Here is a 144,179-nt window from a genome sequence, read left to right as displayed (position 1 = left end):
CCCATTCCGTACTTTTCACTCGTAAGCTTTGATTTTTCTACAGCTTCGGTGTACGAAGCGACTCCAAAAGCCCGGAGGGTACGGGAGAGGAACGAACGTTTAGCTATAGATTTATTCTAAAAATAGACGGAGCCAAGAGAGAGAGCGAGAGAGTATATTGAATTTGCGAGATTCTCGCTGCTCCCCTGAAACTCTCTTCCACTCGTTTGGTCTACTTTTCTCATTTTATGGCTTCCAGAAACACACACACATATATATATATAGGTACATACACCCACGTGTAAGTATCCTTGGCCATCGCATTGTACCTAAAGATAGTGAAATATCACCCACTCTTTGGAATTTATTAATCTCAATAACTTGACCACCAACACCCATGTAAAACTAAGAAAAAGGAAGAAAAAAAAGAAAAAAAACGCACCACATGGGGAGGGAGAGAGAAGCTGTGCAAGTACACCTCGTGCCCAAGACAGAGAGAGGGGCGCGCTTGACCTTGTTACTTCCGCGGATTCATGAATTTTATCGCGAGCGAGCATCCATACGTGGGTATATAATATCCCTTCTTATTTGTCGATCCCATGCGGGGGAGTGCCATTACGTGCGCTGTTTGCGCCTAACCCCAGCTCCAGGACGATCCACTTAACGTGCGAATTATAATTAAGATTCAGATAAATCGAAAGCGTATACGGGGCACGTTGGCGCATTATACGGGGCTTTCGTGCTTTACTTTTACGCGCGTCGAGTTTCAGGAATTAATTTGTTTCCACATAAATCTCGGGAAGCTACGAGGAAGTTAGTTCCCTTTTGCACTTGGGGTGGCTGTATTTGTACGTAACATCGTTTGAAATCTTTCAGGTGCGCATTAGTGAGTGTACACCCCCTTTTTTCGGACTGCGTGTGCGTGCGTTCGTGACTATTTTTTTTATTATTATGATTAAGTTATTGTTTTTGTATCTTATTACCTGATACATTTGCACGTTTTTATAGGGCACGTTTGCTTTTTCATGCATTTTGTTCGTGGATTTGCAAGTACGTGTGACAAATACTCAACTATACGCGTAATAAACGGGAATTTTTTGTTTCAAGAGTAGTCGGTTAATCGATTCATTAGAATTACTAACTTTTGTGATATTTATGTAAAATTCAGAGCTCATTTATATTACAAATATCATATTATCAAGTTACAAAGATGGGGTTTTTATTTTGATGAAAAATTTTTAGTTTACCCTTACATTATGAGCAAACCAACAACGTAAATTTTTTATGTGCAATAAACAACCTATATCAATGAAATTTAAATTTTTTTATGAATTTTCAAAACATTAAAGCTTCATTTACAATTAAAGTTATGGTGAAAATTCTCAAAGCGTTGTTGTGTGCGCAGTGCAAACGAACAGAAGTTATTTGAAATACTTATCACCCAATATAGTATAATAAAAATGTGCAGAATCCTTAATTGCATTCAACATTGCACGTCTCTCGTACGCTAGGGATGACTGAAAAAAGACGAAGAAAAAAAAAAAAAAAAATTAATTTTATAAATTCAAGAAACGTACGAAACACCGGTCGCGGATCGTACGAAGAAAATCGTCAAGAGAGAGAGAGATGCCTCTCCAACGGAACACTGTCAGCTGCAGGTATACACGCACTTTCCAATCGCCATTCGTTCACCCACACACGACATACGTACAAAGAACCCACTTACCCATGATGATGGTAATGACGACGACGATGATGATGATCCGGTGTACGGTGCACTATTTTTTTTTTTTTTTTCCTTTCTTACGACTTTCACCCCAGCCCACGTGTACCATATACATGTATACATACAGGAGAAGCGCACCGCTCACAAGAGAGAGAGAGAGACACGTATACGAGCATCGGGTATACGTGCATAATATGTTATACACTGTCGCAGGCCGCGCTCACGTTGATTTATGGTTTTGGTAGCTTCCGTCCTCCGCTGCTATGCTTGGCACACACAATATCTCGACTCTCGGCTTCTTCGTGAAAATTCCGTTCTTCGAACGGATCTCCTCTACACTCGTGTGCATTCATCATACATAGGTACCAACGTGCGTCGTAGTATGCTCTTCGATTGCGAAACTGTGCGCGTGTATATATATATCCATGCGGGACTGAGTGTCACTGCAGACGATGTATACATATAGGTATTGGCGAGCATGACGGCGTCATCACCGGGATGGCCCCGTGAGAGAGTCCCAACTCTCTTTTCCTTTGCCAGTGCATGCACATAATATACGTGTATACGTAGGCAAAAGAATGCCCCTAAAATCTACCGCGGCTGGTTGTCGTGCGTATACACTCGACGCGATCGGCTTTCGGTTGATCAAAGGTTGAGCACTCTGTTGCTTTTACTGTTGAATTTTACGTTGATTAACAATAACATCGAAAACCGTTGCATGCGCATTCGATCCGATCGAGGAGTTGGCCACTTTTGCGAGAGCCCGTCTTACCAAACACGGCTTACTCTACTGAAATCCGGGCTAGCTCGATATAGGTATGGCAAAACAACCAAAACACGAAGAACTAAGAAAGCTTTATCAAATTTTTGCATTTGCTTTACCTTTCTTACCCTTTTAAGAGTATATTGATACCTAATCCCACGTCAATCTTGACCCATTTTGGATGTGTCTCGTTTTTTTTCGCCCCTGCATGTCTTTAGCGTATCTCAGCGACTTCGAAGTACCTCTTATACGTGAGAACCTCGATCGCTGTTACAATTTATCGGCGAATTTGCCAACCAAGCTGATTATAAATTATCCTTGTCTTGGAGAAAATCTAAAATCGGCAGACATGAATCGGGTGCTAACTTTCCCTCGACTACACGTGGTTTATTCAACAGTAGGGATTTCACCACACGGACAATAAAAATATACGCATACGCGCACAAGTGCAGTCCAACCTTGCTGGGGACGGTGAGATACACTCCAAAGTGTATACATCTCCTCCGTTCCCCAAACGGTCAATAGAAGCCGCTAATCGAAAATTCAGCGCGCGTCGACCGTCGGGGATCGGCGAAAAAGTGTCGGTGTGAAAAAAGGAGAAAAAAAAATACATCCACAATTACAGTGCGCCAGTACATAACAAGCGCGTGCAATTGCGCACTTTGGGTTTTCGCGGCTAATGGAGATCGGTACAGGCAAAGATCGCGGGGGAGAAACGGACACATAAGCATGAGCTGGCCAGAAAAGCGCCGCGACCGTGACACATAAAAGAAAGAAAGAAAAAACAACAACAACAACCAAGAAGAAGAAGAAGAAGCGGCATGTCGTGCAATCGAGAGCTAGTTTGGATGTACATATATATATATAAATATACATATGTCTGTGTGTGTAGGTATGTACTTGTGAGCCACCGAGAGCCATAGTAGCGTTGAATTCTATTGTTCCGTATACGTTATCTGGGCCACGCTCCACTACATCTGACAATCCGCAGAGCGTATAGGTTTAATACCTGTACACGCGTATGGATGAAAAAGGCGCTAGAGCGACACATTCATACACTTATCCAGATGTGGCTGCGATATTTTGTGTCATTTGCTCATCAAGTGTACCTTTCCCTTTTGACGTCAGTTACCTATAGGTAATATACGTACTGAGGTACGTTTTCTCTGTCTTTTTTTTAATTTTTTTTTTATCGTATTTCACCTGCTAATACTCAACACGATCGAACACTTAGTCCACTTATTCTCATTACAATATTTTCCTCTCGAATCATCTATATTTCTCTTTTCCCCAATTGCATGGTTTTACGACTCATCATGCCTGAATTGACGGATTTTCTACTTTCAGAAATTTTTTTAAGTCAATCGCAGTTATAAATCAATGTCTCTCCCTACAATAAAAAGAAGAAAAAAAAAGTTTGTCGTGACTTCCTTTCAAATGAGCTCTAGAATATGGTGATCGTGACGATTCAAGTAGAAAATTCATCTCTCGACCGAAGCAGCTGTTCGCACACGTGCGGAAAAAATATCGTCACTCCGTGAAATGTGTTCTTAGGTGCATGTTTATCGTAATCTCCTTGAGGGGGAAAAAAAAAGAAAAAAAAAAAAAAAGAAGACGATGCGCACTAATTGTCAAGCGTAGCGTCATACAATTAGTTTTAAAGACTAGAGCAAAACAAATTTCCTCTTATCGTCCGTAATTGTCGGAGGAGATAACATGGTAAAATAAACGACAAAAGACGTAAATCGACGAGTTTAGCTGTGAAGAAGGGAACACAACCAAGAAGCAATTATGCAATCTTTGGGTAATACCACGAGGAGGAAACGAGGCGTCAATTTTGAGCTCTAAAAGTGCGGTTTGGCGCGAACAACGATGGGTCCCACGTGTTGGAAAATCAAATGTGTATTTAATATTGATGCTCACCGGAGCGTATCACGTAGTAGAAAATAATCGAGGATGTTATAATTTGTATTGAAGTATACGAGATTCTTTTTTTGTCCATGTACCTCACCCTAACTATATGTCTTCCAATTTGTCTTTTACTTCCCAACATATTATAAAACCCCCATGTCTTTGTCCATGTGGACTAACGCCTCGGATTTAGATGTCAAAACCAAGAGCCATGAATTTTTTTCACCATGAAATTAGCGCACCCCCCGACCAAAACGATGAAAGGTAAAAATGTCACTGTGTCAAGTGCACACATTTGCATTCACAAGTAGGTACTTTTTATTTATTTTTTTTTCCATCCCATTGCACTTTTGGATAATCAATTACATCACAAGCTACATCTCATCAGGATTATTGTTCTCAATGATGTGAACTATAAAGATTTTTTCTTCCATCGCCAGAACTAATAGTTACGAGGAGCCAGCAATTTTTCACTCCGCATTGCAGAGTATCGTCGCGTCGTCGAAGGTGCAAGTGGTATGCAATAGACGAGGTCGTAAAAACGTACTCCAGAAACAACAATAACAACGAACCACCAGCAAAGAGGGAGGAGAGAGAAACTTTTCTTCCCAACAGTTAGACTATACGCCCTACTGTTTGAATTTAAATTGAAAGAATCTCATGCAGAATTCCTTTGGGATAACGATGATAATCCACATGTGCTTTGGAGTTGTGAGTAATGAAAGTGGAGAAACTAAAAAGGAAGGCTTTGGAGGAACAGAAAGAAGAAAGAGAAGACTCCGAGGGGCATATCCACAAGCCAGTCCGCCCCCGAAGAGGCTTGCATTCATATATACATATGTGCCGCGCGTGGGAGGTATAAGATCCGCTGCAGAGGAGTCAGTTCTATACACATCGCCTGCACAACGTCGGCAGGAGCAGCCCAAACGCGTCACGGTATCGACCACTTCCGCTGGATGGACGCACTGCAGCAGCCCCGCAAAGCTCACATCTCTCTCTCTCCTCCTCGTGTGCATGTATATACACGGATATCACATGTATACACGTACCTGCCCGGCTGCCTCTGCGCACTCGGCTACTCTATTTACTGCACTGTACGTTTTAGGTGTACCCCTGTCCTACAGTCGATAGAACGCGACTCCCTCCTCCGTTTTTTTTTTTTTTTTTTTTCTTTTTTTTTTTTTTTTTTTTTTTCTTTTAAATTATTACTACGGTTTCGATGTGGGGTATGGAGAGGGTAGTTTCTCATTATTTTTCGTACCCTTTTTTTTTCGTTGTAGTCGATTCGCCTGGATGAAGGTTTTCAGAGGAGGGTTTTAGGATTTTGGGACAATAAAACCTCATTTTTTTTTTTTTTTTTTTGGCGAAAATCCTATATTTTCGTCCTTTTCCGGAAGCATCGGTGCATTGCGACTAGATAAAAAAAAGCATCAACGTGTCTGCTTAAGTAACACGAGTAACAGTAATAAATAAAAATCTTCGCAAGGTGCTCGCTTATTTCACAAATTTTTTTTTCCTTTTTTTTTCTTTTCAATCCAACAACAAGCGAGACACGTTCTGGCGAAAATGTTTGCATTCGTCGCACGAGCAAGTTGTATGTATCTCTTTTCTTACGTAGCAGTAAAGATCAACACCACGTACTTTTTCGCTCACCTTTCGCGCCATCCGTCACTCTCGAATTTTCCTCTACCTCATCTCCCCCCCCTTCGCTTCCAGATTTATCCTCTTTTATCACCTCACGTCTACATATACATACATACATACACATACGCGCATCAATCTTGTTTCTCGTGCTCGAAAGAAAAAAAGAAAAAAAAAAAAAAAAAAAACGAAGGCCTTATACGCAGGGACAACAATCCGTGGGTATGTTGAAATAAACAATGATTCGCATAAAAGAGATTTCAAACGCAGACATGAGGATTTTTCTTTACAAAAAGGCTCACGTACGCCCGATCGATACTCCTTTTTCTTCCATCGTCGCACCACAATCGCCCTCCCCCCCCCTCCATCATTAGACACAATACCTTCGAGAACAATCATAATCACCTGTGTACAGCGAACCGATCGGCCGCAGTAGTTCATGGCTCGGAAAAAAAAAACTAAGCCCATACCACCATCAGAGTGAGCAAGTGTGTGTGTGTGTGTGTCTGCGTAACCCGCAGCCGGACACGCACGCTCGCAACGCAGATGTGCTCACGGCAGGTGCATATTAATGAGAGCTAGCTTTTGTGCGTGTGTCTTTACGCGTAGGTACAATGCAGCTCCGAGATAAATCTATGGAAGAGAGTTCGGAGACTTTTTTACTGATCGGCTACGCAAGTGGAGACAATAAGCACATCCCTCTCCTTTGTAATGGTCATAGATTCGAATTGATGAAAAAAATGCGCCAATGATGAGTACCTTCTACAGATTTGCCATCGCTCGCTCTCTTTGTAAGATTTTGCCGCTTCGGCATTCGGATTTTTTTTTTTTTTTTTTTTTTTTTATCTCACTGTATTAAAAATTTACTACTCTCATTAAAACTAAAAATGTTCTAACTAAAAAAAAAAAAAAAAAAAAAAAAAACGCTATGATAGCACCCCCATTTCGTCATCTTTCTATCAAAGTAAGATAGAGAGTTGGAGTTAGAATTATGTACGCGGTATTCGTATTTGGACTCAGGCACCCTACATAAACGATAAAATTGTTGAAAACGAGAAAAAGAAAAAGGAAAAGAACACTGATAAGAATGTTAAAAAAGTGAGTAACGAGAGAAAAGTCCCCAACCATTTGACTGGCGCCACAGCGTTAGGTACGTACAAGTAGGTACAGACTAGTAACAGCAGACGTCCATCGGGCGAAGATAGAGGAGGATCTCGGTCGCGGGAGGTCGCAAGCATGCAGTGCACACTACGAGCGCCCACATTATATATGTATACTAGTAACGTACCAACCCACCACGTGCCGCGTCACGTACACGCGAGAAAATGACGAGAGAGATTAAAGATTAAAGATTAAAGATTAAATTTATTTAAGGCTAAGGACTCAGGGTCCTTAATAGCCTAAGCATTATACAAGGCTCAAAATATGAGCAGTCTACTTCTGCTTGCAAGCACTAAACATATATAACTAAGTACAGTCAGCTTAGTGTAATTATAGCTTCTTCAAAACAAAAAATAAAATGTAATATAATAGAAAAATGTATAAGCTAATTAAACCAAAGATTAATAATTATACTAGCTAAAGAGAAAAATAAAGTCAAAGTAATAACTGCAAGTAAAAGGTGTCGATTCATAGCACTTATGATCACTGAGTCACTTAAAAATAAAGATAAAGTCAGTTTGAGAGGCGAGGATCCAGTCGCTTGAAGTGTGCAAAAAGCTCTCCATAAAACGAGCTGGAAGCATATTTAGCTCGCATAATAGAAGGGACTTCATTCCACAGCTTAGCCGCTCCCACAGTAAAACTGCTTCTAAACAATTCAGTACGAGCTTCGGTACGAATTCGGTGCGATCAGGCTTGTAGCGAAAAATCTCACCAAGGTAAGAGGGAGCACCAGTTCGTAGAATGGAGGCTAGAAGGCAGATTACCATGTAGTTAATCCGAGTTAATCCTACCCTCAAGACTTAGAATGGAATATTTCTTGTAGACTGGAGTTATGTGTTCCCATTTTAGTGTACCCTCAATAAAGCGCAGAGCAGCATTCTTACATCGCTCAAGCTTTAGTTTCATTTAAGCAGAAAGTTCCAAGAAGAGGGTGGAGCAATAGTCAAGAGAGAGAGAGAGATATTTGAATACAATCGGACGCGCGGTTTTCCAGTTGGCAGCCAGGAGAGTTTCTATCGACTACCATATACTTATACACTTACGAGCCCGGCCAAGCGTCTCGGTCGTCGAATCACCGCATTATACCAACGGACTGAGATTGCTCGCGCGTCTCTTCGGCTCCTCTTGCACACGCGCGTACACGATCGATTCGACTCCACGGCGAGCGTGAAGATTTTTCCATTAATACTAAATGACCGTGCCCCTTTCTTCCCTCGAGCCGATCGATCGACCCCACGCCTTTTTCCCACCCGATTGTTGGGCGCTCTGTATAATATACTCTCGTTGGTTGTTTCTTTAACACTAGCTCCGGTGCAACTGTTACGCAACGCGCGACACTCCAGGTAAAGACGCACTCGGGAGACCTCCCCAGGACGCGAGGGACCTGCGAACCCACGATAAAATAAAGTCCTCGAATTGAAATTCCGCGTGGAAATCGAACGAGTCCCTCTGCTTCGAGAGAAAGGAACGAGAGGAGACAGCTCTGATCTTAATCACTCCCCGAGCCATTGATCGACTCCGTTGTTGTCCCCTCGATGTGGCACCCACGCAGCAGTGATGGCTATGGATAAAGGAAACAAAAAAAAAATAGGGGGACGAGAGGAAAGAGGAGGTTCTTGATTCACGGGCGAGAGGCCGCACGTAAGTATCAAGAGAGAGAGAGAGAGAGAGAGAGATTGGGGAGTCAGGTCAGGCGCAGCGCTGAATTCTTATGCTAATGCGAGAAAGGCGCTCTTACTTGGCTGTGCGAGAGAGCTGCGCCAGTAATGGAGGAGGATACAATGCGACGACGCTGGCGTCTCTGATGTCTACATCCCATCCCTTTGTAGTGGGTGAGAGAGGAAGAGATCGTTCGTACGTCGCCTCTGTATGGGTACAAAAGCTTTTTTTGTCGTTGCTGCCGTCCCCGGGAGCTTTCCATCCTCTTGTCGTCATCGAAGCTGTTGGGATACTCTTTTTGGCCTCTGATTATAAATGTAATCCGTGGCGTACACCACATCTTCCCTGCTTATTTCTTCTTCTCTCTCTCTTTTTGGCAATAATAGACACGCACGCGCGTGCACGACTGTAGTGTGTGTGTGTGTGTGTGTGTGTAGAGAATCTTGTCCGTGTGCATGCTAGGCTCGCTCGCCTCGAGGCTTTCGAGAAGGCAATAGGCGTGGCTTATTGATTTTCTGCCGCTGCTGCGGAGTTTGCTCGCTCGTATAGTACCTCTCCTCACTGCAGAGATGTTGCGTCTGTACGTATACTTATACTGTAGTAGCTCGAGGTTGTTCAGTTTATTTCTTCTCGGTTGGCTCCTCCTCCGTCCAAATGGTAACGATTTTCCTTTGATTTTCTAGCTCCCAAAACAAAAACAAAAAAGGTTGTTGTTCACGAGGGAAGGGGTTTTATGCTGCTCCCAATCCAGTTCAGTCGTGTAGAGATGGAAGTGATTTACGGCGGAAAATAAATATAACGCAAATATGCAATAAAAATATTTACAATATATTTACAGTGCTTAAATTATGAAAATGTGCTCAAGTGAAGGCAAGCGGAGAGAAGCTTTCTCTGCCGCCGCGGCGCGCTAACTAACTTACTATGCTCGCAGAGCAATATTTATAGAGACAAAAGTTAAAGTAGAAATTCTAGTACATTGATAAATAAAGGTACAAGAGTAAAGGTAAAACGGTCTCTTGGGCATTGCAAATGTGCGCGATGATAAAGGCGTATGATCGGAAAATTACTTCAACTTTAATACAAGAATAACAAACGTGACGCAATTTGAATTTAGAAAAGGTTTGTCGGCAAATATTCAGGTACAAAACTGAACAGTTGTAAAAAAGCTTGGATAAGTCTTTACGTGCTCGGGATATCGGACATTTAAGCTAATTTTTGATATATCCGATGAAAACTATAAATTACTCTGGATGATAAATTACGCTGTGATTTTGGGGCCGTTGAACATGACTTTAAAGTTCAAATTGCTCAATGACATCACAATCCTCTTACGTTTATTCTTTGTACGAGGACTTATTATTTTCAAGCCAAAAATCAGGATTATAAAATTACCACTTATGAACTCGGTTCGCCTATATATAGGAATAAACGAGGAAAAAAGTACAAAAATTGTGACGCGTGTGGAGTAATTTCAGCTTTCGATTCGTGCTCATTAACCGAAAAAACATAAACAGTTTAAATAAATTCTAAATGCTGTTATGTATGTGTTCTAAAAGAGAAAGACGTTTTTTTTAGTCCAACTAAATCACGCTACAGTTTACTGTTCATCGTACACTTCTTCTTGAGAGGAGTGAAAAAGCCTTCCCGTAAGTTTGAAGCTGTTTTATATAGGCACCCCCAAATCACATGTCCACCGGAATATTTTGCATCTCGGGGTACGTCAGACGTCAATGATCCTAATCACCACGAGACCTACATGTACGTCCAACAGTGGGGGAACACTCAAAGGCCTCCTCTTTCTCCAGGAGGTGCTTGGAATTCGCGCCGCGTGCGTCTACGGTATTTTTCGAATGCTCGTCCGGGGCCAAGAAGAAGAGGATGCATCAGGGAGGCGAGACGAGAGAAGGAGAGGGGCGATCTTTCTCTCTCACATGTATCGGTGACACAAAAAGGGGAATTTTCGCTCTTTTCTGGGTTGTGTGTGCCACGAAAAGTGCCGCATCGGAACGTATAGAGACAACCTCTTTTGGCTCGCGGCTCCGGCCACGTTTTCTGCTGCGCTTCCCAAAACAAAAGGGAGACTGTCGTTGCTTTTTCTTCCCTCCATCCCTATAACGCAGACTTTATGCCATTGCCGCTCAACACTCGAGAAAAAAAAAAGGTACTGCAGAGCTTTTTCGACGGACCCCCTGCTCTCTTTCGAAGAAATTTCCAACTGTGGTTTTTATTTTCACTCGCCATGTATCATTGCAATCAACATAAACAACATATAATCACAAAGAACATTTGAATTTGTCCAAGCAAGACAAACAGAAGGGGGGGGGGGAAAGATCGAGCGCTCTCTGCTCGAAAATACGACAATCAAGAGAATAATGAAGAGGTACGGTCAAGCGCACGTAATTCAGCCATCACGAGCCATGGCGTAATCTCACGCGTGCGCTGGCACGTATACGTATACGGATGGATTTACAAGTACTAGAGGCAAGGCCATCGCGAGACTCCTCGCACATCTGCGCGGATGGATGGAATTAAATGGTCACGGTCCAGCTGCCGACTGAGCTACCGTGGCAAGGTAATGTGAGCGCGCGTTGGATTCATCACGGTCCAGGAAGCGCGAAGCCCACGCGACGCCGCTTATTATCTGAGGCTACGTCATAAGAGCTCGTAATGCTGCTTCGTGCGTTTGATTGAAGTATTTAGGTGTACAGAGGAGCACACGTGAAACCCGAAGGACGTACACAAGCGTGCGGTTGTTGTTTTTTTTCATCCTTCGTTTGTACCTGCTTGTCGTGACGATATAAGTGTGCTCCGATGATGACGATGCCCGGAAACGCAGTTTCTTTTTAACTTGCGATTATCAAATGCGTTAGTTTATTGAAATGCATTGTATTTTGTTTCCATTTGTGGATTTAATGATTATTTGTTTGTTTCCAGTTTCGCACTAGTACATCTGAGGTATTTGAAAGGACCCCATTTAAGATTTTTGTTTGTTTGTTTTGTTCCCTTTTTTTTTTTCACAGCCAAATAGACTTACAGGACGAAGGAAAATGTGTTTTCATTTTTGTTGCAATGACCTCAACACATTAATTGTTTTCTTTTACTCGTCTATTTTTTTTAGATTAGAGTCGTTATTTAAAAAAAAATTTAATTCACCTCACCTCATTTCGCAAGAGGCACCATACAACGGTGATGGCTTTGACGACGAGGACATCCGAAAAAGGTGCATTCAGTTCAAGTACAAAGTTCCTTTGCATATGGTGTAATGGCGTGCTGTGGGTGTATTTTTTCTTAATGTACGAAACGGAGAGCAAACCGTGGAGTATAAGCACGGGCGCCGCATCATTCACGTGCACAACGAGAAAACCAAGGGGAAAAGAGCGCGGAGTCGTGATTCGAGTACGGCTTCGTCCATTAAAAGAATGCACGCACTCGTTTGATTGTGCACGGGTGTGTATACGAGGATATATTATAATATGCACTCGAGTACCGTAAAGCTTGCCAGTGAGGCAAATAAACCTACCCAAATTGCTTGGTCTCTCTTTGCTTCGCAAAACCTCCCGACTGACTAAAGTTACGACAACAAGGTTCCACGAGATTCAACGAGGGACCAAAGTTACGTTAGTTTTTATGATTTTGCAAAACAACTGCCGAGCATATCAATTGGGCGCACATAAGTATAGTAATGATTTTCCAAGTGTCCCTATGAGTATACAGTAAAAGGTACCCATTGGTATCTCGATCGGTGCATCCTCGGGAGTGTGACACTATTTCATCGGTCACCATGAGACATTTTCAATTCAATGGGCGTATGGGCAGAGTTGCACACCTCAACAGCTATGCGTACACTCATGATCATCATCCGATGGCGCACGTGCGCTTTCTCCTTTTGAAATTTGCCACCGAGTGCATCGCCGGTCACTACAATTTTTTCTCTGGCAGCGTCCGGGCTATTAATTTTTCCGAGCACATATGCGTTCCTTTGGCCCACTTTGGCGATCCATCGGCACCTCTCCTCGCCCATCCGAGAAGGGAAAAGTCGGCATGTGACGCTAAATCATACATCTCTGATCCATGTCACTCGTGCCCACACGCGTAAGGACACTTTAAAAGTTTAAATTGCTGTACGTGAGGATATTCGCAAATTCTCGTACGCATCGAGAAAAGTGCGTTGCATTAATTCAAGAGTGTGCAGTAGGATGGCTTACGAAGAAAAGGTTTTACGAAACCTTGAAGTCAATTTCTTTTCTTTTTTCAATCGTGTATAAAAATAATCTGTGGATTTTACGTAAATTACATATAAAGATCGTTGACGTGAAAAAGAAGTCATCATCGGGAAATCCAAATCTCAATGAGCCATTATATAAAGCAAAAATTTTTTATCATGACATAATTCCAAAAGGTCCCCCAAGTTGCAAAGAAAAACTCTAGTATATACTGCACTGTAAAGTTCATTTAGAGTAGTGTAAAATAAATTTTTTTGGTCCTGTAAATGTGACCCTTACAACAGTGTAAAAAGTGATTGATCGAGTAACTTTTCAGACCTGTATTATGATATAACTAATGTATAATCAGGATTGTGAAAAATATATATTCTCTTTATTATTTTCAAATTAGACGTAAAAATATTTTTTTGAATGGGGCTAGTTGAGATTATATTAATGTGTGACATGCATGTGCCATCAGTTTTATACACTAACAATAACAACGCTACCAAGTGATTGTATTTAATTTTCCATGACAGTAAGTCCAGCGTGCATTGTACGCATCCTCATTTTGCACATCTAACATAAAAATGTTAGAAAATGAGCCAAAAAATTACATTTAGCATAATATATTCATACAAAAATATGTTGCCTTTTACGAGACATTCTTGACCAATGACTTTGATAGAATGAAAAAATAAAACAACAAGAGGACATCTTCATCGCAAACAAGAGAGAGATAATTTCGTGGAGCAGGGCAAAGAGGAGATATGGCTAAGGTGCAGGGCGTCGTGGATCTGAGTCGGTGCGTGTCTGCATGCGGAGAGTATAATATGTACACGAGGAACGGCGACCCTCTCGCTGCCGCCGCGACTTCCGTGTCTCGTGTATTTATATGGGCGAATACACCCGTACCTGATATTCTCGGCGCATTGCGTCTCTTTGGCTTTAACAAATGCCTCACGTGGAAAGCATCAGACGACCCACCTACCGCTTCTCCCCCTTCATATATGCGTGCCGATTTGCATTGCGCAAACTATATCTATACTATCACTGCCGCTTCGTTGAACAGATGTCAAGGTAATCTTCTTGATTTGTTCGTTAATGTTAAAAGCAATCCTTTTGGTACTGAACTGCGAAAAATTCCTACACGCAAAAAACAACTAGTTGTCTGTGACTGAAGACTATAAAAATATACTAAATTGCTATAAATCTTGCCAGTCCATCTTAACCTCAAGCTTTGAAAATTCAATATTCTACAATCGTACAACTTAAACGTTAAGACGTAAGCTTTGAAGAGGTAACCTTATCGTAGGCGAAAGGATTTCAAAAAGGATTGCAATTTTTGTCACGCGAGGTAAAGGGTTCCAATTAAAAAAATGACGAACAAGAAGAACTTTGTTAACATACATTGTCATCATAGTCAATGCTAAAGTATTTCGAGATTTGATTGAAACTATGATAAAACTAGAAAAATCTGAATAGTTTGAATTGTCAGAGAAGTATAGAGAATTTTCTAGGACATTACAAAGTTCACCACCATGTAAACTTGTTGCAACTTGTTGCAGACACGCATATTTCCGAAAATTGGGATTATACATATTTGGTGAGTTAAGAGACACCTTTTCTCACTTTATGTTAAGACTGCTGCCCTAACAACTTTGTCGATTACATCCAGGAAAACGTGTTTCTCGATGATTATTAAAAAAAAATGATGAGCGAGAAAGCCGACACGGACAGTGATGTAACACATACAGGATGTAAAAGTCTTGAACCCAGATTTATTGTTTGTTTCATATGTTACTTCATCAATTCATTTAACTTGTAAAGTGACAAGTCGCGCGCAGCACTACTGTTGAGAAGAGAGTAAAAATGTGCAAAGCCTCCGAGCTTTCTCAATCAATCGAGTCCTCCATTGTATATACGATCGCGAGAGAGAGAAATGGTACAGGTACTGTGTAGAGGCTATTTATCCTTTCCACCGCTACAGCAGGAACACGAGTAGAAGCTAGGCACGTTGACCACATAACACATTCGAGTCACGCCCTCGCCGTGGCACAAGCACGTAACATAATCTATTCTCGGGAGAGTTGCTTTTTTTTTGCCTCCACGGGCAGACGGGTATCGCGCGTCTCCGGAGCTTGTAGGTCACCCATCTTTACTGCGCTTGGCTTTGGAAAACATTCGGAGTCTGTCCTCTTGGAATTACACTGGAGTTACAGCTCCACCCAACAGCTACCCATTGTTCAGTATCACCACCAAGGTGAGTATTTCGGCAATGAAGATTCGTTTCGCCACATCCGAACACCTGAATAATCCGTCCTTTATGATCGAGCGTATACTACCTGCTCGGCTCATCAAGTCGGACATCAAAAAATGTCCAGCAGCACACGTCCTGTCCATATACTCTGCCTATAATATTCAACGCGGGCGATACGATCTCGTATTGAATTCCCCCTCCGGTTTGTCGCTCCATTCTTGCGGGCCGTCGCAACCGGTAAATATATAAGCCGCATCTTTGAACCCGAGGTCCTCCCGACGGCGGCTCTCTCTCTCTCGGCCTTATTTGGCCCTGTCGATGTATAGCGAGCCCTGACACTATGCCCGATGCATTCGAATGATCCACTATGTCCAGCCAGGTTGTATATCGGTATACACGCAGAACCGGGCATCTCTCTCAGTCCGTCATCGGCCTCTGCCGATTCATGAGTATATTATCTTGCTGACGGCTGGCTGCGTCGTTGGGGGCTTTTGGAGCTGTTGATAGGCTATCCACGTAGGAAGTGGGCTTTTCCGAGAAGTATTACGAAAATCCAATGGATTTATGAGTCATAAAAAAAAAGAATCAATGTCCCGTCTATACTGTGCATTTTTTTTTTCGTATCGTTTTGTTTATCCATACAAGGTAGCGGACTTGAGATGTTGCAAAGGATTAATATTGCCTACGAGGCCTCACGCGAAAGGTATAGGTTTAGGTAAGTGCAAGGTGCAAGTGGACGTTAGATATACAAGGTGGATGAAACAAAATGGGATGTAGAGATGAAAAGGGAGAATAATTTTACTGAGCTCCAAAGAAAAAAAAACTGAAAGTCCGTGGTTAAAGATAGGCTTGAAAAATGGAATGTTAGCTCTGGTTTTAGTTTCTTTTGGTTGTTTTACAAAATCTATTTAATTTTTTAGCCTACCACATAATATTTCATCCATATGTTTATCGATATCTTTGATAGATTTGTACTCAAATTTGTTAGCGGGAACGGATAATATCCTTCAACGTAATCATTGATGACCTGTTTGATTGGCTCAAGTAATATTTTTACGAATAAAGTAGATTTACCATTTAGTGACATTCTTTTGGCGTATACATGTTTGTATTAAACGTAACGTGACGATAAACTACACCGACATTTACGTGAGTAATTTCAATCTCCTTTAATTCAAATGTTTCGCGTAAAAAAAAAAAAAAATAAAAGGCCCCTAATGGCAGTAATATATATATTTACACAATCACTGCGCAATTAAAACAATTTAAGCCCAAGCGTTTGAGGAGTCATCGCAGAAAGTAAGTAGATGGGGACTAATGGGATGGGAAACCGGAAGCAATGTACCGTGAAATGTGCCTCGAGAGAAAGACAGCAAGAAAGAAAGAGCTGCGATCGAGCGTGGAATCGAGCGAGAGAGAGAGAGAGAGCGTACACTCGCGTAAGTGTATACGCATCTTATAAAAGATGCGGCGCACGATCCAGGCACGAAATTTTGGATTCTATTAGCGGAGAAATTATAACGGATTGACGGCTGTTGGTGGTGCTGCTGCATGTCCGGGAGGTGAATTTCTCTTGAATCGTAAGTACAAAAGATACTTTAAGAAGTGCAGGCACAAGAGCGCTGATGCAAGAAAAATTCAAAGTAGTTTTTTTGTTGTTGCTTCGATTGATGTTTTGGTACATGGAAAGTTAAAGATAGTTGTTCGTTTCTTTTTTTGATACTCAAAGTGCGTTAAAAGGACCGATTGATGGAAGTTTCGTAGCGAAGGATTTTTCTAATAAATTTTTCATTCGAATCGTTGATGGTTTAGAGATGGCAAAAAGTAATCTCTTACAATGGTAACTGCCGAGTAGCCTCATCTATCGTACATAGAAGAAAACGAGCAAGTACATACTTGCCATTTTGCGATGCTTCAAAGATCACCCCGTTGATACTTTAAACTGCTTACCATCAGATGGTAAAACAGAAACTGCAGCATTCAAATTTCAATTAACGTATGGCCCGATTCACGGAATTTCCTACTATTTCCATGTAAAAGAGGTGAAACAACGAACATAATACAGTTACTTGAATAAAAAACTAATCTTTATTTCAACACTTACAGTATCACATCCGTTCGGCGCACACACACACCCACACATTCTTTATAAAACAAAATGTTCAACAATGTGTCTATTAGGTGGTAAATCGTCGCGTAACAAGTGCCCGCGCGTAGATATTTCCATACCAATTGAATACGAAAATCGTTTCGTCTCACTGGAATGTAAAGTTAAACTAATACTATGTACAATCTTTCAATATTCGCTATGTTTTCGAGCGTCCTGGAGTACAATACTTTGGTTCGAAACCGTCAAAGGAGCAGCTCTATACAAAGACGCAAACAGACGAGAAAAAGTGGTTCAAGGAAACCTAAAAAAATTAAGCTGCATCTCAAGTGAAAAGGAAGAGGCAGCAATAAAAGTAAAACGACGACTCATCCCTTCCTTAGTCAACGCCAGTTCTACAACTTGGCAACAGAACTCTCCAGCTTGTTGAGCTCCTTCAGAATAGCCTCCGGCATGTCCTGGCCGACTTGCGAGTCAAAGTACTCCCTGAGCTCGGTGACCTCCTTCTGCCAGAACTCCCTGGGCAGGCTGAACAGCTCTTGCAGGTCGATTTTCTCGCTGAGACCCTCGAGGTTCAGAGATTCGGGTTTCGGCAGGTAGCCGATGGGTGACTCAACCGCCACGTCCTCTCCGTCGATTCTTCGCAGAATCCAGTCAAGAACCCGCGAGTTCTCCCCGAATCCTGGCCAAAGGAAGCCATTTGGACCTTTGCGGAACCAATTGACGTGGAATACGGCCGGCAGCTGGGCATTGGGAACCCTCGACATGCTCAACCAGTGGATCAGATAGTCGCCAAAGTTGTAGCCAAAGAAAGGTCGCATCGCGAACGGGTCGTTCATTACTACCTTGCCCTGGAATCGGAATAATCAAGTCATCGTTGCCACAACGAGTTCCACCGATTAAATTAATCGTACCCACCTTGTGCTCGGCAGCGGCAGTGGCCTCGGATCTCATGGAAGCTCCGATAAAAACACCGTGCTGCCAGTCACGCGCCTGGTAGATCAGAGGCACACCCGTGGGCCGTCTACCGCCAAATAGAATGGCGTCGATTGGCACACCTTGGGGGTCCTCCCAGGCGGGATCGATGATGGGGCATTGGCTAGCCGGGGTGCAGAAACGGGAGTTTGGATGGGCCGCGGGTGTCTTGGAGCCACGCTGCCAAGCCTTACCGTGCCAGTCTGTTATCTGTGGAATTAGAATTAGAATGAGCCACAATGGCATTGCAACGGATTTGAAAATTACGCGAGTGACCCACCTGGATGTTGTCGGGTACCTCCTTCTCCATGCCTTCCCAAAAGACCCCACCGTCGCTCGTTTTGGCCACGTTGGTGAATATGGTGTTTCGAAAGATGGTGGCCATGGCGTTGGGATTGGTGGCCGAGCTAGTGCCGGGCGCCACTCCGAAGAAGCCGTTTTCCGGATTGATAGCCCTGAGCTTGCCGTGGCCATCAAAACGCATCCAGGCAATGTCATCGCCGACGCACTCGACCTTGTAGCCCGGCAGGCTCGGCTTCATCATTGCGAGATTCGTCTTGCCGCAGGCGCTCGGAAATGCCGCGGCGATGTAGCGCTTTTTGCCCTCAGGATTCGTCACTCCGAGGATCTGAGTGTCGACCCGACATTCGCTTAGACACGGTTCTTTAGTCATCACCCCCCACCCAACCCTATCCACAGTGCTCCTTCTTTAAGGGCCAGCCGGACTTTCATGGTCGTTTCTTTTTCTTTTTTTTTTTTTTTTTTTTTTTTTTTGTTTTTTTTCTGATCCCATGAAGGGTCCGGCAAACCACCTACCAGCATGTGCTCGGCGAGCCAGCCCTCGTCACGGGCGATGGTAGAGCCGATCCTAAGCGCGAAGCACTTCTTCCCGAGTAGCGAGTTGCCCCCGTAGCCACTGCCGTATGAGACGATCTCGTTCCTCGCGGGTCGGTGGAGTATGATCGTGCGCTCGGGGTCGCAAGGCCAGGTCGCGTTGTCACTGCCGTTGCCGGTCGACGCGCCCACCGAGTGGAGGCACTTGACAAAGTCAGCCCTGTCGAGGGCACGGAGGGCGTTCTCGCCCATGCGGGTCATTATGCGCATCGAGCACACGACGTAGGCCGAGTCGGTGATTTCGATACCGATCTTCGACAGGGCCGAGCCCACTGGACCCATACTGAAGGGGATCACGTACATCGTGCGACCTATCGGACCAAAGAAGGGTTTGAGGGACTTTTTTTTTCACTTTTTCTGATTGTCATATCCTTGATTGTCCCTGTACCTTTCATGCAGTTGGGGAAGCGCTCCAGAATGGCACTGTCCATATCCTGGGGGGAGATCCAGTTGCCCAGGGTGCCCTTGACTCCCGTTCGAGGTGTCGGGACGGCCTCTCTTCTGTTGGGGGTGCAGATGAAGGTTTTGCTCTCAACGCGAGCTACGTCGGCCGGATTCGTTCTGGCCCACCAGCTGAAGTTAAACGAGGGAAAATTATTATTCATTATTGAAACAGTATTTGCATTCCAGATAATAACGTCATCGTATTTTTTACATTTATTGAATGTTTTTTTTATACGTCTGGGGGGTAAAGCGTGTCACACGTTACGAAACCACACACGTATTTTCGCCCACATCACAAATTGCATGAATGTACCGATTAATAGGGTACGGTTACCCAAATATCAAGAATGTATTATTTTATAATACGAGTTTGATTGTTCCAGGTGAATAAGTCATTGTGTTGGAAAAATTAATATTTCATTAATATGTCATTCGAGGATTTGAAATTCTATTGCGTGCCAGATCTCAAAAATAAATGCGCCAAATAGGCGTTCGAAAGGACTTTAATATATACACCGTGACAAAATCTGCAAAAAATCGTACCACGTAAACGGATGGAAAAAAAAATTTTTTTTTTTCAGTTCAAGCTACAGATATTTAAAAAAAATAAATAAGTAGTGTTTCAAATTGAGGTATTAATTTATACGGATACTTGAACACGAAAGAGATGTAAAGTCCGTGTTTGGTAGACTACTGCATGGGGTAAAATTTCACGATGTCACGATGAAAATGAAAAATAGTATAGAAAGAAATGCAATACCCACCAGTTGTCATACTTGGGCAGAGGTTGTATGGTGCCCTTGTTCTCAAGCAGCTTGAGCAGTTGCTTGTTCTCCAAGTCGCTGCCATCGCACACGTAGACGTCGTCGGGCCGACAGAGCCTAACAGCCTCTTCGATGAAAGCTCGGACTTTCGGGGCGAGGGGCGCGTTCAGGCGACTAATGACCGGCGTGTCAGCGATCCGATCGTAGGTATCGTACTTGCTGTTGGGGCTGGTTTTCGCGGCTTGGGTCACCATCAGCTTGGCGACTCTGGAACAAAAATCACGATCGGAGTTGGTCGAGTGCCGTATACGACTTTCGCTTGAGACAGCTATTTGGGGACTGAGGTGGTTACGTTTTTTTTTTCTAACGAGGGTAGGGGCTGCTTTGCCGGGGCTTCATTTGGATCCTTTTATGCTGAGGTGATACCTTGCGGTCGATGTATTGGGTGCATTGGTGTGGTCACTTGGTTAATCAAACGTGACAATTGTAGGAGTGATAAGGAAAAGAGGAATTACCGAAAGGGAAGGTGTGTGAGTTTGAATTATTCTGCTGGTATGAAAGCTCCAGCGAGCGCCATCGGGGTGGAAAGGGCAATGCAGTTGAATGATGATTGAGCGTCGCTTGGCTTGAACTTGACATTGGCTGCATTGCAGAAAATCAGCTTGAGAAGCTTACCAAGTAGACAAAAGCCCTTGTAGTCAAGTGTTTTTTTTTTTTTTTTTTTTTTTTTTCGTAAATATTGTGAAAGTAATTCGTGAGCTTTGGTAATTTGCCATTTTGAAATTTAATACCGATTACGTATGAAAATGTCCAATTTAGTAAAAATTTCAAATAATCGAGTGGAACAAGGCTCTTGTAAAACTGGATTGATGTTGTGTCAAGCATACAAAGAGGTTTCGATTGAAAATGTATCTTGGAGCACTTTCGTCATCGTATTTTAATGAGCTATAATAAAGGAACGTACATTTACTAGTGCTTACGAAATTTTTATTAACTACCATCATAAACTAGCTTTTCTAGATATTTTTTTTCTTTTTAACCAAGGAAAAATCCTAAAAAATAGAATTTTTTAAATTTATTTTCAAATATTAAATGGTAATACGAGTGAAATAGGTATGTGAATAAAAATTTTAACTGTTAAATTTAAAAAATATAATACGAGCTTGCGGAATGGGTCACAAATAATAGCAGAAATACCAACAAAAATCACGTAATAGCAATGAAAAAAAAAAAAAAAATTCTATACGATTGGGCCATCAATATTGTTAAACATGTATGTTCCATTGTATAATATCTTTGGCAAAAATTTGTTAAAATCATTTTAGGAGAACACAGAAATATATTAACACATAACTCCTCAAGTCTTAAATGACATTGAATTCGTTGCAGGTGAGAAAGAACCAATGTTACTTCACACTGATTGACAAAGCCTCAAGACAAAAGATACTTATACAGGTGCAAGTCTAATACGGCTTCTGAATGATTCATAGCTGGTAATGTAAGTTGACGTTCGAGTGTTTCTAAAGTAAATTGATTGTTTCCTTGAACAGTAACAAACAAAAAAATGAAACAAAAAAATAGTCTGCAGTTAAAAAAAAAAAAATTTCCAGAACACCAAACCAAAAATCGAATCTTCGATCGCGACGATAGTGCAACCTGAAATGTTTGATACGAACACGTGTATCGCTATCTCGAGGTAAAGTCCCCAAAGTATAGAATCAGCCGTTAAAAAAAAAAAAAAAAAAAAAAAACATGGGTACAAAGTACAAGATAGATAAGATTTTTCCTTTCATCGGCAATGTAACACGATAATCATCGTCACCACAATGTACCACAGCGCTCAAACGGCGTTCCACATACTCCGAACGCTAGTAGATTACATCATCCGGGATTAATGTCACAAGAGCGAAAAGATCGAGCCCCTCTCGTTCAAGTTCTCTGTCGCCGTTTAAAAACAAGTTCCCCTTTTTGTACGTGCGCATGCTTCGAGAGAGGAGAAAATATATGTACATGTCTTGCTCTCAGGTTGAGGACCACTGACTTTGCAGTGGAAAAACTCGTTGTGTCTCTTTTTTATTTCATTTCGGGGTATCGATTGCACTGTTTCTCTAATCTCCCTTCCCCTAGCCTCCTAAAAAATCGAGGTGCAAATGTGGGTTATACTGCCGAGGATAGAAAGCGGGTGTGTCGAAAGCTCGCGACCCGGAAAAATCGAGTCGGTAACGCAAGACGTCGATCGACGCGAGTTGAGCGCGATTTTCGTTCAAACAGCTGATGCAACAGGGCACTCGATTTAGCTCAATCGGACGTCGTTTTGTTCGATGCACCGATGCACGTGTTGTTCTGGGCTCTCTCCCTCTCTGTACGAGCACACCAACCGTATGTGATTTGATAAAATTTTTATCAATGCCGAGCTCCAAAAATTCCTACATCCAATCGAACGAGGGACAAATGGGAAAACAAAAAAAAAAACAAAAAATCGAGGGTAAAGAAAGACCACTTACCGGGGGTAATGAGACTCGATGGTGATCGGCATCCTGTCTGCGTTTCTAGCTCCAAGAGTTCTCCACTTGAAAAGGCCAAAGTCCCTTTTGCCAAGGTAGCAACAGGCCTGCGAAGCTTTGGTCTCAAGTCTGTATCCACCGATCCTGATGCTGATGCCCGATCCTCCCTTCGACGCGGCGAAGGACCTCTTGGTCGCCTGGCTCCACGGGGACACTCCTCTCGAGCTCAGCCAATTCGCAGTCGAGGATCGGAGCAACCCTGTTTCTATCCATCGGATCGTTGACATGTTGCTCGATGGCGGCCAGAGCAGCTCCTTTTATACCCACGAGGAGACAAGTCGGTGACGAGATTTTGGCCCCCTATGGACAACGGTCGAGCGGCCTTTTGGGGCGGGGACTCGCGGGAGAAGGGATAAGCCGCTTTGTTGTTCTACCGCTGCTGCCGATCTCCGACTTCCGGGAGTTGATTGTTGACGAGTCTCGAGCTAGACTCCTGATACGAGGCTTTGTCGACTAGTGGTGGTGGTCGCTGATAGGGTGGGGATGCTGGATGAGAAAGCCAAGAGAGGAAAAGACAGTGGCAAGAGCAGGCCTAGAAATAGTCCTGTTAGGGGTCGCGTGTGGCTCACAAATCGGCAAGACGTCGCGGTGGATGCTCGGCTTCTCTTCTCGGTCACTTCCTCTAACCGAGACTTTTCTTCTATAGCTTGCACTGGTATACTTTTGTCTCTTGGATGATTATACTGTTTCTTTTTTATTTTTTTTTTTTATTTTTTTTTTTTTACAGTTGACACGGCGAGCGAAGGGTTGGAGATCGAAAAGTGTATTAGCAACTCGTCCGGTGGCGCGCGATGCTTTTATACGTGGCAGCCGGTTCGCGATTTCTCTCTCTCGGCGTCTCTCGTCTCGCTCGGGCTCGAGAGCGATTTGCCCGTCCATTATTTTTCGACAACGCCGACGACGATGCACGAATCGACTCTCGGCTCGCCGCCCCGCTCTGGGCCCGCTATCTCTCTCCGCGCAAAACAACGAGATGACGACGATCGGCGGGAGGGATCGGCTGGCTGGCTTATTTGCGCTATAAATGTCCCTGCGTTTGCCTGCAACCGGTCGCAGTTAAAAAGAGGGGGGAGAGAGCAATCAATTTTTCAGCTGTGTCGCTATCATGTCTTTGCGAGAGATTGATCAAGAGCTGTACACGTGTGTGTGCGTCGAGCTCTCGGTGATTTTAGGGGGCAAGAGAGAGAGAGAGAGAGAGAGAGAAAAAAATTTGTTGACAGCACGTGTTATCAGCTACGCGTGTATTTGAGAGATTATTATATTTCCTTGTTGACGGCGTCGCCGTGATCTATCGGTTGTGCGTGTATTTGATGGATTGCTGTGTTTTTCAACTTTAGCTTTTTTTGGAAATTTTAGAGGGAAAAAAAAAAAGTACCATCACGTACGTAGTTGAAATGACTAAAAATAATTGAAATGAAAGCATGATTCCAAGTGCACGTTTAATTATGGTTTTTCCTTGAGATGAGGATTAAAATAAAAAAGTTTACTCAATTGATTCTTATACAATCCATTGCTGGTAACTCCATCTTCTATATTTTTATAACGAGATTCAGCAAAAATTGCAGTTCAAACTCTATTTCTACATCGAACATGTGCGCTCCAAACGGCATATCTCCGAGAGGAATGAAGCTGCAACTCGTTGATCAGAATTTTTCGAGCCCAGAGTTCGCCGTAGCACCAACAGCTGGTCGTTATCGTCGTCTGTAGCTGATACAGCTGTTGTGTCTTTTTCCCTCAACTATCAGCTGATATGAACTGAAACGGAATTTTTTATTTTCACCACCCCATTTTAACGAGTGCTTGGCTAACTAGCAAATCATATACATATAAATACATTCGATAGTTGGAATTTATTTTCTAGGCGCTTTCTTTTTAACTTCAGACGTTGACTGCCCCTTTGGTGTAGGAGACACTGTGGAGTTCACGTCTGATGCGCACAAAGAGCCCCTGGGGACCCTTTTTCATAGGCCTAGAGCTTGCCCCGGATGACGGAAACTACTGTTGAGATTTTTGGATTTCCCAAATAACAGAGACATGTTAATGGTAAATATTTTGATGACGAATTCTCAAAGATAATGGACGTTTTGCCCGAGATGGAGTTTACACCCACTCTACTGACAATTCCGAGCTGTATTTTACGCTTTGAAATTGAAATGAAACAACACTTTTACAAGAATGGCACTAATAGGGTTCTGTGATATTTTTTCCTAATGTGGAGTCATATAATTTTGTTAATTAAATTCTGTGTATGGCTACTTGAGATGAAATCGTTATTTATAAAACTTTTCAGATTTTCATTGATTCAATTAACCATGTATGGATTAACTAAAAAATGTCCATTGAAGCTCTGCGGAGTAAAACAAGCGTCTACTCTTCTTCAATCCAATGCGTTATTTTTTTATTTTTTCGTACCACATTGTTATTAATATTCAATCAATCCGTATATACATTTTGAGTTTGATACAAGATATAGAGCAGTTTACAGCTTTGATCGCTTGGGTTGAGTTCAAGTCTACTTGGGGGACGGGGGGCTTGCGACAAGGATAACAATAACATTGATTACATAAAATCACTACCACTTTTCTCTCTCATTGTAAAAACCTCAACCTTCCAAATGTCCACTCATCTTTTGAATTATTGTTTTAATTATCTTTGCTTGAAGAAAACATTGCCTCTCTCTCTCTCGTTGTTGCTCAATAATAGTGGACTTATCATTACGACGAGAGTAGTTGATTCTCACTCGAACGATATAAGCCAGTTTACGGTTTTTTTTTTTTTGAAATTCTAGACTTCTTTATAATCTTTGAAAACATTTCGAAGTAATATCTTGTTAGTAACATTCATTAAAATTATTTACCTTTCCTACACCTTCGAGTATTTATGAATCTCGTCCATGTGTGCCCATCATTTTTATTATTTGTCATAAGTACAGCCCATGGTAATAAATAATTTAATCAATACGGTGATCACTGTCGTTGAAAAGTATTTGTCTAATGGCAACTGTACTAAGCCTACGTGTATACTTGAATAGGTATGCATCGATTTGAAGTAAAACACGAACTACGTGCATTGTGTCTGACTTTTTTTTTTATTCCGATGGAAATTTTCATCTTGTGGAGATTACATAAAGTGTGAGGAGTTTAGATGCAATCATGTATTGGTAGATTTGTGTGTAACGGCTTTTTCAAACAAAAGTCAGAACAATGAGTTTTTTTTTCGATCTTGGAGCACATGTTCGAGCGATAAAAAAAAAGAAATACGTAAGCGAACGAAGAAATTTATCGCAAAAAGTTGATACGCTCGTGAGATACTTCGGAATTTTATTTTTTAGATAATTTTTCAAGTAGCTGAATAAATTAGGTCAATCCGATGATTTTCATAATGTACCATCTAAAAATCCGAGATGACCTGTAAGTCTAATTTCTTTTGAATAAAATCACCGTTGTCTCTTACACCTACACCTTTGACATTGTCCGTTAGCTCACGCAACTATTTTTCATACTTCTAAATGCGCTCAATTACTCGTCAGTGGGAAAGTATGTGGTGTTGTGGGCGTATATATATTGTTTGGACGTGATTTTCAAAGGATTGATATACTTTGAGAAAATTCACTACACAATGACGAATCGATAGTCTATGCAATTTTTATCGAGGTTGCTAGGTAATCGACTACTTATTTTTATTGTATGGCTTAACGTTAGTTCTTGCTTTAAACTTTATTTCCTTGTTTTGAATTATTTTCTAAAGCAATTCACGTAATATACGTTACTAAGTGTATGAGAAAGTACGAGTGTTTTATAAAATCATGATGTTTTATATTTATCATTTATCTATTACATGCAGGGCCGGCTTTAAAAGATATGAGGCCCCCCAAATAATGTTTGACACTCCCTTAAGGAGTTTGTATCTTTTTTAATAGAAGATCAACCTCCATAAATATTGTAATAAGTTTTTTTTATCATATACTAGAGATATTGGATGCTTTTCATATGTTCATTTGATAAGTACTTTTTTTATTTATAAATAGTGACTGTTTCATCACTAATTTTTTTTCGACTCGTAGTACGACTATATTATGTTGCTATAAAAATAAAGTGTAACGCACATTCTACAGTTATACCTAACCGTCATTTATACATGTTATATTTTACTTTTCGTCCAAACCAAGGATAATTTAATGACATTACTAGTTGACTTTATCATGGAAACAAAAATTGGTTCTTAGTTTTGTTTCCTCTATTTTTATATCCCTTTTAATTTTTAGGATCTATTTTTAATTCATACACATGCGCAAATACATTTTTGTATTTTTAATCTTTTTTAATTTTAAGTCAGCATTGATCACTTTTTCTTACTTTTGTATTTATTTCTTAATTTGATAATTTCACTGTTTCTACTGTTTTTAATTTTAGATCTAATATCTGATGTTTTATCTTTATTTTCCTACTTTATATGGCCATTAATCTGCTTGTGACTCCACTTCTGTATTCGTAGTTTGTTTTTCCGTCTAAATGTACCTTCTTCCTTTTTCTATGTTTCCATCTCTGAGTTCCTGCATCTTTTCATTCGTCTTGGTGTTGACACCGCTCCTTTATTGCATCTCTTATCTGCGAGCAGCGTGGGTACCTCGGGCCCGGTACATTCCATTTCTAATCTCTTGCTTTTCTGTCACTCTCTTTCGTCTCTACTCCCCGACCTCCAAAGACCAGAAGTATACGGGCGCATAGCTATGCTGTCGTACGTAACACATTCAGACATTTTGACAATGTTCATTACTTATTCTTGCAAGAAACCAAATTCAGAATGATTTCATGAATATGACGTTAACGGAGATAAAGACATCACAGTGGTAGTTGGGGCTTACAATCCGTTCGAAAGTGTAAACATCGTGTGATCCCCTACTGTTTAATTAAAAAAATCTCGAATAAGTTTTTTTTTTTTACTGTGGATGTGTTTGCAACTTGTTTCGTAAAGTTTGAGTAAAAATTATTTGTATAATGATGCAATACAGCTAATTGACACAGTCAGTTGCAAGAAAATTTCAGCTCAAGTAGGTACAAGGTTGGCGTTGGTTAAAATTTATAAAACACAAATTTCTATTTCTCCGACATAAAGTTCAAGAATAGACTTTTTAAAGGATTTTGAAATTTTGTTATTTCTATCACCTATTATAAAAAAAAAAAAAATAATAATATTAAATTGTTTACAGGACGCAAAGCAAAAATTTCCACTTTTGATAGCAGTGATTTTTCGATGCCTTGTATGGTAAGGTCTTGACCGGAGATCGGAACTGAACCGTCGTAAAGCTATGCTTGTGCATGTATATGTTATGCTTGATAAGTATAAATAAAAAGCAACAACGAGCAGTGGTCAAAACATTGCGGGGGTTCTAACGTGGAGGGGCTACGTTGATAGCGATTTTGAAATGTCGTGGCGCAACGAAGTAACGTGAGATAACTTTACGATTGACGAAATGTGACGTTAACGAGCATGTACTAGAATAAAAAGTAGTGTAAATATATTTATCTCGGATATTTTATTCGATAAATATCCAGCTTTCAAGTGTTTTTCGTTTGAAAACTCTGTGGAAAGTTTTTTACGAGATAACTATGATGACGATGTGTCTAAGTTTTTACCAAAAAAGTGGTTGACCTTCTGTAACTATTATCATATTTCCATAAGTAATCAAAACCATTATTATTACTAAGAAAATTTTTTGGAAAGATTTCACTTAAAGATTTTTATTAACTTTTTAGAATAGTAAGACCCACAGCAATACAAGCATGTCATATATATTTATACTGCCCCAACCTTACGGTACGAATTAATCAACATCTGGACTGTTTTATCTCGGAATAAAAAAATTTTTTAAAAACTAAAAAAATGAAGACAAAACATAGGATAAACTAGCTATCTATTAGTCTTAAATAACAGAATATTTCAAATTCTATTATTGCACTACGATCATCAACATTTTTACACTTTGCACTTGAACAACAAAATATTAAAGAACGATGTCATGGGTTGGCCATCGAATATTCATGCCTACAGCCAGTATGTATTTCGGGCGTTTTGGTTTGATTACCTTTTTATTCTTTGTGATTTAATCTTCAGAAAATCTGATGCAACATTGCTAAACAATCAATTCACCGCCAAAAATAAAACGGTGCTTACGTATCATTGAAATCGAGAGCACATTATGTCACATACACACGCTTTAATTTTGCGGTTCGTCCACGACGTATCATAATTTTTGGCTCCCTGACAACCATTATTTTCCATTACTAGTATAACGTTACGGAAGCTACTAGTTTTTTATTAGCTTAGCCAATAAAAGTACAGCACAGCATCTTACTATTTTGTTTTTTTTTTCCAGAGTAGCTAACGAGTTCGTAGATCATACGTACGTATCATGGACATAAAAAATATGTTCACACGTGACAATCAAGGAAAGGCAAAAAAGTCTGTTATGTTATCTTCTGTAATTGATGTGTGTTCTGGCAATACTTACGAAAGATACTATTTGTATAGTTGTTGTACAAATATAAGAAAACGAGTTGGAGAGAAAAACAAGTAGGCAGGAGAGGGAGATGAGAGGTTTTTTTTTATTTCTCTGCACAGTTATTTGAAGCAGCACGTGTGAGTGGACGGGCCCCCAGAGGACGTCATCGTTATATCACAGCCAATCCTCTTATCGACGTCACTCTTGCCCGAGGGGTATTTCGTCAGCTAAATGCTTCGAATACTTTATCGTACGTGCCAAGAAATGGTGTTTTTCAACTTCTCTTCTTAAAAATTTATGTGCTTACTACAGAAATTTTATCATATCGGGTTTGATTAAACGTATTTTTTTTTTTTTTTGCCATGGTTTAATCATACTACAGGTTGTTGCATTAAAAGAGATATTTCAAATGAAAAACGTTATATTATTAATAGGTGTTTACTCTAGGGCTTGAAATCTTTGTTCTTGATTTTTTTTATCGAAATACGTGCATATTCAATACTGTGATTGACTATTTAATACATCATATTCATCGTTCCATTGAAAATCATTTTTTCACTTGCATCATACACTTGGTTTTTAACAAGTCTTTTATGAGTATATGTTCTATAAAATACTGTTAAAATTTTCTTGATATTGAATATTGACAGAATTTTTAGCACAATATTGTAATATTTATAACATGTATACTAATCGTAAAAAATTTGTGTTCATTGATGTAAAACTAGATGTTAACTGATACAATTTCTTTTGAACATTAATTAAAATTATGAATTATGAATTTCATCGAAGTAAGGTAATCAAAGACTATTTATTAAAATAATAATGGCAATGATAATAACAAACGAAAAATGATTTTTACAGACCCTCAATATTTAAAGTTTTTTTTTTTTTTTTTTTTTTTATAAATAACAAAACTCATCGAGAAACACAAAGATAGTGTGATTAATAATACATATACCTCGTGCAGTTGATACCACTGAAGATGTAATATATCATTCATTTGAAAATACGTGACTGGCAAAATATCACACTTGTTAAAGCTGAAGTCGATGTTATCATGTTCAATAAACGTACTCAGAGCAATAGAATCGATAAAAAAGCTTATTCTCAAGTCATGAAATATTGTTTGAAGATGTTAAAATTGTCGTATTCATACCTACGTAAAAGATATACTGAACCATCTTGAAATTAGAGGTTTTTACATGAAAATATTTCAAAAATTGCTCAATAAGATTTCTTAAACTCGTTTTGAAACCATATGTTCATTTATATAATTACAACTTATTAAAATTAATTAATAATTAAATTTTTCTTTTTGAATAAAGTCACAAGCTATGCCATCTGCTACGTAATGCGTGAAGTTACTTGGACTAGCGAAGACAGAAATCTACTATGCCGGAGGCAAAAGTTAAGTCGGTATATTTATTTATAGTCTTTGATAAATCGTTACCACGGCATTCCATTCGCTAATGCTCAAACAGTTGAATAAGTGCCATTTACATAATTTATTTTTAAAAATAACCGGCTCGTGCGAGAGATATTCACCTCAAACTTGTTTTTCTGTCATTTCTTGTCATGTAAATTTGGTACAAGTGTTCATTATACAAGTATTTCAAAATCAGTAGCTGTGTTTTTATCGGTCATGTTCATAAATATACAAACGATTCATTTTCTACACCAAATCACTTTGGTAAATTTTTATTTGAAACCCAATCGATCCACCTTATCTTGGTGCCTCTAAAATTTTTATTTGCGTTTTAACTACAACTTTGTTAATTAAATTCAATAATTATTTTTTCACTCGTTATATACACCATGACAGTTAAATTGATCATTTGAGAGGCGAAAGCTTTGATTTACCTTTCTTTTTAAATATCAAAAATATAAATGTAAATTTTTTCTTGATGAAATTCCAAAAGCCAATGTTGTTCGTCAATGCAATTGTTGTATTCTTTAAATAAATAATTTTTGGGTGAACTTAAAACATTTCCTACTCACGGACAAAGCCCGTTTGTTTATTTTTATAAAACGCAGTGGAACACTCGCTTATACCAAAATAAACAAAAACAAAATTTATCATGTAGCGCACAGCTGTTCTACCTCATTACTCAAAAAAGCTCTATGCCCGGTTTTTGTGTATTCAAGTTGAAAAAAAAAAAAAAAAAAAAAAAATCCATCTAGCCATCACTGCAGTTTTACTTAGCGTACCAATCCATTACTGCTCAATCAAAACTCTGTGGCAGCACGTATAAAAAAACTCGCAAAAGGTCTATAAGTAAGCCCCATCGCGCGCGAGTTACCGATGCAAGGAGCTGATCTGCGTCTCTAATTGCATTGTACGATCACTGCCTCTACCGTAAACGTTCGACTGAACGATCCCTCGGCCTTGTCCAGACAAGCATATTGCACTTTACCACTTTGCTCTCGTTGCTGAAAGGAAAAAAGGCATTAGAAAAAAAAAAAAAAAAAAAAAAACTCCACTCTACCACAAGAATAGGAGGAGGAGGAGGTGGAGGCGCATAAGGACAAAGCCGTCCGCATACGCGCGCGTGTATACGTATACGTACATTATGCAGCAAAAGCCGAAGAACGCTCCGAACGACATTGACGGCCCTGACCGAAGAGGGAGAGAGAGAGACCTTACCCGCGTGCACACACACTTATCCATTGCTAACGCTACAGCTGATCTAAGCTGTACAACAGGATCTCCCGTCCTGCTCTGGCTTGCGCGCGAAATTCGCCTCTATAGCGAATGGATATCTTTCTCGTTCCTCCGTGCGCATCGACAGTCCGTGTTTATACCACACCAACGCTGTATTAATATATATTCGTGTGAAACTGCAATGGTAAAGGATGGAGAAGCAGCCTTTCTCTCTCGTGCATCAGCTGTTCGAAGCGAAAGCAATAAAAGGCGTTGGTTGTTTTGCACAGGCGCGGCTCGCACACCGATCCCACATACGTATAGGTACAAACGCGCACAAGCTTTCGCAAAAGCCTTTTTTTCCCTCTCGCTCTTTCCGACGACAGAGATGGAGAGGAGCTACAGCTGCTTTGTGTGTACGATTCAGCAGTGCGCAGCTGCGTAAGTACAACATGTGGTGGGCTTCGGCTCGACTCGCAACCGAGCAGCTGATCGATAGTCGAACGGCCGAAGCGCGAGCTTTACAGAGCTTTCGGGGGGAAGCTTTGATTTTCGTTGAATTCCTCTGGATAATTTTCTATAGAGCTTTTTCACAATTCGAAAAAAAATGCCAATGACCGATCGTTCTGCCAATTTTTCGTTTTATAATTTTACTTGCGGTTGGAATAGGTGATCGGAGCGCGAAAACTCTACCGATCGAGCTTTTTCTCGATGCTCACTTCATTTCCTCCACATGCGTTAGCTCGAATCAGTAAAAACATTACTCGTACCAACGAAAGGATTGATCAGACCTGTAAAGTGCAAAGATCGGTAAAGCGAGCACATACCGATCTTCCGCAAAAATCGACCCGATTCAAGGCCGTTTTCTCCAGTTTTTTTGTTTTGTTTTTGTTTTAAAAGGTAAAAAAGCGCTCAGATCATCGAAGCTTTGTTCACTGATTCGGCTTTTCGGACGCCCGCGCGCGCGCACGATATTCGAGATAATCATGGCCGCCACTTCCTCGGGTGTCCGCGTAGCGCGCGCGCGTTCTGCCTCTTCCTTTTGTACGAAACCAAGCAAGCACCAACACTCGCAAAAGCGACTCTCTGCTTCTTCTTCTTTCATCCGATCTGGCATATACCCATCGAAGAGACACGTATACACGGCCGATCGGCCCGACAAGCGAGTGCGCGCTAAAGCTTTTTGAAAGAGCGCGAGAGAGACGGACGGTCTCTTTTTTCTCCCCCTCCTGTTGCCGCTTCAACCCGCACCACCACAACCACACATCCGCAGTCAACAGCGAGCAAGAAGTTTTGCTCGCGCTCGGCAGCACCAGCGGCGCCGTCGCTTTTTTGCGCGTCAAGTGCGAGCAGCGGAGGCTGTTGCCGAGCGTCCTGCAACCAGGAGAACCGCGCGTCGAGGGAGGATGCCCGCGGTCTGAGTCTCGAGCGGGCGTTCAAAACCGAGCGCTAATCTTCGACGAGTGACACATCCCGAGTGACGTGCTGCAGTGGCGACAATCAACATCGCGCTCCCCCTTTTGTGACACTTGGAACGCGAGTCGAAAAGAGCGATAAAACCACGAAAGTAATCATTGACGTTTCGCTGGCGTTGAAGTGGTGTGTGTGTGTGTGTGTGTCCCGTCTCGTCGTCGATTATTGCGTTTGTTTTAGGCCACCCCGTCCCGCTCGCTCACCCCCCAAACCACTCCTGTCGGGCAGCTGATTTAAACCGCATGACACTGGCTGTTGGCCTGTCGGAGGAGAAGCGCGCGAGAATGCGAAGAATCGTGGAATAAAAAAATAAAGACTTTACAAAGTGGAAAACGGAGAGCCAACATTAGTGCGCAATTCGAAGAGGTGAAGGAGGAGGAGGAGACGACGACGACGCAGCAGAGAATCATATACAACGGACGGACGCTCTCTTGGAGAGTGTGGTGACGGCAGACAAAGAGAGAGAGAGAGAGAGATACAAACAAACAGCGCAGTTGTTCCCTCTCCGCTCGTCTCCCTGTCTCTGTTGTTCTCCTCCCGCTGCAGCTGACCGTACTGCTCCGAAACGACGATTTTTCTCTCGGCGCGCAGTACATACCCAACAATCTATCCACCTATACACACTTGTGCACCCACTTGACGAGTGCGCGTATATTAAACCAAAGACGAGTTCAGCTGATGCAACGTCAATGAAGCCAGTTGATAGTTGTTGGTTGACGGCTAGCTCGTCGAGTAAACGGACAATTTTTGTTGTCGACAAATAATTGTCAAGGGCGGGGGAGGGCCCGGTAGGTTATGGCCAGTAGGTACACTGGTTGAGGCTTGTGCAGTGCGTCGCTCGACTTCCGTATACAATAATACACACACGTACCTGAGACAGGGAGGAGGAAGTGCGCGAGTTACGGCGTTCTGCTGCCTACAATAAACAAAGGAAGAAAAACAGAGAGAGAGAGAGAGAGGGTGGAAAATCAAAGCGGATACATAGGGCGGCAGAGGCTTCGGAGGGGCTGCAGCCAGGGAGAAGGAGCCTGTCTTTCCTGTCTGTATAGGATGCTGGAGCTCGAGGTAGTGCCCGAACGGTCTCTCGGCTGCGACCAGTGGGAATTTATTTTAGGCAAGTGACCAAGTTACGATGCTCCTCCGTTCCTCCTTTATGTGCAGTATATATACTATACACGCGCGTTTCTGTTGTCTCCGTCCGTAAACACTTGATCGCTCGACGCGCCCACACACGCGTATCGTTTGCGCCGTTAAACCGACGTTCTCTCGATTTTTCTTTTCATTTTTCCATCCATTTGTTTTTGTAACCCTCTGTCGTGTCGTATAATCGACAAGTGTCCATCGTATTTGGGGTGTCTCGAGGGTTGTACGTCGAAATCGAAGGGGTAGCCTTTGTCTTTTCAAAAATGTCAAAGGTGGGGAATCCTCGGGTAGAGCGTAGAACGGTGATGTGTACGTGTGGGAGTGGAAAGGGAAATACGCGCACGACAGCGTTCGTGTGTGAACGTGGATGAGGATTGAGGAGTACAAGGAGTGGGAGAGAGACGGGGAGAGGTTTATTTTGACAATTCGCGTGTAAACAAAGCCTGACGTCGGTGTAGCTGTAAAATGTGCGCAGCGGTTATTATGTAATTTTTCCTCTCTTGTCGTTGTTATTATTATTATTATTTTTTTTTTCCATCGATTTTATTGCAATTGGCAATCTTCAATTTTTTGATGGAATTTATAATTTTTTATGAAAAGATGGGATATAAAAGAAAAACGTTTCTCGGATGCGAGGCAGTGAAAGAGACAGGAGAGCTTGTTGTTGGAAAGTCGGGATAAACGATGTTGGGTCAACGAAAACTTGAACGTGAAACTAACATGACAATTAGATGTGATAACAACAAAAAATAATTGATTTTTTTTTGTCATTAATTAATAACGTGATTAATTTTTCTTTGTAAATAAATAACAATATGTTTTTGCTCGTGGGTTTCAGAAAAGATAGCATTGTCGTAAGAAATTATCTTTTAATTAAAATAAATTGCGCGCAATCGGTTATCAATTTTATTTATCTATGCTATAGTAAGTATTAACTTAGTAAAGTATAAAGAGCCCATTAAATCAGTCACCGTAACATACGCTTTTTATATTGTGTGAAAGCGATTCTTTTATTTTATCGTGACTCGTGTCATTACTGTTCGACCCCATCACTATCGAAGATAAATAAAAAATGTGCATTCTTAGACATATTGTGATTATTAATGTTTTTTTTTTTTTTTTTTTTTTCACAGGAATGCATTTTTCCCAGGCTGTATCAATAATACAGTCACAAGTGGGCATTATTAGAGGTGTACAAGTTCTTTACAGTGATACAGTAAGTAAAAGCCGATCATTTGATTGGGTTAACAATTTTTTTCAATCACAGCATGTATATTTCTTATGTATGTTGAAAAAAAGTAATAAATAAACAAATAAATAAGATCCTTATTATTTAAAACAATTTTACCAAAATTAGCAAATCAACGAAAGATCTTTAAATTGTATTTTTTATTACTCACAAAGTTTAAAGTAGCTTTCCGTTTATTACCTTCCATAAAAGTTTATTATGAACTGGTATAAAATTACAGTCGGAAGTTTGATGAAATAAAGAGTCTCACAAAAAATACAATCGTCAGTTTTGTTCAACAACGTCGGTTAAGACTCTGTTGTTTTTTTTGTCCACAGAATCCATTAGAAGTAGATCTAGTAATCAATTTGCCTCAAGATGGAGTACGGCTGATATTTGATCCGGTCGTCCAAAGGCTTAAAATAATTGAAGTGTACAACATGAAGATGGTCAAGCTGAAATATTGCAGTATAACTTTCAACTCTCCAGAAACCTTGCCGTCTATCGAGCAGATCGAGCACTCATTTGGAGCCACGCATCCTGGCGTCTATGACAGTGACAAACAAGTTGGTTGATAATGACGGAAATATTTTTGTTTTGTTTTTATACTAAATTTATACTGAAAACCAAACGTGAATCAATACGTACCATTTGTTTTGGCAGGTTTTTGTGTTGAATTTTCGAGGCTTGTCGTTTTATTTCCCCATCGACTCAAAGTTCCAGCCCGGCTACGCGCACGGCTTGGGCTCACTTCAATTTCCCAATGGAACTTCCCCTCTCGTGGCCAAAACGGCCATCTACATGGGAAACATGGCTGCGGGAGGCTCCAACAGTGAAATGCACTGTTTGAAAACTTCGCCTCCACCTTTGCCTCTGGTAATTATTTTTTTTTGCTTTTTGTATTAAAATATACAAGAATATTAATTCGGATTCTGTTGTTTTAGGTTTGCTACCACAATAATATTTATCTGGAAAAGGCCGAAGTTTTACGGGATAAGGCAAGAACCAGAGGCTTAAAATTACACCTATTCACCGAAGGTAGCTCAACAAATCGAGTGGTACTCGAACCCAAAAGACACAATCTCACGAAAGAAGTAAGTATGACGTTTATCGCAGTAAAAGTTCAATTAAGTAAAATTAAGAATTAAGAATTAAGTAATTGTCTCACTGCCTTTACAAATCAAAAGTAGAAAGTACACGTGTACATTAGTTGTTATATTTATTCAAAGACATACAATGGTTTTTATGTATAAATTGATGTAGATTCACGTTTTGTGTGTCGAAATGTCGATAGAGATATTTTGAAAAATAGTTAATTGCACAAAAGATGAATGTATTAACAATTGTTTCTCAAAGGTATGGTTTGGCGATACCTGCGAAGACGTTCTTAGTGCTCTGGGGGCGCCATCACGTGTCTTCTTTAAAGCCGAGGACAAGATGAGGATTCACAGCCCTCACGCTCACAAAAGAGATAAAATCAGGCGGTCAGACTTCTTTTTCAACTATTTCACTTTGGGTTTGGTAAGTTATTTTTTTTTCCCCCTTTTTTTGATTTAAAGATGTTCCTATGATTCTTGTGCTTATCAGATTGTTAAATCAATTACAGGATATCCTTTTCGATGCAAAAACTCAATGTGTCAAAAAATTCGTTCTACACACAAATTATCCTGGTCACTATAATTTCAACATATATCATCGTTGTGAATTCTCTCTCACCTTGCCATTAGAGACTAATAATACAGCAGAGTCCGGAAATCTCATTGATGTTTCTCCTTCCCCAGTAACCGTAAGTATTTTTTTTTTTTTTACTAAATGTAATAACGATAAGTATTAGTATAACAATAAAACTAACAATAATTGTAATCGGAACAACAATAAAAGTTACAGAAACGATAATAATTGTAATGATAATTATAAATTCTAAGTGATGATGACAAGGTGATCTAAAAGATGACAAGACTAACAATTACTTAATTCACCGCCTAAAATACATTATTGATTCGTAATTAAATATTTTTCATAATTAAGAATTTAAATCGTATCAGAAACTTTTAATCATGAACGAAAGTATTATTTTAAAATGATTCTTCGATTACAATCGTATTTTATAATGGAAATTCAAAGTGATCAGTGATCCGTTGGGGGCGAAATGTAAGAAAATAAATAAATACAAGTAAAGTGTATTTAAATTTTCTGCGTTGATTTATTGATGCGCAACGTTTCGCTGACAATATGCGTCAGCCTCATCAGGCGCAGATACGCGAGAATTCGTAAGTTTGGTTGACTTACTCGTCACCTGTCGTGCAGTCGACAGCACGACAGGTGACGAGTAAGTCAACCAAACTTACGAATTCTCGCGTATCTGCGCCTGATGAGGCTGACGCATATTGTCAGCGAAACGTTGCGCATCAATAAATCAACGCAGAAAATTTAAATACACTTTACTTGTATTTATTTATTTTCTTACATTTCGCCCCCAACGGATCACTGATCACTTTGAATTTCCAAATTCACCGGAGGGCACCGATATATACTAGCAAATCGTATTTTATAATCTTGGCAAATTATTGTTATTCATGTATTATACAAGTAAAACTCTATCTGTATGTTATCATTCAAAAATTATTTGATCAATAATGTGCGGGAAGACTTAGAAATTTTTTGACGCAATATGAATCTTGATATATGCGTTGTTGAAAGATTTAATTTTTTTGATAGTGAGATAAGGTTTGTCCACGTAAATAGTAAACATTTTTTATTTGCAATAGAAAAATTTAACTACTAATTACGTATTTTATTTTTAGTTAAAAAGTTTTTATCGACAACTTTCAAAACTTGTGATTACATTAATTTTTGCTATTACAAATTAGACGTATAATTTTTAATCAAAGTTTTTAATCCCAAATTACAATCATAATTTTAAAATTTTATGTGGAGTGTGCTAATAATAATGTAAAATAGTTATCATGTGTTACGTGAGTTATTTAAAAAAGCTTATATTTTAAAAAGCTTATGTATAGAAATATTTATGTTATCGAATTATAAAACTGTTATGGTGATTTGTGATTAAAATTTCTTGAATAACTGTTTTTTAAATTATTTTTATACTTTTATTAAATATTCTTTACTGCTATTTTTGAATTTTTGAATATAAACATATTTTATAAATTGTATATGGCTGTAGGCATATCGTACATTACATGGCTTTTAGTTATCTGATTTATATACATTTATATTTATTACTTAAAAAAATTGTATCTTTTACCTACAATCGGTCGAGTGGTTTTCAATAGAAGGAAATAGTCGGTATGTTTCATTTCCAATGGAAAAAAAAAAAAAAAAAAAAAAAAAAATGGTAAAATAAAATATTATTGTTTGTTAGCGTGTTCATGTGTTGACAAAATTTTTTTTCGTAATTTTTTAATTTGTAGTGCGTGTAAAAAAAAAATGTTCAACTGTATTGATTGATCACACATTATCTGCTACATCACAGTATCACACTAATTACAGCGAGATATACCTATAGACTAGTCAAATCACTATTTCAAATGTTGATTACTTAGTAATTTCGATATTTTAAAAATTATTTTTATCAAGGATTCGTGGGAATTTTTTTATCAAAATTTTTATTATAGTCATAAAAGTTAAATTGGTTCAGCTATCATTTAGGATTTACTGAAAATTAGAATAAATTTTAATTTAATTTAATAAATTAAGTATAAAAACATTTATCTCGTAAATAATTTCGTATACTTACTTTACCCAAGTTTGGTACTGTCTATGTATTACTGTCTACGTCTTTTCATAAAAAATTTTTTTTTTCCCTTTAACATTTAGTTGCTTCAAAAAATATGGTTAAGATAATTTTACATTTTATTTAAATGAATGATTTTCTGTGACAATATTTAATGAAAATTTTTTTATGTTATACCATCAAGTTTTTATAGATAAATTAAAAATTACATCAATTTAAAAAACAAAAGATCGTTGTATCTAAAAATAAATGTAAGAAAGTCTAGTATAAATAAAAAGCAGATACAAAATTATACTTCTTCACTACTATAAGAAAAGAAAAGCAAAACTTTTTAATTGGATGAATTAATCTTGTTAAGAGAGTCTAAATTATGAATAAAAAGTGCAATTGAAAAAATTTTTAATTGCAAATCTCAAACGTAAAAGGTGATTATAATTTGAAAATAAATTATATTTGGGATAGCTAGTGAAAAACGGTGAGTCAAAAAATACAAAAAAAAATCGACAAATATTCTTGAAATAGAAAATATAGTTTTTAGTTATTAATAACTAAATAAATAAATAAAAATAAAGACCTATAATTACAGAAAAATATAGCAATTATTTAATAATTACATCAATGTTAATATAGGATAGCTATGGTGGTATTAAAAAAACCTTAACGTCCGTAAATTTAGATGAATATATATGCAAATAACTATGAAATCCATGAACTATGGTAATAAATTTATTGATAACTTTTCTTTAAAATTAGTTAACTGCCTACACGAAATGGGATCACGTAAGCGAACAGCTGAAGGCCAGTCCACGTCCAGTGGTGCTGAACCGTGCCTCCTCGACCAATACGACAAATCCGTTTGGTTGTACCTTCTGCTACGGGATTCGCGACGCGATCGTAGAAGTTATGGCCAACCAACACATTGCGAGCGTCACATTATACACAACGGCCGCGTGACCCTGGTAAAATCGGTTGGAGCGCATCAGCTGAAGGACACAATGATTGCAGATTTTGCATGTCAAAAAGAAAAAAAAAAAAAAAAAAAAAAAGAAATACTCTGTAATAAGGGTTTGGATTATTAGGTGTACCAACAAGCATCCGCTGTTTGAGTAAGGCCAGATGATCCCTGGGAAGATGGTGGCCCTCCCTGTCGTTTGGGAAGCGCAAAAAAAATTTTAATTCATGAATTGATACAATGAATAAAGAATAGTGTACATTGACAGCACGCTGTATATATTTTGTTTTAAGGATATGAAGGAAACAAAAATATTGAAAAACATAAAAACAAGGAAAACTGCGTGGGCTGTAAGAAAGGTGACGGATTAGGTGGACGCTCCGATGGCAGGTGCGTTCGGAACTGTCCGTTTTTAAAAGAAAAAATAAATGTTGAAGACATTATTATGTTTTGAAATGATGAGATGATACCGATAAAAAAGAAAAGGAAAAAAAAGATGAGAAAGCGAAGCAATGAAAAAAAAATAAAAAATAAAAAAATAAAAAATAAAAAATGCATACTTTTTAAAGTGTCATAGTAGATATATCATGGTTGTAATGTATGTCTAAATTGACTACTGTATTGATTTTTAAACGAAAACTGATCACGTGAACTCACAAAATATTGGGAACTTGTAAGTATTAAAAAATTAACACGAAGTTTTATACTTTTTCTTGCATACAACCATTTTTTTGAGTTTTGTTAGTTGATTTTTAAGCATAAATATTTATTTTTAATAAAATTTATTTTAAAGTTAAATAATCAAAAAAATATTGTTAATCAATGAGTTAATTCAAATATACTACATAAGCACTAAGTAATTTTTATAAAACTATAAATAAACATTAAACATATGTCTATCATTATTTAATAAATGTAATGTCTAGTGAGTACTTACAGATTTCTCTTTAAACTTTATTAATAAGGATAAAGGAAATGTTGTAGGATTAATGCTATCAGGTGCTATAATTAAAAAAAAAAAATAAAACTAAACACAATTGGAAATTTTAATAAAGAATATTACGATTTTGTTCATAGTAATACACACCCAATATTTTTTGAGTATCTGTGTTGAGTAACGAAATGTTATGATCTCGACAAAAATTCTTACCAAGCAAAGTTAAAGCTCGTTAACATTCGACTTTCATATTAATCCTTATGAACAAAGAAACTTGTTTACAAAAATAGATCTTTGTCTTTTGGAATAAAACAGTGGCAAGACCCATAGAAAGTAATAAATATAACAAATTTTTACAGAAGTGAAAGGACAATGAGGCGTTAATCATTGTAACTATGAATTTTGGTAAACGATAATCATTCATAAATAATATTGATTCTAATTAAATTTCGAGCTAAATGACGCTTATCGGCAATATTATTGAAAAGGTGGTCAGTAAGAAAAGTTACATTTCAGGACAGACGAAGTTTTAATCGTTAGTGATACTTAGATTATTTTTCTTTTTTAAGTCTGGTAATACAAAATTAAGAAGCATATTCGATATCATAGTTATCAACACGTGAGTGCCACTTTGACTCGTAAGTTTTGAACAGAAAACTTACAATAATCAAAAAATCGTGGAAAGAGTGAAAATATTTTTATATGAAATAAAAAGTCGAATCTTTTTTTAAGTTACTCTTCATAGCCGTGATATGAATGTAATACTAAGTGATAAAAAAAAGAGTCAGTGCGAAATTCAAGTAATTTTCAGGATGCAACGAAAAGCACCCTATGCAAGAGCACGAGCAACGCGTGACTTATTTTGTGATAACATCGAAACATGCCAGTCAAAGTTGTGCTCACCAAACGTAAAGCAGAAACACTTTACAAACAAAAAGCATAGTTGAAAGAATGAAAAAAAAGTTAATACAAAAGCAAATAAGTTATAGAGCGAGAGAAAATAAGTAAAAAAAATCTACTGTGTACGTCATCACATAGTTGAGTTAGAGAAATAGCAGTGAAGTAAATTCGACGAGACAATAATATATTTCTCGCAATTAAAGATACAGGAGTGCTCAGTGTTAAGCTTGGAATCGCGTGCGGACGCACACACATATTGTATATCAAAGATTTTTCAAAGTTTTCGTGATATTACAAGCGACAGTATATCCACTTACTTATAGAAAAATGTATAAACTCAGTCTAGTTTTTCTCTATATTGCCTAGTGATTCCCATGTACTTGATGGAGTCAAAGTTCATTCGTAGAATTTGTAATGTTTAGTGTTGAGAAAATCTATTAATACTAATTTTTATTATTAAATTATCTATTTACGTTGTCTCACGTTCAAACTCTAGTAATGACTTTTTTGTCTGCTTGTGCTTATCATGTAACTTTTAAGTTTATTTTTTGAGTATATGATTCCTTCTTAACGCTGTAACACACATGTACATTTCACTATATTTAATTACCTTCTAATGAAATAAATGAAGAAAAAAAAAAAATCTCGGATTTAACAAGGTAGTATATACTGTGTATTCATCAACTTACAAGGAAATCTATGTATATGCTAAAATTATAATTACATTAACAAAAAAAAAAGAAAAAAAATATGTAAAAGAATGAAAAATCCTTTTTATAAAAGGTAGCGAAAAAAATATTATTTTTAAGAGACATTCTATTAATTTCACCAAAACTTAGATAAATAAAAACATTTTTAGTTTTTATTAGCTAACCGATTTAATGTGGTGAGAAAAAACGAAAAAAAGGGGTTGCTTCTGTTCATACGTATGATGTTAAATTAGTTTTCGTTGAGCTAAGCAATAATTTTGAAAGTCAGATGAGAATAAAATTAACGCATCGACTTACATAATAAAAAAATCAATTTCGTAGCCATGCATTGTGTAATGTCTATTACAAAAGCACTACTTTCTGGAGTCAACATGCTAATTATAGAATATTTAGTTATAAAAAGTAAAATTTAAGTCAAAAGTGACGATGTCAATGAATAAGCGGAATATGTGATGTACATATCATAGCTGGTTGTACTCACTGTTTCTTGCTAGCAATCCGACTTTTGCCAAAAATTCAATTGCGTTGATTATTATAGGTCTGCTTCCCTTCCTTTTTTTAAAGGCATGGTTGAATGATTTTTTTCACGTTATGTCATAGTAGTTAATGTCAGGCATACATCTGAATTTTTTTTTATGATTTCTTCAAAATTATTGTTAAGTTCAGTTTGGAATAATGATATCACCTAAGCTTTACAAAGAAACGTTTTTATAATACATGTAAATTTTTATAAATTATTTTTTTACGCGTCTAAATCGTGTTTCAATTCATTGTAAAATACGTCAACACTGTAAAGTTGATTAAGCTATGGTATCCATAGAAAGAAAAAAACAGTTAACTAATAACAGGAGATACAAAACTAACAATGTGTATAGTTATAAATTTGTAACAATAAGTATTAAGTGAGACCCAGCATCAAAAAATCGTTTCACCATAGCCTTTGAATGTAATTCACTCTCAGTGACTCCTAATAACAATTGTAACGATAATGATGATAACAATTATTCTAATTGTTTCATACTGATCTCTCATAATCCATTTAATTTATTGTTCAAGCTCTTTAATTTTTTCAAATACTTTGATGCAGTAGGGAAAAACCTGTACATATCCCAAGTGTAGCTAAGACAAAAAAAACAGAACGATCTATTACAATTAATAGAGATGATTGGTAAATTAAATTTAAAAAGGGCATAATGCGAAGTAATATTAATATTAATATTTCAAGAATGAAATCACATGTACTAGGAAATTAGAAAAATCGGAATAAAATGTGACTTGTAAAGCATAACGCGTTTTCTTAAACATCAAAAAAATTGTACATAATTATTATACTGTTTTAGCATAATGAAACTTGAAACTTTTTCTCCTAGTGTGAAAGAAAGCAGAGAAAAAAATAGTATGAATAAATAACAAACTTGAATAATGGCAATTATTAAAGTGTGCAATGTTACGTGAAAAAAAGACACCTATTTAAAAATGATTTTACATTAAAATCAATTATATTTTGTTGTTCTATGTTTATTTTTTGAAAGTTTTTGTACCGACGTTCACATTGTTATATTATATACGCACATTATGTGTAGCGTATTCTTTATGCGTTTGTATTATATGATTGTATTAGAAAAAAAAAACCGATTTTTGTTTAAACGGACGAGAACCTGTGTATCACATCAGTAGTGGAAACATCTGCCCATGTACTCATTCATATTTCTGTTACAACACTATAGAAAAATCATTAACATTTGATGTAAGTGTAAAAAAGCGTTGCTATTTGTCAGTAAATTATTTATCATTTGCAGATATCAAATTTATTATGTTCTAATCGACTTTTTTTGTAAATGGTAGGCAGTGATCGATTGTTCGATTGGAAATTATACTATGTGTTTTCCTTTTGACAAAATGAATAAAATTGAGCTACGTTTATAGTTTTTACACAAATTGTTTTAAATTATTGATTTCTTTGTTTAATTGAAAACTATTACTCTCGTAAAGTGATATTTTTATACTTAAAAAAAAACAACATATTTTTCAAGGAAACCTCTGAAAAGTAAAAGACAAATTCGATTATGTTATATGAATTTTTAATCCATTTTCCATAGTAGGTTTTCTTTCATGTTTTTGTAAAAAATTTAGCTAAATTTTTGATCATGTCGATGTACTACTATGTCAGGAGTTTTTTTTTTATATAAGACTTGATTTAAAGATATGAAATTAAATTCATAGTAGGTATGTACATTGATCTTCACAGTATCGCAGAAATAAATTTAATACTTATGTAACATAATTTTATTATTCCACCGGTCTTTAAAGTTGTGGAGGAATCGTTAATCTGCAATGTTGTGATTGGTGACATATTAAATTTAGAATCTTATTTATTTTGCTGTATTTTAGTCAGTGCTTTAAAAAAATAATATTAGTTAAAATTCACCATTGTACTGATTCAAAAATAATTAATTTTAACAGTTACATTCGTGAATATTTACTGATGTAGTAACTAAATTTAGGTGAGTTTTCACCGAGGGTCTATGCACTCTTAAAGTCATTGAAAAATACTGCAAAAGTCACGAACAAATTTTTAAGTCATTATTATCATCATCCCAAATTTCTAATGGATTCATCGTCCAATGGAAAAAGAGTGCTTTGATATTTTTTCATTGTAATTCAGACGTGGCTGTAAAATTTAACGTTTTCCACGTGCATATAAAGATAAGGAAGGTGAGAAATTAAAAAGGCAGTTGCAGAGCGAGGAAATATTGTCAAGAGACTGTAGATGCGCGAAATTTCTTGTGCTCTTCGGGGAAAATTTGAGGGCTGGAAAATTATCGGCCTATGAACAGCAGTCCCATAATTTATACTATCAGCTGCAGTAAAATTCCACGAGTGAAAATTTTAACGTGAGCTGCGAACTTTATGTCGTCTATTGTTTTAGTTCACCGGTAAGTGAAGAGTGCACACATACGTTGTTGTTGCTACCTTTTGTTATGCGAGTCTCTGTAAGTTATATGGTAGAGAAATATTTCTAATTTTCCGTATTGTACAGTAAAAAAATGCTTCAACTCTTCTGCTTGATAAAATGTCCTTTAATTATATTTACATAAATAGTCGATTCAACTATACTTTCAAAAATTGTATTTATTAAAATTCACACCGTACTTCTGCAACTTATGATAAAGCCATTCGTTGAATATACTTTAATTTTCTAATTAAGCATACAAACATATTTATTCGAATGGATGCTGATTTAATTATCGCATGTTCGAATGCAATATTCAATGAAAGCTTGTATTCACACTACAGCTTTACAGACACTAAACCGAATTAATTATTTTATTCAAGTACTCGTTCATTATTAATACTTACTCTTCATAATTGCATACTGTACTGCAAGCAATAAAATACAAATTAGGACAATAAATTTTGGATAGCAGTAAGATAACAATTAAAAAATACTCCTTTTCTTGTGAGAACTTGGAACAAAAGTGAGTTGTTTGCTGCGGTAATGAAGAAAAAATACTATCTAGCTCTACAAATGGTCCGGCTGAGGTGCACGAGAGTTTATAATTGCTGCATGCACTTTTTCCTCACGCGATTGTTTGTTCGAAGATTGGCTCAGTTTGTCTTCATTATTTAATTATTGTTCTTTGTAAAACGCAGTATTTTTTAAATCTTATAATCATTTTGGTATTACTTGTTGTAAACGCCACGTACATCTCACCTAAATAATTGGCTGACCTAATTATAAGTCAAATCAAACTTTAATGTATTATTTCAGCTTATAGATAAACCTATAAGTATAAAATTTCAATCTCGATGTGTCTAAAGAGAAAAAGAGCTGATATGTACTAGCAGTTTCAATTACAGCCGGAAAATAGCGCAAATTTTTCGCTACCTTGCATCCAGTGCTACACTATCCGTTTCCATTTGCTAACTGCTTTTTTCATCCTACCCATCCATCTGTCTGTCTGTCCATTTACTCTCCCATTTATTTTTTTCTCAACTTCCCACACAAAAGCGCACTGTACGCTTTTTTTCAAGAATAAAGATGGTAGATGTACAGAGCGAAGCTTATTTTGATTTAAACATTTGCTTAGTGAAGAAGTATGACAAGTGCTTATATATATATATATATATATATATATATATATATATATATATATGTCTTCTCTGACTATTCTGTTGTAGTTCTACTTGAAGTACCTATAAATAAACATTAAAGAGCAGCTATGCACGTAAAATATAATTTAACTATTTTTAATAAAAATTACAATGTATAGGTACAACTCGTACAAAATTAAGAAAAAAAATCTCTTTAATTTTTTTTCAGAGTTTGTTTGTTAAATATAATTTTAAAATAATTTTTATGCAGTAACATTAGCTTACCTTTTCTTTGTGAAAAAAAACTTTTCTGTATTAAATATTGGCAACATAAAATAATACTACTATCGAATATTATATTTTAAATCCAACTAAGCGTTCATTGGATTTAATGATTACGGTGGTACCATAAAAAATTAAAAGCAATCAATATTTTTTTAACGAAATAGATACATACTGGGTTCTTAAAGTAAGTTAATTAATAAATAAATTAACACATATAGATAAATAATAAATAGAAGATGAATAAATTAATCAACAGTTTAATACTTTATTAATAAAATGAAAAATGAAATTTAACGAATAAGCAGAATAACTTGTGAATAATTGTACAAATTGATAATCAAACGAATGGACAACAAAGTTCAATCGTAATTTTGTAACTGGATTGAGACTTACTGGGAATAATTAAAACAGGTAAAATAACAGTCTGAATCTTGTTTGCATCAAAGAATCTGTATTGTTTTGATCATGTACACGCTTGTTACAACTGTACGTTAATATAATAAATGTTTCTCAAAGGATAATGACATTATTCTAGTCACAGGTTATCTCGAAGGTAATATTGTTTATTGCTACGAGTAGAGTAAATATTAAATGAAAAATGTTGACTGGAGATATGGTAAACATTAGGTTTGAGATAAAAAAATATTAGATGACAATTAATTAATGTATATCGTTATTACCATTTATTGATTTCAACAGTATCTCGGCAATGTCATTCCGAGCTTCTTATTTTTTTGTCACAATTGCACAATACACAACACTTCAGTAGCATAAAATCAAAGTATCACGCATTATTGTTATTATTTTTATCATCAATAATATTATTACATTAGATGCACTTTTTTCTGCTTGGCTGTAGCAATGAGTACCATCATTATCATTTATTTTTTTTGTTCTTGTTGTCATTGGCTGATGCAAATAGTGCAACCAATTATTGCATGAGAAGATTTTTAAGTAATTATAATCATAATTAACTGATGCAAAATACGTTGACATGACAAGTATCGATTTGATTAATCCCTTTTTAAATAACATGCAATAGTCCTTACTCCTATATACACACGCACACGCCCATATATATATAGGTATGCCAGCATAATTTACATACCAGCTTATTTTCATTATAATCTCCATTCTCATAGTTACCGCAAAAATATTCGGTTTAATAACCACTATCAGTTTCATGCATGGAAGTTTAAATTTTTGATAAGTCAAATACTATGCGTATTGATACAAAATGAGCTACATACACGTATTCATAACTTTATTTGATGGATTTTTTTTGGATTGGACATTTAGAGTCTCAAGAAATCTGTAACCTTAGTGATAACTAAATATATAATAATCGAGTTAGTATTTAAAAATCGATATATTTACACATGATTAATGGCCTTTCAAACTTAAAACAATTCGAAGCTAATCTTTGATAATACGAATGAGTCCAATGAGCCAAAGATTTGTTAAAATTTTAAACAAATGTATCCTTTTCGTTTCATCAGATCCACAAATAATATGACGCACTACTCGACTCGATGAAAAAAACTGAGTCAAAGTCTGCTCTGATACGATTTTTATGTCGATCAGTAACTTTATGACCATTTATTTGACGCAGGTCGAAAAATCCATTTTTGTGATCAAACACTACAAGACTCTTCCGTTTTTCCTTTTCTTTTTTTATTCTCTTTTTCATTGTTATTAACTATGGTTTGATGGTGAAATCTGGCGAAAAATCTTTACGAAAGGGAAAAGGAAAGTCGAAAATGGGAAAATAAAAGATGACGAGGTGAAAATAGGTTTTATTTATACACGCCAAACGTACTATGGCATGGTGTATGTTTTGTATACAATACATGTAGTGTGGTGAAAAAAGAAGACAACCAGCAAGATTCGTGGGTCCCAGTGAAATCCTATTGTAGCAGTTTCTTACATACTCATCCCAATCTGTTGCCGACATTTTTTTTTTTTTTTTTTTTAATTCTGTAAGCTTCTGGGAACTAGAAGATTTTTGAAATTCATTAGTTACTTGATCCACTAACCATTTTTTTCTTAACGAATGATTACTTAAAAATTGTTTTCCGTATTCTTTAAATGTCAACGATTCTTTATTGTATGACCCTATGAGTGTGTATAATATAACTACAATACCGCTGTGTTATGTTTTTAATATAAATATATTACACTCTCTGGAAGAATAATTGTTACACTTACAGTAATGCTAATGTCTTTTTCACGTTTGTATCTGTTTCCATCCGAGTACTCTTTAATTTTTGTTTTATTTGTGTGTATTTCCTCTTTCATTATAATTATTATTATTATTTACAATACAATATTTCGAATACAATGATTAAGCCTTCCATCAGGCAGCCGGTCTGTGCACGGAGGATTTCTCTTTTTTTTTTTTTTTTTTTTGCAGTCTGTGTCATTTTATCCCTTTCTGACTGGTAAATTTCATCCATTGCAACAACTTTTTTTCTTTCTTTGCTTCAATTTACGTTTATAAAAAATATAGTGTTGATGCTTGACAGAGTGATTATATCGAACTATTCATGCAAAGCTTTCTGGACTTTTTGAAGTCGCATGTTCGCGGAATTGCAGGAAATCGATTTTACCTCATTCAACGAGTAAAATAGCTAAAAAAAATAGCAAACTTTGGAAACAGTAGTGATTTTTCTCTCTAGTTGATTGCAATATTTGTGTATTGAAAAATAAAAGGCTTGCTTGATTCGTCGCGCGTCAAAAAGCCCATCAGAATGCGCCGCAATTGCACAATTTTCACTCTGTCCTGGTCCTCCGTCGAAAATCAACATCGTGTGTATTTGTTAATCTGAAAATACATTTATATATCTATTTCTCCCTCAATTTTCCGTCTCTTTGACAAATAAGCAATGTTTGCTCGCTTTTGCACACAGTGTATACCTAACTACGCCCAAGTGGCTATGTTTTACGTTTATTTATACATGTTGTATATATTTGCACCTGTCAAAAAGGGATGAAACCCGCGTACAAGCTCACCTCCCCCCTCCTCCTTGAAAAACAAACACGTGTGAATACATAGCCCGTAACTTTCCTCCTCTCAGCTCGCAATAACCCTCAATGTGAAAAAAAAAAAAACAAATGGTAGTGGGTAAAAAGCGAAATTGGTAAAAAAAATTTTGACAGCGTCGCCTCGTAATTGATGATTCGGGCTTTGTTCGCGTGTCATGTGCGTGAGTGTAATATTTTTTTTCCTCCGCTACTGGTATCTTTTCTCGGGTGACTCTCTACTTTTTCCTCCACACTGCTCCTACAGCCGCTAGTTTTATTTCCACGACTCATCGAATCGCGTGACGTAATCTAACGTATGAAAATCACAGGCAATACCATCATCGTCGCGGTATTTTAGCTCGGACAATCGACAGCTCGATCGTTATTGCTACAAGGATCGTGATTTAAAAACTTTTTTTTTTTTTTTTTTTTTTTTTTTTTTTTTTGCAAAGGATATACATTACAGGGCCGTGGAAGTTTCCGAATTGTATCGCGAGCTCTCGAAGCTTTCGCAGTCATTGGTCCCTTGCGATTTCGGAAAGTTGCGTGCACGGCTAAGATGAATGGCACGAAAGTTCGGACCGTGGGTGGAAATGGTAAGTTTTTGCAGAGGTAGGTTTTGATTTGTCGCTTTTTCGAATTCGATGGTACTGAGTTTATCAACTTTTAGCTTGGAAAATACGCTTGTAGTCAACAACAAATGTATCATTGCATTCGCAAGGGTAACTGAGTCCAAAAGGAGGCTAAGTTGGAGGGATATGGATCGAGCGCTCATCGGATTTTACATTGTTTCCATTTTAAATTGTTTTTGCAAAAAACGTCTTTTTATTTCCGTCCCAGAAAACTCGATTTTTTGCAAATTACTTTTTGTGTATCTGCTTTCGGTCGATATACTTTTTTGAATTGGCGTGTGCCGTTATTCCGCCTGAGTGATCATCCATAATGAATAACGAATCGGTGATTTACAACAAAGCGTTAACCAACCACGTGAAATTTAACTCGACTTTACAAAATAGATGCATATAACTGCACAATGGAGAAACACTGTGACATTGGAAATTTCGGTCACTCTTTTTTCTTGTATTTGTTTTTGTCATCTTCACACTTTACAGCTCGATAACACGACAATGAACAATTTCCTTCCAAAAAAAGAGTCAAAGTCTCTTTGTGACTTTGCCGAGCGTGACGCAACGGAAAAGCCCTCCGAGTTTAACCCCGAGACAGCGTCGATAATCGGAGCACGCGTGCACGTACGTATAGAGAGACGCTAAGATTAATAAATTCGATTCGCTGCTGCTGCTGGCGTGTAATTGGATTTTCGTCGCGCTCGAGCTTATATTTATCGCTCGCACGGTCTTTGACGGTGGAGGTGTTAAGCGATTTAGCTGCTGATTAATCGATCAAATTTGAGGGAGGAAAAAGGAGGTGCCACCTGGTGGTGCTAATGCCGCCTGACCCTCGAGTTTGCTATAACAATTTCTCAAACTTGCCTTCGGGACGAGCTTTTTGCACGGGGTGCCGTTACAACCGTTGGTCGGTGTGTCGCGAATGGCTGGTGAACGACATTGGTGTGGTCTTTGGTCGTTTCGAAGGGCTGAAGAAACGGTGGGTGGCGGATCGTATTGTTTTTTTTTTTTTTTTTTCAAAACACATTTCTCAAATAATACAATGTTATTTAGGGAACCGAAAAATATTCGTTGAAGAGAATGAAGCGTCAAACTTAACTTTCATGAATCACCTACGTTGTAAATTCAAGTGTGTCATTAAAATCACGATTTTTTATTTAATGCATCGCAGCAGTATTTTGGAGCGTTTTTAAAGTAACGAAATCAATAGTTAATCATATATTTCATTACAACTATTCAAAAAAGCAATGATTTCTTAAAAACATTAACATAAAGAGACATGTCTGTGATAAATATTCACCGTTCAAAATTAGTTTAAGAATTAAAATAAACTAGTCTACACATGTTTTGTGTGGAATATATTTTTCACAGAATTAGCGTTAAAAATACAAGTATGGTATGTATTTCAATTAAATATACCCATATCTAATACAAAAAGAAATTGTATTAAATACAAATATGTTTTGTAAAATAATACATTTTTTTTTTGTAATGTTGACATACAATTCATTTAATTAAACTCCTTACAAAAATTTGTTAACATTGTGTTCTGGGGACAGCATAATTCAAGTCTTAAAGCATTTCTACATTATTATTAAAAAAAATTTTTTTTTACTTGTAATATTTTATGGGCATTGTTAAATATTTATCAACAGATTGACGATTGACTTAGTTACTTATAAAATTATTAAACTTGGACACAAGTATTTGATGGGTTCTTTAAAAACTTCAAACAAGATTTTGTCTAATTCAATTTTTATTTTGCTAAAAATTTTTTCATTTATCACTGCTCACAAAACAATACTGTAAAAAGTTTTTTTCTAGTAGCTGAGTTAATTACATTTTAGATATTAATTATATATGTTGTAGATAATTTGATAAAATTTTTTTTTCCTACACTAATTTTTTTTCAAATTGTAACGTACTGTTTTTGTTGGAAAAATTTTTGTTAAGGTCTGTGCTATAATAAGTATGATTAAAAAAATTTTTTTATTGATACTTAATGCATTGCATTTTTGCAACAAATTATATTGCAAAAATATGGCAGGTGCTAATTAATAATTAATGCTATGATGTTATTTGTAAGCAAGCTTGTGGAGTTTCCAATAACACTTGAATTTACAGCATCATCATAGTTTCAGAGTAAGTAGAAAAAAAGTGCTACTTAAATTAGATGAAAAAAAGTTCTGTATTTTTAATACAAATAATAATTTTATTTACTACAAAGTATAATTTCCAATAACATTTTTTGATGTTCTTCTAAGTTGAATTCTTTTACAAAAATAATTTTTAACCCATTGAAAGCAATTACTTTAAATGACATTTTAACTTAAAAAAAAAAAAAAAAATTGAAATGAAGATTTAAGAAAAAAAATGTAAAACAAATTATCTTTTGCGTATAAAATGCAGTGTCGTTCATGAATTGGTGTATACGTTTCGAATACGCAAAACCAACGTGCCAGATACACATCTAGACGATAACTAGTAAACGAGTGGACGTGACTGCAAGTTTATTTTCCTCTTCAACACAATAATTTATGGCATGGATTGAAAGGGCAGTGATAAAAATTTCAGTACTCAGTCATTCCGCACGTGCCAGCTCTATGATTTTTCTCGATGAGAAATTTTCACCGACAAGCCTTGCCAAAAGTTCTCGTAAAGCTCTTTGCCTCATTTGAAATGTTATTGCAATATTTTAGTTTGTCTTTTTTTAGATTTGATTAAAAGATTCAAGAGAAACATTATTTTGAGCTGTAACAAATGGTGCTTATAAAAATTGGTAAATGTGTCTGCATTTTCATACAATATTAATTGGGACGAATTTTGTCAATTATATGTTTGATGAGCAATTTTCAATAAATCGGATCAACAAAATTTTTTTATTAAAATATATTGCATGTATTAGTCCATGAACGGAATCATTAATTTTTTCTATATAATAACGACCCAATGTTGTACTGGTATTTTTGCTGTATTTTTTTTCTTTTTTTATCGTCAGTATGATTGCACGCGAAAAGCCAAGAATTGTAATGAAACTTTGCGGCAGTTTCTTTAAGAGCATTTCGAGGAAAAAGAGAGATGATGTTTTTTTATTTCTTATTGGATGCGCTAAAAGTGCAAGCTAATTTTATTAATGCAAGGGGTAAGCTACTCAAGATAAAAACATGGTATAATTTTTCTTGATCCCGTCCGTAGTACTGTGGGCGGTTTCGCGAAAGGTTTAAATAAATTGTGTATCACAAGCTGTTTGGTCAATGATGAAAAAAAATTTAATATTTATTGTAGGAAATATATTACAAAAATATAAGATACTTGATGTTTTTTGGGCGATGGCAGTTGTAGAAATTTTCGCAAAAAATATTTTATTTTTCATCTCAATTTATACTTTCATTAGGAGTTAATGACTGAATTTTTTTATGAATAATTGATTTGAAACAAAAAATCATCCAAAGTCATTCGTCTGTGCAATATTTATGTTTAGGTGTGTTTACTTCTATACTTTGAAAATTTATGTTACGATACTTACGTTGGTAGTTTTAATACATTATGGATTTTAAAGGAGACAATTAGATTAATAAATTCAAAGTCACACCAATACTTTATATTCGTACTTATTATGTAAGTGCATGACAAATTTTTATCAATTTTCAATAACTGCTTGCTTCTGCTTCATGTGATCTCTTACGTCCTTTTCATTCTTAGTACGGAACATAAAATTTATAGCGTTTTGCCAGTTTTATCGAGTTCTTAAATATTATAAACACTTGTTTTAGCAAAATTTTGATAAAAATTTTTTTTTTGAATTGTTGATTACGAATTTGAATTTCCCTAGAAATAAAATATATAAACATTTAATTTTTTATGCTATTGGATTAGAGAATCGGTCGATTTTAAAGTCGCATACAGTCGACTAAGTTTTGAAGATACCGGATAAGGTAAAACTGAAATTTATTGACTCGAATTCCCAGTAATGCATGCAAATCAACCTTCTACTTTCAACTTTAGATATATATAATATGAAAAGTATGAAAGTTTTCCAAATGAAAAATTCGATTTTCGAGTACATACAGGTAAATGCAGTTGAAAATATAAATTGTAAGTTTCTGAAAATCTTTTGAGAGTTGGTTCTTTGATGCAATTTAAAAATTTCTTTGAGCTATCTTCTATTTTTGAGATCCCCTCTTTTATCATTTCAAATTACAATATTATTATCATTGTTTGATCTATTCTAATGCTGAGTTGATAAAATTAATCCCTTGAGTTTACTCGATTTTCTTTGTCATAACGATAACACTGCTAATATTATACTTTTAATGCTTTGGTAATCTTTGCTTTGCTATAATACTCTTCCATTCATTCGAAGATTCTTTTGAAAAATGGCATAGTGACTTTCTTTCCTTCAATGGTATTAAATTTAATTTTTATTCAACGAGCATACAATTTCAACAGCAGCGTGTTTATAAATACGATCACGTGATAAAGCATCGATTGTTGGTATTTATTATAATTTATTACTGTTATTGGTGACTTTCTGTAATTCTGTGATGATACTAAAGAATCAATGCTTAACTGTGCCAACGAACATTTAACTGTTATTTGCTAATCGACTGCGCTCACGTTGAATTTGTACGTCATGCGTCTTACACCCGTATATAATATATATTATATAAATAATGTACATGTAGATGTTTGCAGTTTATTAACCTATTACGTATAGACTAGATAATACTCTATTATGTACATATTTTATGTCTCGCATATAAAGCAGTCGGGAATTGCTAGCCGTACGTTAGACGTAACAGTCTATCATTATTATTATTATGTATCTATACGAGATTTTATTAATTGCGCCTATGGCAAGTTATTTTTAAAATTTTATCTGTGCTTTCATTTTTATGTTCCACATTTTTGGTTTAAATTTTGATAAAAAATTTTTTTGTACAGGATTGGACGGGGCTTACATAAATTACAGATCAAAAATTGCTAGACTTTCTGATTTTTGTAATGATCTACTTTATAATATCAATTAACTCGGTGGATATATTGTGTAGAAGTGAAATTACTTTTCAAAGATAAATTTATTAAAAATAAATGTATAGACAAAGAATTTTTTTTACTATTACTATATCTAACGTAAGTTTTAATTTACACAATAACAACGTAATAAATGCTGAATTTAAACCTAAATGAGTAGTATGCAAACAAATGCGACTACCACCTTTGTATTCGAAAAAAAGCTGATGAAGCCCATTATACGTTATGCATCTATTCGTGAATTCGCATGAAAAATAAACAGCCCATCCCTCTAGACGCACAAATACACTTGTCTGTTTTGTGTCTATGTTTTGTAGACAGTTTTCTATGTATAGCTCGTAAATAAAATAGCAACTGAGTTATTGTTGCAGTCTCGATCCAATATAACGTGACACGATACCATTTCTCGTTAGTGACATTCGAATGAAAAAAAGATCATAAACTTCTTGAAAGTCAATATACAGTGGAAAAGTTTTTATACATTTTGAAGTGTTTGTAACGTCTACAGCTTTCGCTAAATTTTTTTTTCTATCTTTCACGTTTGGGCTTTTTTTGAACTTTGTGTTCCGTATATTGTTGAATAATAAACACGCACCTGACTTACATGTAAACTATATTTTTTTTCTTTTTTTGGTTAAGCTCATGTAATTTTTTTTTAAATTTATGTCACGGGCTTTCTTTCTCAGTTTTTCTATATCAATCATAAGAATTTTTAAATCGACTACTGTCAACGTACAAAAAGTTTAATGTAAAAAATTGTGTAAATTCAAACGTGGTCGTCATTAATTGGTTATTATGTATTAATATTATTTTGTTTTCGTAAAAATGTATCTTGTCAATTATTACTTCGCTCTCTTCTGGTGACAAGAACTTTCTTTTCACAATCATACTCTCTAATAAATAACTTTTGAAACACTTTATAGTATGCTAATTTTTACAATAAAATAGCGCATAAAAGAAAGAGCCACTTGAATTTTGTTTTCGCATAATGATTTCCATCTTTTTATTATCTTCATTGTTTTATTCAAGTTTTATAATTATTGTTACTTTGTGGCCATTTCTGCTTTTTGCTACGATTTGAACGTACACATAAATCGATTAACTATATTAAAATTTTTCAAAGAGTATATATCTATTATTAAAATTTTTTTTTTCACAAGCGCAAATATATTACGTTGGATCGGAAGTGCTAAGAACAAAGCGGCTCTAACGTATTTTTAAAAGCACCTTTCAACTTAACTAATCAGAGTATTTTCCGTACCACATCCATCTTAATTTGTTCGTAATTGGTACGCTCGTCCCTGTGTGGATCTTTCGGCAATTTTCATAAGTTATGTTTATTTTTACGGTGGAATAGGGTTGCTGGAAGAACATACTAAGAGGTTGTTCAAAGTAGTTTTTAAAAAAAATTATATTAGTACCCTATGTATACTTTAGAATTGTACACAATTCTATGCTTTATAGAAATAAATGGCATTAATGAAAAAAAAAGTAAATAAATAAATAAATAAAAAGAAAAATAGTTCTTGAATAGTGTTAAAACAACTAGTTCTATTTATCATTGTATTTCAACGTTAATAAATAAAGAGAATATCATGAAACCGCAAATCTAGCATAAACATTTAAATTCTCAATAAAACTACTTTATATTCGTGATAGCGATTAACCATTACGTAAGATGGATTATACGTGCGTGCGGTTGGTAAATAAATTTGAACGAAACTTTTCTCATTCTGAATGGAGAAAAATCAACACAGAGCGAGTACCAACAACTTTTTTAGATGTATATTTTTCCAACTCGACGAGGTTTTCCTTTTCTTTTTTCCTCGTGTAAACATACGCTTGAAAGTTTGGATGATATATACTTAGGTAGGAAGATCGCGGCGTAGAATCGATTCTATAATTTTATCCACGTTAGGTAATGGAAAAAATTGTGTGATAAGTTTTACCGATTTATCGCAAAACCGATCGCAAAAATAGAGCTATATGTCGTTAAAAAAAAAAAAAAAAAAAAAAAAAAGGAGGTATCAAAATACAATCTCAGTGTATGGATATGATTTTTGTAAAAAAAGTATTTGTGCGTAGATGCGCAAAATTATAACTAAGGTACTGAGTAAGTATAATCGAAGCTGCGAAATGAATCAACCATGTTTTTTTATAAAAAATACTTTTTTTTTTTACCAGTCAATAAACCAAAAGTTCTGTTTATCAAAAATATATCTTGAAATGGAAAAACTTCGGGAAAAGTATACAACGGGGACGCATAAAATCTTCGTACATGTACATTATATGTAAATTCATGTCTTCTATGTTTTTAAAAATTTGTAATTTAAATTCCATCGCGTTACGGCGGACAGCAGAAAAATAAATCATTCTTACAAAATCGATTCCACCGAGCACGTCTGCACGACAACTAAGAATCCCGTGAACTCATACACACACGCGCACGCACACACACACACACTCATGCACAATGTCGGGGGAAAAACACGGCTATGTAATACGGTAAAGATAAAAATAACGTACATCGTCGCTGATTTACATAAAACTCGTTCGTCCTGATTTTAACTCTCATCTCGTACGTAGTAATCGTAATAGTTACAATAAAGAACAGCGACAGCGACGAGAGCAAGAGGCGAGATAAAGGAATACGAGATCAAATCAGCCGGGGATTTTTCGAGAAACCCCAGGCATCACCCACGTAACGACAATCAGTCTTGGAATTTTTTGCGTTTTTTCTTTTTTTTTTTTTCTTTTTTTTTTCATACGTTTACATTGCAACATGTTGTATGTATCCTTTTTTTTACGATTAAAATCCTTAAAATAAAATTATTATTTGCATTGTTACTGTATCCTCTTCTTGTTCCTCTCCACCCGTTTTCTACAACACGTGCAGGTTCTCGCAGCTTTTGGACTTGCTGTCGCGCGCCCAGACCTTGCCCAGCAAACTTCGCACCTTCAAGCTCGCGCTCGTCCTGCTGCCCCTGTACTTCTTCGGCGAGTTGTTTTCCGAGCACGAGCCGATTGGCGACCGGCTACGGTTGCGACGCGATCGTCGCCGGATTATGTCCCGGCAACGCTCCGGATTCTCGAGCTTTAATCGAATTTGGCTGAGGAGGCCGACGAGCAGCTCGTCCACGTTGTGGTTTATGCTGACCGCGGTCTCGATGAATTTGCAGTCGTAGTTTATCGCCATCTGTTTTCCCTCTGTAACAGATTTTCATTTCGTTGGGACAAAGGTAGATACCAGTTTTGGCCGAAGTTTGTATGATTTTGTTGTGACAGCTGGTTGCATTTATTAGTGCGCGTATGGTTTGTGTTTCAAATACTGTGTAGGTATACAGTGAAGGAAAAGGGAAATTATTGAAATTTGAAGGTTGGACTGTGCACGATGAGGTCAACTCGAGTAAAAGTAAAGTATGTGGACGCAAACTGTGTGTAACTATCGTAAAGTGTGGCCTCCAACTTCGGAATTTTTTTTTTTTTCAACTGTAGCGAATGGTATGGATGGCTAGAGATGTATGAACGTGACTACGTGTTCAAGGTAATTTGTAAAAAGTTTTGTATGGCCTATTTTGCGTTGATGAGAAATCGACAGTTGCGAGTAAAATAATATTTGAGGATTGTTCCAACTACTTTGCACATGTCATTGGAAAACTGATCAATAATCCATTTATATTACCACAAAATATGTACATGCGCACATGTCTCTTTTCCTAATTGGGTTGATAATTTTTGTTCCTAATTTCAAGTTTCTATGGCATATTTTTCATCTCTCACCCTCCATATCTATGTGTATTTTTCTGACCCCGTATTTCTATGTCTTCTGGCTATGTCTTATATCTCTTTATTTCTCTTAGTCTTAGCTAGTATGTCTTGCCCTCTGTGCTTTTATTCCTATGTCTTTCGTAGTTTACATGTCATCTACGTCTCAAGCTTCATTTTCTTATCTCTGTCTTGTACTTTTGAGCTCGTTTTCTCTATTTTCAAGAAAATTACTCTTCATTGATGTCTTCCCAATTTTTTTAAGCATCTTTATCTTTATATGACAAAAATATTATTTTTTTGTATTCGCAATTTTACATTTATCGATGAGTTTTGTTGAATTTCTTTATGAATATAGTGTTTTGCCCTATCAGATTATTGTGTAAAACTATGGATCTCTGCACCTCTGCATTGCTATACGTATGTAGTTGATGCACGGGTACTATCTGAAATTGGCATTTTTCTGTCTTTATGTTTCCCTCATGTCTGATTTTATTGTCATTGTGAAACACATTTTTGTGATATGATCGTCTTTATATTTCTATTTTGTATTTATATTATGCAGCAAAGGGGTACATTACGGTACGTGCTAAGGCACATCGATCATGGGTTAATGAAAAATCACATAGCTATTAGACTTTTTAATTACCAAAAAGATTTTAAAACCCGAATGGACATATAGTATGGACAGTAATGTACATGGGAGCACATATGTTTGGTAGATTGTTAATTCACTAGAGTATAAAATTCATAACTTTTTTTTGATTACGATGGAAAATCATTAAAAAAAAAAAAAAAATGATCAGTAACAATTTCGTCCATCCTTAGAAATTTATTGCAGGATACCATTTGGCGGACGCCCAAGATTTGGCCCGCACAGATCACCAAAATATTTCATCTTACCTTCAGTAGTCACAAAACGGCATCGCACGAGATCGACTTTGTTGCCGACAAGTATTACTGCTCGGGCCGACATGTGGTCGCTGCGCCAAAGTGATTGGAGAACTTCCTCGGCTACGCGAGCTGACGAGCGGTCGGCTGTCGAGTAGACAACACAGTATCCGTGCGGCTCGTATGTCGCAATGCAGTTCTCCGGCTGCAAAGAGATGAAAAAAAAAAATATATATATATGAGTATTTTTAGTTCAGAAAAGACGTGGCCTCATTCGATCGTCGAGAGAAAAAATGGCCAAGCTTGGCGAACGGACGCGAGCTTTTACACAAGTTTTCGTACATCTACAAACAGTACTTGACTTCTCAGGTAGAGGTACTTCTTACCACGAATTTAGGAGGCTTCCATCCGAGTCAAAGTTTTTTTTTTAATTTTTTTTTAATTTTCAAATCTATATCTCTGGATACGAGGTCCTGTTGTACAATATCCTATTGATTATCGTGACAGTGTGTACCATTTTGATTCCATATGCAATACTTAAACTTATTGAGCAGGATAAGGTGAATTGGTATGTTTTTATCTAACTTGTAATCAAGATGACGGTGGCTTCTAAAATTCCCAGCTCACTAGAGTGGAATCTAACTCGAGGCAGTTAATTAATCCGACTGTTTGGCATCCCTGAGCAGATATTTGCCGAAAATTTCAAAGTTGAATTCCCAAATGACATCGAAACACGCGTGAATATACTCGTATGTGCCGTTTGTCTCCAAAGTGCGGTGCAATTCTCACCCCTTTCCCTCACAGGCCCGAAATAACAACTGTACGCACAGCCAGGATCCGAAACAGAAGCAGTAGAAAGTGCACGTAAAGGACGAACAATTTCGCGAGCAGCAAGAATTTCGTGCCAGATGTTGCCACGGTGAAATGTAAATTTTCTTGCGGCAGCCACCCCCCCACCCCCGCATGTACGTCTCTCGAATCCGAATCGCTCTTGTGGCTGCACGTGTGGATGCACGGGTAAGGTTTTCGGATCGTATAAGACGTGACCGGCTGACTTTTTGGCACGAGTCCGATCTATCTTCGCTTTGCGGTGTACTACTTGCACCGGCTGGACCGGCTTTTCAGGGTTGTGGGTACGTCGGTTGGTGGTTGTTTTTGCGGGGTGACTCTCGGGACGAAAGTTTGATGGGTCCACGCCGGTGACTGTGAAAAGTACGTTTCAGCACGAATAGTTCAAGAAAGAAGAAATATAAAACCTATTGGACTCTTCTTTTTTTTTTTTTTTTTTTTTTTTCAAAGATTGGAAAAATGAACCATCGGAACAGGATACCGTAGGAAAATATTTAGCTTTCCGTCCCAACTGTGGATTGGATTACAGTTGTAAGGTATCGAGTTCAGCGGAATTTTTTCCCTGCCAGAGTCAGGAGACTAGAGATGCCCCGAGTATTTCGCTCACGGGCGGGTCCTTTGATCTTTCGCAGATTTGTTTTTCAACCCGGACATCATCCAACAGAATACATTCCTTTCGTTCTCGCGATATTTCTTAAATCACAACTAGAAGAATTCACTCCCGATTAACGCATCCCCTGTATAAGTATATACTCTCGTTCATCGTATCAGTGAATCGATGCAAAGGTACGCCATAATTGGGTAAAATCATTCGTTACAAAAACTCGCGGATCATCGGTACGCGCCGATCGTATCGCAGAACTACCGAGTAAGCCCCTGGCTTTTTGCGCGTATAAGCTCGAAACTCCTGGGCACAGACAGCCGCAACGTACCGTACATCATAACTCGATTGTGACTTTTTTTCTTCTTCTTCTCCTTCGAACTCGGTGCTTACGCAAAATCTGCCTCCTCCACCCCCCGCCCCGTCTTCTCCGCGTAAACTTGAGCAAAGGAGGAGTCGAGAACGGGGCTGAGGTCGGGGGGTATTAGCGTTGCGGCTGACCGCTCGGGCAACTTTGCTAAGTGTACATGACGCGGCTGCCTGAAAGCTCGTCTAATGAACACTGGGGGACGGGAAAACTCGGCGTTATTGTATATACGTACGCGTGCCGAGATAAAACGACGACTGAGATTTGGCTTATTGTACGGACGCGAGCGGGTGACAATATAAGAACGACCAATCAGAACGGGGATTACGAGGGCTTTCCTCGCCCGAGACAAATGTATATATATATTTTTTTTTATTTCCTCTTTCGGGGAATGGTGTGAGCTTTTCCGACGAGGTCGAAATTTTCGCACGTGCGGGAGGCTGGATTTCTTTTTTTTTTTTTTTTTTTATACGCGCAATCGCGAGGTTGAATACTATCATCACTGTAGTCCGCTGGAAGTCAGACTCTGACGCGGGAAACGCTCCACGATCAAAATAATTACCACGCCCTCTTGCGATCCCGGGAACTCGTTATACACGGTGTTATATGCATTGCGCAACATGATCGCCAACTTTTGCACGGGAGAAAGTTTTGTAGTTGCATAAGGTATACTATTATTACACTCGCTTGTGCAACTTCTGCTACCAGACCGCTGAGCGCTGTGGTGTGTACGGAACTCGGGGCGGGGGTGTATAATGTATCTTTGCAGCTCGCGGGGATGCTTTATTTTCCTCGTGAGACGTATACTTATTTTTAATGAGACAGTTGCGCGCCGAGCTTCGTTTTGTGGTTGTAACGTTGCGCGAGGCCGATGAAAAAAAAAAAAAAAAAAAAAAAAAGTAAAAAAAGTAAAAATGCATGTTTCAGTAGTGCGTGTACAATTTCTTTTTTTTTGTTTGTTTCTGTTTGTGCAGAACTGTAAAAAATCGAGCCACGGGGAGAGCCATTAATATGCATTAGAGCTCGATCTGCACGGCTGATGAAGTTTTGGGAGTTTAGACAGCCGCTTAAAACGAATTGATCAAATGATTAACCGCTTCGCCGAAATTTCACGGAACTTTGTAATTCACGTGGGCGGTGCGAGACTCAAACTCTTTGCGCGTTTGAACTACATAACATGATTAAAAGCACCCGAATCTGGAGCTTGGAAGAATAAAACAGCAGTGGGAAAAAGAAATTCGAACGAATAATAAAAACATATACGTGTGTGGAAAAGAGAGTGGGAACTTAACAAAGCCTCGTGCATACATAGAGACTCAGAAACTCTCGTGTTGCACTGTCGGAGCAGCATCGATTGTCGTTGGTCCGCAGCGCGTAATTCACTGCGAATCGCATGTATATGCAACACGTTAGGAGTTTGGGTTATGCAGGTTAATAATTATGCGGTGGTACGATGATTAATAACAGCTCAGTCGCCTTTTGTTGGCACACGCATGTGTGTGATGTAGTCGTATATCGTGCCACCTTGTACAGTCGCAACGTCACCCCATTGCTGCGGTGCGTGAATGGACTGTGTGCCGACGATAATTAAATGTTGGATTTGATTGCACCAATTGCCGAATGTACTTACGTATACTAATAGCTGTTTGGTTGCGAACAAATAACAGAGGCGTCAAAGTCATCGAATGCATGGGTTATAAGTGCGGACGAGTCCCGTTTCGGCTTCCTACAGCTGTGTTGCTCTTTCATTTAGAAATCACAGCACAGAGCGTGCACGAGTACAAACGGCACACGGCGAACAGCAAAACGCCAACGGGAGGAGCAATTCATTGAGCAGTGAATATGTACGGGGGTGCAGTTGTTGGCAAACTATACGCAGAATGGGTCGCGTGGAGACAAGTTGGCTCGTTGTCGAGTGCGTTTCCCTCCGCCGGGACCGCAGGTGCACAGCGAAATAACACCACGTTGTTCGTATACGTATTGAACCTGGGCACCTTGACACCCTGGGGGAGGGGAACGCTCCTCCATACTGTGGGATGTGGAGTTTGGGATTGTTGGAGCGTTGAGCGGAAAGTTGCTTCTTTCGGTTTAATTGGGACATTTGATTGTGGTGCGTGCGAACGTCAATTGCTTTCGTGGATTAATTGGATGCTTTTTCACGATTTGTTCTCAACGCGGATGTGGGTTTTCGTGTCACGATATGCTTATGAACATCCAGTTCGAGGTACATTTGTTCGTATCCATGCACCGAATTTTGAATCCTCCACCTTTTATCCATCCTTTTTGGTGGAAATTCAATCCGCATGGGTGTTATTTCGCCGAGAGGCTATTTAATTTATGAAATCGCGAGGACCTACTTGAATAAAATTAATCTTAAAAATCATTAAACTTATTTGTTAATTAATAGCTTGCAAATCGATACCTCGTTAAATGATATCAGAGATCTCATCGAGTCATGAAAACATTATAAAATTAAAATTCAAGTACAAACAGTGGGCAAATAAACTTTTGAATTTCATTCCGAATAACACAGATGCTAAAAAGTAAAAAGTACAGACCAAGTATATTACGAACTAAATAAAATAGATAAAATGTATGTACTATTCCGATACTCCATATAATTGTTTTATTTCAAGTAGTTCTAAGACTAATAAAATCATTTTGAAATCATAGGAAACAATTTGAAATCGAAAATGAAATAGACTTTATGCTCAAAAATGGATAACTCCCCTACCCTCGCATTTATCAAAGAGCTTCGTGAATTTATTTATTTCGCGTTTGCGGCCAAAGACGCGATATTAAGAAGATCAAGCTGATAATTCTCTTTGCAGCTCCCATCCTAACTCTTATGCACACCGTGGCTCCTTTTGTGGTAGCGAATGAAATACCAAGCTGAGCGATTGATCGTTTCACGCTTGGACGAGTTTAACGGCTGACTAACTTCGTATCGTTCTATCTCTCTCTCTCTCTCTCTTTGGACGAGCTTTTTTTCCTTCCCAAGCTCGTATGGAGAAAAAACACGCGCAGCCTTCGATGAACTCGATGTTGCTGTAGATGATTGGTACACAGGGAAAAAGAGACAAACGCACGTGCACACGCAGAGAAAGAGACTCGTTTTCACAAAGACCGATGTCCTCTTTTTTCACAAGAGTACGATTTTTTTTTCTTTTCATTGCGCATTTAGGTATTGCTGCATAGTTGCGACTGTGCTTTAGAGCTTGTCAGGTGATGCGTGCGGTGATGTGGTCGAAAAACATGGATGGCCTGGATTAAAGTTGAGTAATTGTTTCCAGTGCACCCCGCATTTATTAATAAAAAGTTAGGACTTGACGTTTCATGCTCCATTTGAGCCAACTAGATTATAAATTGCCTGGTTTAATCAGAATTTAATGGCCAAGTTTTTTTTTCTTCTTCGTAACAATATCTTTTCGTAAGATTGATGATGTGGTTATTATTAAAATACTACGTAAAATGCATTTAAGGGATGATTTAGAAACAGCTTAGATACAAGTACAACCTCCAAAAGTTAATTTAATTGTTACCCTCCAAGAACACTTTGATGCGTCTATATTATCACTACCTTATAAGCCTTTTAGGTGCTAATTGCCATAATCAAGGCTGATGGAGTAACATTTGAATTTTATCGCAACCATTATTGTACGATGGCAAAAATTAAGCGCAAATTGCACAAAATTTCAAATTCAACTGGCTAACAAAAAAAAAAGCATCAGTGTGAACTCGTTATCTGGAGTATCGTACGGACCACGTAATCGATATAATATTACGCCGACGCATCAGCGGTAATTTCGTTCGATGATGTAATCACCACTTTTGTATTTAACTAATCTAATTACGCGATCGCTCCATCATTTACGCCGTCGTTGCTTCTGAGCTACCGTTAATCATGCCATGACATTGTCATTATTAAATAGCAGGTCAAACTTAAAATGCAAAAAAAAACAAACAATCTGATCCAGGTCAAATAAAAACTACAATATTTGCAAATCGAACTGGAAAAAATAAGAATTATCCTTGCCTTTTTTTTTTATTCAAAACATCGCACGAGGTATCCCTCACGCAATCCCACAAAGCCGCGTGGACAACAGCAAAGCAGAACCAAAAGCGCTCGACCGGCCCTCGCTTTTTCCATTACCCCCTCCATTTTTTTTCCTCTTTTCCGCGGTCTATCGTTGTTGCGCTACACTAAACCCCGTCCACCCCCTTTTTTATCTGACTATTTTTATTTTTCAACCACCCACCTCACTTTCGTCCAACCAACTGGTTGGTCTTTTCTTTCTCTCTCTTTCAACTGTGTCCTTTATTTTATCGGTCGCATCCGTGAAATCAAAACCAAACGACACGGTTGACCATTGCAGCCAAGGAAAATTTGATTGCGAGTTGATCGGGGTTGTTAAAAGGAGGCCTTTTTACTATTCACGTCTGCCCTATAATTTCCATCAATACCGGTTTGTTCATCCTAATTCTGGTATCAATTGTACCACGTAGCAATCGCGTCGCTGTTTAAATCCAAGCTAAAATGCAAATGTTCATTTACCTTGCGATTTTTTCTTTGCAGGGTTAAGTTTGTTGTAATGACAAACAATGTTGATGAGCTAATAACAAAATCATACCAAGACAAACAGTTGATCTTAAAAAGTCATAAGCCATAGATAATCTATGGTACGCACTGATTTTTCAAAAAATAGCGATGAAAAGAAGTAAAAAATGATCATTATTGCATATAAGCTAGCTCGTTACGAGTGTCGATCGACAATTATAGTAGAACTTGTTATTATGAGGAATAATAACCAATTATTTGGGACTTATCAGTAGGGAGGAACAATCATCATTATTGATTAGCAATGGGTACGATAATAAGCAATTACAGCAATAAATATCAATAGTAAGCTAATAATATAAACGAATAAAAAAAATATTGGTGAGTCGTAATGAGCAAACTTGTGAAGAGAAATGAACATGATACGTGAGAAGCAATAATAATGAAGAATAATTACGAATAATCACAAGCGATGATAAATGAATACGTGAACGAAATTTGATGACATGAACACACGCCGATGGAAAATTTTCAAAGGTACGCAAGAGGCACGCTCATGTTATTACTATACGCTTTCTCACTTCCCTGCAGCCTGTTATGGAAAATTTTTTCGTTTCGCCTCTACGCTTTCCTCTTCTTAGCAATTACCGCTCACACTCTCGTATCCACGTTTTCAACAAGGAGAGCATTACGGGGATAAGAGCTTTTAAGCTCAAGTTGAGATAAATAAGAATGCGCACGGGAACAAAGAGTCACAACACCTACAGAGAGTCTTAAACGGCGAAATCTTTTTTTGCTTCTCGCCTTTTCTCCTTCCGACTCTTTTTCTCCAGTTTCTGGGGCTCTAACTTTGTCAGAGTTATTAAAGCTCATCGTGAAACGCGTTAAGCTCTCGTAGCTTTTTTTTTTTTTTTTTAGACAATCCTCGAAGCGTTTTTTGTAAAAATTAAAGCTATTCTCGTAGTGTCGCTCGTATGCTAAAAGGATTCATTCCAATTAGCACGAGCATTAGTTGCGTAACGATTGATTTGGTACAACAAGCTCATTAAACGAGCCACGTGCTGCAAAATATTCCATGAGTGTTGCGTAATCACGTAATCGATGCTTTCGCTTCAAATTAAAATAGCTCAAGCATAAGCTCGCATTTTGTTAAAATATTTTGACCTAGTAAACGCTCAGCAAAGAAATTTGGTTGCCATGACGTTTCTCTATTTTTCCTGATTGAGCTTGAAGCTTCTAGATTGGAAGAAAAAAAAAAAAAAAAAAAAAAGTTTATGAGAGTATTTACACATTTGCGTGAAAATAATGAGTCTCGAAAACGTGCACAGCTCGTGTAGGTCCATTATGAGCACTCGTAGTACTGTGTGCAAGGTTCAGACTGTCTGGCTTAGAAGCAACGAGTGAGGAGGAAAAAAAAGAGGGAGGAATAAAAGGAGGCAGTAAAGCGAAAAGCGTATGCACAATAAAGCATAAACAAGAGGCGAGGGAGCGAGAAAGAGAGGGTATAAGAATGGAGAGAGCACTGCGCGAAAAGTCGAAAGGCACGAGCGAAGGAAAAGGGTAAAAATTGGACGAAAACGAGCTGAAGAAAAGGTAAGGTTGCGAGGCGCAAGTAAGGGTCAAAGCGTGCGATGAATATTCTATAAAATTCCTTCTTTCTCGGGGAGCGTGGACGGTGCGCTTGTACACGTACAAATATACACGAGATCAGCCAGATGAAATTTAAGTGGCTTTTACGTGGTACAGTTTGTTATACCGGCTGCAGCAGCAGTGCTGGGGTCCTTAAAGATTTTCCTTTGAATGCGCTCAGACCCTTCGCGAGTGGTGGTCCCCTTTTTTTCGTATGCCAAAGTTTTATTTTCGAGCATACCTACTGTCGAGAGTCTGTGGATGACTGTTTTCTATGTCTTGCTTGATTTTCAGAATCTTTCTGACTTTACCGAATAAAATATACCGAATCCTTTTCTCTGCTTATTAGGTTTTACTTTTTTTTACAAGCGACAACGTCTTGTAATTCTAAAAGTGAGTGGCATATTGATTTTTTTACAAGAATAGACCAACAACACTTCTTCGATTTTTCAACACTTGGAATAACATTTTTTTTCAATATCATTTACAATACTTAACAAAACCGTTTGTAGCAATGTATAGTGGAGTATTTTTTAAGAATAAGTTTTTGTTATTATATTTAATTGTATCTATTATACAATGCATGATTTTTTTTAACTTAGTCAGGAATTTTCAAGAAACTATTTTTTTTTAAAGGTGAGTAAAAGTAAATATACAGTCGGACAAATAAAGGAAGTCGAGACATCTACGTCCTTTTCTTACTATTTTGTAAAAAATAATAAAATATTCGTGGTTTAAATAACATATACATGGAGGACTGTACGAGAGCCTTCTGAGGCTTACTGTGCTTTTTGGATTTTGTCATTGAAGCGTTATTTTTTAAAGTCATTTTCTTCAGTACGATCGTTGAATAAATTACTTTGAGGTGATACAGTTTTAAATATGAATATTGAGTTTATTATCGTCTGTTTCGTGAAACAAAGAAAATTCTAGAGAAAAATGTCTGAAATTCACACACTGATAAATTTACGTTGCAACCTTGCATTACAAAAAAACAAATAAAAAAAAGAATACAACAGATTATGTAGATTAAACTGCAAAACATTCCGTATCCAAGAACCAAATGAATCTCTTCGTTATGGCCGCGTTCCCCTATGTGTTGTTAAAAGTAACCAAATACGTATTCATATACGTGTTTATTATCGTCTCACATGCACGACGTGCGCACATTTACATACCCGTGGTCATCCCAAAACGCGTAAATCTTCATAAATATTCATAGCCAAGCTTTGCTACGCTCGAACATTGTAAATGGCAAGAAGAAATGTCTGTTGTAACACGTTGTACTCGTACTTGCTTATTTTGTACCACAAAGGCAAAAAACACACCCAATGCAAATCCATGCCTGTGTAAGCTCCTCGTTAGTATGAGCACATACGATTACTTTTTACCTCTGATTTCCAAGAGAATTCCATCCTTTGATAAAATGCACAATTCTGCTATTTCCAGGGAATAATTACACGAGATAGAAGCCAACACGAATTTTCATTCTGTTTGAATGTAGATGGAAACTATTTTAAACCGAAAAAAGACGCACACGGCAGGTCAAAAGGACGACGGAGAGGCTCCTTCCGTCTCTTGACCAAGAAAGTTTCTTCACTGATGGTTTAATTTCGCTGATTCCTTATCCACATGTTAACAGCTCGCTCCGAAAAACGAATCAGAGCACTGTGCTAGCCATCAGTTATCCCCCCTCCCCTCTATATACGTCAGAAGGATCTCTTTTTCGGTACGCGTGTCCTGACATTCGCGAGAGGGTGAGAATATTTTTTTACGCCAGCACTGAACTCGTGACTGCTGCGTCGTTTATTTCTGGAGGAGAGATGATGATGATGATTCTGTTAGACCTTAGAAGCGGCAATGCGTACGAAAATATGCAAGTGTAAGAAACTTTAAATAAAATACGTAAATGAGAGGCATTCGATACTTATATTCTTCCAAGTCAAATATTTTGTTCACAAAATTCCTGTTGCAAGTCTGCACATGTGACAATAAGCGACGTATTTATAATGTATATGATGTTTAAACAATAATTAGAGTTAACAATATTTTGGTGCACTAAGAAAAGATAAACGAACGCTCCGGAGCGTGCATATTAGATTTGTTGTTGTAGTAACTTGTAAGCCACCGGCCGAGTGGTTCAGGAAGCGGGTTAGCGTTACTCGTTAATTAAGCGTAGGAAACTTTTGCGAACCGCTAACCACATCGTATTTGCTGCTTCTATTGCACTTGAGAATGGAAAATATCACGTGAGCTATTTAGTACTATTTTTTACTTAGTTATTATACCACTTTAAAATTAAAACAATTGAGACATTCTTTTATCAAGCTTTAAAGTGCCAAGACAATAGATTCTTCATAATCTTAGATTTGTTAAGCGTAATAGTTTACCAAGAGAAGAAAATAAGAAAATCTGCGCTGTGTTTGAATGGTAATCTCGTGCCATTCCGCCGTCTGAGGACTTTTTACTTGGGCCAATCTAATTTTTACCATTCTGGACACAAACTGTAAAAATTACTGTTCTCACAACGAAAATCACTGTTCTAAATATTAAAAATTATTGTTCCAACAGTAAAAAGTCTCTAGACGACCGAACAGTACCAGATGATCATTCTAGCACAGTAATTTTTAGTATTTTTTTCTCGCAGTGTTTTATAATGACGCAACATTGCCAACAAAACGCACAGTACATGTTATATGTCCCAACCCCTTGAGCTTCAACTACGCGTGCAAGTATCGATTAGTCCTCATTGGTTTGTACTCTCATACCCGCAGATACAGGTACACCCACCCTCTTGGTGAAAATTTACGTCCAATTGATTGGCTGTGTACAGTTGGCTCTGCGAAACTCTCTCGCCAGTACCTTTGGACGACACCACTATAAATCGAACTATTCGGGCCGGATTATGGTTTGCTCGATCTATCAAATTTCCTCTATTTCTCCTCTCTCGATTCCGTATACGTGAAGTCTATGAGAAATTCATGCTTCGGTTGGTTTGTGTTGAAGTCTAGAGAGAGAGAGAGAGAGAGAGAGAATGTGTGCGAAGGTATTTGTTGGTCTCAATTTGCTGACAGTGATTGCTAGTTGCTGCTGCTACTATTTCAGTTGAGAGAACAGACCAGTCTAGTTCTCGTAGAGTCTATAACTTTGTGTTTAGCAGGGAGATTCGGTTTTCAAAATTATATCAAACAAATCTTATGAACTGATCTTTCTTGTTCATCACTAAAGTAAGTGTTGGAAAAAAAGATTATTTAATAATCAAGAAGAGTTTTACTCACGGAAGTATAATAAAAAAAAAAAAAAAAAAAAAAATGAAATCCTAGAGGGAATATACTTGGTATCATTTTAAGCAGAGGCTTAGCAGTGCTAAGCCACTCAAGGAATCCTATCTCATTTACTTTATCCCCGTCACACAGCTCTGAGCTTAAACATCAAATGTGCAGAAAATTCATGAAAAATAGTACTTGAAGAAGATCCCAATTACAATAGGACAACCGACAAAGACAGCCTCGACAGTTCAATCGCGTTGTTTTATTTCTATCACGAGTCATTCAGCAATTTAGTTCTCAGTGCAGAAGAAAAATCGAGAAGAGTCGTAAAATACTGGGCTTCGCTCGTAGTTGCAAAACTACGAGTATGGAGTATCAAGTGACGGGCTCCGTTCCCTCGAAATAACGAACGTCGTTCGTTCTCGTGAGTTTTTATTTTTCTCTTTCAATCGCCAGAGGCGCTCGTGCATGATAAAAAGATGGTTCAACTGGTGTTCCATTGGCTCTCGGTACCTCCAGACTTTTTTCACTTTTTTTTTTTTTTTTTTTTTTCGTTTTGGCGAAATTTTTACTATATCCTGTGGGGAAAAGAGAGGTAGAAGTTGGTTTTTATTTATCAAAGTGCTGCAGTGAGTTTGATTATAGCTGTTGGCAACTGATTTAATGGAATAAAAATTGAGATTTTTTTTTTAAAGGGGGTAGAAGAGGCAGCGGAAAAAGAAATGATTGGCGCTTGGAGTGATGTGTGTTATTTGTGAATATGTTTCAAAATGTTTTTGATGGCGATGGGGGTAATACGTTTTCTTTGGGAATATAGCGATAATTTTTAGGTTTTCACTTAATTTGATCAGAAAAAGTGTTTCTGAATCATCTAGGAATATGGAATATTACGAACATTTTTGAGTACGGAAGAGACTCTGAATACTCCAACTTAACTGGTTTTACTTAAAAGCTCCCTTAAACATCAAAAGTAGAAAATAAACTTATGATGCTCCCAATCTTTTTTGATCTTAATGATTTTCTTGACAGTTACAATCCAGATTCTTTCTACCTATGTGAGTACTTTTATTGACACAATACCTTTAAGTTGTGTCGTGAAATCTAAGAAAAACAAGCAGCAAAACAACTGCCTAAACTCATGCTTGTAAGGAATGATTGTTGTAATATAAAATACTTGATAAAATTATGAGTGAAGTATCCTTTTAAATTAGTAATAAATATTTTATTTACTGCTTATATGAAAGAATTTTTTTTTGGTGACAATAAAAATTGTTACTTAAAGGCTGAGGAATAGAAAAATTGTATTTTTTCGAAAATTACATTTTTTTAACTTCACATGGAGTTTCGAACGTTGATGTAACAACAAAAAAATTTATTTTATCAACCAAGTTTTTTAAGTTTCGTAACATGAAAATCATTGTTTTTCTCTTATATACAATAGCAGACGTATACATTTTTTTTTTACATTTACAACTTGTAATTGAAAAAGTTTATCCTACTATGTCAGCGTCATACTGTGTAATAAGCCAAAAGTAACGGTAATCCTTATTAAATTTTTTTCCAGACTATTAGGACTGCATCATAAAAAAAGGCGTGGTATAAACAATTTTATCATGACAAAATCTACAACTTTTTTTTACTAAAGTACAAGTGCAATAATAAATACTTGTCAATAATAATGCCAGCAATGACAGCTTTTGCAAATCTTCGATTATCTGATTTTTTTAAGTAGTTGTTAAAGAGTAAACCCTCGAAAACATTGCAATAATACCCTTATAGCTATGGTTTACATGGTAGGACGACAGTACAGAAAAAATGCATTACACAAAATGTTACATCCTTATAATGTAACATCATACAAAAAATTGTATTTCATTGAAATTTACAACACCGTCGTATAACGTTAGCATATAAAAGTATTGAAAAGTAGTGATATTAAATAGTAACTTCCCTTAAAAAGCTGTGGTAAAAATTAATAAATCTTTTGTCCTTGATAAATACAGATTCAAACCATCAGGGGTCTCATTTCGGTCTACGATGGATCGTTATTGCGTTCGAGGTTTACTGTCACATTACTTGCAGTTCACATTAAAATGAGAAGTCCCCTTGCTCTCACAGGAAAATTGACAGTCACATCTGAAATCGATCATGGATATCGATGTGCCAAATCAGACTTCAAGATAACGATTAAACTGAAACCGGCCATTAAATTTGGAATGCATTTATTTGTCCATAAAAAACAATGTGGCTATTATTTCAGAGATGTTCAAACGTGTCGAACACGTAAGTCGAAAAAAATGCATAAGGCAGATAATTTATTATCGCAATGGATTCTCCAAAATGTATTTTTTGTATTTATCAGAAGTCGCAAACGATTTCCGATAATCCAGTGTTCGAAAAATATCACCATGTTTTTCTAACTCATACTTTCTGATAGCGAGCACAGCTAATACCCATTAAAACATAATTAACGGTATCTGTTGTTACCAAAGTTTGTGACTCTTGCTCCCGTTAACATGCAGTTCTAAACTCACTTTTCATAATCAATACGACTGTTTGACCGTACAAACCAATGTTTTTCATTGATCTGTGAATAAATTATTTCAAAATACTATGAGTTATACTATGAACGAAGATACTGTGTTAACATTTGATAAGCAAACATACTTATTTTCTTTATGTATATAATTCTTTAAGTTAAGCAGCTGAGGAGGATTAATTTAAGTAAAAATAGATTTTAGTAATGTACGAGAAAACTTCTATTTTCCAAAGAGTCGATGGGATCATTGGTTTTCAAAAGGACCGTTGCTTGGACAGTATAATATCCATAAATCTTACAAGTATAAATACAGGAGCTGAGGGTAAGTTTGTCCATTTATAATAAAAAATTGTTTTTAGCTAAAACTTGAGTTTCTATTGATATTTAAAACACTAAAGGTGTAGCAAAAAGGAATAGTTAGTTTGTTTGGAAAGTTTAAAAAAATAGTGTTTATTCTAAATTTATGAATGAAAATTTTATCTCTAACATATATTTGTATTCAAGTTTTACAATATTGATGTATTTTAGAAAGAAAAAAACTGTAAGACAATTAAGGAATAGTTGTAAAAAAACACATACTTTTAAGAAAATTCCAGAATTTATCTATTTTTGGCACAAAAACTATAACGAATCAGAAAGTCTGAAAATGTTTCTACATTTTTGTAATCTGATTTATTAGATTTTGTTTTTGCAGAGTTTCTTTTTCAAAATAACTTGATTTTACAATGTAATGATGTTTATTAGTGAATAGGAACGGATAAACTCACTCCTTTTTTTCCTTCTCGTTGACAGTAACACAAAAGTGTACGTATTGAAAAAATTTCATGGCAACGAGAAATAGGAAATTAAAATTAAGAGAACAAGAAAAGAAGACTCGAGTGAATGTACCTTTACCTTCAAATAGTCTCTTTTCGTTCTACACTTCCTTATTAATCTGCTCTCTCTCTCTTACCACAACCTTACTTTTCCATTTGAATCTCCTCTCTTACTCTCCTTTTCTATTTAAATAGTAACAAACTGTCAGCCAGAAATAATAACAATTTAAATCACAAGTTAACCATCGGGAACACTGGTTTTGACTTCCTTTCACGCAGTATAATAAATTTTTATAAAATCATTTTCAAAATCTGTTTCACTTAAAATTATAGCCTTGAACTTTGAACGCCTCTTGAAGATCTCAAACTTCATTGTTTCGATGTTAAAGTATTTTTTTTAAAGTCCAGATTTTGTTCTAGCACACATTTATTTGACAAAAGTATTTATGATATTTTGTGTTAACTCAAAAATACTTGTACGTTTTGTAATTTTTTTGAAGTACATTATAATATTCCTGCGAGTTTTAACAAGTTGAACACGAATACACGTTAGTAAGTTCTTTTATGAAACAATAAAGTTTTTTTTACTATTTATGTTACAGGGAGAAACTATCCATCAACCAATCAACCCTCATCATCCAACAAAAGTAAGAATATCTTGTAAACTATCGTTCACGAATATGGCCGAAGGTAGCAGTTATTATCCTGGCGACGTAGGTGGTAAAACTTACGGATCAAACAACACTCTCAAAAGGTATGATTTAATTCAAACGAGTGATAAGCCCTACAGCTGCAAACAGTGTTTGAAAACATTTGCTCAGAAATGGAATCTTGCAAGACATGAGCAAACTCATACGAACAGTAAACCCTATGGATGCCAACAGTGTTCAAAAAGTTTTTCTACCAAATACAATCTTACAGTGCACGAACGAACTCACACGGGTGAGAAGCCGTATAGCTGCAAATACTGTCCAAAAAGTTTTACTTATAAATTCAGTCTAACTGTGCACGAGCTAACTCACACGGGTGATAGGCCCCACAGCTGCAAGCAGTGTTCAAAAAGTTTCAAACAAAAATCTAATTTAATAGTACATGAACGGAGTCACACGGGAAATACGTCCCACATCTGCAAACATTGTTTTAAAAGTTTCACTACTAAATCTAATCTTACTGTCCACGAGCGAACTCACACAGGTAATAAGCCCTACGTATGCAAACACTGCTTGAAAAGTTTTACTCATAAAATCAGTCTAACTGTGCACGAGCGAACTCACACAGGTGATAAGCCCTACGTATGCAAACACTGCTTGAAAAGTTTTACTTGTAAAATCAGTCTAACTGTGCACAAGCGAACTCACTCGGGTGATAAACCCTACAGCTGCCAACAGTGTTCGAAAAGTTTCACTACTCAATCCAATTTAACTGTACACAAACACACTCACACGGGTAAAAAACCCTACAGTTGCAAACAGTGTTCAAAAAGTTTTGCTCATAAGTCTAATTTAACAGTGCACGAACGTAGTCACAAAGGTGATAAGCCCTACAGCTGTAAACAGTGTTCTAAAAGTTACACTAAAAAATTCAATCTCACCAAACATGAGCTGTCTCATGCAGATACTAAATTTTACAATTGCAAGGAGTGTTTGAAAGCATTTGCTCAAAAAGGAGGTCTTGTAAGCCACGAGCAGACTCTTACAAGCAGTAATCCCTATGTATGCGAACAATGCACAAAAAGTATCACTACTAAATCCAATTTTACTCGAGCTCAGTCAGGTGATAAATCATACGTATGCAAATACTGTTTAAATAGTTTCAATCATAAGTTTATTCTTATTGAACATGAGAAAACTCATGTGGGTAATGAGATCTACGACTGTAATGATCATTCAGAAAGTCTTACTGGAACTCCCATTCACACAACAAACGAGTGGACTCAAAGTGGGAATAGCTTGATTGCAAGTGCAGTGCTGCCTTCATTTTACAGTAGTTTTTACCACAAAATTGGTTGGTGTTTAACTAGTTAAAGTAACTAGCGTCAATTTTATTGCACTACTGTTCCATAAAATTGCATGTTCAAGAGACACTTAGCGTTGAAACCTACATCTTACACAATTAGATATAAGACAATGCACATAACATGTAACTTCAAAAAAAGAGCAAGGGGTGGCTGGCAACAAGAAAGAGGATAGATTCGTCGACTAAATCATGTTTTTGTCCTACCTGTGGTCTTAGAAAAAAGATTACAAGTTCCAAAATTTATCGATAACATCTAATTTTAGAAACTCATTATTAATCATGTTCTCCCCATTAAATATTACTAGCTGAGTATCAACTTAAAAAATGTATTAAAATTGTACAACAAACAACGAAATTTTGAGAGATCACTTGTATAATAATTAATAAATTAATAAATAATATACAAATTGAGTTAAGATATAGATTATTAATGAAACAGTTACTTTTATTTCCACCCAATAATCACTACCGTTTTTTTTCTTGGGTCTGAGTTTCCAAAACTAAACTTCATTGCAATTCCTGGCTGCGTGTAACTTTCTTAGGAAAAGTTAACCCTGAAATTTATCCACAAAAATTTTTTTTTCCATACTTCGAGTTTTTAAATACATATTGTGAAACAAAACGGGCATAAATTATTTGCAATTAGAACAGCAATGAATTTAATTTATTTTATTCACTGGGAGTTGCAACCCTTAATGTGAGGGGGTAAAATATAATTTTTTTGCAATTTTTCAGTACGAAAATTTAAAAAACTTTGAAAATTAGTTTGAAATAATATTTTTTTTTTATACATATTAATTTTCTTATGCTTGTCGATTTTGTAATTAATTTTAAAAATTTATAAAACATAAGGGTTTGATATTAGTGTTATGGAACATTTTCAGTGATTTTTAAAGAATCCAGATAACGCATAATTATCTTTTATCTACAATTTTCTCTTCGAAGGAGATAAAGGCTAGAATTTTAACCTTATGTATTTTATAGTAAAATTTCTTTAGCTTAAACTAAGTTTTGAAAAATTTTAGGGACTGAATATAATTTGTCTGGTTTCAAGAATGGGGTGAAACGTTGTATTTTTTCGAGATCTACAACTCTTTTTACTGTAATTAAAACTAAAATGCAACCTTCGAAAGTAAAATATAAAAAAACATATTTGTTTATTTTAGTAAAAATGTAGCAATAGTGATGGTAAGTTTTTACTTCAATCAGATTTGCTAAATTTTAACAGGTGTATGCGGTACAAAAACAGAGTCAAGTACCAAATTCACGTCAAATTACATGTAAACTTTTTGAGATGTTGGATTTAATGTCTACTTACATAGGCTCACACACACACACACACACACACACACACACACACAGAGTGACTACCACTTGGATCTAACCTTAAGTTATATTTATAATCATTATAATGCAAGAGAAATAAAGTCTCTATATTAATTCACGTTGTGCTCTCTGATGAAAGTATAAGGTACTTCTAAAGATTATTCATTCCTTTAAAAATTCTCGAAACTGCAAATATAATCTGATAGTTGTGCAACAGCAGCAATGAGAGCTTCATCTCTTGAGAATCAAACGGCATTAAGCTGCATGAGACAATAAAAGAATAATGCAAATCCAAAGTGCTATTGAAATCTCAAGTAGAGAAGAGAAGGAGATATAGGTATCTTGGAGTGGAAAATTAGATCGTTCTATCGACGGCTCCTCCCGTTTGTCGTAATCCAAGTTATGAGAATCTCCCTTTACCCCCATTCCAAATGCCGAGAAGTCTGAACTTTTCTTGTCTCCAAAGACGCTTAATCACCTTTCGTTTGGAAAAGAGGTCCAGGGATGCGTACTCCCCCGATAATTGTATCCCCGACTTTTCCCTCGTTGAAACTGCAGCGCTCTCTCCCCTTTACCTCCTTTTTCCCATTTCTTGCCCACTACGATCCAACTCCCGTCCGTCTTTAGCTCTGCTAATGGGTTGTTCTTACACAACTTTTTTCAACGTAGGATCATCTTTCTCGATTTTGTCGATTACGACTGAAATCTCTCGTGTACCTCGTTAACACTACTACCAGATATCCCAAAATCACACGTACCCACAACAAAATTTACGTCCCCTAACAAGCTAACCACTATCGATTAAAAAAAAAAAAAGCATATGCTGAACGATCTAAAAAGCTTTTTTCTGAACTCCCAACAATCGTAAATACAGCCACCTCTGTTTCAGCGAAAGCCCCTTTTACTCATGTTTGCTGTAGTAACGACAAAATGGGTAGTCTCTTGTCCATGTCCCTGAGCTGCCCTCCGTTTTCAAAAATAAGACTTTAAAAAGCTAGAGAAACGTGGTAAACACAGTCCACCGTTCATCGTCTCGATTTTGTTTGCGGCACGCAAAGAGCGAGAACGTGAGGTTGTCTGTTGACGCGCAGTAGTATAGCTCAGCGTTACGTCAGCCAATCCCTTATCCGTACCTATGCATACGAGGCGAGCCCGTACATCTCCATTGATTTTTGCAAATGAGAGACATATACTAATTTTATTTTTTCCCCACGCTACGTTAAAAAAAATTAAGGGCTTTCACACTTGATTGGCAAGAAAAAAAGTCGATCTGGGCCGGAAGGCCTCTCGTAGGTGACATCATTTACCGTTCGCTGTGCTTCCTCGAGGACTCTACGGTGCGTATACACATAAAATAAGAAAAAAATCTCGTAGGTGGAATGAAACATTCGTCTTCTTCACTGTGCTGAAAAAGAGTGCCTTGACACGTATCTACTTTTTTTTTTATCTCAGCTGCTGCTACTCGCTAGCGTAAATATGTATATTCTGCATTCCTGGGTTTCATAGACATCCATATTTTAGTTAAATTAGAGCAGAGATTGGAAAACAAGACAATAAAATTGTTAAGTACATCCTCTCTTAGGCGTTTTCTATTCAACAGCCGTCTGTCCATTCGTACACCTCGCACGAGTCATGTACTACATTAACTTCTTAGTGGCGGGTAATTGAGTGTATCATCCAGTTGCACATCATCCCTCCCGGGATCGAGGCAATTTCACTGCACTGACCACTCAATGTGCTTGCAGCGTAGTCTCGTAAAGATCGATTACAGACCCAAGCGGTCGTCACACCTGGCTCGATCTTCTCGAAGGAAATGGAGAGAGGGAGAGAGGAGATGTTGCAACTCTGCTGCTTCTGGCGGTATATGGGGCCTCGGGAGTTGAGTGGCTTTTGTGGATTAACGAGGATATCGAGAGCCTTTTGTGTGCACGAGCCAAGATGCTCGCTGATGGATTATTCGTATCGGTTGAGTGTAGGTTTTCGGGATAAAAGAATTGATCGTTGAGTGTAGGAAAGCGACGCGAGGAGACTTTAGATATTACGTGGCACGAATAGTTTGGGTTATTGGTATATTTTTTTTTCTTGGTGGGAACGTATGAGGAAATATGACACTTTGAGGTAAAAGTTAGGGGCGAGTGTGCAAAGTACAAAATAGCGTGAGAACTTCAGGGGGAAGGAAAGTTGTGCACGCAAATCGAATTTTCCGAGGTAGAAGAGAATTGACAAGAGCTTGAAATTGGGCTTGTGAAATCTAGAAACGTCAAGACAACGTTGGGTATGTAAGCGAGTGTGGCCAAGCTTGAAAGTTTGTGGAAATTTGTTTGTTTTCTCGTTGAAATTTCACAAAGGATTCGGAGTGAGTGTGTGTACTGTGACGATTCTGATGTTTCCTTGACAGAGTAATGGGAAAATTATTCAATGGAGATGAGAGTCTTGATTCATCAGAGAGTGTCACAAATGTAGAGGAGAGCGAAGGTTAAAAATGAGAGGAACGTATCAGCGTGAGCTCCATTGAGTGAAATGAGCACTCCAATACTTTTTGGCTGTATTAATGTCTTGAAGCCCGGAAGCATTAAACACACCCCGGGCTGTTGTTACAAGTAACTTTGCGCACCATCTTAGCGGCTTACGTGCCTAGCTTCTGTTACCTATCTTCTACTAGCACCCTCCCTCAGGGTGGCACTTAACGTAGATACTTCGTATTTCATGTAGGCATGAATGTACACCCAAACAACTATTATGGTATAGCTCACGTGTTATACACAAGTTGCGCACGAGGTGCACTAGCGTGAGGCGACAGTTTTACGGTCGCTCGCCTCGCTCTTGACGCTGGCCATAAATCATTCGACATTTTTTTAATTACCATCCACGTGCAATGTCACATTGGATGTTTCCGGTTATATATTAAGCGTCGTGAGGCTTTTTTTACATTTTTCTTTTCCTCTGCTTTTTCGCAAATGACCGCGTTTGCGGCCATGCTTTGTTTTTATTGTGTTCGACAAGAAATTTTTTTTTTCGTCCAGGTTAAATGTAAAAAAACTGTTGAGGAAAAATAATATTTTTCGATGCATTTTTAGTGCTGCGTTGTAGTTGACTACCCATAAAACATAAACGAGTTTTTTTTTTACGATACAAGGTACGGTTGAAATTGTTAAAGGGCATGTACCTATACCCGTCTAAAGGTATTTGTAAAAATTCCACTATTAAACTCATTTGACTATTACAAACGGAAATTTCGGCCAATCAAAGTGTCCACTCGTCCTATCTCAAATGGCCAGAACAACCCCTTCTGTCCTAATCGAAAACTCGATCATGTATACATCAAAGGTAGCACAAGCACAAACAAATCAGCTCAGCGTCAACAACAATTCGGGTAACGCACGCGAATTCCACCGTCCGATAATTAGATGGTTTACATCGCATCGTCAAAGCCTATTACGGACACTTTTGCGTGTTACACGAATCACTTGTATGCTTTCCGGAAATTGCGTGAGCCAACAGTAGCCGCGACAATCACGAGCTGGAAATCAACTTTTCGCTTTTACAATTGATAGTCAACTGGAATTGGTTGTTTGGCGAGGAAATTGCGACCCCTCCTCGATTTTTTCTCTGTGATTTTTCCCATGCTTCCAAAACTGGGGACCCCCGGTTGATTGCGTGTTTGACTACCGACGACTGTCAGATGGAAAGTGCGTGATTTGGATGAAATGGCTGCAGTTTGTCTTCAAAAGAAGTCATAGTGAGCGGAAAATTTCAAACTACGTACACGTTCCGCTACTGTTGCCACGAGTGCATTATTATTAGATTCTAAAGGTAAAATCAGAAGCTGTTATTACCTGTGCATCAATTTAGCATTAATAACACGCATTGATGTTTTTACGAACATTATTATAATTATCATGTTCGATTGTCACCTTAATTCATTTTTTAATTGCTCAATCAAGTGAAACGCAGTTACAATAACAGACCCACGTGTTTTGATAAAAAAACGACAGAGCAATAACACACTTCCGTCGAATTCACTAATTGTAATTTCCACCCGTGTCCGATTGAGGGGAAAAAAAGTTACGGTGCGAGAGCTTCTCGTTATTATAACGTCTCCTTTGTGCCTGACAACTCGTGTGCACGCACTAGCTGGCTGTTCATCCCCGTGGGATTAAAATTAAAAGTTGAGTAATTGTGATTTTCCGTTATCGGAAATTTCACGTTGCTCTTGTTTCATTGAGATTTTTCAGAGCGAAAGATTTTAATTGGGAGTATCGCTGGCTTCATTAGAGATACATTTGCGCCGCATCCTCTGTTCGATTGTAATTCGAGATCCGCGATTCTGCTGTTCCAATCTCGTTAACAATGCGTTTGTTTCTGGGTCACAATTTTTTTGTCTTCCAAGTATTAATTCTAGAAATGGTTGTGTTTTTCGCTCTCGTATAAAATATATTACTCTGGAAACTAGATTTGGTAGTTTTATTTTTTTTTTTAGATTATGCATTAAAATTACTTTATTCGCCTGGATTTTTTCGATTTACTCTTCGTTGATCGGATTATTTGAATCTTGAATAAAAAATGCTCGTTGTGATTGAGTTATATAAAATTAAGATTCTTCGGGAAACACGAGTGGAATAGCTGATATAATTTGTTTCAGCGAGACAAAGAATCAAGAATTTTCTCACACAACGGTGAGAAGAGAGACAAATATCCTGATAAGATTCGATTTATTTATACATTGTTAGAATTTAAAATCAGTTCTGGAAAAGCATTTGCATGCAAATACTATTTTTCTCGAGAATCGGATATTTTAGTCTTGACGTGGTCTGCAGGAAATATATTTTAATTATTTATTGTGAGCTATTTATCACATAGTTTTTTTTTTTTTTAGTAATATTCATGAATCTACTCACCAACGGTTGTAAAACCATAAATATTCTAATAATTACATCATCAATATTTAATAATTTAATTATGTTACATTAACATCACTCAAATTTACAAAAGCAGTAAAGTAATTATCATTTTAATTTTTTATTTATAAAGCAATTTAATTTATATAAAAACTGTATATGTAGAAATTTGCAAAATAGTAGTTTTCCTACGAGTTTGAAAAGTCTTTGTTTGCGAACCGAGAGGTTTGCGGCCCGAGCCGAAGGCGAGGTCCGTAACAAGGTTCGTAAAGGAGACTTTTCGAACGAGTATCGGAAAACTGCTTTTTTGCCCGAGGAAGTACCAGCCTCCCAAAACCGTATAGAATTGCGAAATATGAAGCGAGTTTCTTTACAAAATTCTCACGAGCAGAGCACTACTTGTTAAAAACTACGGGGGTCTAAATCACATAGCAGATATCTACACTAACGAAGTCGTGTCTAGATAGAATCTTTTCGAATTTTTTTTCCTTTTTCTACCTTTTCACGCTTTGATATGACGTTAGATATCAACGAAGAGCCTTCTGTATCAACCGCATTACCTTCAAGATTTTACTGAATCGAGGTAATTTACACACATACAAGCGCTGGAAATCAGGAATGAAAATAAATTGAACGACGTTTCTTAAATATCTGCACATAGTAGAAAACGGAAAAAATGAAATTGGAAGCGTCAGAAAAGAGCGAGAAATATCGCGTGTTAAACGGACACGGTTGGAATTTCATCACGAGGACGCTGTGATTATGCTCCTCATGCGTACGCTTTTGTTGTCCTGGACGCCTGTCTCTCAACTCAAATTGCTATAGGAACTTGCATGGAATCCTTGTGGTAACTATAGTCAATTTTTAGTAAAAAAAAATCTTTTAATTTTATTTATTTATTTGTATACTAGTTACAATATTTTAATAAACTTGTGTTATTATTTTCTCACGTGCCTGCAACAGTCGATTTATTTCTCAATATACAATTTTGAAAAATTTTCGCTCACATCTTCAGTTTTAGTTTCAATGCAACAGAGTGTAGTCCGACTAAAGCCGAATTATCTTATACTATTTGTATTATAGTTACTCCCTGTAGTTTGATTATCATGCAATTATGTAGGTTTGCACTCTTCCTCAAGCACTGCACACAAGTTTACAAATTACAACTTGAAATTACACTTCACAATGTCCTGAAGCTGACCCTAACGAAAATAAAGCTCACTAAAGCTTTTTCGCTACAATTTTATTTTAAATTTAGGTCACATCCAGAGTTTCCTCCGTTGATTCTTTTCTCTCTTTTCCGTAGTTATTTCAGGTTGATCGTTTCGTCGATTAAACGAAGCATCGCAAAGAGAGTGCTTAGGCACGCTCCATTGTTCCTCATTACTAACGCGCTTTTCCCCACCAACTTCATCGAAACTCCACTTAAAACTTTAATATTTACCCGAGTTTGTTCAAGCGCCTCATACCGTGACACAGGGGGTTCTTCACACGGGTCCATCCACGGTTATATTGGCCTAATTGAGTACACGCGAAACTTTGCCACGGCTAATTCAAACACATCTCTCGGTATCACGTCTCCTCGTATGATATTCCCTTAAGGGGTTCGTCGCGTGGCTGCGATGGTAATTATGCAGACGACTGGACCGTGGAGGTACTGTGAATTGGATATCTGCGTACAGGTGCGACGTGTGCTCGATTTGCTACCTCAGTATGTTTTTAAATTGCACCTGTACGTTATATATGCATCGGTGAACCGTGTGCCAAATGTTTGCAAAACAAGTGCAGCGAGTTACTCGAAAGTGTAAGAGGAAGCTTCGAATATTTTAAACATCATTTCCGAGTTTTGCTTCCTACACTGGCAACTTATGGTTTTACGCTGATGAATATTCAAAAGTTTTGTGTACGAATGTTTGATATTCCGTTTCATTTAGGCTAATTTGTATCGATGAATGAAGGTGCTTGTTTCGCGATTAATTTTATTGGCACTTGAGTGGAAACGAGGTTGGTGCCGATGCCAGCAGTTTTGCTGGGAAATTGTCTCTCGCTTTATTACCCCTTATTCTGACTCTTGTAGCGTATTGAGCATAAATTCTTCGGTGAATGGAGGGGAAAGAGAACTATTGGATGAATACGATCCGGTTCATTGGTTTAAATCAAAACTTGGTGCTTTACGAGAATCAATGCGGTTTTTTTCCCTACGCATTGATTGTTTCGTTAAGGATCGTTTAGCTCATTTAACAGTATTTGGGTAAACACAGCAGAAAAATGTAGTATTATTGGTATTAATTTGTTACAATACATATAATAATTAACGATTTTTTAAATTTTATTTCTCACATTGAATAAGATCGTCAAAAAGCTATGTCTAGGATTTTTTTTCGGTCACTCATATTTTATTCACATGCGTTTTGGAAAAATTTATGGAGTAGTGTGGGCGTGATCATACGTATTACATTTAATGGGATGCGTTACAAAACATGTGCAAAACATAATTAGATTCTCATTAAAATTTTTAAGGTTTTCTTACGCTAAATGGCTGTAATTATTTATTTAAAAAAAAAAAAAATATATAAGGTGAGGTGGATGGGGTACATTGCAAGTGAGAAAAAACAGGGGTGCCAAAAAAAAGGTGGAAGTCAGCAAAAAACGGAAGAAACAAAAGGCAGAGCAAACAGAGCGTCATCGCTACGCGAAAAAGCCGAATCAACGAAACGGTGGCTCGTTTAAGTAGTCTCACGGCAATCTAGGCCAACGAACACAAGCATGAAAAACTACGGACTCGCTGATGTTTGAAATCACTCGCTTACGACCTTTCAACTCCTTCGCCATTCAGCGCTTATGCTTTTGTTTTTAAGCTTCTTTCTTTTCCTCATGGTGTCTCTAATGTCCAACAATGCCTGTCTCTTGTGCCGCTTTACTTCCGGTCCAGGGCTTCTTTACGCCAACTTTGCCTGCGAGAAACCCATTCTTCTTCTCTCTGTCTGGCTTTTACATCGCGTAAACTATTCTTAGTGCTTTTCACCGTTTCCCCGCCAGAGAGTTTTTCCGCCGCTCTTGTCCGACTCGTTGTCTCTTTTCTCGAGGCTAACTTTCGTACCAAAAATAAGCTTGAGTAAAGTCTCGTCACTCTATCAACGTATGCCCAAAATGATTGAATCTTGATGATTGTTTATACGGAGGGAGTTATCGCAGCGTTAAAACGTGCAATGCAAGGAAAACGCTGTCCACCATTGTGTGATTCATTTGCTTCATGATCCCTCAACGTCCGGTATTATTATTCAGCCAGTTGAGCACTGTCGTTTTTTACGTGGTCGAGTTTCTCCCTGCCCTTTATGGCCGATTCTCCAACTCGCTCAGAGCAATGCTTTGTTTTGAGATGAGAAACCGTAGTGTCCCAAAGCAACGTTTGGCCAACATCAAAAAGTCACGCGCGACAAAAGCTATTTGTTCTCCCTCGTAGTTCGAGGCATTTAGCCGATCCACCGACTCACGTCAAAGGAAGGTTCCCTCCAAAGCAAATATTTCTTTTGACACTCTGCTATCGGGGATTGCAAGCTTTTCTCTCGGCCAAAGCGTGCTTTACTTCTACACGGGAGAAACACGGACGACAAACGAAAAAACGGTGTTGCTTGTAAGGGCCTTGACTATTATTTATTTACTTTTTGGTTGCATGGGATTGTGAGTTTTCGTGTGAATCGATGTCGCAACACTTAATAGAATCTTTCTCGATATCACAAAGATGCCAAGTTACAATATTAATCCAAAAAGCAAAGATTATAATGGGACACGTGCGAGCGGTTATTATTTGAGTAAAATATTAAACTTTGATCACAAAAACTCCACATTAGGGGGAAGATGGGAGCCATGTGATTTCTCATCCTGAAAGTATGCATCTCGCGTCACTGCCACGCGAAGTAAAGCCCAAAACTTTTTAAACTAAGCTTCAAACGTTTTACCATCGTCTGTGTATTCTAACGAGTTTATTCTGCAAACTCAAATCCTAGAAATTCGAAAGTATGCCATGACAAATGCTGCGAGAGCGTGCAGTCTTTTCCCTAGCCAATCCTTTTATTGTCCTCTTATAGTCCCCATGTACGCAACCCAAGTAAGCTTTTATGGAAAAAAAGCACAGCTACTTGATACTCATAGTAAAGTCTCGTTTTAACACCTTACGTCGTGCAACCGATAGTCGAACATATACCTTTTCAAACGCAGATTACGATAAGGGTTACCTTTCGACACAAATGGCCATTCGACTTAATCCCGACACACGTGCACTCAGCACACAACGTTCCATCCGCTCCGCGTATTCGAGCAGCCCGGAAAATACACCCGCCCCCCGTGGGAAGAGTGGTTAGCTTCGCAGACGCGCGGGATGCAATTCCCCGCGAGAACGCACCCTTTGAGCGACCGACTTAATTGACTAGCTCGCGCGTCACGTTCGCTCGATCATGGTATAAGAGCCCACAGCCAAAGAGAGAGAGAGAGAGATAGGGATTCAAAACGAGGGTGCTGCCGTTCTCCCGTGGGTCGGGAGGGTAATTTGCATTTTACCCAGGGGGGGTGGGAGATTTCGCCGCGGCGTCGTTACCCTGGCGAAAAGAGAACAGCGACGGAGGAGCTGCCGCGTGAATGTGATTGGCCTGCTCTTCGATTGATGGGAGAAGACTGGCCTACTTTTTATCCGCAACGTTACTTTTGGTCACATGAAAATGGTTGTGCTGTTTTTTTACTTCCCTTTCCGAGGAATTGATAATTTCTGAGGGCTTCGAGTGAAGGAGGTTGGGCAAATGGTCCTTCGAGACCTCGGGTTTGTTCGACGGGAAGGATTTTCGGGTCGGCGAAATGGGTTATACGCGTGGGGTAAAAGTTTGCCTAGCTCGTGGGTTATTCCTTAAAAGTTACTCAAATAAAAATTTTCGGCTTTTCGCTGTAGGGAAATTTTCGAGTTGGGTATTCTTTGTTAAAGTTACGCGTGGAATACGTCAGAACAGGGTGTGTGGACTGACTCTGTGGAGCGTGGTGAGTGCAATGGTAATTTTTTTTTAACAAAAACGCCTTTCCATTTAAGTGTCCAGCTCGTATTGTTTGACTCAATGAGATTTTTGTGGGGCTGTAAAAAAAAAATATAACTACGGTCGCGCTGGCCAAAGGTGAAAGTTCTGCGCTTTTTGTGCTAGTTGATGAAATTCATACACGAAGGATCGGGCTTCTTACTCCAGCAGTAAATTAAAATTTCCTTGATTCGCTGTTGAAATGAGATCCCGCTGTGAAAGGTCGGGATGAATGGTTGTGTTTTTTAATTTTTTTCTTTTTCCTTTCAAGGCTGCTCGATTCGCGTTATTACAAGGCTGAAAGTAGAGTTCGGTTATTATTTTTGATGAAAGAGATCGCACGAAACATTCGCCTCGTGCTAGAATGGTCAATTTAATTAAAAGGCTATACACACGTATGATAGAATTCAATCCGATTGAGCAAAATGTTTTCACGAGCATCGGATCTTGAAATTAATTACCGGATAAAAAAAAAAATAAAAACAAAAAAAACAAAAAAAAATTAAAATGGTACTTTTTGAAGTAAACACGCGTTTCATGCGTATTTTCAGGCACTGAAATCGAATATGATTGTTTCATCACGTCAAATTTTTTTATGTTTGTTTATGTGGAGACTCACCGTGTGACAGCTGAATACTAGAATAAAACCATAGTCTCTTATGGACATGTTATTCTAAATAAAAAAAAAAATAAATAAACAAAATGCCGTCACTTTCAATGCTTCTAAACACACAAAAAAACTTGGGTTTCCTTCAGGATATCCTGTGACTTATTTCATTTTATAGTGCTGTGTAATCAACGAATTAAAATTGCACGAATCGCCTGGAATTAAATATCTCGAAGCAGCAGCGGTACACGTTCATTTAATATTCATTGTGACAACCAACGTCGAGATGTAGAGTTACTGCGAATTACGAGGTTGATCCTTTGACCTATAGGTGAACCCATGTGTGCGTGTATGTATAATATACATTGAGCTACCGCGTGACAATTCTCTTTGCGGGCGTTAGTTCCTTTGCGGAGCAGAGCTGTAGTGGTGGTGGCGGTCATGGGATACCCACATTATTATGCATGCGAACGAAGGACCCGAACCGTATTTGCTAAACTGCACTTCATTTAGTACATCGTCGTCTTGGTTCTTTGACTAGTTGTAACGCTGTATTTACATTTCTTTGTTTCGATGTGGATGGGATGAGGAAACGGAGGATTGAAGATACTTGCATGTAAATTAGAATTCCTTTTGTTTGGGAATTCAAGCCCGAAGTCATTTAGCAGATCCACTGTACATCTGCATAATCCACAAGCGATGGAATCACAAGGATCGAGATTTTTTGCTTCTTTTTCTCGGTCAAAGTGTGTTCCACATTTTTTTATGGATCAATTTTGATTTGACTGGATCGGCTCAGTAGTTTTAAAATTACGTCCACATAGTGTTAATTGTTCAAAAATTCAGAGCTGAAACTTAACTATGACATTCCATTACAAAAAATCTTGTTCACTTACGACAATTACGAATACAGTTTCCAGTCTTATCACTTGAACTGGAAAAGAAATCTTTTTCAATGCTTTTCAAAGTAAAATTGGTACATAAATTTATTGAGCCCCTTTATTAAAATGAAAAAATATAATAAACTATACCATTAACGTAGAAAAGAATACTCAATTTACCGACTCGTACAAATATGCTCCTGTCACGGCTAAAACGCCAATTAAATTGCCTCCGAGGACACGCTGTAACGCCACCGTAAACGCGTTTTATTTTTTCTACGCGCGTGAACCAGAATTTCGCAATCACAGACCCAAAGAGCAGAGGGACGGGATGTTTATTCGCGCTTTGGCGTGTTTTGCTAATTTATCTCGGATCCTGACTTGTTGATTTATCGAGGGTAAACCCAGTTTTCCCCCTTTTTGCGACGAAATTTAACGATGTCACTTCAGCGACTGTTTGCCATTCCCAGATCTTTTTTTCACCCGTATCCCCCCCTCCAGTGATGATTTTATTTAAACAACGGATCCTTAGTTTACGTAGTTTATGAAATACGAGTGTTTTTGTTTGCCAGTTTCAGATAATATATACCGTCACGATTTGTCGTTTGAAACATGCCATCCCCCAAACTCGTCGATAAAAAAAAAAAAAAAAAAAAAGCAAAGACCACCGCAGTGGGCTTGGAGCTCGTTAAACATGAGAGAGCGTGCCAGTCGTTCTCGTTAAAACTATCACAATTAACGTGCTCTGTCCCCGTAAACTTTCCACTCCCGACCACCGTTGTACATAAAATCGGCAGGCCGGGACCCCCCGTGTATATACACTCAGTTGCCCGTCGCGCAGTGTTTTGCGCGTAAGCGAAGAAATTTCACGCCAACTGGGCGTAATACACAGAGCAAGTGCTGTCCCCCAACTTATTCAATTACAAGCGAATTTTACGCGCTGGAATGTCCTTTGTAGCGCGCTGCGCGCGGGGCGACCTCCGCGAGCCAATCAAAGTTGGGGAGGAAGCACTTTACCGTTCCGACTCCACGTGCGCGTGTACACGTAGGGGGGGGGGGGAGAGAGTTTTTGCCGAGCAGTTTGACAGATTCGCAATTAATGCCGGCTACTGTCCGAGTTAATGGTATATCATGGCTGTGTCTGGGAGGGGGGGGGGTGCGTTTTGGGCCGAGAGGTGCTTTTACCGGTGTTTTGCGACTACCACGTGTGGCCCACTCGTCCGAGAGATTAGAACTTGTACTCTGTCGATTGTTTGCGCTAACGAGGTCGCTGCTGGAAATTCACGTCAAGTGGCTGCTGCTCGGGTACTAAATTGGATGCGTGCGCGTGCTGCGGAGCTCCCTGATGAGGTACGTATTGGAGTACACGCTCAGGTAGGGGTGTGTGTGCGTGTGTGGGTACGTCGAGATGATTGGATTTAATTAATATGTGATTTTTTAAATCTATAGAGGGCCGATCGGGCCTCGAGTGGATATTGATTTTGAGCCCCGGGTTGGTGTGTTGTTTTGTTGAAACGATCCTACCGAATTCGGGTATGCGTGTATACGTATATCCTACTGGTCGTTTGTTTTGTCGAGATGACGGATAAGCGATTTTTTTTATTATATGTCATTGATGGGAAGAATTTCAAAGCTGATTCTAAATTTACGGAAGGAAATTTTTTTTTTTTCTAATAACTATTATGGATGACAATGGAAGCTCAGTCCACTGAACATCATTTTTTCACTTGGTTGTTGTTGATTGAAAATAACATATTTTACACACAGATCTAGTTATATCACTTCCATTTTTCTATCTGATCAGTGACGCGTCTTACCCAACTCGTCTGTTTCTACTTAAGACACTCTAGACTGTAGACTAGTAGTATAAAGTTAAAAATAATGATCCGTGTTGTTATAAACAAACATATTGGTGACTCATTACATTGAAGTTAATAATGTTGTCTTTAACTTTTTCGTTTATTGTTAAGAGCGTAGTTACGTATGTCAATTTTTCATGTACACTTCACTCAATCAGTAATCCCCTTGTTTATGTTAAGTGAGTTTCTTTTGGATAATACCTTGTAAGTGTTTTGTGTTTGATAAAATTTCAGAGAAAATGTGCAAAAATGTTACTACTCTTACACATCTTTGAGCTTTGAAACAAAAAACAAAAAAATCCGCGATAATCCATACTCGCAAGGGAACAAAAATTTCCGTACGAAAAACTCGAGTTTTGTAAGAAATTACTAAACATCCCGTTTCTTCGATCCACAAGCAATCGAATGCCTCCCCAATCCTCGCCATTACTCTTAAAGAGACGAAAAAAGACTATAGAGCAGGGCTCGAAGTGTTTTGCTCGAAAATTCCAAGAAAACTCGTCGACTCTCTGTCTATACTGTTTACCGGCGTAACGAGCGTATACACGCGCACACAGGCGACGACCGCCGGGAAAAACTCCCGAGCGCGGAGCACAAGTTCACCGATGCGAACATTTTTTCAGGCCACTACAAAAGAAGGGAGGGGGGAGCGATAAGAAAACGCCGAGGCAAATTGAAGCGTCGAAAATGGAAAGATAAAGCTTCGCGCCTTGCCTTGCCCGTCTGACATGAAAAAAGACTGTACAACCCGAGTGAAGAGGAAGTCAGCCAGGCGCACGGGGGTAAACATCGAGCGACCGATAGATCAAGATTTTCCGAGGCAGGGAGCCATGCACGACGTATGGGGGCCTGGGAGTCTCGGTATTTTCGGCTCCTTCCTTCTTCCTCCTTCCCGAGTCTGGTCGGGGATCGATGCAAACTCAATCCTAACTTCGTCGGAAATTTTCGCGCTTCATTGTACAAGTTTAAGGGGATATACAAAGGGCTTTCGTTTTTTTTTCTTTTATTTTATTTTATTTTTTTTTACTCCCCAGTGATTCCTATAAATCGTCCAAAAGTAAAGCGATAAGGAGAGCACGGTCTCTTTCGCTGTTTAAAGAGACAGATGGATTTGATGATGCTATTCATCGGGTGGGATTCCCTGGCTCTTTTTGAGGGGAAGATTGCTCTGTTTGCCGAAGGCTCGTTTAATACCAATCAAACGTTTTTTCACGGTAAGGAAATTTTTTTTTTTTCCAACTTCCCCAACCACGGGCAGCTTCTCGTTTAGACAACACACGGGATTCGGCAATCATGGTCGGCGACAAAAGTTTTTGATCGAAAAAGTTCTTTATTGCAGTGCTTCGCCTCATTGGGATGAAAGAGCACCGTACGGTACTCTGAGTTTATTCAAATGGGGCCCGAGGTGAGTTGCCGACGATAGGAAAATAAATTATTCACAACATCGTACCCTACTCGCGAGCAAGACAATGCCATGATTTAGATATGAGAGTCGTGGAAATGCCTGCACTCGAAGTTGGACTTTTTCTCGAGTCCGGTTACATTCTGCTTTTTACCGAGTAAATAATACAACCAAGCGGTTTTGGCGAGGGAGGAATCGAGATCCTTGGAATCTTCTTACTTGTCACGTCCCTACCTTGCCCTCATGCACCTCCGCAGTTGCATAAATGACGAGTGGGTGCCTACATAAGCCACGACGAGACTCAATCTCGGTGACAAAAGAAACATCTAATGCCCAATCGAAGCGAGGGTGAAAAATAGAATGTCACTAGCACCTTCCTTGTGTAAGCAGAGACCCACTTCCGAGGTGGGTGAGAGCCGAGGATAACAAGCAGTGGTAGCACTCAAAACCAATAAACTAGAATTGATTCGCCGTGTACGGTATACCCACCTCCTTGCAAATAAGCTTCCGTCCTGCTTCTTGGCACCGAATGGCTTTCGGGAAAGGCCTCTACTCGCTCCAGTTTGCGCCGAGGCCGTTACTCCCTTTCAATGGACACTCGGTGCTTATAACTCCCGGTGTGTGCCACACAAATCCACCGGCTCGACGACGCAAAGGTGTCAAACCGCTCTATGACGGAACTCCGTCGCGTGCACGGAGACCAGGACAAAGGGGGAGGCAAAGGAATTTGTTTTGGCTCGGACAGCACGAAAGCGTTGGGTATACTATCGTCAACGTGCATGTGTACGCGTATCGTTGGGTTACAAATGAGCTTTCATGTCCAACGTGTGTGCAGGGGGACACTAGGTGTTCTACTGGGAAGTATTCGACGGGGCGAGAGTGAGCGGTCGAATAATGAGCGGTCCGTTAGGTGCAGGTACAAAGTCCTTTTTCTCTCCCTAGTGGCTGTGTATACCTGTTTCAAGTGACTTTGTAGCTATCTTGGAGATGGTTTGTTGGACTTGAGAAAGTCGCTTGGTCGGCATTGCCAGTAATATATATCGCGACCTTATCTACCATTGCAGTTTTTGTTGGTCGATAACAAAGGAAATGCGAATAATAATCATCAAAGGGATGTTTAATTAATCACTAGGCCACAATTAAGGTAATTGAAAACAAACCGCGGCTCGTTTGACGCCAAGACCATAAATTCATGTCCGACTGTACTCGATCTGTACTACTTAACTCCATTCTTCAGCTCGCGTGTAATTTAATTGAACGCAACGACACGTTGCTCATTAGTTGATTGAACGAGCTTTAGTCGTGGACACGCTTTTATTAAACTTGTTGATATAAATTTTAATTAACGCTTGGTAATGATAAATGAAAAAAAGGGGCAGCAATAGGTCTCCGTAGGTTCATCTGAATAATTACACCGAGTTATCAGTATCTTTGCATCATCCAAATAACTCTTCGGGCCCTTGAGTCTTCAAAATAGAGAAACACTCGATGTACAAGTGATCTCGATACCGAGCAGCATCTCACCAATAATCCTCGAATCACCTGCATTAGGAGTAAAGATCGAGTTCCAGAAGCACGAGAAGCTACTCTCAGCTCGCGTAATCGTCCGATATTGAATTGTCTGATCCCTGCATCCCTCGCCCTCCCCCCAAGAGCCACGCACTCCAGAGACTGCGGCGCACAGCGAGCTGGCAGGTATCGATTCTGCGAAAAAGACGCTCACGCTTGCCCGGCACGTCCACTCGAGCGTGCTCGGCTCCCGCTAATCAATTCAAGATTCCGGCTGATTATATGTATTTTTTGTTGCGGAAATAATTATATATATATTTATAATACCTACTTTCGTGAAATTAACCAATATTACTCATGGGGTTTTGACCTATAACGAGCAGTCGATACAAAATAGCTAAAGATTCGGCTCTACACCACATTTTGAAGGATTCCTCGAACACCAGCTTCGCTGCGGTGATTAATCGATCAGCACCCAAGCGGTGATGTGATTAATTATTGCGCACCACGCGGCCTGATCAATTAGTCATTTATTGCAAAGTGAGTTCGGAAAATGTACCTCTACCGGGGCTCCACCAGTACATGCTTCAGTCAGTGATTAATCGAGCCAGCCTCGATTCGCCATTGGCTTACATTTTCAAAATTACAATGAGATACTTCCAAGTAGTCGTAAAATTTTAAAACACCCGGAAACTCCCGAGTTTGGGAAAATCAATGCACGCGTCGCATCCGTTCGTGTCACAAGCAACGACGGCTTGATGTACATTATATGTCAAATTAAAGCATGCATGTAGATAATCGAGTGCCACACTCACCGCCATCTCGGAGCTCGGGTGGTCGATGAAGGTCAGCTCGGACTCCTCGCCATTGAGCAGTATGTTGACCGTCTTCTCGCCCGACTCGTCGTCTGAAAAACCACAAGAAAACCCCTCGTATTACAACCCTATGAGCATCCAAACGCATAGTCCCACATCCTTCTCCTGGACTACGTACGGCTTCCTGCCGCTCCTCAATCATGCTATCGTTTCCTCTCTCGAGTTTCATAAGCCCTCCCACCCAAGAAAACTTTGTTTGCCATAACCATACGCGTGTACGGTTTCGAGGGAAGGAAACATGCATCCCTCACGAGTTTGCAGAGACGCGAAGCTCTACGTGGATGTTTATTTATTTAACTGTTTGCAACTGTAACGATGATGTTGTACGTATGTCGATCTATCGAGTGCGAATGCGTTGTGAAAAGTGATGAATAAAACCCTTGCAGTTTGTGGTAAAAGAAAAAAAAAGAAAAAGGTTTTCCGACAAATATACACCTCTGTCCTGATGCTCCACATCCCACATACATATTTGGATGTACCTTTGAAGCCACGTCTAGATTTTCAAAAAAAAACTGCGAGACAGGGAAAGAGAAAGAGCAAGTGGGCAAACGATGACAAATCGCCGTGACAAAATCCTCGAGTCCTTCGTAATGGTATATACAGGTAGTGCCGGGGAACACACATCGATGGCTTTGATTTTCGCGCTCCATACTCTGCCTTTCGCGTATATTGTGTACACCCCCCTCCACCCCACGATTCCATGCATGTGAAAATCGGGGTTAACTCGAGCTATAAATCATCACGGGGCACTTCCGGCGGCCTCCTCCCCTCGCGCGTTTCCTTCTTTCTGCTTCTCTGTAACATACGTCGCGTATACGAGTACAGGTATACGGGCACACTTGCTTCGGAAGAGAAGGACAAGTGAAAATTCCGTGGCGATCCTTGCACCAACCTGCGCCGATGGCACGTGGTTTACGGCGTCGTGTGTTATACGCGTGTGCGCATAGGCATCGGGCTTTATTGGTAGTAAAACTTGGTTTTACGCGACGCTTCTTTCTCTCGTGCTGTTGTAGGTTACGTGCAATGGCTCGCTCTTTCGGGAGTCCGAGAGGATGCCGTGGATGGCTACAACGTGTGCGCCGTAAATCCACTGCGTTTACGTTATTGCCGCGTTGTGCTCGTATTTCTCTCCATCTCCCTCTCTCTTCGACTTGATACCTGTGTTTTATGTGTCCGATGGTACGCTGATTTATTTTTTACTCATTAAAATTACGTGGGTATCTTTTTCTTAAGATTTAAGAAGATGGGTATTGCACGCAGATGAATGATTTTTCAATATTACGCGGTACAAAGGTCCAGTCTTTCAAAGATCTGTCAATTGTAACTACAATCGCAAATAGAGGCAGGTGTAAGACGAAAATGGCCATTTCAAAGGTTTTCGTTGAAAAAAAAAAAAATTCATCCATTTGAAAAAACTCCCAAGTAGAATTTTTTCATTTTTTAATGAGATGTATGTTGAAGAAAGAAATTTTATCGAATAATGGTATAGGATTGACCAAATATTGGAGAAAAAAAGTAGCTTCTAGATCAGAAAATCGGTATGAAGAAAAAAAAGAATAAATAAAAACAAACAGATGAGACGAATACAGCGTGCAATCCCAGGTGAATTGGAAACAGTTACGCGGCATCGGAGATACATAAAAAATTTTTATTGAACAGAGTCTCGTTCTATTTTTGTACATTACATTTGTTATTGCTGTACATCGTAAAAAAATTGTCTATTACTGTTTTTCACTTTAGTACACATGAAAAATATTATTATTGTGACAAAGTCGCTTTTATTTTTCCAAGCTTTTATTTCACCTGGATTGCCGTCCATCTATTCGTTCACGTCAGTGGTAATCGATTTTTTTACCACTTCCAATATCCAACGTTGAAATTCAATGACTCCTTTGGTTTCGAAGACAATGCAGCACGAGGCGTATTCAATTTTATGATGGATCTAATGTATTGACCACCAAAAAAAATGTCGAATCATTTTTTTCTTTACAATTTCGTCACGTGTATCAAATTACATGAAAAATAGAATGCAACAGATTCGTGAGGTCATTATATCAAAAATCAGATTGCTCATGACTCAACAACCTCTATTGGATATGGATTTGACAAGTAAAATGCGAGCAGCTAGTTTTTCAGAAATTGAGTTTCTTTAACGTTTTTTTAGAAATATTTTGTAGAAATCTCCGCTAAAGGTGTTTCATCCGCATAAAACTCATCAAGTTACCACTTAACGATAACTTTCGAGTGCTTCTACACCCAAAAGCAACAGGAAACCTAATCACATTGGTTTATCTTCTTAACCACCCAGGGTAAACGAGAAAGAAATCGCGTCACGACAAGTTTTGCTTTACAAGCAACTACGAAGCACGTGTCGCATCGTATACCCTTCTGGATGACGAAAAAAAGTCAGCAAATATTTCCGGCCTTGCTTCGTAAACTACATCCAATAACAATGAAACTTATCAGAAGCAGCTGAGAGACACTTACGTCAATTCTTCCTTATGGGAAGCTACAGCCCGTGGCTCGATGCGCGATACACGTATTATATCGATCAAAAGCAAAGTTGGTCAAAGTAGGGGAAGTTGCCGAGTCATTATTTCTCTCGGCCTCGCTCGAGATTGTGCCTCCAACATCGCAGGCGTGCGTCAGATAAACTCCGTGTATTATCTTCCAGACCATAAAACAAACAAACGCACATGCGACGAGGAAGTGGATAGGCAGGGGTGAAATGAAGAGGGGCGAGGAACATGGGGAGCTGTGGATGCGTGTGCGAGTTCATCAACCGGCAGGGTCAGCGTGGAGTCTCTTTTTGGTTTCGGTAGAACTGTACACTAAGAAAAAAAAAAAAAAAAAAGTTATGAAGGTGACTGTGTTGGCATTGTAAATGGATGGCACTCCATCATCTAAGTATTTTATACTTTTGGCTACTTAGTGTGAGGGAAAAAAAAAACTTCCAAAACAGTGCTCCTTACGTAACTTTTTTCTCAGTGATGGTGATCATTCAGCGCAAGCCAAACAACTTTATTTATATGCAGGGACGATGTGTAAGTGACAACGAATCCAAGTAACTACTGGATTTTGATTTAAAGTAAGGGTAGGATTTGATTTTTAAAGTTTTCAACTTGGAGAGGCAATCTTGGAAGTTTTAAACGAGTTAAAGCGTCTTGGAACGTAGACGCTGAGAAAATAATTTCACCGGACGCGTGGACACATTACAATGGTGGGGTGCAGAGGGAAATCGATAAAATTAGATTACGTGGAGTATGCTTTAGTCGAATAATATTCTGTGATTGACTTTCACTCACTGAATTAGAAACTTTACGTTTTATCATTCTGGTTTTAGTTGCTGCATTTTCAGCTTGATAAATAATGGATGTGTACATACATGAAATTTTCAGAACAAATGATCGTTAAAAATGTTTTCGCAAAACCAATGGATTGAAATATAATTTATTTAGTGCAAAATGCATCAAATTTTTGTAAATACATCGTGGAAAACTAAGCAACTCGGAAAAAAAACTAAAAAAAAAAATTAAAATTAAAAAAAAAAGAAGCTTACCGACGGACGTGTCGTAGGCGTGAAGATACTCGGAAGTCATGAACTGCGAGACGAGAGAACTCTTCCCAACGGCCGAAGCTCCAAGCATGAGCACCCGGTACGGCGCCGGGCCCTGGGACGCGCTGCTCTCCCGCGAACTGGCCAACGAACCAGCCGCCGAGTTGCGCGCCGAGCCCGGATACGAGGCGGTCAGGTGCTCCGTGCTGAAATCACACATGTTGCGTTTACACGTGTAGGATAGGTACTACACACAATTCGTTGATTTTGTTTCGTGATATACACTGGGGATGTGTGTATATATATATATATATATGTATTGCTTTGGATCTAATTGGAGCGCGTAATCTTGCCGGTGTTTGGTTTGCAAACCATACCCACTGATTGCGCGCACGGCTGTACTGTTTGAACACGCTTGTGTTGGGTGGACCGAGCTCAAAGTCAGCCGGAATTGAAGGTAATCGCAATAAATTCCAACTCTGTGGGTTCTCTGGCTCTTTGCTTCTTTTTAAAATTAATCCAAATGATTCCCAGTACTGCCAAGAAAGAGCGATCCGTGTACCATTTCTTGCGCACCCCAACATTTTTTGCCGGGCTTGTTCTAATGAGACTACAATTTTCGAGCCAACGCATCGGAGTAACAAGGCAGGAAGAAAAGGGAAGTTCATCGTACCGGCAAAAAGAGGACGTCGGGTAGGGTGATACTCGAGACCTCCCCCCCCCTGTCCACCCCATAGTCGATTACCCTGAGAGTGCACGTCGACGGTGATGCCTCTGGTCCCTGGAGGTAAAGAAATTGTCCAGTCCCCTCTGGTCGCTCACCTCACCAACTACCATGGACCATATCTGTCGAGCGTTCAACTTTCGCATCGCGGTGTTCGTCCATTTTATCGGTGCTCTTGGCACTGTCTGTGTGCCCAGTCGAATACGCAGGGAGGAAAAAGCAAGGGATCGCGTGGTTATAACGTCGGGGTAGTTGACGTGCTCCCCTTTTTCACATTGGCTATGATTTTAGAAAATAAACGTACCTCAATTTTTCACTCTACTACGTTCATCCCGACTCCTTGAGATGTTAAAAAAAAAAAAAAAAAAAAAAAAAAAAAACCATCTTCGCCATACATTCTGCAATGGTATACACTCAGGGAGCGCATCGTTCATCAATCCAACAGAGCTATTCGACGTAGACAAAAGAAAAAAAAAGATAAGAAAAGCGAGGTGAAAGAGAGGCGGAATCTCCCGTGCCTCCTGTCCTTGGGCGAGCGATTCTATCGTCCCTAAGGGCACGTACGCGCGTCATAACTCTCGATTCGAGTCAAGTATACAAGTAGCAGACAAGGTGTGCTCCCCCAACTCCTCGAAAGCCCCCAGGGCGTCGTGTATACACATACAACTCCACCTCTGGTAAATTATCCACAAATCAAGTAGCTCCGATGCCTATGTGTCTTTATAGGGTGCAATTCCGGCGTACATCGGTACAGTATCGCAGCTGACGTCTGTTTACGCGCAGTTCCTGTCGCACGGTTTAACCGCAGCCATTGTCAACTGCCATCACAACAACGACGACGACGTGCGGTTGAGCCGCAAAACGCGCCATTGCTCCCCTTTACTCGGCTGGATTGATCTCGCAGCGGCTTATGCACGCTGATGCGGGGGTATTACGCGTCACCTGAGACGCGGGGCTTTCGTTGTTCAGTCTGACGAGATGGACGCTGTTTCCCGGGAGGGTACGACGTTTTTTTCCTTCCTTTTTTCATTCCCTCACACGATGGGGCTTTTTTCGGACGGGCGATGTGCGTCGGCTCTTTTTCAGCAACCATGTTGGGGAGCTGATCCTACAGTGAAAAGCGTAATGTGGAAACACCACTGCTCCGTTGCTATTATTTACGAGTAAGCACAATACGTAGTTGGGACCCATTACTTTTTATCGTCGAGGATTAACGGGATATCGCTATGCTCGAAATGAATGATGAATCGGTGCGTAATTACGCGGTGGGAAGAGTATACCACGGGTAAAAAGATAACACAGGGCGAAGTGGTGATTTGGATACCAGCACGAGGAAAAAAGGTACGGCCGATGAATTCGCCATTCATCTCCGATCGCATTGGCTATCGTTCTTAATTTATGCGTGTGCCCACCTCCCTGCCACCCCTAGGTTATACCCTACGTATATTTTACGCGTTAGCTTTGCATTTTCGATAATCATACACGAGCGCAAAAATCCCGAATAAAGAGACAAAGAGCCATTAATCCGGGCCGTGGATGTTCTTATCTGTGAAACATAAATGCTCGAATATAGCATGCATTGTACATATATACATGGTAGCTACGCGATCGATACGACAATACCTCGATTCCCGTATCTTTTTTTCTTTCGGGTACGCTCGCATGCAAATGTACCTACGTAAAAGTACGAAAAAACCGAGCCGCACAATTGGGAATTTTCGTGGATAAGATATAATGCAGTCGCGCATGCGAAAGAGCAAATGGGGAAAGCCAGCAGGTCCGTCCGGCAATTTCCTCTAAGGACTCTCGAGTGGGAGGGTGGACGATTTTTACCCTCGTCCGGGTCTGTTTTTTCGAGCGCGTGGGAGTATATTTATGCTTTGACAATGGAATTTTTTACATCGCTACAACTATGGATACGTTTTATTGAAAGAATTATTATTTAAACTGTGTTCGATAGTTGGCTTCAGTAAACAATGTCTGCATTATTCATTAATTAACATTTGAAGTTTTTGTAACGCTATCAATTATTATTAAACATTTACTTTGTCAAATTAAATTATCATACTACTCAATATTATTTTTTTGTACACTAAATACTTGTGCTGTTTGTTGTCAAAATAAAAATAAAAATGTGTTACGCGTACCCGTGAAAATTGAAAAACCTTTCACTGGAATCGATTGCAAAAGAATACAATTTGATAAAAATACCTACACGAGAGTGCCCCCCCCCCCTGAAAAACCAACAAGCCGGTTCCGCTGAAAAGTGTCATCCTCAAAGGCTTTTTTTTCGCCCGAGAGAAAGAAAACAAAGGTAACACGAGCTCGAGAAAACTCAACGAACCGCTCATAATTTCGTTATGATGAAAATAGTGGGGTGGGCGGCCAGATGAAGGGTGTTGGTGTGCGCGCGAGTGTACATTGAACGTTGGAGCGTGAAATGATCAGCTGGCTGATTGATCGAGCGGCCGAGATTTTTCGCGCACGCTACGTCGCCCCGTTACGTCTGAAAAAGAGGCTTTTGGAAAGATTATATCAAGATAAACAAGGGTGGGTGGGGGATGGATTGTTGGCAAAGGAGGGAGGCAATGTATATGTCCAAGTGAAATAGTTGAACAGTCTGCCAAACAATTTACCACGATAACTAGAGGATACGAGGAGAAGAATAGTATCGATGGCTTGATAAAACGAATATGGCGAATTATATATTATAGGAAAAGAAATCTCTTTGTAAAGAACAACGTTTTTTTTCATGATGTTGCATTGATAGTATGACTACTTTGTTTAAAATGGGAATAAATGTAAACGACACCAGTTCAATACTTTTTAAACGTTCAATTGCTCTACAAAGGTGTAATAAGTTGGTAGGTTTGCCAGACGAAGAGCATTCTCTGCATATGTTGTCTTTTTTACTGCAATATTGAATAAACTCCTTTTTTTTACTGAGCTATCTGTACGATAATCCGACACAGCTAAGCCAGAAGTGACTTGTTTCATCCAATTCAAGATAATTATTTATACACAGTTTGTTCAAGTTACTACTTTTTTGGCACCAAATGGAACTATTACATTATGTTTCCCAAGAAAATTGATGGACTTGGAACAACACGTTTGTTTAAAAATTTACTCGTACCACCCTCTTAGAGTATGCTGTTTACTGCTGAACCATGTCTCAAATGGGTCGATCCCGTCCATGAGATTCAGTAATCAAATCGACGTACAGAGATACACTTTGTTAGAAGCAATAGTTTACCGATTCACGAACCTCAAGCTATGTATTTTTTTTTTTTTTTTTTATAAAAGATTCAATTACGGTACTGTGCCGAGTTCCGCAAAAGGACCCTCTCTATAGAAACTCCTACGAAAAATTAGAAACACGAGAGCCTGTCTCTGTAATCGAGTTTCCCAGAGCTCGTTTCGACAAAGTAATGGCCAAAGTTACCCCCAAAGAGCAGCAGTGAGCGTAGAGTAATCTTCGAGTTTGATCCTGTTGTCGGCGCAGTTCCCCCCGAAGCCGAGGACAGTGCTCTAAAGTCAAACACGTGTGTCTACGTAAATCATCACCACACGTAAACTCACGCGTTCGATCTAGAGCAACAGTCGCGTTCGTTCATCCTCGGAAGTTGCCGTTGTTTGTAGTTCTAGTTGTTGCTTCAGTGTGACTTCACTCGCACGACCACACCTCTCGCTCGTGATTACATTTGGATTAATACGGAGGATTAGATGTCGTTACAGGTGATACAGTCGTTGCGAAAGAGTTTTTTTTTTTTTTTTTTTTTAGTTTTTAGCCAATTCATCGCTTGAACACAATTTTAGTAGTTAATTATAAGTACAATAAAAGTATTTTTTTTCAAACTAACTTCAATGTTTATCTAAATCCCCAGTCAATGCTGTTTTTCGAAGCATGCCCTGTGAATAGATAAATTTTTTCATACATTGCAATGTAAGAGCGACCTTTTGAACATTGAATACGCGTACATTTTACAGGGTTGTTCATTTGTTTTTTTTTATAATAAACAAAGCATTCGTTTTGAGCATTTAAAAAAAAAAAAAAAAAAAAAAAAAAACTTTCACATCCATCTCATGCCGTACGATAAAACGTAATTAAAATAATAAAGTTGAAAGAGCACTTCTGGGAATCGCCCAACAGTTTAAAAGAGCCACTGCGCAAGTGAACGCACGTACATATTTACGCGCACTAGAGTGAAAGAGATGAATTTTGTAAAAAAAAAAAGAAATTTCCTTCTGATGAGCTTTAAAGGTGCATCCTGGCCACAATTCGTGTGCCATCCTGCATATTTATGCATGCTAGAGCACATGAATATGCACGACCGATAATGTTTTCACGCACATATTTTACTTTGTCAAAAGCTTCATGCTCACACACTGTATACGTAAGCTTTATACCGACACGCTGAGTACACTACCGTCTTCTTGCGATGGTAATGCAATATTTCCATCAAAATAATTGATTCAGCGCACGTACTCCCGCTCCCGTCGCTACCTTCTTCCCCCTGCCCCCTTTTTCGAGATGTATCGCGTGCTTTTAGGATACACGTGAGCGTCGCTGTATACACAAGAGCGGCTGTTTTTTTACCGAGTGTGGCAAAGAGGCTATACTCATCGTTACTGAGTCATAAGACTTCGTGTGCTCTTTAGGTTGTATGGCATGATAAATCTTGCGACTCTCAGGATATGAAAAAGTAAGGGCAGTGGGTGTGTGCTCACGGTGCTAGGATGAGAAATCACCTGCGTGTATGCTGGTTACTTTGGTGCAATATATTTTTTTTTTTTTCCTTTTTTTTCTGTGACTCTCTGGAACTGTATATGGTTGGGTAAAGTATACATAGGATTATAATAGTTCGTTGCATTTTTGTTTACATCCCAAAAGAGCGATAATGGGTTAAGTAATGCGTTACAACTATGCAGTAATTATTCAGAGAAAATTTCGTAATCGTTGCCTCTTTTATTGATTATTTACCAAAATAATAGCAAGGATAATCGTACAAAAATTTTTTTTAAGTACTTCCAATGGCTGGGAAAAATATGTGTTATTCTACTCACGTTTCGCCATCGATTAATATCTCAAATAGGGTAGCCGAGTTTTACCGTTGTCTCTCTACAACCCATCAATTAGCTTTCATAAAAAAAATAAAAAAAATAAAAAAAATGAACCTCTATTTATAGATATTCAAATTATTTCCCTATTTTTCGACAACTTTATTTCCGTGCAACGTAACGACATTCATCCATACTTCACCTGTATCAGGGCAATCCCCACACATTCCAATTTGATCTAATCATCCTTAAGATCTCAGTCCACATAGGCCTTCCTTACGGACTAGCTCCCCTCTTATATATCCATACAACGTAAGCTCCCTCGCATCTTCTCACTATCGAGTAAAACGTCCATAAAAGCCAACTCACAGAGGTACCCACCAGTACGCGTCGCTTGGGTCACGCTTGGCTCTTTTCCTCGAACCGTTGATCACATAGGTAAGCGAAATAGCCAGCGGTCGCATCGAAATCTCGGGGTAAAAGCCACTTTGCGGCTGACGAGAGTTTTAGCTTTGAATCGACTGCCACCGACGCTGTTACTTACCTCCCTTCAGCTTCGGCTCTTAAAATAGCCCCGAGTGCCTGTGTCTACTAGACTCATCCCTCCCCGAGACTCTTTGGTATATAACACGGTATATGTAAGTATACATTATTTATCTCGATAAGCCCGTTTTATAGCTCCGTTTTTTTTTCATTCATTGCCGTTTTTGTTGTGGAGATACTTGTAATTCGTTTGGTGCACTGACTGCGTCGCAGCTGGGATTTGCGCTCCAAGTACCGTTGCTACGCTCGTGATGAAATTATTCATACCAAGTGCTGCCGGCTTATGAAACTTTAGACTTTTTTTTTTTTTTTTTTTGTTTACTTTGTCACATGATAAATTATGCTTTGCCCAAAGGTTGGCTTTCGAATTGTGGATATGTTGCGTACAAGGAAAGCGTACGTGGATTTAGAAACGAAAATTTTATACATTTTTCATCCGACAGGATTGTGTAGACGGTTCTGCTTCTTTAGCTCTTTTTTTCTCGTGATTCGCTTTGGAAATTTCTCGGGTCGCGAGCTCGTTTTTTTTTCATCTCCGTACAGGCATGATATCATTCTTTTTTGACTTGACTTCACATTCCGTCAGTAAAAATAGTAAAAAATCATGTGACTTGAAAAAAAAAAAAAAATTTACACTACGTTGAAACGAAATACATCCACCACTCTTAAGTTTTCCACCTCAAATACCTTACGGTTTTATACTTGGTGTACGATGGTGTCACACACGTCAACACGACACGAAACGAAAATGAATACTTGTCCAGGGCACTCACCTGACCTGTTTTAAGGAACAAACGATCGAGATCCACTACTCTAAATATATACATACATGTATGGGAGGTAAGTAAGTACAACCCGAACGACAGATTGTGCAGTGAAAGGGATAACGAGAGATGGCTCGTTGGCTTCTGTACGCCTCGAGCAAATTTGGGAGGAGAGGAGCTTGACTCTCGTGTAGCTACGCTATGTTGGAGCTGTAGAAACTGGTAGTGGAGCTGTACATATAGTACGAGCTGGCGTGTCTGCCCGAAACATTGTCGACACGGTTGTTGAGCAGCAGCAGAAGCAGCAGTTTCTGCCAAGAGTAGGGTAATGGAATATATTGGCAGGATGTCTTGGTATGCTTTGACTAGGGTACAGAGTTTCAGTCGTTTTTTTCGAGAATGAAATGCACCAGCTGCACGTGATAGTCAATAGAGTACCTCTACGTATGGTCGGACGTACATTGTGGGTTTCGGTACGATTAAATACGTCTATTGGACGAAAAAATTTCGTGGGCCAAGCCCTCGCTTTCCCCAAAGGAAATATTAGCTGTTTTTTCCAAAAAAAATGATATGGACTGGGTGCATTAGTTATAGACGTAAGTAGACTACCCCCGTGTATGGTCAGACGAATGTGTTGGATTATTCTATGATGTCTGTGACTATTGAACAAGAAAAATGTGTTTGGGATGTTTCAAGTAGAAGCAGAAAATTTAAATCTTTTTTTTGAGGATGAAATACATAAGGTATACGCGTTGGTGCATACTAGTAGAGTACTTCGACGTATGGTCAGACAGAGCTAGGAGATTGTGCTACGACGAGTACGTATGTTCTACGGGGAGATTTTGTGCCCCAAGTGAGAGTAGAAAATATTAGTCATTTTTTTCGAAAAATGGTGTAGAATAGGTGAATTTGTTATAGTTATAAGTAGACCATATCCGTGTAAGGTCAGGTGAATATGTTGGATTATTCTACGGTGTCTGTGACTATTGAACAAGAATAATGTGTTTTGAATGCTTCAAATAAAAGCAGACATTATTAAATTTTTTCCGAGGATAGAGTATATAGGCAGTACGCTTTTGAGAACATAAGTAGAGTATCTCAATGTATGGTCAGACTGAGCTAAAAGGTTGTGCTACGATGAATACGTCTATTATACGGGAAAATTTTGTACCCTAAGTGGAAGTTAAAAAATGATAGTGGTTTTAAAAAAAATAATGATATTGACTGGGTGCATTAGTTATAGATGTAAGTAGACTACCTCCATGTATGGTCCGACCAATGTGTTGAATTATCCTGCGATGTTTGTGACTATTGAACAAAAATATTGTGTTTGAAATGTTTCAAGTAAAAGAAAAAAATTGTAATCTTTTCTCCGAAGACGAAATGTATAGGCTGTACGCATTGGTGCTTATCAGTAGAGCACCTCAACGTATGGTCAGACGTGGATGTTGTATTTTGCTATGCTGTATACGTATGTATACTGGCTAGAAAATTTTCTGCTCCAAGTGGGGCAGGATATTTGAATTTTTTCTAAAGACCAAGTGTATATAGACTATTCGCGTTGGAGAATTTCAGTAGAGTACTTCAACGTATTGTCAGACATGAATGTTGGATTTCGCAAGGTTGTATACATCTTTTGGACGAGGAAATCTGATAAGGATGTTGAATGTATGTCAGGAAATTGTAATATTTTTCGACTATAAAGAGTACAGACTACATTCGTTGGTGAATTTCAGTAAGTACCTCGACATTTGGTCAGCCAAGTATGTAGAATGTAGAATTATAAAATCATATGATTTAATACATTTTACTGACAAAATGATACTAATGGAGAATTCCATAGGAAAGTATTTCATGGTTTTAATAAACTTTTTATCCTAAAAACGTACGGGAAGAGTCAACCAAAGTATTAAAAAATACAAAATTTTCCGCTACGTCAAATTTAATTTATCCTCCTACATGATTCGATCTACGAGAGCGGAGCTCGCCATTTTTAGTACCATTCAATCGCTCGCGACGGGTAGAGGCCAATTTTATTTTAAAATCGATTTTAAAATTACGCGCTCTTCGGAAAAAAGGCAGTCCGCAATTTCACCGGGGGCTTTATCGCACCACTAAAAAGGAAACACCTTTCTTTTTTTTCCATTCGCGAGCGATAAAAATTTATTAACCCTAAACCAAGGAATCGATGAAAAATAAATGTCCTCGCCCGAATCGAGTACACGGATTCGCGGGGCGTGTCATTTCCAGCGAGTTTAACGAACTAAGGCGACGGGGCGCCGTTTTTCAGGCACAACAGTTAAGGTAGTGGAAGGGGGGAAAGGAGTACCATGCATCTTCCAGATAAGGTAATTTATAGTTTAATTTCATTGCAAACTATTTTCTTCTCCTGTACGTTTTGAAATGGTCCAACGTTGCACGAGAGACTGGAGAGACCGGTTAAAAAATTACACGCCCTCGTTCAGGAAAGGAAACGACGCACAAAGGGTAAAGAGCGAAATAAAACGTGAGGCAAAGCGCGACTACAGTGTGTATATATGATGAATAAAAAAAAACAAAACAAAAAAAAAAAAAACACATGCAGAGGAAGAAAGAGAGCACCGTTAGAGGGAAGAAACTGGGAATTGCGAGTAGGTGGAAAAGGCGAGTGATGTCGCTGAGGGAACGAGGGAGACAAAAGAGCCGCGTGGTGGAGATCACTATTTTAAAGGAGCGACCTGGGAATAGGGTCGGAGAGAAATGCGTCGTTGTTGCTGCTGCTCGCACGGGGAAATACACACTTTCGCGAGACTTTCGGTGCGTATGTGTGGATGATAAATACACGGGGTTGGGGGAATTTTTTTTTTCGGTTCCCTCCTCAGCTCTTCTTTTTTCATGGCTGCACGTGGGCTGTTTTTCCAAGGGGAGATATGGGCTTTGATGAAATATTCTCGGCCTGGATGAATATTTATGGTCTCAAGAGAGAGAGAGAGGCGGAGGAGGACGCGCGTGCGCTATTACCTGCTCATACGCGTCAGAGTGGGTGTGTACGGATTTACTATTTTTTATTTCTTTTTATTCAAATCGAAATGGGAGGTGAGTCGTATTGGGAGTCTCTACAGTTCGGCTCCTGAGAATTTCAAGGGTGGCGGGCAAAGATAGCGCCCTGAAAAAAGTTTGGGGGAAGAAAAGTTAGGATGACGCAGTGTAATGTGCGAGTTTGTTGGTACAAGTACAATGAGCACATCTGACACGTACCTCGAATTGCTGGAGGCGACGCTGTTGTTGGAGCGGGAGCGACGGCTCTTGAGGGAGTCGCCCCGGTTGACGACGCCCTTGGTGGTGATGCTAAAGTGCCGCAGCCGGTAGAAGTCCTCTTCGACGCCGGTGTTGGGCATCGAGGCCACCCTCGACCTCTGCTGCGGCAGGCACAGGTAGTTTGGTCGACCCGAGGCTCGGCTGCCCGGTGTCCTCACCGACTGCGAGCGGTTGTGGTGTGGACTGCCATATCTGTCGGAATGGACATGTACCAAAGCGTCAGTTGACACTCTACCACTGATGCGTCTGGTCTTCATATATCTTTTCACTTGGCGTTTCGGGGACTCGGTTGACTTTTACTGCTGGGAACGCAAGCTTCTAGTTTGGTATGCTTTATGAGGGTGCACTCGGTTGGACGCAGATTGGAGTATTGTGTAGGAAAAGTGTTTAATAAATGGCGTATCATTATTTGGGTCCTAAAAATGTTGATGAGCAGCTCGTTTTTTTTAAAAGCCAATTTAATATCCGAGCATCAAAAATTTTTAATAACTGCAGAGCCGGGGGCTTCCGGGATATTTTATACATAGCGCTTTCCCGAGTACTCGGTACTTTAGTTTTTTGCCTTAAAAATACTGAGGAAAACTTCACGCTGCTTACGATCTTTATTAAATGTACACGATACGCGAGAAAGTAATGACGCGCAGCGTCTTCAAAGGGCCTCTGTTAAATCGATAACTTCCGTAAAAAAATAAAGGAGACGCAGCTTTTCCAACTATAATTACTTCTTTCCCCAAATGAACGTAAAAGCGTCGAAATTGGAATTTTTCATCACCATGCAATGGTTATTAAAGTGTTTTATTTTGTGAAACTTTTGAGGCAGAGTATTTTCTGGGGTTGCAGTGTACCAAAAAAGGGTAGTGATAAATTTTGGTGATAACAAAATTGTTTAATTTTAGTGAATTACATCATACTATGAAACCCTTCAATCGTTATACAGGATATTTTTCGTACATCCCTATACTGTTAATTAAAAGCTTTTATGAATTTCATGGAATCAAAGTTGTGAAATGGAATTTAAAAAAATGTATTCCAAATATCTATTTTCGTGATAGTGTAATACCAAAGCGTAACCTTTTTCATCAACTTAACAGCTTCTTGTTTTTCATCATCACATGTACGTTTCCACGAGCTGCCCTACCAGTCCTTGTTTACACGGGTATGAAGTTTATTGTTAAAAATTCATTCTACCAATCTCCTAGTACTTTATTCATATTTTAAATTTAACGGGTGCAACACAACGTAATCAGTTGAAAGTATCCAGAATAGTAGCTAAATATCTAAAGCTCTATTAATGTTAAGAATCACAGAGTTTGAGTCTGGCCCTAAGATTTTTAAGGATCCCACCCTCAAAAGTCCAATGGATGGCAAAGCTTCATTTTTAAATTTCAGAGACATGTAGGTATTTTCGTGTCATCACGTACGTCGGATAAGACAATCGACACTTCCCTCCGAGTTGCCAGTCCCCCAACTACACTCGAGTCATCAAACAGAGCATCAGCTGCCAGGCAACCAGACACGAGCGTAATCATCCAAAAGCTAATCACATCAGAGCTGCTCTGCACAAAACGCAGGTACAGGTACGTACGCGGAGTTATGATATCCCTCCCCTGACCCGCTTGAGTGAGCGATGCATTAATGAACGCTCTCATTAAATCATCCCTTGCATTATACGTACGCACGCGAGCCCGGCCGGCATTTTGCTCACGAATCAGTCATTAAGCCGATTTCTGTGCGCAACTCACGTGCACGTGTACTCAGCTTCGTGCGGTGTACTGTTCGAACCGTACCGTGGAATGAATGTGCGTGCGCGAGCTTTCGTTGTGGCTATGGGGTACGTTTGACTGGTACTTTTGGTATATAATATGTGGCTTGTGATGCGGTTGGCATGTGTGCCGTTTTTTTTTTTTTCGGAGAGCTCACGAAGGAGAATAAATAAATGTGCTCTTTCTTCCTTCGTACGCTCAGCGAGATCTTATTTGTAGTTGAGCTCAAATGGATACTTGAAGATCGATTTCGTAGATTTTATCTCAAGCTGTGCGCGAAAGCTTTTTTTTTCAAGCGGAACAGACAATAGTAATCATTGCTGTAAAACTGTCATTTTACGAGCACCCGAACCAACGAGTGAGTTTGTAGAGTACAGAAATTTTGTCGCCTCGTCGGAAAAACTCGGCAATTGGTCCGCCAATCAAAGGAACGTCGCTGTGAAAATTCAAACGCGCTCGACTCTTTCTTGGGCGTCAAAAAGAGAGTGGAGTGGAAAATTCTGCAGCCAAAGGGATGAATGGCTCGGAAAAAAAGTAAAAGTCGATCTTTCGAGCACATCACACGTTCGGTGGGGGTATGGAGAAGAAAGGGCGACTCTTTGTACCTGTAACGTTACGTCGCAACCACGCGCAAGCGAATGCGGCATTTTGGTCGACTCGGATACTTTTTTTTTTTTTTTTTTTTTTTTTTTGGATGTTGCAATTTTATATAAGTCAAGTTTTTCGTTACTTGCAGTTGAGATATCGAAATTTTGTAAAAGGTCTAGTTTTTTTTGGCTGACAGGAGTGTTGGACTGTGGGCGATGGTCTCCTATAGGTGGTGGGTAGTGAAGGATCGAAGTGCATTTATCTGGTTTCCCATCGGTGAATCGATTTTCGTAAAATTGAGAGATTTTTCAGCGAGTTTTGTAATTCTACGCAATGTAAAATAAAAAAGGAAACAAGGATGAAGCTTTTCAGATTTGATTGCTGAGTTTATTGTGCAATTGATCAAACTTGGGAGGTAAAAGCGTATCGATTATTTCCAAGCTAAAATTTTCCGAAAATTCAATTTTCCCGGAGGCGTTCCCCGTATTTTCGGAATTTTCACAAACGAGCGTCGACCTCACGTGAAAACTTCGGAAAAAAAGGAAAGAAAAAAAAAAAAACTTCACCCTTCCCTCGGAAAAGAAGACAGTGGAGGCGAAAATTGAAAATCATCCCCATCCCGAAGCCAAGTTATTTTATCGGAAATTCAATCAACGTCTCGCAAGAGCTTCGTTCCTCCGCTGCGGTGAAATTTTCTCCCGAGCGTGAAGAAAAAAGAAACAAGCCGTGCCCGCATGCACATACACTGTGTATGGTAGCAGCTGCAGATGTTGCTCCATTGTATCATAGGACACGCCGAGGTCTGTGTATATAAGTGTGTATATTTGCGACGTCCATTTCCTAAAGGCGACTGCACCACCCGTACGTGTATAAATAAACTCAGAGGTTCGCGAATTCTGGGTACGATACACCGAAATGCTTTCACTTCCAAACGAAAATATGGTCCTGTCACTGGTGTCAGAGATGATATTTCAAGTAAAATCTAGTGTACTTGTCACTATTGCCTTTTTCGTAGTATGCAACATTGGTAAAATTTAATCTTTGCACTTCGACGTTGCATGCAACTCGCATTAAGTAGTGGTCTTGTATTTTATTTTATTTGCAGTTAACAGTGGATGGAACCAGTTAACAACGACTCAGCGTGAAGATCCCTCCCAATAGAGACAAATTATTTTGACAAAATTAATGCGGGGAAAGCTTAATCCAACAGATTCCGGGAAAAGACGAGTGTCGGTGAAAATATTTAACCAGTGCACTAAGCTAGGATTTAACGCAGCAAAGGACACGAGATCCACCCGTATTCACCCCTTGTGTAAGCCCTTCGTAGACTTCGTAGTATTGGTCCTTTTGATTTATCCTACACCTGTAATCCTTGATTTTTTAATTATGTAGCTGTATATCCTTTGCTCAGCAATTTTTTTAGTAACCGATTATTCGCTCATTGTAAATTGATCCAATTTATCCAATAGTGACGGTGAGTTATGCAACTCGTGTCGATCACGAAGACTATAGCCCACTAGAGGTAGGTGAGAGTAGCGAATCCATACAGACAGTTTTTCATGAATTTCAGGGCACTATCTTCGTCCCTCACAAATTCCTTTCACCCCACGCAAAAAAAATATACATGGAGAGCTCGAGGAAGAAGAACCAATTCCCGGACACTCGAGAGAGAGGAAGCGTGCTCGTGATCGTTACATCGTGGGGAACTTTTTCTTCCCCCCTGAAAGTGCTGGCTGCCTAAAGAATTTTTCTTGGAAACTGTATAGCCACTGGTCCCTCTCGACTTAAAATACTGCTATTCCCCTCCACTTATAATATCGCTAATTTCTTGGTATTTTGATGATTCTACTTACCATTTGCGCTTATTTATTACCATCACGCAATGGTATGGACAACAAGCCCATTCCACCGTCAGACCCAAAGGACAATCGGTTTTTCCGAGCCCTCTCTTACCTTCTTCAAGCCCATCTGTCTCTTCGTAAAAAAAGGGGGAAAGTACGACGCCAATCGTGGGGGGTACACACCACGCTACATTAACTCGTTGTCGTGGTACTTTCGAGGATGACGGATCGTCTTCTCCAGCCAACGTGGCTTTATTACCATTTTTTTCCCTTCTTTTCGCGGTTCTTTACGCATCCTCCATCGGCCATAGGGTCTCTAGAACGTCGATGGCTTCTGATTCGTCGCTCGTGTGCAAAAGACGTGGTCGTTATATTTTTCCTGCTTCGTCGAGCCGTGCCATTTCTCGAGTTTCCACGGACGCAGGCTTTATTGCCTTGAGTTGTCGCGCTCGGGGCAATATCTTCCTCCGACTGGCGTTATTAAATTTGATTAGATTACACGAGCCCCAAGACATCCATTCGTACAGTTCTCAAAACGACGTATATTAGTTGCGCTTTGCAAATACGAGATTGAATTCGCAAGGGATTGCGTTTACAAAAGGTTAATTGAAATATTATTCGTTCGCATGAAAGGAGCTGATGAATCTGCAAGAGGCTCGTCAGTGTTTCTACAAAGAAAGTGCGGAGCCAACGGAGCATTGAATCAAAAAGCACTTGGGGAGAGCTTAGTATACTTTCAAAAGACTGGTGGAAATTACTTTTAAGTTATTTAAAGTCGTCTAACGTCACGAAAATCATTTACAGCCTTTGAAAGTTATTTGGGTCATCAAAAGTCATTCAGGGTCGCGATAAGTCTTTCAAAGACTCGAATTTATAGTAAAACAGGATTTTTTAAGTCTTTCGGTGTCGTAAGACATTTTTTGAAGTCATGTGTTACGTGGGTTTGTTGAAATCATCCAATGACCACAAAGTCATTCAAAGTCACGAGAAAACACTTGAAAAGTCATAAGATGTCTGAAGGTGACTGGGATTCCTATCAAGAATCCCTTCCAATTGCGCTGCTCTTTGATAAGTATCAAGAAAATCAATGCTAATGTAGTGAGAAAAATGTAAAAAACGGAAATATCCTTTCTTTCTTTTATGGATCGTCAAGAGGATTATTTGTGTGACTGTGTAGCTGCCTCGTATGAAAGGACAAATCAATAAGTCCAGAAGCTTGAATGTGAGTCGTAAAGTGAGAGAATTGATGAAGTAAAATACAAATTTTATTGGGAATATAAAAGGATAGAGTAGGTATTAAAATGTCCGGCGCGTATGGTATCCCTTATCCTTATTATCAGCTTTATGAGATCATAAACTTAATTTTCTGGAATATTTAGTATTTATTTTTTTTTGTTTTAAAATTTTGTTGATGCATGTAATTCGATTACACTCAGTAGCAATGGAGTTTCTGTCTGTTTCAAATTGGTTCAAACATGTATTTTTTGTTTTAATTATTACAAAAAAGGTCAATTTACGGTCCCTTTGTTCAATAAAATTCACTCGCATTCGGTTACTACTTCGCTCTTGGCTATTTAGAAACTTTTCTAAATTTTTTGATCCCCAAAAGGAAGCTTTGTCTAGTGAACAACTAAAATTGTAAAACATCAAAGGCTTTGTGAAACAGAAAGGAAAATTTTTGAAAGATATTTTTTTTCCAGTTACTTTGAGTTAAGATTTTTATTTCATTTTATTTTTTTACTCAAGTATAGTATAGTGCAGTGTGTGTGCGCTGGATAACATTCTTTTTATTCATACTTATACCAAAGAACTTATTAGATAAAATTTTACAGTTTGGGAGCCGAAGTAAAAAAGTGTCTAAGTATTTAATATGAATGTTTTAACATTTGTCTAAAGACTTAACACTAAATTTTGTTTTTTAACAACATTACACTTCATTTTTTTCGAAAAATGGTTGTTGAGTAATGTATAAATAAAAGTAATGAAAAATGTATTATCTGTCAAAAAAAATTTAGAAAAAATTTTTTTTCTTAAACTACTTAAAAATCAAGATAAAAGTAGATCTAGAGCTAGAATAACAGGTAGGTATTCAGGAAAATCATTGCCTATATTTGAACCATCAAAATAAAGTCATTTACGTTTTTTAACCCTTTTTTAGCTGTAGCGTCAGCTCTATGCAAAAATCAACGAAAAATTTGACCCTTTTCAAGATTTAAAAGTCTTTCGCTTAAAAACTTTTCACATGCACTTCCTCCTCATTTTTGTTTTCGCGCTCAGAACCGCAATTTCCATAAAAGCACTCACAGAATACCTATTAAAGTACCTCGAAGCTGCCACGAAAAAAATTCCCTCATTTTCTTTCTCTCTCTCTCTCTCTCTCTCTCCTGACGCTCGCTTTTTTCCAACTATTTCTGCAGCTCTGGGACTCTATATTTATTTTCCGACGTTTCAAAGCAACGTCATTTGCTCGATTTAGGTGAAAAACCGAGCAAAAACAATAATGCAAATTTTCCAAGTGCTCCGGCAAAACTGAAGGAGTCAAAGAGTCAGCAGCGCGGACGCTTTAATTGAAATGAACAAAAGTAAACGCTAGCCGGTACGATTAAAATGCAAATGTTTAATTAACGAAATGTAAAGCGACAGATTAAGTAATTGCATTTAATTTCTTTTACATCGAGAGTAAAATTTTATTTTTCACTCAACCTTGGCATTCTCCGAGTGTCTGCTGGGATATTCTGAATTGTTTGTGCATTTTCAGCCTGAATTGGATTATTTTTATCAGCTTGCGTATTTACTTTGCACTGTCACGACGAACTGAACCAGATTAAAATTATTTCAACAACATACTATGGTGTTCATTGTAACGATGGCTAAATTGTATTTGTACTCCGGGTAAGTTGACTTCTGTCGGCACTCGCACTTAACAATATTATACAAAATCCTCAAGGAGAAAAGTTGAGAACAAAATTTCACTTCTCCACTGCAACAATAACGATATTGTTAATACACTTTCGGAGCAGCTTATAGACCTTAAGTCTTTAGAATGATTATCAATTTTGAAGCAACGAAGAGTTAAATACAACAGATACTTACTACGTGAGCAACGATAAAGTGGACAATGATATTGTAATTACAAAGAAAATGGGGGCATGACTGTGTTTAATTTAAAAATACGAGTTTTCTTTTAAAGACACTTGATTGAGGCGATCGGAAATTTCCATCGCTGAAAGCTCAAGAAAATACCCGGAACTCCAGAGCAGCTTTCTTGAGCTTGCACTTTTGCGCGGAAGTAAGGAGCTTTTCTCTAAATTTACGGATGATTCTGGAGAGAAAGAATGAGTTGAGAATTCCAATGGTGACAAGATTGTTTGGTTTTTAGCTATTCATTAATTTTACTGTGGCAGAAAAAAAACAACTTTATAGATGATGAAACTGGGTTTTGGAATTGCTTGGTAAAAGACTTTGTACATACAAAAGACACAATTGGTTTTTTCAAGACATTGATTTCCGTTAATGGACCAAAAGTTTTTGACAAACTGAGCATTGACGGAAAAAATATAAAAAGGAAAATTTCACGTAAAGACCCATTTTGTATGACCTAAACTTGAGCATGAGTTACAAAAAGGTTCGTCGTAAGAATTACTGTACCTCTTATCGGCACAAACGAAAATCAAGAGGTGCTATGGTATTTTTCACACCACAAATTTTTATATCTAAAGTAACAAGCCAAATTGCGCGAAAAAAGTCACGCTCCCAAGCAGCTGTTGGTCTTCTTTCTGTGCACCATCGAGCCAAGGCCTTTCTCGCACTCGAGCATCTTTGAAGTCACGTAAAGCTCCCAATTAGCTGGCTTGACTCTGCACCACTTTGCACGTATGCAGCGAGGTGTTCATGTTTTTTCTCATGCCCAGCTAGATTATAATGATTTTTACATCATCTGACGCTTGGGCTGTTGCCCGAGCTATACCTACCTCCTTTGAGTTGCAACATAATACTCGTAGTCTCATTTTGTCCTTTTTAGGTCGCATCGCCAGGAAAAGCGTCTGATTTCCTTTTCTATTGAATCAGCAGTGAAGTAACTTTGCACTATGTACGAGTTTACGGTCGACGTGGAATATACTTTTTAATTTTCAATCCAACCATTAAAAACTTGATTTAATTTTTTCAAAGTGGTTTTAAAAAGCTAATATAACTTTCAAAACCTTGTAAAACTGATTTTTACCAGTAAGCTTTTTAAGATACCATCATCTCTGCATACCTTATATGAACTTAAAAATTTGAAAACGCTATACGTTTTTAAAATACAATTCAAAACGAGACGTCCAGCGATACTCTTGGACTCTACGACGATAAGGAAATTTCATGCTTTGAATCGACACACTTCAACGGAGAGCTTACCATCAGGAAGCTCATCTTTACTTTCCAAAAACTTTTCTTCCCCTGCGCGTTGGCGATGAAATAAAATAAAATAACAATTTCCGCGTTTGGTAAAGATTATTCTCACCTCCAGCCCTCAACCGTATCGAACTGCAAAGAACCAGAAGAGGAAATTTATTTTGACTTGATAGGTTTATCTTACAGCCACTTTCCACGAAAAGAGAAGGTAGAAGGAGAGGAAAAAAAAGGGAAAAAGAAGGATGTGGAAAGTATAGAGGAAGAAAAAGTAGCGGATAGAGGGAATTAGACGTCTTGAATGGGAATTCCATTCGGCGGCGGGGTGGTGGCGATAGGTATAGCGCGAGTAGTGGAACTTATATGGGTTAAAAGTCGATGGAGAATCGAGTGAACGGCTCTTCCGAGAGATCGGGAGCGTAAGGCGAGGAGGCAGGGAGTGAGGTAAGATCGAGGGAGGTACTTCGCGCTGGTGTTATTCGCAGCTCCGGTAATTGGCTTTGGCGCTACAGGGGTGTGTAGGCGCGCGAGCGCAACTATCTGTACGTACACGTGTGCTCTTGTACATACATGTACATGTATAAATGTGTGGGTATACGTGCGTGTGGATGAGATCAGCTTTCCATGTCTTCTTATTTTTCCTTGAAGTCGAAGGCTTTCGTTTCATTGACGAATAAAATCGAGTGACTCTCGAGAAAGCGAAATCCTTTACTGTCGCTATTATGGCAGAGACGAAAAATTCCACTCAGGGTTCATGGGTGTCTTTTTTTCGCTTGTGGAGTGTATACTGCCGGGGATGAAGGCAAATTGACGCACCTATACGGATTCTTGTTTTCGTTAAGAATTTTTCTTCAATGTTGACGGTGTGTGGAGATGTTGGGACAAACTTTTACATAAAAAAAGCTATAAAGTTTCAATACCGATAAATCTTTTTCTATTATTTATGCGTCGTTGATGAGCATAAAAGTTGATTTCTTTTTTTTTTATTCATAACTGGATGAAATTAGTCAATTTATTGGAAAAAAACTTGCGTTTAGAGAAATCGAAGATACCTCAACTTTTATTCATTTATTAAAATGTAGAGATTCCAAAATAATATATAATAATATAGTGTAATTCTATACACACAATTTATCACGACTCAATTTATTTGCCATTACACGTAATATGTGATAATACTGGCGTAATCTATGTCAAACTATATCGATCAAAATAGGAAAAATCGGCGATAGCTGAAACTAGTAGCCAATCCCTGTTTTTTTTTTCTAATCAGATCACAAACGACGTTTAAAATTCATAAAGTACCCGCTCAGGCGACGCTCGAGCGGAAAACTGGTGCAAACTAGACGAGCCGATAATTATGCTCTGCCCGATGGGCCAAGAGCCTCGTGGGACCTTTCAAACAAATGAAACAAGTAGTTTGAAAAAAAAAGAGAAAGTGAGGGGAATCGAGTGTCAAGTGAACGAGCAGGATAGACAAAATCGAAGGGATACAGTTTCAAACATGCCGTATTTGCTTAACGATAGAGATTAAATCGAATGAATTAGGATGACGAGGCTGGGGGGGATGGGCGTGCACGAGGGTGTAGTACACACAGGTAGAAGCTCGACTGTGGCTGTGTCCAATGAGCTGGAAGAAAAGTGGCAGGGAGAGGGGGAGGGTGTAGTTTATCGGATCCGCGGGAGGCTTTGAAGGTCACTCAGACGGAAAGTTTTAAGGGAGTGACCTCGGTTTCGATTATAAATTCAGATTGATGGCTTTTTTTTGGCACGAGCGAATTTTTTTCTTTCCTCAGGTGTACGTATCTGAGGCTCGGTTGTGTGAAATTTTTGTTCCTGTTTCGCCGTGATACAAGGTCATCCTTGACTTTGATCCCAAATTGTAAAACTTGGGCGATTTTCGAGAAATTAATGCTCTACTGAGTTATTAAAGTTCGGCTGATTGAAGTACACGATCCAACGTTTTCTGTGTGAAATTACCTTGGTATTGAGGGGGTATTTTTTTACATGGCACGTACACGGTAAGTCATAAATTTTGACGACGATGATTTCAATGGTATTAAGATTTTACGGCACCTATAAATTGCAAAATAAAAGTATAAGGTGTCGTGTGGTTCCAGCTGATGTATAATTTTATGGCACAACTTTTACATTATTTCTATGATGTACAGTTGAAATTTTGCAAGAAAACCTCAAATTGTAAAAATTACTGATCTGGCATACGTTATGGAGAAATTTTCACATTTTATGAAGCTTTCCCGAGCTTTACATATATCGAAAGTATGGCAGATTTACATGAAAATGTAGACGGCAAGTACATTTTTTACAGTAACGATGGAGAATATGTCACTTTACATTTTTTCATAATGTATTCAAATCGAATTTCTTTTATGCACGACAGCTAAAGCCTGCTTTCAAGAGATTATTTTTACGTTGGATTCTTCGCTATTGTACAGCTTGCATAGTTTTTCTACAAGCCGTAAAATTTTTTATTGACATTTGAGACGGCCGGCCGATAAAATTTTATCGATATGATTTTGTATTCATGTCCTGGTTACTCCTCAAATTAGTCGCAAATCTCAGTTCACAAAACTGAAGTCAAACAATTTCTTGAAATTTCACGACAGAGCTTCTGTGCGAAACGTAGAATAAGAATTCGCATGAATAATACACAAAGAATTATCAAAGTTTAAAAAAGAACTTGCTAGTGTAAACATGATTTTGAAAACTTTCGGTTCGTTTTACCGAAAATCCAACATTGTTTAACATCTTGATTGAAATTTAAAACACTTTATGGCGTATTATTCATCAGCAGAGCCAATGATGTGGGATGAAAATTTTTTTTTAACACACCATCGTTCGCTTGGTCGTTCAAAAAGAGGAAAAGGTAAGCCAGTGTGAGTTCCATACAAAGGTAAAAAAATGTCCGAAAAACAACAGATGGAAAAAAAATCAGAGAGAAATAGTGGAAGAGCTGGCGTGTTGGCGACGGCGAGCTATGAAAAACTCTGCAGTGAGAGAAAGGGATGGAAAAAAACATGTCACGTATCCGAAAAATTGAGGCGCGGAACATAAACTAGCGCGTTCGTGTACACGAGCGTGTACGGATGCTTAAAATAGAGAAAAGAAAACAGGAAGGGCAGAGAGCAGGTGTCGAGAACGAGCGAAAATGATCGATCGCGAGTTTTTAGCGGTGCTTTTTTTTTGGTGAGACAAGGAAACAACACCCGGTAACATTAAAATCTTTTTCTTTTTCCCGTTAGCTGCCTGAATAATCCATTTTTCCCAGCGCTCCATGTGAGCGATGTGTGTAAATTGTTGGAACGCAATTTTCCATACTCTGTTCTTTTTTTTTTTTTTTTTTTGGTCAGGCTGTCAGGTAAACTCGACGTGCATCAATTTTAAAATTTAATAACTTGGTAAAAAACGTGTGTTTTAGCGAGAAAACATGTGCTGCACACAAAGGTTACGCGCGTATATGAATTCTTTTTTCATTAAAATAGTCTTTGAAAAGTAATATTTTCAATGCAATGGACGGTGGGAAATTCATTTCAAAGGTACACCAAATGTCCGCGAAAATGGTGGGTGCATGATAAAAAATTGTCCAAAACGAGGGAGCTGTGGTTCGATGAATAATTTTACAAAATGAAAAAACTGCGTTAGGGGGAAAATTAATACTCCATTCCAATTTTAGTGCACAAAATGCGATATTGAATGGAACGTGGAATTGAATTTTGCAAAAAAACAGGTACACGCAATTTTAAGTAAAGAATCGTGTCGGATAAAAAGTACAGTTCGAGGGTTCTGGTGAAGGGTTGAAAAGAAAAATGTACGTTTCTTGTATCGATTAGAAATTTTTAATTGGAATCTGTTGTAAGCATCGAGCAAAACATGTAACAGTTACCAAAGCCTGTTGTACAACGAAAAAAAGCTCGAATGAAAAAAATAACAAGGGATACTCGACAAAACGTGGATAAAGTATTAAAGTTCCAACGTGGACAAAATAGAAGTAATAATAGTTTTGATTGTCGTTCATAAAGAACATCCTTCCCGAGTTCTCAAGACTTCCCAACTTTGCTTTTTTCCATCATTACGACCCCTATAATACGTACAAAGAAAGGACGATAATTTTTTTTTCCTTCTCCTTCACTTTGTTCAGCTCTAATGTGTAAATCGAGCAAATTGCCTTCGCTCGATGAAGACCTCCCGTGCGCTTTTTCCCAAGTCTCACCGAGTCATTATCACTGTCATTAGGTTATTTGTCGAAGCTACTAAATTTTTTTATTTTTTCCATCCCCCTTGTTTGTCGATATTACCTGGGGTTTTATTTTTTTCAATCGTCTGTGTTCCCCAATTCCAATATATTTATACTTCAGTGGGGCAGTGTTTTTAAAACGCTGTTTTATCGCGATTAAAGGGGTGCTCAAATTTCTTCCTGATTAATTCTGTAACAAGGCTTGTCAAGTGGTTGATATAATTTGTGTACTACTTTGTGTTTTCATCGGAAGTCTTTTTTCCCTTAACTACTCAGTATTTAACAAAATTGTTGTCAGCTGAGAGGAAAACAAATTAAAAATCATTGTTTAAATATTTGCTAGAAAATTTCATTGTAAATTTGATGTGTTTTTGGCAATATTTTTAGCTAGAAAAAATAGTGTATAGTTACAAAGTTGTTTGAAAATCTGTATGAAATCATTCTACTGAAGAGTGGATTTGTTTAAATCGAACGAACGCTCGACGCATATCAGGGAGTACGATTAATTTGTCTGTCCAACATGTAAAAAAACGCATTAAACAGGCCAAAAACCCAATAATCAAAGGTGCATTGCGACGCAAAAACGTGGTCTTGGCAAAAAAAAAGGAGCACTCGACGTCAACCGAGTTCCCCGACGCGTGGATGAATAAGCAAATAAAAGAAGCGACGCTGCTTCGACTCACCTCATCTCGAAGTCATGGTACTCCTGCAGCGTCAGCGAATTCGCGACGTCAAGGAGTTGCCTCATGTTCTCCTCGCGCCTCTTGGCATCGGGATCAGCGGGCCTCAGCAGAATCGTCGCCGCGGGTGCGTCCAGGGACAGAGACGGCTGCTGCACGACAATCGTCGCCTGGGCCGTTCTCTTGCCACCAGCTGCATTTCCACCTGGTGATGCGTCGTTCGTTAAAAAAAAAAAAAAAAAAGAAGAAGAAAAAGAGGACAAGGTTGGAGAGGAAAGTTGAGGTCGGGTGTGGGGTTGATTAAGTTCGTTAGCGATGCTTTACTGTAGATTGCAGAGTTTGTTTGTTTGTTTGTTTGTTTATCTGTTTTTTAGATGTACGAGTTCGCGAGATATATAGGCACACAAAAATAAGAGACAGAAGCAGAGAGCAGTGGAGGCATCGGCCTTGCGAGCGAGCGATCGCTGGCTGCAGTTCGTTGGATTCGCGTGCCGATAAGGTCTTGCGCGGCTCGCGTGTGTATTATACGAGGGAAGCCTGTGCGACTTCCTTGTGCTTTTTCGTTGTACATTCGAGTTTCAGCTCTAGGAAAGGGCCTTGGTTGGTACGAAAGACGACGCGGAAAGCAGCTCACCTCGCTTTGGCTGGGCCGATGTCATGGGTCTATATGTACATGTTATATGTGTATGTGTATGCAAGTTTCGTGCACATATAGTACGTTATTTTGTTTGCACGTATGTGCAAGACACGCGTGCGCGTGGAGTTTATTGAATTCGAATGTTTTGCCTCTCCTGTTGTGCCCCACACACGTGTGTCTTTGTGTGTTCGATGTGTACGTATGATATACAAGCGTGTATCTGTTTGTGAGAAAAGCCTTGGTTTTTTTTCTTTATTTTCAGTTACTTGCCATGTCTTTGGCATTGCATTTGCTGCCCTTTAAAACTTGTTTGATCAACAAACAAGGTAGAGTGCACCTACGGGCGAACTCAAACATTTTTTGATGGAATTTTTTTTTTTCACACGTACAACTCGCATCAACGAGATTTAAATTATGTCCATCAAAGGAAACGCATGCAATCGTGTAATATGTTAATCTCCGACTTACAAAATGTTACAAGCAGATGCTATTGAGAAAATTTATTTACAAACGTTTAATAGTCCGTGGTAGTAACAAGTTAGCTTTTAACGTGGAAGTAAAGAATGATGCGAATGCAAATAGAGTACGCTGTAATGATAGTTTTATTTACAGATGTTGAGATAACTTCTAAAATCCATTTGAACGTAGAGTTCATGTGAATACTATATAATGATGTACATAATTACATTTAAAAAACATTAATACATTCCAAATCAATAATACTCCTGCTTCAAGGAATAAAATTCGCTTTGCAAAAGCAATTGTTTTATTTTTTTTAACAAGAATGTTTTCTGATACTCTTTAATTGTACGTTGTTGATGATGTGTTTGCTCGTGTATGGCGAAATGATGAAATGCGTATGTAGTTTTTGTAATACTCTTTTTTGTTCTAAAAAATATAATATCAGACAATTCATTGTACAGTATAATGTATGGAACAAATAAAAAGCTAGAGAACTACTTTGCGAAAAATTTCCATTCTCTAATACAAAAAAAATCCACTAATGAAGAGAACAAAGCGTGTTCGTTGGGTAAAACCACGTGTTGGCACGTAAAAATTAATTTTTTCTTATGCCAGTAATATAGTTACAATAATTACATAGAGTGCACACAACGAATGCCACTGCTTTGAGTAATACAAACTTTTTTTTTCTTTATTTTACAGCGGTGCATGTACCATGTATTACAGATCGAGGAAATTCATTAATTTTCGATCTTTCCGAATCGATCCTCTCGCATATTTTTTACTAAGAAAAGCAAAGAAAAGGCTGTTTTAGAGGTTCAGATGGGGTGGTTTGTGTTTCTTTTTTTTTTTAAAGCTAAGGAAAATCACAAAAATTTTGCAACAACAACAAAAACACGTGCAAAAAAAAGCCGCTCGACACGTGCAAGGTATCCAAACGAGAGTGCCAGCATCAAAACGTCACTTTTTCCAGTTAACTTGAAGAGAGCAGCACACAAAAAGAGCCGAATGCGCTATACAGAAGATACATCCGACATTTCGTCAAAGCAAAAGCAGGGTCGAGCCAACTATCCATACACACACACACACACGCTCTCGTGCATTCGCATTGGGTACCTCGTTTTTCGCTCCATTTTGTCGTTTTGCTGCGCAAAAAGAAAAGGCAAAGTGTGCGCAACGAAGGAGAAACTGAAACTGCGGAGCCCAAACGAAATTTTAAAAACAAAGGACGATGCGCGTGCACAATGCAGCGAGTCTTGGAAAATAGGATGCAGAAACAGGATGGGTAAATAAAAACTAAAGAGCGAACACGTTCTGTTCAACGCTAATGCGAGTGCATGCGAATAGCTACAGGTAAATTGGACCGCACGCGCGACCGCACATGTATACACGATGTTTTATCCTGTGTGGAAGAGGAGAGAACTTTGAGTATATGTAGCTGTATGTCACGTGGTGTGAATGCTGATTAAAAGAGAAGTCATGTGAATATGGAGGGTACTTGAACATTTTTTCTTTTTTTTTTATGTATAATCACCTTTTTTCATAAAAGCAGGTACGCGCGTGAAAAACGATAGAGTTTTCAAAAGCTTTGCTCATCTGGCATTGATTTTTCCGTGGATTACAGTATGGAGTGTAATCTGATGAAGAGCTCAGTGCTTTTTTCCACTTTTTTAGACTAAATACAGCTAGCGAAAGCCACTGGAGCTTTTTATTTCGACATTTTTTTTTCATAAAATTGAATTATTTTCGAGCTACGTGGAAACAACGGAATAACGAGATAGTGATTGATATAAAATATTAAACTATGGAAAAGAGTTACTTTTGTTGATTCAAATTGTATTGATAATTCGAAAAAACCGCGTCTGACCAAAATCGAGTAGTTCTACTTGAAACGAGATAATGCGCTTGTCTGCGATGCTTACATTTTAATTTTTGATAGGTCCATAATTATTTCAGTAAGAATGAATTAAATACAGAAAAAAATGTAGACTTGGTGATGGATAATAAATTTACCAAACATATATGAATTATCCAGCACATCGCAATGTCCCGAACGATTATGGAAAAACCGCGTCTGACCAAAATCGAGTATTTTCACTTAAACCGAGATAATACGCTTGTCTGCGATACTTACATTTCAATTTTTGCTATGTCTGCAGTTATTTCAGTAAAAATGAATCACGACACAAAATTTAGACTAGGTGGTAGATAATAAATTTACCAAACATGTATGAATTATCCAGCGTATCGTAATGTCATGAACGATTATCGAAAAACCGTAAAAAACTGATGCACATTATCTTAAACCAAATTAGTAAAGCTGATTCGCACTGACTCACTTTTAACAATTTCAATCAACAAATATTTATTGCAAATCAGATTAATTTCACTCATTGAGTCTGGGACAACGTACATTTTGTTGATGAATAAAATAAATGAATCATGAAGACATCGATGGCTGGAAAACGATAATTAGAAAAAAGCTAATGCAACAACGCGCTAAGTAATAAAAAGCAATTGTTTTACTAAAAGAAAAAAATAAAATGTTAGCCGAAAGAAAGAGCCAAGAAAGTTAAGAGCAACGAAAGGAAAAAAAAGGAAAGACATAGTATGAGGTGAGAGCAGTGTATGTGTAGGTATGTATCTAAGCGTAAAATAGAAAGAAGCTGTACACGTGTACGGCACGAGGAACGATGCGGCTGCGTTGTGGGGCAAAGAGATGGCAATCAACTTTTTTTCCTTCGTCCAATCTTCCTCTGTTTTCTCCACCGAAGTAAATCTAGAAAAGCAAACGCGTCGTCCCTCGTCAGCAGAAGCAAACGCGAAAAACACAAGAAAGCTCATACGTACATACACGAGTACACATTTATAAGGCCACTTATACACACGTGTATATACATATGCTTGATAAGGCAATCACTATTTGCACTTTACTCGAGTCATTCGTTCGAACGTACGATTAGCCCGCGAGCCTAAGAGGCCCCCCGAGATATTGGGACCAGAAGCGAGCGAACATAAAAAAAAAGCAACACGAGGCCATCATCGCCAGTCCGAACAAAGAGTTTTTTTTTTCTTTTCGCTTGTCAGTGAGAAGGGAGGCCTCTTAGCGACGCTTGATATATGTACCTATTGCGCAAAACGGGAAAAAGAGCCTGACCCATGAATGAATGGTCGAAACGAGGGGATGAGATTCTGAAAGAAAGAACACCAATTCATTTCCTTACAGCACTGTTTTTTCTTTGTTTTTTTTTTTTTTGTTTTTTGCTATATTTTTTCATATTTATTTTATTTGGCTGATAATAATATTATCAACATTTCTTTAATCATGATAATGAAGAAATGTAGATTTTATCTTTAATTATTACTAGTTTGAATATTATTGAAAATGTAGACGAGAACACGTTGTATTTCTTCATTATTGTTTTTATTTTTTTTTTAATTTTATTTATTGAACTTAATGATTGGTAAGCAAAATAATTTGAATTATACAGTTATACATTTTAATAGAGCAATACACAGGCAGGACTGAAAAAAATATATTTAAAAACTTCGTTTGATTGAAAAATAGATACCCCAAACTTACTACAAAACTTACAATTAGTGCATTCCCATTTGGCAAAAAAATGAAAATAAGTCTTTTGTCATGATTATGAAGTTGATGTCAAGTCTAATGTCATGGCTTACATAATTTAAACATCTTGATACTTAAATTTTTTCTCTCACCAACTTTCTTTAGTACAACTGTAGCCTTCATATTATTATTTTATTATGTCACTGTAATAGTCACCAGTAAGTTACAAGCATTTGAAAAATCGGACGAAATCTAATATCTCTTACAATGATTCGTCGAATACATTTTTAAATTAATCACAATTCAAAAAGAGTTAAGGCAAAAATAAGTCTTATAAAGATACCAGGCAAAAAAAACCTTCTTTAAATTTTATTTTAATGAAGATCTCTTCCAACATAATGGCAAGAAAAGAAAAATGTATAAAAACGAGAAATATGCCTACATAAAAACTGCTTGCGTACCGATGAATAAACCATAAAAGCCTGTCATTTCATTCATTCAACCTACTGAAGTTTAAAGCTTGAATCATTAAACCAGAAATAACAGTTAGGAAAAATAAGTCGTAATTGAAACTTCTCACTGGGCTACACAATTTCTTTGATTAAATAATCATTTTTTCTATCGTGTAAATCACTCACGATAAATTCTCATGACAAAATGTAATTGTAGTGAATTGAAAAAAATTGTGGTTGATAAGTAAGTAATACCTAATACATACTTTTTTACATAAAAAGTACTAGTTTTAGTACTGTAGCTACTTTCTTTTAAAAGCTTAGTAATTGAAAAAATTAAATAATTTCCTGATGAACTTTTTAACATAAAAAGACTCTCTTTTGCTACAAAATAAAAATAGGCTGATGTCTTGGTAAGATTATTTTTCGCACTGAACCATGAAAAGGATAATAAGTCATATTATGACATAGTTAAAATAAAAATTAATTTCGTCTATGTTTTTCAAACTTAGGATAAATTATTAGTTTGTAAATGTATAAACAATGCAATAATTACTTAAAATAGCTGAAAAAATTGCATATTGCAGGCCTTGCACATCCGTGTATATACGTAAGGTAATATATAGTAAGGGGAGATGGCCCAAAGCGGAAAATCTAACACTGATGATCTAAAAGTATTTTCTTTTATTTCATTATGATAACAAATTCAATTTTATTCCGTAAAATAGTTACCGAACTTTAAAATAAAACAATAACGTCGTATTATTTTGCAGCACATACCGATTTACTACCGAAAATTTAAGGCTCTTAAAGATCTGACTTTCCTGGATACGAGGTAAGTTGATTGGGAAGTAAATTAGCAGTTTTAATTTCTTTCATTGCAACTGAAAACGTCACCTCACACCAGGATGCCACTTTTTTATTTTTATTTTTTTATATTCCTATACTATTTCAAATCATACAAAAACCTAAGTACAAAACTATTATACTCTATTTGACTAACCCGTTTGTCCCCAAGCATATTTCATGACCCAAAATTATTGAAAAATACACTAGTTTTATTTTGTGTTTGTGTTAGACGGTGCCAATGTAACGTGACACTATTAAAAATAAAAGTTTTGGACTAAGTAAGATTTTCTAGAAATCCTAAAAAGTTTTATAGTATCCTCGGTCACGCCACTTGAAGACTCTGGCGCCCGATCGTAAAAGATCAAAACTCGGGAGTAATCTCGTCGTACGCACGTATTGCCAATCACGTTTCGTCCGACAGCACATCAGCGCTTACCCAATTCGGGCCACCTCCTCCTACACCACAAACATCAGCCACAACGCTACTATCAGAAACGTTCATCAGAATCAAAGCTGAAACAAAAAAAATGACCTCCTTTCCTCCAAAAAAAGAGAACAGTGACCAAAGAGCCTATCGAGCAGATCGCCAATGACATACGTGCTCAACGAGACAAAACAAACAACAAGAAAAGAACAAAAAAACAAAAACTCACCAGTCGGTCTCCCTCGTCCTCTGCCAGCTCCTCCAACGCCGAAGCCAGTCCCAGTGGTACCGCCACTCGAGCCATTTCCGTTCACCGTCCCGTTGGCGCACAGCGATATGTCGAGCGGATTAGTAGTTACGTTGATGTTCGGCTTGGCGTTGGCCAAAGTCGGACTCCTCGAACCCGAGGACGCCTGCTTGGTGTCCACCGGACTGCCAGCGTTTGATCCAGCGTTCCCGTTGCACTGGGCCGGCTGGACTCCCACTATGACGGTCTGGGGCTCGAGAGGCTTAGCTAGTGACGACGGTGGCGAGGCTCGCTGTTTCTCCTTGGCCGCTACCAGTGCCAACATCGAGCTTATCTGTTGGGGGTCCGGCTGGCCAGCGTCCACCGAGCCCCGCACTGGCTGGCTGTGGGTCATTTTTTTTTTTTTTTTTTTTTTTTTTTTTTTTTTTTTTTTTTTTCGTTTCCAGTAAAACAGTGTGCTTAGCTGTCTGTGATGGGGGTGAGAAGTTTCGTTGCAAGTACGTGTCGCATTAATCATTCGGAAACATAATATGGGAATCGACGTGCGCGTGACTGCTCCTTTTTTTCCCCCTGTGATCTATATACCAATTTTAAGTTTACGCTCGCACCCATATGTCACCTAGGCATGTGCGTGGAAAAAGTATTGCCCCTTGGCTTCGTGACGCTATGCGCCACTTGTACGGGCGAGTGATATATGGGAGACACTACTGGGATGTGAGTATGGACGATGTCTATGGCAACACACTTGCAGTGGCCTAGTGAGTTTTGCGTGTTAATAGGAAAAAGGAAATGGGGGGAGAAAAAGTTGTAAAAACATCACGCATCCTTATAATTAATAGACCAAGACAATGTGGACGGCCAAACGGAAGCTCTGGCCTCGATTTGAATAATAATAATAATGGCAGAGCGATGAAAGTACCGAGTCACTCGAGTACTGCCACTTTCGTGGTGGGATGAAAAAAAAGAAAAAAGTGTCGCACTTCAGTAGGGCTCGACGATCGATCGATTTGGTTTTAAGATTATTGTAAATATTCTCGGAATCCCGTTTTGCGTACGTACGAACTGGATAACCCACTTTTCGAGACAATGGAATATTACTCAATCACGGATGCCCTTCGTCGTAAAAATAAGACCCCTCGCGAGGAAATTTCAAATTTCAATCGCGGGAATACGTAATCTGCCAAACCCCGCGAGAAGAAGAAAAAGTTTATACGTATATGTATACCCTCGTATTGAATTGTGAAACGCGGTCTGTGCCACTTTTTAAGAGGCTCGTGCTTGAAATCGTGGAGAAGAAGAGAAAATCGAATTTTCCAGCAGTGTATTAAACACACAAAGGAGATAGTGCCGCGGTGCTCTCGTCGCGCACAATGAGTGCAATTCGACAACTCGTCACCTACTTATACTTCGTTATACTTTACATTATACATTTTTCTTTCAGGTTCAAGAAGCGAATTTATCGATTGCGTGGTTGGAGAAACGGAGGAGCCTGAGAAGTGGAGTAGGCGAGCTGCTGCCCCTCTTTCTTATCTTTTACTTCTTTTTTGCGTAGGCAGTTCTTTTTAGCTTTTCCAGGAGACTCGGGACGAATGTTTTTGTCAGAGTTTGTATTCAAATAGGCGCACTCGTCGCTGTGAATGGGGATTTCCCATCCAACGGAAGGACGGGATTATCGTGATACGCAGTAATGAAAGAGCATAATTTTTTTTTCTCTCGTTCTTTTGTGTGAGTATTTTTTTTTCTTTTTCGTGCTAATAGAGACCATAATGGCGATACTTGCTCGAGTAATTTATAGCTCGTAAGAATTACACACTGTATTGTGAGGTATTGCGTAATATCTTGTTAATGTACAAGAGAGCACCAAAGTTATTTATTATACAGGAGATCGGATGAGAAAGTCGGGATGAAAAAAAAAGCAATAAAATATTCTGGTCTCTTGTACGTTATTCTCAAAACTTTATCTAGTGTGTCACGTATTTTACGATGATATTATACCTGTTACTTTATCACGAAGATACCTTACTTGTTTCTGTGAGTTGGGAAAGAAAATGAATGATCATATTCAAGCAATCTTGAGTAAAGAAAGAAACCATGATTGCATAACACATACAAAATTTTCTTATTTAGCAGAGGAAACTTAAAGAGTACACGAAAAAATCCATGCTCATTTCTTTCATGTCAACAAATGTATATTATTTTTAGATCCAACCTGAAAAAAAGTTTAAAATCGTATTTGATTTTAAAATAATTACTCTTTATATCTTGGACATTAGAGATATATTCAAACGCATAATGTGGTCAGACAGTAAGTGATTTAAATTAAAGTTTCAAGCTTTTTTTGAAACTGCATTTTATGTTTAATGAATACCTGTTTTTCAAAGAATAATTAAAAAATCGTGTCTGACTAAAAACGAGATTTTCCACTTGAAAAGAAGTAAGGCGATTTTTTCCCAATCATTTGATTAAACTTTTGTTTCAATACACGGTTTTTTTTTTATTTAAAGTTTGATGGATGTACATACAAAATTTTATTGATACAACAATGAATTTAATTTTTTTAAATAACTACTATTGTTAATTTAGGTACTTTTGAAACCCCTGTTTACTTTCAATAAATAAATTTTTTTGAGAGGATGATCAACGAATTGCGGTTGACCAAAATCAAGGTTTTCTACTTAAAGTGAGATAGCATGATTTTCTTTGCGAGTCATTCATTTAATCATTAAATTTTTTTCCTACACTATTATAAAAAAATTATTTTTTTATCCCGAAGTATGCTGATTTACCCCAAAAACATGATTTATAACATAATTTTATTTTAGAAAATCATTAACTATTTTTAATATAAATAGTTTCAAAATCTCTGTTTATGTTCAATAGATACCTCTTTCTGGGAGTATTATTAACAACACGCGTCTGACCAAAATCGAGGTTTTCTACTTAAAACTCTTGCTTTTTGTAATTTTCGTAACTGGTCGATTTCTACGTACACGTGTTAATTCCAGTGTCCACTAACTTTACCTTCATTATCCTTTCCGTTTTTCCCCTTACTTTTACCCACACTATAAAGAATTTACCATGGGTTATACTTAGAAGACGAGGACATACAAGTGACCGTAAAACTACATAGAGAGGGATAATGCAAGATAATACAAAGGAGGGTCTCCCAAAAATCCATACGATCCATGCGACGGCAACGATCTCGTAACTTTTGGGCCCAGAGTGCCAGGATATTCATTAAAAAACTTACCTAAAGAAGTCGGCAGCCCTGAGATCCGGCAGCGCGGGTTTTGGTCTACTGATTTCCAACCCCGGAAAAGTGAACCTCGACTCTTGGTGCGGTCCGATCATCGGCGTGGGTGGTGGCGCGCCCGGACTGTTCGTACCGCCGACGCAAAGGTTCGTCATCGATATCATCGGCACCGCTGTTGTCGGTCCATTGGCGTGACCGTTGTGAAGCGCGGTTGGCGAAACATTCGCCGACGACGATAACCCGTTCATCTGTAAATGCGAGCCAGTTGTAATGACAAAGATATCACGGGGAGTCGAGATGCCAACGACATTTGTCACAGCTGTATTCACAGTAGCATCTATTTATGCTTATTTTCGAATTTCAAAGCTCATTTTATGTTTATTTTTCTACAATTTGAATACTTTTAATCGATTTTATCGGCTTCTAGTTAATATCCAGTGAGGTCTATCATCAAGTAAGCATATCCAAAGCTTGCAGTACATTCTTATATCGATGCTTGAGATACAAAAGGTACCATTTAATTTTTTTGAGGTACATGAAGTATTTATAAAGCAAATCTCAAGTTGATAAGCTTCCCTCTAACAAAATGGTATCTTTTTCTTCTCTTACGTGTCGATGTCACCAACAGCCCATAACTGACCTGGGCAGCACACTCAATGGGCCTGGCTGGCAGCTGGGCGTTCATGGTCTGTGAGTTCGTGGTGCCAGACTGAGGCGTGGGTGGCGAGGAAGACTGCCTCCTCTGCTTTTGTTGCTGAAGTGGCGGTGGCGACGTCGAGTTCACAGCAGAGGCAGTTGCAGTGGCCGTTGCAGCAGTGACGATAGCAGTAATGGCCGATACACCGTTGCTATGTCCTGTTGTTGGCTGTTGCTGCTGCTGCTGCTGGTGATTATAATGATGTTGGTACGGGTGAAATGACGATGACGAGGTCACGGGTGGAGGTGAGAACTCAGGATGCACGTCCATGAGATCCAGGCTGTCGTCGTGTTGCTCACTGTCCGTTGTGTTTACCTGGGGACGAATGAGGATGTTTCTTTCTCTTTTAGATTAAAGATCCTGGTAATTTTCGTCCATTTTCGGTCCAAACTTAGTTCGTACATACATTATAAAGACTTTAATGGCTGCCAATGTGTCTTGTCATCTTATTCAATCTTAATTTCTTTAATACTTTGTATTAACACTAAATATTTTCAAATTAAAGTTGGTTCGTAATTTAACTACTACTTATTAGTCATTTTGTTAATTTTTGTGCAGAAGCAAACTTTTGTGTGGAAAAAAAAGCCGAAGAAAATCGATACAAACTGAAAACTAATTTTTTTTTTTATTAATTGTAGCACATGAAAATTCCTTTAAATAAAACCTGTGTATTTTCACTCCCCAAATATAAGAGTTTCAGGTCACAATTGCTGTTTTACGTGTTTTAGAATACCAATAAACGAAAAACTATTTTTATAGTGTAAAAAAGTTAAAAGTTTTCAATTTTATGTATTTCTTGACAAGAATGGTATTTCGATCCTTTTGCATTCACTTTCATAAAAATATAAATCTCAAAAATGTATGTTTGTTCAGAACGAAAATGTTTAGGATACGTCAAACAAAACAAAAACAAAAAAGGGTCTAAAACCAACCAGCGTGATGAGCGTGGTCTGACTGTCGGTGCTGGTGTTGATGGTCGTCTCCGAGGCAGTACTCGAGTCCCGAATGATGAGCTTGGGAACATTGTTCCTGTTACCACTCGACTTGGTAAAGTGAAAGCGACGCTGTAGCGCCGAGGCGGCGTTAGCCAGGAAGTCGTTGTCCCGCAGTCCCGCGTGGCTGTTGCGGTGCTCGCGCGACGATGAGGACGCGGTAGCCGTCATCGCGTTGGCTGGTGGGTGACTCGGGTCACCCGGTGGCCTGCCGTTACCCTTGGAGGCAGGACTTCCCTTGATGGGAGACCCTCGGTGCTCCGGGCATCCCTGTGGAAATAAAGATTTCGTCCTTTTTATTTTTTTTTGTTTTTACTTTGACTCGTCGATATTATAAGATAGAACGGGGTCTTTCGAAGGACGAGTGAAGGAAATGTATCATTTATTAATCATCCCCAAGCACGTAGCAGCTGGGCCGGATGGAAATGAGGTCGTTTCGGGCTTAACTCGCCGGAAGATTGCTGCAGGTACCCTTGCATATATTGCCGGAGTTTACCCGTAGTTTGCATGATGCATATGTACCGCAAGTTTTGGTGCTCTGATAAGCTTATTAGTTTATCACTTGGAGTATGTTGTATCGGGAAATCCGGATTTTCTTTTTAGCAGTAAAAGTGGATGGAAATTTCCCTGGTGCCTCAAGTTGCTTTCTACGAGGGGCTGCTCATACTGTCCGAATCAGTGACAAAAGACTTTCAAATCATTGACAGTCTTTTGAAGTCTCTGAAAGTTTCTAAGATACCATAAAAGTCTTTGAAACCCTTCAAAGTCATGATGACACTTTGATGACTTTTACAATTATTCAAAGTTATCTAAGCTCCCATAAAGTCTTGGAAACACTTTGTAAGTTTCACTGGAACTTTGATGTACTCAGCTCCTCTGCTACTCACAAAGAACTCCCTGGTTGGGGATAAAATATCTTTGGATAAATGCAACTGCATGTTTCACGAATGATAACGATTGATTATCCCGTTTTATGACGATCCCGGCGTGACACTAATCGCCCGATATCCATAACTTTGATTTCACAGTGGGTGGAGGAAACGATATCTGACTAGTGGAATTGATTTAGCATAATCATCTGGATCCGCACGATGAATATGTTGATTTTCTATGGCTCTGTTAATTATTATGGATGAAGAGGGGTTCGATTTTATAAATACAATCAGTCGTTTCATCGAGTGCTAGTAAAAGCTCTTTCTATTTGCATACATTTCAAGGAAAATGAACATTTTAATGTCACCGATAACAACAGAAAATTGGTATTTTCAAGATACAAAGTCTCTTTTATTTTAACCTGGGTGAGTCTAACAACAGTCGCCCGCAAAAGCTTCCAGTAGGGAATCATAAAAAATTCGATCATCACCAAGTATTATTTATTCATCCATTTCTTTTCGTTTACGACGGAAGTGCTAAATCAATAATCATCCGTAGACGTATAAAAGATGCACGACTCTGATATACGTTGACTTCCACGCGGATTTGTGATCAATTCAAACGATACACCTACCCAACGAGATCGAAAGATTTCACTAGCGGCCCTCGAAAATGGAAGTACAAAAGGCCATCGATTGCCTTAGAAATTCCAATCGTCCAAATAAGCGCCTCTATACCGTCGCGAAAGCTACGTACAGCGGCAGCTGATGCAAATCTCACGCGCATGAATATGCTAACTTGCCTCTCGTGGCTTAAAAATAAAATTCTCTGCATCTTCTCTCCGATCGATAACACACTCACTTTCCTCTCCTTTGTTCCCCTCAATCATTGGTCGAGCGCCTGAGAGCCGGCATCAACATGAGACGCATTAAAATAAAAAAAAAAATAATAATAATAACAATAATAGTAGTAATAAAAAGAAGGTGGAGGAAAAGAGTACGTTGGCACACGATGGCACGGCGATCGATTGACGAGGCGGAACAAGCCTACACACACACGCACACACACGTAGAGCAACGTAGGCCTGCTTTGCTGGCCGTCGTCGTCAGTGCGAGCGAGCGAACAAGCTAGTGCAATCTAGGTCACTATCTCTTCCCCTCCGCTTTACAAAGCACACACGCACACACGCACACATGCTCGCGGTGTCTTACCTATATACTCCGTATATATACTTCTCCCTCCCCATTCGCTTTTTTTTTCTCCCTTCTTTTTCTTTGTACACAGACAGCGAGAAATTGTGTTGGTTAGTAAGTAAGTATATTCCTATACGAAGCGCCGGCGCAATTACACGTATACCCCACCTGCACACATCCTTGAAACAAGAGCAAGGCCTTAGGCTCGAAAACGTGTATATATATATAGAAATAAGTTGTTGGCGCGACATCCGCTCGCGACAAGGGTGGAGAATGCCTCCTCTTGGATGCGCGAATATTTTTCTTCAAACTTGGTGCCTTTGCTGGGCTCTTTTTTTTTTCGCTCGTCGACCAAAAAGGCTGGCTCGTGTTTATTCCTGCCACTGTTGGGTGTTCTAGAATCAGAGGTGTCTTTTTTTTGGGGGGGGGGAGGAGGATGAAGGTTTTTAGGGTGTGACAAATTTAGACCTGAGCTGTTATTATGGCTGATCGACTCGCGAGTCGTTTCAGGGAAAAATTTGGTTTGATTCAAAGATTAGGAAAACCTTTCGCACGGGAGATCCGGAAAATCAGATGTAGGGGATACGATACCGCGGAGGAGCTCCGATCGATGCTCCACGAGGTACGATCGACAAGTCTGCGCGTGATTAGACTCGATTAGGCTATCAAGACCTTGGCTATTCGTCTTGTATTGATTACGTTTAAATGCTGATTTGAGCCGACGGTACGTGTTATTGGACTCGTCAGAGGTGAATCCCAGTAGTTTGGCGCGACCGATCGAGAGTTCATGGTTGTTGGAAAGCGTTATTTTTCTCGGCCAAAAATTTATTTTCACGGCATATCGTGTGTGAGTGCGAAATAATCAAAGAGCATGGTTGTGCAAAAATAAAAGTAAAAGCTGTACATCCGTTTGGAGGGCTATTGATTGCCAAATCTTTTTTTTTCTGGTACATTCGATACAACGTGGAACAATAATGAGAGGGTTTTGCAAAAGCTTGCTAATCCTCAATTGGCGCGATGAGCTATTGTCTGTAACGAACAAAAGATAATAAATTCGATATCCACAAGACTACCTCGCAAGGCATCTATTGTTTCCAGAAAATTAATCATTCCACGATTACAATTGGCCAATGGTGATGGTCACACTTTTTCATTTTTTATTGCGCAGTTACACTGTTGTCTGGTAATTTTTAATCTATGACATGTGTTACGAAAGTAAAGTGTGTACTCTGGAATGAAAGCCATGAAACAAAGTTTCCCTGTCGGAATAAATGAATAATGTAAGTCACACTATCGTCGTCGACTCTATAAGCTATACTTGCCCATTAAACTATCGACCAACGAAAGAACTCTGACGTTGGGCTCGACCGAGTTGCTTTTGAAGTACTATTTCTACACACGAGAATGTCATCCACCAAATATTATGATAAACTTTTGATGAAGACTCACAATCATGTGCCATTGACAATAGTAGAGGACGTTTCAGAGCTATGTGGAATCTACATTTGTCATGATTTTCAATTATTATCTACTTTTGACTAACACAAGTCCCGTAAAATTATACAGATAACTTATGCAATTGTATAAAGTCCGTTGTTTTAGGCATAGATACTCAAGTGCTCTTTTTGAAGGTCACGTGGTTTACTTAAGTAAACTTTTATTTTCACATTTCTTATATTAAATCAAATTTAACTTGTGTATTTATCGAAAGTAACACAATGATGAGATTTTCATGATGTTCTTAGAAACAATACTTTTTCTTCTAGTAACTGCGAATATTAAAATCACTAAGTTCAATGGATTGTTTATGTATACAGTCCCTAGCAAGATGAAGCTATACTTAAAGCTCGCAACGGAACAAAGTCAGATGATTTCGATGATTCCTCTCCCCCCCCTCCCTGCCAACGTATCCAGGACATCATACTATTGGCAGAGTACTATTTTGCAAACTGCACCGGCAAAAAGCTCCGACTAAGTGCGCACTTGGCTCTTCGAGAACTATAGGCATTGTCGGCGCTGGTGCAAACACACCACGCGCACAATGGCAATTCGGGGACAAAGATTCGAGACGTCGTAGCAGCTATACTGAGCTGCCGTCGTCATCACAAACGTGTTCGGACGGAGGTACAACAATTACCCTGCCAGCTGCAGATTAATCACCAGGCCGGCCAATTAAGAAGTAATGATTGGCGCGCTTCTCTGCGTACGTGTAACAGTGACCGATATGTGCAGCACGCGTATAGCTGTTGCCTGGAATCCCGTGCAACGTCATCTAAGTATTGCAATAGTCTCGTGATACATTGGCTCGAGCTTTATACCATTATCCTCGAAACCCGGAAGCTCTCTCCCTGTGTTTGTATATCTGTCAATGTGCACGGGTGAATTTGCTACATACGCGAGTGTGCGTTTTGCACGAATTCGGTGAATTGAGCCAGGGAGGAATTACAAGATACGCGCCCGTTTGGTGGTTGGCGTGTTAATGTGGGCTTTGGTTTGTAATATCGTGACTCTTGTGTAGTTTACGCGCTACAGCAGATTATTTTCTGGTACGCAGAAGTTGTTGTTTGGTTGTTCAGACTTGAGTTTACTGAAACATTTTGATTTGCCGTAATTAATATACAGCAGTTTGATCAAGAAATGCCATGTTTCTTATAAATTTGTTTTTCAAGAAATATGCCATGTTACTTGTGAATATTGGTATTTGGATTATTTGAATTGGATACAATTGCTCGAAGGGATTTTTGTAATTTGGAATGTACAAGGGATTAACTTTGTCGTACGATCAACAAGAAGAGTTAAATTCATTAAAAATATTATTAAAACGTTCTAACATGTTTGCTTATGAATAATGACAGCTAACAGACCACACTTTGTGTAGTTCAAATCACACGACAAACGAAATGTCCCAACAATTTTAGTAGAACTTATTTGATGTTGGGAAAATTTTTTTCACTCAACTTGTAAGATATTGTTATTTTGCATATCTTTAATTCTCAAGGCATAAGTTACGGATCTCCTCAAAGTATTCTACGCGCATTCTTAGCGAGAAGAAAAAAAAAGGAAAGTCAATAAGAAAAATACAACCACTATGGCGAAACTTGATCGTTTGTCGGGAGCAACAAATACGTTGGGGATGACTCACGTGCCATAAACACTTGGCCGCAAGTACCTCGTGCTTCAGTGACAGCGTGGAATTTTCATGCTCCAGGACGAGCTTGTACCCGCGACCACGGAATCTCATCCAGCTCGACGATGATGACGACAACGATAATGATTCATGGTAAGAGAGGGGGGGAAAGCTCGAAAGCATAGTCAAGTGGATGGGGAATTGTAGACCTTGGGATGAGCTTTGAGAACGAAATTAGCTTGATTAACATCCTAGGCGGGCATAAAATTATACACCCTATCGTTGACGTTCAGGGTTCAGACTTCCTGTTATGAGAGGTAATTGAAATTTTTCAGGTGAACAGCATTGAGGTTAACGAGGATTGTGGAAGTAGGTGCACCTTACACAAATTGTATTTTGATTGTTGTTGTTGTTGTTGTTGTTGTTGTTGTTGTTGTTGTTTTAACGTGGTTCATAAAATGTGTAAGTACGATTTTGGTACTAAGTGACCGAAAACACGAAGTGACTTGCCCGGATCTAGATTGAATCAGATTAGATTTGATTTAACTTTACTAAATTCTTGTAGTAAAAGCATTCCTGTCGCTATTTCATAAGTATAGAGAGTAAACAACAACATAAATACTTTCGACCCTTAATCACTTAAAATAGTTCTCGCATAAGGCCAAACAATGAAGAACGTAGTATTCAAGCCTAATTGTTGTCCTCGTGAACTCCTCCTTATACAATGAAATGTACCTACATTTACGTACGTAAAACTAATGTAAACGACACAACGAAAAGAATGTCGTACAAAAACGAAATTTGTTCATTGTAACATAAGTTGAGGTACAAAGGAAAATATTAAAGGGTGTAGGGATGATTTAATTTCGCTAGAATCCGGGCAAAAACGTTTACTTTTACCAGTAGTGCTGTGTATAGATCTATTTACACATATTACTTCTTCTTTGTTTTACTTTTAATGTGTTTTCTTATAATTCACTACTGTTATAATTTTTGTAAGCCACCTATTTTTTGTGTCTCGTATTATCTCCAAAAACATTCCACGTGGTTAAATTAACGAAAATTTAAACCTTACATATAATGTCAAGTGGCGAATCATTCATTCATGCGAATGTCAAGTCATTGGATCGAATGAAAAACGCCAATTCCACGTATTATTTCGTCACGATTGATTTGTAATCAACATAGGACCATTCGTTTCCATAACGTTTAATGCTGTTTTTCTATTCTGTTTCCAGCACTGGTGGTCTTACATAAGATAAGCTCTAAGTCAACGCGTAGAAATTTTCTGATGAAAAAGACTATCCTATACAATGTGTCGAGTGTTTCGTATTCTTTCCTCCAGCACATCATCAATTACGTTCAAAAGACAATAGCAATAAATAATCAGACATAATTCCTTTGGTACAAAGTGATAACTTCCCCCATTTATCTGTAAACAACGTGATAAAACTACCAATGCACACACGATCGGCAAGACAACGAGGGATGCGCAAGGCGATAAATCAAATTCCCCAACTTTTCCTTGCATTGCGCATGTTTCAAAAAAACTGCCTACCCCAACTGTGAAAATCAACAAGAGAATATTGAGAGGGAGAGATAGTTCTTGGTGTTACATTGAACGTCAAAATTCTGCTGCACATATTGCATAAAAACAGTCGTAGACCAATGGCGATATGATAATACATATTAATATACAATGATTAAGTTTATCATCCATAGTAACAAAGCTTTGCAATATTATCAAGGCAATTCGAGATTTTCGCCAAAATATGCATTCCATAGACGATTTCATCTTGTTCTGTTATCGTCCTGACTTATCAGCATCATTTAAAGTAAACATTGAACTGTTGTGGTTGGCGTAGAATATCAATGTTTGCTGTAATTAATGTGTTAGACAATGATCTCAAAACATACAAAAGCTTGTAAATGGGATGGAGTCAGGTAACTAAGATGGTCGATATAATAAAAAAATTCATTAGGATTGCAAATGACGACATCCTTTCTTTTCCATGTGAAGCTTGACGAGATGAGCTGTTGAAATATTATCGAAGATGCAATTGGACATATTGTATTTCTTAAACTTGTGACCCTGGATACGAGTTACATCGTTAGCTATACTCGGAGATAAATATTATTTTGGATGAAGAGGAGACTAAGTTATCTATTAAAAATAAAAGTATGGAAAAAAATAAGGATGATATAATAAACTTCAGTTCCATATACTCGAAAGACGATTAAATTTCGAGTTATTGAAGAGAAGGGTTAGATGATTTTTACGAAGCTTCCAGAGCAACAGAAAGTATTAACAATATTGATTAGTGGAAAACACATGAAAAGTTAATTTAAATATTTCTAAAATGTATTTGCTTCCGTAAAGGATATTTCTTCAAATGTTCTCTCGTTACGTCTAGAAATTAAGCTACTTTGAAAAGTGATTACATGGTCAAAAAGTCATTGAAGTTTTTCAACCCTTATATTGTAACAGTAAGATAGATTGTATTCAAACATAAAACAACACCAGCCAAGATGGAGAACAATATTACCTATAGTATGTGCAGAGTAGACCTTGCGATAGGTAGTGATGGTCAATCAAAATAAACGCCAAGCAACTGACCATTAGCAATCAAAAGTAACGATACACATGAGTGATGATGAATCATATGCTACAATAAAAGTATCTTAAGCAATGTTGAGCCAAGTCGTGATGGTATACTGCAATTACAAGCAAATCCGTAATCAACGGTAATGAGCAATACTTATAACGAGCACTGAATTTTCCGTGATAAATTGAACGTCTCACACCCTGCAGTTATTACACGGTACTTGTCCTGCCCGCCCCCCTTTTCTTTTTAGCTCCACCCTCTCACCGACGCAACCGACTAATCACCCAATTAAGCTCCTTTTTTTTCTCAGCCGTTGACGCTGCTGGCACCGTTGTTGTTGGGCTCGAAACTTAGTGCGACGGTACCGACCCGCCGGTTCCTATACACACGGCTTACCAAAACTTTCAGCCCGTGCCCGTCCACGCGTACACACGTACAGCTACCCGTCTAATTAGAAATTCTCGTCTCCCTGTTGCTTTTTTCCAGCCCCGGAGTTTGGAGATGTTTCTCCCCCCTCCTTTCGTCTGCCCAAAGCTACTGATTGCAGGTTTAATGGGAGCTCCCCTGATGTGCTCTGGATATAATTCGTCGCACTTGCAGGTACGTGATTTCGAGACCCTTTGCCTCTGACGTAATCATTGAGTTTCGCTTCCTTAATTTGTAGATCAGCCCTCGTCCGTATGGTATTTTTGTTAATAACTGTACCACAAAGACGAGTCCAATCATCAGATATAGCTGTCGTTTCACTTTCACACCCATAATCATGACGCATTCACGATGGATAGAGATCCTGGACGAGGGGTAAACCCTAGGGTGTATGAAATTAATATAGCGAAATACATCCTTAGAAAATTGGGAGACTGTACGTGCCAGGTGTGAGATTCCGGGGAAGAAGAGAGACTCTACCACAATACAGTGAAAAATATAAAAGTGGAAACGAGTAGACAGTAAAGTCTCCATGCGAGGGTAGCTGGTTTTACTCCCTCTAAAGGTCAAACCATAATACGTTTCACGGTTTGCGAGTGACAAATTGTGACGACTCCCTCTGTCGCTCCATACAACATAATGTATACTGTTGCGCGTCTGCACAATGACAATTACTCACGAGCGGACGCGATGAAAAACTACGGCTATTAATCATCCCCAAGGCGAGTTCATCAAATACAATCGCGCCACGGATGCTGGTAAAATAGCTGCGAAATTAAAACGCGAATAAAAAGAAAACAAACAAAACAAAGTGTGCCTTTAAGCGACAATCAGCT

At 38.3% G+C, this 144,179-nt stretch overlaps 4 protein-coding genes across 5 annotated transcripts; 2 read left to right on the top strand and 2 right to left on the bottom strand.

Annotated features, from left to right (window-relative positions):
• Positions 1–17,374: 17,374 nt before the first annotated feature.
• LOC106639003 (phosphoenolpyruvate carboxykinase [GTP]) lies at positions 17,375–23,861 on the bottom strand. The gene is made up of 7 exons (XM_014352434.2): positions 22,994–23,861; positions 20,490–20,756; positions 19,670–19,854; positions 19,204–19,592; positions 18,668–19,015; positions 18,331–18,597; positions 17,375–18,263 (listed from the first exon to the last, which is right to left on the bottom strand). The coding sequence occupies exons 1-7, from the start codon at positions 23,278–23,280 to the stop codon at positions 17,808–17,810; spliced, it is 2,199 nt and encodes a 732-aa protein (XP_014207920.2). The 5' UTR covers positions 23,281–23,861; the 3' UTR covers positions 17,375–17,807.
• Positions 23,862–33,514: 9,653 nt separating this feature from the next.
• Positions 33,515–44,914, top strand: LOC106635762 (PHAF1 protein CG7083). 2 transcript variants are annotated; one of them, XM_089593650.1, is made up of 8 exons: positions 33,515–34,786; positions 35,949–36,031; positions 36,382–36,609; positions 36,707–36,919; positions 36,988–37,137; positions 37,400–37,564; positions 37,650–37,829; positions 40,551–44,914. In XM_089593650.1, exons 1-8 carry the CDS (start codon positions 34,723–34,725, stop codon positions 40,749–40,751), a joined length of 1,284 nt encoding a protein of 427 aa, XP_089449776.1. In that variant the 5' UTR covers positions 33,515–34,722; the 3' UTR covers positions 40,752–44,914. The 2 variants fall into 2 exon arrangements, with proteins under 2 accessions (XP_089449776.1, XP_089449777.1); XM_089593651.1 differs by lacking the exon at positions 33,515–34,786 and adding an exon at positions 35,263–35,282.
• Positions 44,915–59,112: 14,198 nt separating this feature from the next.
• LOC106639394 (uncharacterized) lies at positions 59,113–136,056 on the bottom strand. The gene is made up of 11 exons (XM_089594050.1): positions 136,006–136,056; positions 135,059–135,388; positions 134,070–134,441; positions 133,427–133,677; positions 130,159–130,559; positions 123,538–123,739; positions 109,956–110,207; positions 99,633–99,835; positions 96,014–96,105; positions 61,029–61,221; positions 59,113–59,567 (listed from the first exon to the last, which is right to left on the bottom strand). Exons 1-11 carry the CDS (start codon positions 136,054–136,056, stop codon positions 59,242–59,244), a joined length of 2,673 nt encoding a protein of 890 aa, XP_089450176.1. The 3' UTR covers positions 59,113–59,241.
• LOC149374360 (uncharacterized) lies at positions 75,052–77,667 on the top strand. The gene is made up of 2 exons (XM_089593982.1): positions 75,052–75,150; positions 76,246–77,667. Exon 2 carries the CDS (start codon positions 76,324–76,326, stop codon positions 77,665–77,667), a length of 1,344 nt encoding a protein of 447 aa, XP_089450108.1. The 5' UTR covers positions 75,052–75,150; positions 76,246–76,323.
• Positions 136,057–144,179: the final 8,123 nt, after the last annotated feature.

Source organism: Copidosoma floridanum, unplaced genomic scaffold (genome assembly GCF_036245765.1).
Source record: "Copidosoma floridanum isolate Cflo_tuat_1 unplaced genomic scaffold, Cflo_Japanese_pri ptg000020l, whole genome shotgun sequence".
Taxonomy (NCBI): domain Eukaryota; kingdom Metazoa; phylum Arthropoda; class Insecta; order Hymenoptera; family Encyrtidae; genus Copidosoma; species Copidosoma floridanum.
This window is presented reverse-complemented; position numbering and strand designations above follow the sequence as displayed.

Coding starts and splice junctions, on each gene's coding strand:
- LOC106639003 (XM_014352434.2), bottom strand. CDS start 23,280: ATGTCAACGATCCGATGGATAGAAACAGGGTTGCTCCGATCCTCGACT. Junction 19,016..19,203: donor GGCTCGCCGAGCACATGCTG/GTAGGTGGTTTG, acceptor GTCGACACTCAG/ATCCTCGGAGTGACGAATCC. Junction 18,264..18,330: donor CTGCCGCTGCCGAGCACAAG/GTGGGTACGATT, acceptor TTCCGATTCCAG/GGCAAGGTAGTAATGAACGA.
- LOC149374360 (XM_089593982.1), top strand. CDS start 76,324: ATGGCCGAAGGTAGCAGTTATTATCCTGGCGACGTAGGTGGTAAAACT.
- LOC106635762 (XM_089593650.1), top strand. CDS start 34,723: ATGCTGGAGCTCGAGGTAGTGCCCGAACGGTCTCTCGGCTGCGACCAG. Junction 36,610..36,706: donor TCTATGACAGTGACAAACAA/GTTGGTTGATAA, acceptor TTGTTTTGGCAG/GTTTTTGTGTTGAATTTTCG. Junction 37,565..37,649: donor ACTATTTCACTTTGGGTTTG/GTAAGTTATTTT, acceptor AATCAATTACAG/GATATCCTTTTCGATGCAAA.
- LOC106639394 (XM_089594050.1), bottom strand. CDS start 136,056: ATGCAGTTGCATTTATCCAAAGATATTTTATCCCCAACCAGGGAGTTC. Junction 110,208..123,537: donor TACCATGACTTCGAGATGAG/GTGAGTCGAAGC, acceptor CCATTCCGACAG/ATATGGCAGTCCACACCACA. Junction 61,222..96,013: donor ACCCGAGCTCCGAGATGGCG/GTGAGTGTGGCA, acceptor ATCTCTTTGCAG/CCGGAGAACTGCATTGCGAC.